The following is a 144,179-nucleotide window of genomic DNA, read 5'->3' on the forward strand; positions in this document are numbered from 1 at the left end:
CCTAGCTAACTACCATGCAAAATGCCACCAACCTAGATGTCCTAGAAAGCTCATACTCTGGTTACTAATATATGCTAAAGCCAATGCTGTCACATCTTAGCAGCTGCCATTACCTGTGCTAGCTTAGATTAGGTTTACAATGGTATTATAGTACATGCTACAAATATACCTTCACTTTGCTTATTGATCCTTTGCACTGGTTGAATTTTCTTCAGCTTTACAAATTTTCTTTGAATGTCACACAATCATCTTTTTCTCCAGAGAAAATGTGGACATATTTAACAATCCATGATTATTTTCCAACATTTTTGCGTTTGCTTTTTATTATACTGATTTGCCTTCCCAGTCTCTCCATACATCTCTTTTTTGGTTCGTTCCCTATTTAAACATTCTGAAGCTTTCTACAATAATATTCTCAAAGCATAGCTACTCGAAAAGATTTTACTGCAAGAGTTGCTGTAATTACTGTACCAATATGACAATTGTACACTGCAGAGTTTTTGGATGATTATTGAGGATTTCTGTAGCAATTTTAAATAAGAGTGGTTGGTTTGTTTGTCAGTTTATTATGTCCTGCTTTTGTTGCCACAATCACATCTGCAAACAATAATCCTTCTATTTTGTCCTCTGAGTGTTTGGTTATGGTTCATGAAAAGCTGCCATTTTATTTCTCTTTTCCCACTGCTCCCATCTCATGAACTGCTCCATTATTTAGATCAGCCTTTCTCTGACTTCAGTTCACACGTGTGCCCCTGAGGTATACACAGTGTTGATTTCTCTACAAACATCTATTCTTCTTGCACAAATGTTATGTGTTAGAAAAGGATTTTAGTCAGAAACCTTCCATGTCATGTTTACCTGGACTCGCAACCTCTGTATTAAGGCACAAACAGATACAGAGGACATGCTGGAGCATGGGTTACACAACTGAAGCTGACAAAGGTAATGGCATGTGAGCTGGATTCCCTTCTGTCTCATGCAGAATTGCTCAGTTCTACTGAATTGCAAATTCTTCTCTGATGCTGATACACAAGTGGAAATTTGGTAGGTAAGGTATGCTTACATGGCACAGAGAGATGTTATAGGTTGGGCAAAATCTTAAAGATACTAGTGTGAAGGCATAGAAAACCTTTGGCTGAATGCTGTTTTTTGTCCGAAGTTATACTTGTGTTAAAATTATGTCTCAAGCAACATGTAGAAAATGAAAACAGATTAGAAGCTGGAATGGGGGAAAGATTAAAAGGAAGAAGTTAGGCTGAGTTAGGCTTTTCTTTTGACTTATTATTTGTTTAACAAAGTCTGAACAAATTGCTAGACTAACATCAAGGGGAAAATGTTTGTGATTGACTGACAAAAATAAGGTGGTTTTGATGGAAATTCTGACTCAACCTTAACTTAAAATAACTTGTTTGGGGAAGCCAGAGTTTTCAGCTGATGCATACTTCCACCCTGTTAAAGTCCATTTTTCTCCTAATACTCACTGAACTGTGCTAGGTTATGTGATAAAAGCTTGTCTCCACAAGCACAAAGGAGCACAGAGATGGCAGCTGGGGGCACCCGAATAGTACCCTGCCCCAGCTAGTCCCAGGCCCATCACAGGAGAGCCCTCAGCCCACCAAGTGCTCATCCCCACAAGCACAGAGGAGTGCAGAGGCAGGACAGCAGGCAGGGACCCCGAATCACCTATTCAGAGAACTGGCACCGTTTCCAGCTCCTCCATGTCTGTCCCAGGGCAGCATCAACCCCATGGTCCAGGGAGAAACTCAGCACCATGGGTCAATGGGAGCAGCTCTCTTGAGCCCCTTGCAAACTCAGGGAGGTCACTGCCTCGGGGTACGGGATGCACTGGGGGATGCAGAGGAAGAGCATTTCGGGACTGCACAGGACTTATTATGGGGTTTTTAGGGTAGGAACCAAAGGGGGAGAAGGGTATCTAGGTGATTTGAGGAGGAACAAACATGGGAAACGAGAGAGATAAGGCGATAAAAAGGGACCATTTGCATGTAAATGTGGCTGGTCAGTATGCTTGTCTGGCTATGCCCTGAGCGTGGTCAGTGCAGTCTGTCTTATCTTCTTATTAAACTCCTTTCTAACTATTTTCCTGGATGAGGGATGCTCTGTCCTGTGTGTGTGGAGGTCTGAGTGCCAGCAACTGTAGCCGAACCACAGCTCCCAGGGGCCTGTGTGTCTGTGGAGCAGCAACTGGAGAGACCGGGGTGAATGAAATTAAGCACCAACAATTGGAGTGGGACCGCAGGTGAGAGGGCCTCCATTTCTGTGGTGCCAGCAATCAGAGCAAGTGAGGGATGCAAGTGAGTGTGATTGCTAGTGAACATCAAGCCAGACCATCAAGTGGGTAGGTGAAGTGATCTGGGAAGCCAGGCATTTGTTTTGGTCTGCAAGGGTTAGACCAACTGCCAGGGAGACCATGCCCTGGGGTCTGGGGGTTGGCTGAGACTTGTGTGTTTGTGTGTATGGTGTGTGTGTGTCTCTCTAAGAGTGAGGCCCTGGAAGAGCAAGGAACCAGGACCAGCTATTGGATGGAAGGCAAGTCCAAGACCAGCTGCTGGATGATCCTCAGTTTGTGTGTGTGTGTGTGTGTGTGTGTGTGTGTGTGTGCGCGCGCGTGTTCATGCGTGTGCATGTTTGTGTAGGTCTGAGTACCAGCAGCTGGCATGGGGCTGTGGCCTCGGGAGCTTGTTTATGCAGGTTCTAGCAACAGGGAAGGCTGGGGATCTAGAAGCAGCTGCTGGGTGGACTGAGTGTCTAAGCCAGCTGCTGGAGGGATCCGCATTGTTCATATGTGTGTATAAATGTGTCCCGCTAGTGGATCTTCATCCTGCCCAGCCAGAGAGGGGAACAGGATGAGGTTGTTGGTGGTGTTTGTGCAATCTGAGAGTGTCCATCCATTTGATCTGTGCAGCCATGTAGATATATGTTTAATGCTGTATATGTGTGTTGATGTGAGTGCCTACTGAGAATACATGCTCAGCCTTGCTACTGGTTGAACATAGGAAAATGGAGCTGTGGCAGCCTTGCCACATAGGGCAACTGGGTCTGGCCTCTACCTAAACAAACTCATTCTTCTGATTTAGGTCTGTTTGGAAAAATGGATAAAAATGTATCTATGGTTGCTTAGCTGCATCCTACAGATTTTTCTGGGCATCTTCCTAACATTAACTTATAATATTCAGTATCTGTAAACCATCCAGAAGCAGAATCCACAACTTGGAAATATTACTAACATTTAAGCAGTTGTCAGCAGTGCAATGGGTAGGTACTGTTCGAGTACTGGAAGCAGAAGAGCTGTCAGAGTATCATCCTCTTTCTGCTGAGAAGGCACATGACCCAATATCAACCTTGCTCAAGAAGCACAGCAACAGGTAGTGCCACTGTACTCTTCAGTAGCCTGAAGTTAGTTTAGTTAGGAAGCTTAGGAGAAAGACTTCACAGCAGTGAAGTAAAAGGAGTCATGGAAAACCATGAAGGGTAAAGGTGAAACATACAGAGCAAATATGAAAATGTCTGTTTCAGTTTCAAGTTTCATGCATAAAAAATTCTTGTAGTACCCAAAAGGGACTTCAATTAGAAAATAAGAAATGTAATTGTTCTTCATGAGCTTACCTTGACTATGAACAGTAGCTTACAAAAAAAGATTTATTCTTCCTCAGGGAGGCTTGAGTCTTAAGTAGGTCAATCTCTTTCCATAAGATGACTCCTGAGATGTAGTTCCCACAACTGGACTTGATGGAGAAGCCTTCTGACTGCCACAGCATACTGAAGAGTACTTCCAAAGTATTAGTGTTTAAAGAATATCTGTAGAGCTAACAGAGTTCAATATGAAATACTGACCTAAGGTAGGTGAATGCATATTTTCTGAAAGGAACGAGCTACCAAGTGTTTGCCATGTGCTGACATCAGCCTTTCTCTAATAGCTCATTTCAATTGCATAAATACATCACTAGCCCAGATTTAGACTGATTTTGCAGAATAACAACTTTGGTACAGGCTTTACTAAATTCTTCTCGGGACAAGAGTTTGAGGAAAGAAAAAGATTTTTTCCCCCTTATGACTTCCTTCTCATGCCTTTGAATGAAACATTTCTAGAGACTGCCATGAAAGTGGTCTGTTCCTTCTCGGTGACTCTCTGCAAGATTTATAACTATGCAATCTACTAAAACTACAGTAGTCCTTTTTGGGGGGTGAGAGAGTTGCTTGCTTAAGATGATGCCTATGTAACCATACTGCCTATGTAACTATACTGCCTATCAGGGTCCCCAAACTGTGTTTCCAAACAGGGATTTGAACTGTATTTTGAACCTCTTGACCAATTTCAGTGAATTTAAAGGAGGCGTACAAATCTCGGAATTCCTACAAACTGAATGCAGGGTTAGGGAGAAAGACACAAATTAGTGTCATCACTGAGAGAGAGCAGGCAGAATTCATTCCATTTGGCCACAGCTTCATGGACAGATCACACACATTTGCCAGCAACCAGACCACATATGAATAGCTTCAAATGCTATCTTTGACCAATGAGGTATACATGGGACAAAAGACAGTTTGTAGGAGCCTGAACTTCATTAACTTTGCTGCTTACACAACAAGTTGCTGTTATAAAGTGCAAGACAAAATTTAGAAAATAGGAAAAACAATAAGAAAAGCTATTATATAGCCTGCTTGAGATCAATGGTCAAGTTACTAATTTAAAACAGACATTCAGTTCTCAACACCTCATAAACAGCTAAAGAAGGAAAAGGGAAACTTACATTTCAAAAGTAGTGGGCCTGCCTCCTAACAGGTTGATTTAGGTACACACTTGAAGATTTAGATGCTAATCCATTTTTGTTGGATCTGCAGTATTGGTCTGGAAATCTCCTAAAAGCATCCTCTTGATATATTTCAAATGCTGTCTTTTTCTGGTCTCAGCTGAACTACAGAATCACAGAGACTTGAACATAAAATTAATGGGCCATGGGAGGAGTTAAATTAATCACATTTAAGCTCTTTAAAAAGTTTGCTTGTTCTCATTGGCACATTTTGGATTTTCAAACTTCCTAACTTACAGAATCAGATTTTCTTCAAAAGGACTCAGCTGCACACCGATGTAGGATAGGTATGATGGACTTGCTTTGGAAGAACTGTCCTACTGATTTCAAGGTGACTGGGGGTTGGACCCAATGTTTTTCTGCAGGTATGTCAAGCTAGGTGTAAGGGCTGTCTCTCACTTTCAGGCAGGCAATTTTTGAGCAGATAAATTATTAATTTTAGGAGGACAAGTCAAATTTGGTGAGATTGTTGAGGTCAGCAATGGGCTGGAAATCAAGCACATTCTTGTAAAAAGGCAGAGAGACTGTGAGAAGCTGCCTCAGCAACTTTAAAAAATTGTTCTGAGTGGGAAACAAGGAATGCAAGGAGGCCTCCAAAGCAGAAAGAGAACCAAAATTCTCAGGCCACACTGTCTCCTCTCTCAGAGGACTTCGCTCCAGACTCTTGCCAATACAGATCTATTTGGAAATATGTTTTGCCAGATCACTTTAATTCTCGCTTTCTTAAAGAAAACTGAATACAAAAAATAAGCATATTCCTATGACACCAGCCACATAGGTGGGGTGAATTGCCCCTTAGGTAATACTTTATTCTGTGTAAATTCCTCTAGTCATTTCATCCATACATATATTTTTATGTATTCATATATTCCTGCTGGGCATCTTGGGGCAGATTTTCAGCTTGTCTGCAAGAACCTATTAGACTATACATTTTGTGTAGTACATCTAGGAAGAAAAGTAGACTGTGGACCAATGACTTTGGACCTTGATTATTTGACTTGGGAATACACCTAACCCACAAAGCTGCAGTTCACATTCAGGCCCTGAGCTGTGGGATATATGAGAATATTCACGAATTTGAAATTAAGCATATGCTATCATGCTTTGTTGGATCAGAATCTAGAGTTAAGGCAAATCTGAGCCAAGAATCATATTTGTTCTATTAACGAAACAGGAACAAACCACAAACCTTACATCTGGATTCTAATTTGAGCTTCCTTCATGTTCAGGAAAGAGGGGTGAGATTTGACTGAGACTTTTCTCTTATTCACTGTACTAGGAATTTATTGTCTCTTTCAGGACATGTAATAGTTTCCCAGCTTATGATACTGCACTTAGTAGTATTTGTAAAGTCCACTGTGTTTATGACATTCTTATGCATAAAATATTGTCAGTAAAAGGAACAGATAGCCATGCTTAAAGTTTAGATTAGTGATGAGAACTGAAAAAAGAAAATTGTCTTTTGTAAAATAGATTTAAAGGTAAGAAACTGTGACTCAGAGCTTTTGTTTTCTTCTTTTATTCTGCCTAAAAGTACATAGATAGAACAGCCTCTTAATTCTGATTTTACACAGAATATTTGAGGCCAAAAAACCCTGGAATATTAATCAAGATGGTAATAAACAAGTATTTTTGAGTATTATGATGAAATACAGGGTTATGAAAATGTTACTGAAAGTAATTTAGTATATTTCTCCTCTCCTCTCTTCTCCTCTTTACTCCCTTCTCCCTTCCTCCTACCCCCTTCCATTCCCTTCCCTTCCCTTCCCTTCCCTTCCTTTCCCTTTCCTTCCCTGTTATATACCTCATATTTTTCCTAGTGAATGGACTATCTGTTAAAACAATATAAAACAGTAGTAGGCTAAGGTAATGTTGGTACACAGTAGGCAGGTAAGGATTTTTTTTTTCCAATTCGATGTTCTTTTAATTAAAAGGAATACAAAAAAAGAAGAGGAAGTCTTAGGCAGCCCACTGTCAAAACTCCTGCTTCTAACTCTGTAACAGGAGGGTTCAGTTAATTTAGGGAAAGGGAAATAATCACGTGGTATGGCCATCATTAGTTTTGGAAATTGTTTGATGTGTTTTTAAGACACTTTGTTAGCTGCTCAGCACTTCTGAAAAACAGGAACAACTGGACCCTAATATGTCCATCTGTGCTGGCCTGAGGAGGAATTATTCCCGTCTGTCTTTGGACTGGGGCTAGTAATGGATGTTTGAATTAAATGTGAACTAGTTGGTGAAATTAAAGTGATGTCTGAGTCAGTTGTGTGGGACAAGGAAAAGGGAACAAAGTTCTGCAGATTGAACAACTGGTTCCAAGAAGCTGCATGTAAAGGGTGAAGCAAAATCACTGTAGAACAAAAAATGTAAGGTGGCAGCAGCAGCAGTGGCAGTGTAATAGAGAGGTTAGTATCTTATGATTGCTCAATGTTAAATGCCAAATGCAACACAGAGAAAGCCTTCTGTGTTCATCAGCACAGATCCAGAAGCAGGGGAAAAAAAACAAAACAAATGACAAAGAATTTGCATCAAGGGTGACATCCACATTGCTACTAAATATGACTCACATCTGCTTGTCTGTCAGATATTTAGGAAGCAATTTTACATCTGTTAAGTACTGCAGTACTCATCCAGTAGCTAATATGTGCTCATATGCTTTTTCCAGTGGGTCCGGAGAACTCAGTGCAATTAAGAACTGTGCCATTACAACAAAGACTGCCGGGATTGTCCTATAGTGTAGACCAGAGACAATCATCATAGTACTAATCTTTGAACTGTGTTGAGCAGGAAATGTTATAAATGAAAGGGCAATCAAGAAGTTGGTGGATTATTAATGAATACATGTGAATGTGGAATTACTCTAAAGCTGAATAATGAGAAAAAAGAGTGCTGTTGTGAGACCCTCCTTCATTGATTTGTCTTATTTTATTTCTCATTCTCTAGGTCTTGTCTGGCCTTGATCATGCACAATAGAAATATTGGTCTCTCACACTTACAGATGAGAGCTTAGGATACCTGATTCTTCCGGAGTGACTAGTCTAATATGGAGAGAGCTGGGAGCACCACTGTGATTTCTGTTGTGCTTGTACTCAGATGTCCATATTTTAATGTCTGGACTAAGCATCATCTGCTTGATAAGAAGCAAATATTACCATAACTGTCCTCAAGTATTTTTTTTTTCACAAGGCTCAGCTATAAAAGGAGTGGCCTTTATGACCTAAGAAGCCTCTTCCAATACTTTGTGCCATATTTTTCTTTTCCTGCATGCTTCAAACCTTGTTTAAGGGCTCAAGGTTTGGGGCTTCAAATTGCAATACTGAGGTTTATCAAGATACCACATATCAGCAGAAACTGCCTGGGTGCACACTCTTAACCCTCAAAATATGCAACTTGGACTATAATTTTACAAGCAGCTGATTCAGTCTAGTAGCTCACTACAGCCAAAGGGACTTGTCTTATTCTCTGCTGACCCATTCCTCCATCTCCCTGCCTTTGCCCTTCTTCCACCCCTATACTGTGTCTCAACTCTCACAAGTCATTTCCCTGAGCAAAATCAACATCACTGAGCTGATAGAAAACCATCTGCTTCTTTTTGTAAGACTATTTTTTTGCAGTGTTAGTAAGCTAAATCCACTCATGGCAGAATCTCATGGGTGCTGCAGCTGGTGCATATAAGCACTGGGAGTACTGAGCAAGGAGCACTGAAGGGAGTGAAAGGGGTGGGAAAGTATGAGCTGTTGAGTCAATTTATCCAGCCTCATGAAATTGCAGTCCTAATTTAACTCACCATCCTTGTAGACTAAATGACTTCTACCCAGTATCAAAAGCTACGCAAAATATTAATGTCACACACAAATGGTACAACCTTTCTTACTCCCTCCATTTCTATGGTGTCTCTGTAGTAGCATCTGTATTTTCCCTATTCTACCATCATCAACAATTTTTAGAAACAAGATGCTCAAAACCAACTTCTCCTGGAGAAGGAGGATGTCAATGAATTCTCATTATTGGCTATTACTGATCGCTGCTGTTTAAAACAATCAGAGGAATTGCTATGTCTGACTTTCTGGATATATCTTCATGGAAGATTTCAGAACCATGAAGAGAACCCCAAGCTAGCTGTAAGTAGACTAGCCTGGTATCAGGAGTACCCTTCTTGTAGCAGGAAGGAGCCTTGAAAGATCTGATTTCCTCTGCCTTTCAGGTCAATCATCCTTGGAGACCTGAATTCGGTTCTTGACAATTTCAGCAGCACTGCCAATTGTGGCCAGTCCAGTGAGTGGCGTCTTGAACTGAATAGCAGTACAAAGCACAAACACATCATCAGGCTGGCTCTGACAGAAGTTTTCCATGCTTTCCGTCTTCAGAGCAACACCACTAATATTGGTCTGCAGTGGTGGCCTTAGAGAAACTATGCATTTTTTTTGTTAGTTATGGAAAAGATAGTTTAAATGAGAAGCTGTTGACTCAGCTCACTCTCATAAGGACAATCAGAATGGCAGCCTAGAGTCAAATTTACTGTTTTATAAACCAGGAAAAAATCTTTTCATTTGGTTGTAGCCAGAATGTCATTTACCATTGGCTTCTGGCAAGCATATTCTGCTCACCCCATTTCCATCCTTTAGGTTTCCTTTCTCAAAATGCAGAAAAGTAAAACTTGGCAAACCCTCAGTTAGCATGCTGGTATCACCTTTCTCCTCCACAGACCACAGCTACCTGGAAGGGCTATCTGTCAGTGCTTGTAAAGAAGTAACGTGATAACTTTTTGTGCTGCAGTGTTTTCTCATATTCCCAAATAAGTCTGAAGCCTTGCTCCCTGTATCTTGGCTTAGGTTCTGTAAGAAAAATCCTATATATCTTAATAACTTGAGCTCAGAGCATTTTAGAAAGGAGCTCTCTGTCATCTTTGTTAAGAGAAAGGGGAAATGAAGCTTACAGATGAAAAGCAGTTTGTCACACAGTCAATCAGCAATGCTGAAGTGCTTTGAACCACCTCTGCTCAGAGACTGCTGCCTTCACTGGTTTGAATACTTCCTGGGACTGTTTGGTGACTTTTGCCTTTCTGTAAATGATACGGAGAGAGTCACAAATGGAGTAATAGTGATTTACCATGGAAACTTCAGTGAATATTTCACTGAAATGAAAACAACTCACTGCGTAAGTCCAGACCCACAGAGTGTGATGTGATTCCATAAATGTAGGTGTCTGGTGCCAAAGATTATCCAAGACATCTACAAGGGGCTGGCAGATAAGACACAGGATGTATGGCAGACCCATCACCTTCTGGACTAGCATCTGGATGTCATGCAGGGCATCCTGGAGCATCTGAAATGGCAAAGCACACCCATGTTTAACTAACTGAACTGATACTATAAAATCAGCCTTTGTATTTCAGGATGCTGTGAAAGACAAGGAACATAAAAACATCTCATGTCATTGCTTATGTACAATCCAGAACTTATGTCTACAATATGGGCTTTGTATAGTCAACATTTGCCAAGAATTACCTCTTCTGAGAAAAGACAATAACTGTCATAACTAATACAACTCCAGGCAAATCCTGACTTTACAATGAGACCCATTGCAACTATACTGCCTGCAGGGTTTTAAATCTTTGGGGTTTTTTGTTGTTTTAATTATTAAGTATCCTTCATACAATACTGGGAGAAAAATCAAGTTAGGAAATGCCAGTATGAGTTGCCCGTGCAATCTTAAATCATCTTCCTTATTTTACAGTGAAGACTAATTACATGGTCATGAAACAGTTATATCACAAATCCCTTGCCTCACTGAAGAAATGTGACATATAAGAAACAGGCAAGGCAGGGTTCTTACCATGTTTTCAAGACACTTGTTTATATGCCTTTTTAAAAATAGTGGACTGGAACATAGAACTTGCTCTGGCACACCCATTTTGAGTCACACTTGGCATAATTCACTCAAAATGTGTACCGCAATGGAACTGGATTAAGATGGTTTTGCGACTTGAATTCTCATACCTCCTGCCTCTGGCTCTTTAGTTTGAATCTGATCATTGTTCTTCTATAGTTTTTTTATCAATAAAAATGCAAATCAAGAGTAATAAAGTCTCTGCCAAAATTATGCAAGAATGGAGTGTTACTCAATAATTCTGTTAATCTAATAGTTTAAAAACACTTTTTTTAAAGTGTCTGCTTAGTGACATTTGGAAATTGATCTGCTTTAATGACAAAGCCTAAAAGCCCTTTTGCATGAAGCTGGTTCTATTATGCAACCTCTTCACACACAGCAATATAATTTTACAAGATTACTCTTACGAGAGTTTTTCTTGCAAGTAATATATCTGGATTTCTGTTTAATATGATTCTTTTAGAGCATTAAACTATGTACTTGCTTAGGCATATACATACATTGTCTCATTATCTCCATGTGCATCCTTGCCATCTTGTCTTCACCTACTACCTATTTTTTGTTTTGCATAGAGACTATAAAGCTTGGTAAGGCAAAGAGCATCCTTCTGCATTATTTTTGTCCAGAACTTAACCTAAGGTCTATGATTCCATTTGTGAGGCACCATCAGAAATAATAGAAAATTATCTTCACTATAATCCATTCAAGAGTTAATTCCTAATAGACATTTCTCCAAAAATAGTTGAGCAGGGGGCCCATCATTATTCAACTTTGCTCTGAGCCTTATATTGGACTGTTTTGTCCAATGAAGCCTTTAAGAGCAATCATCCAGCCAATACCTATTGCTTTCCAATGGAAGGCATCACCTGTTCCTTCAGTCCATTACCTAAAAGACAAGTTATTCTGTGAGTTTAAAAAGTCTTAAGAATTGCATAACCATAAGAGGAAATGGTTACAAAAGAACCAGTTAGTGTATAAACTCCAATTACAGCTACAAAAACATGGAATTCATGTAAAGAGTTTGTGTTTATCCATTCTAGATAAAAGCAGGTATAGTGATCATATTCAGACTGATGACATTTGGCATGTACAAAGGAAAATAAGCCCTTTGCTGTGATACTGCTAGTTCTGGCCTGGAAAGAACTGAAACCAAATTCTTCTGAAACTGTGATAGATTTGCTTCTCCAATTAGATGTGCTTAATTTACTCTCAGTATACTTTTTTGTCTGTAAAGCATGTCCATCCACCCAGAAAAACTGTTTCTATTGTGTAGAGTAAAACTCAGCTGAACATGTAACGGGAGGTGTTCTGCATCAGTTGTCCAGTTAAAGAAGAACCAAAGGACTGCATTATTTGCCAGGACCTGAGTTCAAGGAGCTTCTGTTCTCCTACAATTGTTGACAGTGTTTTCAGCAATGAAGGAGAGTGGAAAACTGTATCCTTCATTCTTCCTCGGGGCTTAAACTGTGCAGATATGTGACCAAGGGTGCTATCTGCACGTGTATGGACAAAATTGTGCATGGTCCTTCCTGTCATCAGGAGAAGAACTAAAATGCAGTTCATAAATTATTTTGTCTATACAAAATAGCTACATGTATTATCAGCACCAGCCCTTCTGCAAGGGAACTCAGTCACCAGCACCCCTGAGATGATAAGAGCAAAGCAGCTTCTAGTTACTGCTTGTAACTCTGACGTGCCAGAGCTCTTGTCTGTGCTCAGATGTAGGACTCTTTCTTTCAGGTTCCTAAAAATAAGTGCTCCAGATCTCTCTTTTCCATTTCTTATTCTACCAATCCCAAAGCACCATTTAGGGTGAGGTTGTTCAGTACTCCTAGTTAGAATTTCTCCAGAGGGAATATGGCAGCAAAGCATATGACCCACCACATAACATCAACAGAGAGCTTTAATTCTTGGAAAAGCAGCAAATCCCCTGAGAGTTTCTATACCCCCAAAGTGATCTTTTCACACATCCGAGATTTGTGACTGGTGAGGCTGAGAAGAATGACTCCTGCCTTTTCTCTGGTGTGTCTTGCTGTGAGGTTGCAGTAACTGTAGATGATTGTGCCTTTCTCAGAAGTAACCTGTCTCCTCTTCTGGTATGTTCTCAAACTCTACTCGGAAGTGATGATCTGGTTCATTCTCTCTGTCTGGCACTTGGTGTTTGTTTTTCAACCTCTTTTTGTCTAGGTTACATTACAGTGATCTGTTTTCCTTACGTGTTTTAGGGGATGATTCCAGAGGCTTGGGTGCAGGAATGTCTGTACCTGTGTGTCTCTTAAAGAAGCTGAGCAGGAGAGAGCAACTGATTTGTAGATTTGTCCTGTTGGCTTCATCCTGGTGCTGAAGTGTGGAGCAGTTATGATGTTTTCACCTCATTTTTTACCAACTACCTTACTTGTCACACCTCGTCTTGTCCCCAGGAGATCATGCTGGGTAGCTGGTGGTCTGAGGCTGGTTTTGAAGAGAGCTTATGTGCATAAATATTTTAATACTTGTTCTTTGTTCAGTGCACACAATCCATATGCCTTGCACCTATGCCTTAGTGATTTGGTTTTGGATGCTTTCGCTCATGCTGGTGAGAGCAACAATAAGGCCCTTACGGCACAAATCCATGGAAGGAATGACTGCTATGAACTAAACCAGAGATGAGATGAACATTGAATGAGCAGTTGTGAAATGAAAATGCCCATTCACAGAAGTTGGCATGCTGTTCCCCATTAACTTCACGTAGAAACGTGTCTGTTTTCTTGACTCCCTTTTGCATACTGTTCTCCTACTCAGTTATACAAGTTAAAGAGTCTTTTAGGAATGTCACACTTGATTATTAAACTTTGTGGATGTTTAAATTGAAAAACCTTGGTCTTGCCAAAAATTTTATTATGCAGTTTATTGCACAGCCATTAAAAATGATCTATGTACCAAAAAGTGCCGGACTTTAAGATAATTAGATATTTTAACATTTCTCTTGTTACTTGCATTGGTCAAGGAATACTTAACATAGTCCCCCATTCCCTCCTCTGTGTCAAAAAGATATAATGAGGTTGTTCCTATGCATTCAATTTACTTATTCATTTTTTGACAGTATCTCTGATTATAAAAGAAAAAAAAATCCTGTTCCACTCTGAAGTAATAAGATAGGGTCTTTAATCTTCACCTGATATCAGACCATTTTTCAGAGTCATTACTTGACATTTCATCTCTCCCTGATGAACATTATTTCCTGAAAACTTGTTCTCTCTTTAAAAAAAAAAAAAATACATATTTAAAGTGCATTTTGAATGCCCAATATACTTTTCAGTATACATCTTAGTGATCTACAGTGCATCCAAGAAGTACAGAATATTCCGCGAGTCTCCTCACTGAACTGAATTAAGCACGCTAGGGAAAACATGCAGAAGCTCTCCTGGACAAATGACACTATAAGATTAATGTTAAAAATGAATATGAAGCCAAATCAGTTCATATGAGGAGGTGATCTCTGAGCCCACTATGATCATGATCTTGTTTACACAGGCACAAAAAAATATTTCTGCCCATCTGTGCTTATCTGGAGCTGATTATCAGATCAGAATTGGAACCTAATTATGGAGTATATGGTGCAACATATTACAATAATTTTAAATTAGCATTAAAACTAAAGTCTTAGGAGAGGAATGCATGTGGACCTACTGTCAGGGTGGGTGTCCAGGTTCTTCATAACTCAAAGACATGTTCAAATGGAGGCATTGCCTCAATGCAACATCACCAATTGTTGGTGTACTATGTTCCTTGCTCTTTTGCAAGAAGCAGTCTCACCAATTCCTCTGCTGTAGCAACAGTAGAGGTAAAATCTGGCTAATCTGATGTTGAATTTGAAGTTTATGTGAGAATCTAGGATTTCACCAGTCCTCCAAAAATTATATTTCTGAAGACACAAGGAAATTATATAGATTTCATTTTTGGCTGTAGTTCAATTATGCAAAAGTCTACAAACTGTTCTTTTGCAGCAAATCTGTTTTGGCTGTGAAAATGAAAGAGTGAAAACATTCTTGCCCTGAGGAGAACACATGACAATGTGGGGACTCCCATCCAAAATTTCTCCATTTATACACTGTAGAACTGTAATCCTTGCGTGTAAGTGCTGATATTCAGAAATACTGTGGCTTCATGAACTCAAAAATAAAACTGTGCACAGCTTGCTTCTCTCTTTCTTTCTTTTCCCACCCTTCTCACAGCGTGAAAGCAGCTCTGGAGAGTGCCTCACTGTCAAGTTCTAAGAGTAACTTCAAAGAAGTGAAACAACAGGCCAAAACATATTGTCACATCTCCCATAGCTGTTTTTTTTTAACAATAACTTATAGCATATTTGTGTCTCGCCTCAGAGGTTCTTCTACTTTGTGTAACATATTGCTCAGTCAAGTCATAACTGTTTGTGTTTTAGAATGATAGAACACCATCTTGTCCACCCGCATGATGAAAAGCAACATGTTGCTTTTCTAACAAACTTCTCTCTAACTACTTGAACTCACCTTCAGTTAATCAGTATTAAGCCTGGTAAAAGAGAGAGGAGGGAAGGCTTTTAGTTTATCACTTGGAACAAAGGGAAAAAATGTCTTGAGAACATTAATGCCCTACTTTTCTGTGCTAAAGAGACACTGTTCTGTGAAGAATCATCCTTGTCTAAATAAAATGACCTTTATTGATTTAATTTAAAACTCTCTATTGTCTTATATAAAGTGAATTGAATAGAACTGCTACAGCTCAGAGGAGTTTATCACACCGTCAGAGCATTAATTTCCTAGATGACTGCATCTTGGAATTACATTAAAAACTTAGCTGCAGAAGTTTTTAAAATAGGAATGAACTCAAGTAGGACCATTGAGAAAAGTCTCTACTCCACAAAAAAATCTCTAAATGTATGCACTGTTGTCTCCCAAGCTGAAAACATCTCTAAAAGATGCAGCTGTGTTACACATCTAACCACTGACATCTGGGTTAGCTTTAAATGGGAATACTTTTTCTTTAGTAGCACATCTTGAGCTTTTACAAATCTGATATATATTAAATTCCCAAGAAACTGGCCTCCAACATCTGTAATCTCCTGTGGATTATGCCTCATATAATATCCTGGAAGACTTGAACACAAAGACATAGAATTCCTTTATATACTTCAGGGCTTGTCTATTGCTTTGTTTCATTTTGTCAAAAGTGACTATAACATAAAGCAGGTCGTAGTAGTATAGGTAAGTAGTGTTCACTGTTCTCTAATCTAACTGTTGATCTCTAATCTCTAAACTCAGGTGCTTATAGGGATAAACAAACTTTAATCTATGTGTCTATATAGTATGTGCTTTATCTAATTGTATCAGCTAAGAACAGCTCATTTACATGAACAAATTGCAGCCAGTCTCAACTATTTCTTTTAGATATGTTTTCTCAGATATTTTGCCTTGGTCAAATACAAAATATTTGGCTTCATACTCTGACTTCAGGGTAGAATTTTAATAGATTCTGAAATATAGGATTTGGACTAGACTACATAATAGCCTTCAGTAACTTCTTTCAGGAAAAGTGCTCAGATAAAATGTCTTCCTCTCTCTCAGCCAGTTTCTTCTTCATTTGAAGCATCTTCTCTTTTCATACCTTCTTATTACCTTATCATGTAAATAACAAGTGTTAATACTGGTTCCCCCATGAACCGTGAGCACTGACATGTATGCCACTACAAATCCAGAAGCTGTCACATTTGCCTCTTCAGAAATATATGTTATATATCTAAATAGCAAATCCAAAAACAACTTCAGAGGGTAGACTGTACTTCTGACATACCTGACATCTAAAATGAAATCTTGACTGTACTTATCTTTAGAAGGATTTAACCAAGATTTATTTCTTATACATCCAGACAAACAAAATATCAAGGCCATCAGCAGTAACACCATGCAACACATCACAATACTGTTAGGATGATGTCCTCTTCTCTGACTTTCAGCTTGGATTCCACTTAGCTATACTTTTCTGTCTTTGTTTTCAGTGCACTGCCCTTGCTGAAGAGGTGAGTAGGTCTAACTACTCCTCAACATATCAGGTAAGGTTTGTCCTCCATAGGAAAATTGTATAATGAAAAGTATTCAGGGACACGATGAGCTTAATGCATGTACATAATTCTCTTTGCATACATGGACAGGAGATCTGATGCTTCCTAGATGTCCCAAACTCCCTGCACAGTGGATAGACATACATATTTTTGTCAGAGAAATCTCGGCTTTGGCATGTCATACTGATTAATCAATTACCATCCGTACCTATGAAAGTCTCTGAATAGTCACTGAAAATAATTTGAGATTTCCCAAAAAGGGAGCTTGTTTATAAATGAGACCATTCTTTCAGGTTAGAGATTCTCTCATACAGTCAGCTTGGCAGCCACTTGGCCCTTGATCCAAAGCATGTGAATTCAACAGGAGATTTTGCATTGAGTTTGGTTGATTGAAATCAGGCCCAGGATAAAAAAGCCGATGGGAAATTCTGACCTAGTGGCTTATGGGCCTGTGGATGTAACTAGGAGCTTGCTAGATTAAAGACATGAAGAAGTCTCTTTTTCCTCTGAAAGAGTCTAAGATGTCTATTAGTTAAAGAAAAATATCCATGGATTTTTAAGGGGTTTTAGTGAATTTTGAACTAAAAGCACTAAGATTTAATTTTCTAAATTACTCATTCTCTGAAATGTTTTTGTATGAACATGTAAAGGTATGGCACCATCTAATGTTTGCTTTTATGATCCTATTTTGCTGCTTATATTTCAGTGGTTGTCTAATGATGGCAGTCTTGCTTCAGCTCTTAAGAGCACTGGAAGTTTTTAAGGATTAGAGCTTCATAGCTTTACTTTACCTTTTTGTGCCCCCGTAAATTTTATAAACTTTTTGCATGCTAAATTCATTTACTAACCAATTTCAAAACTCACTCTAGTAGACATTTTACTGTTATTTCTTTTTCTGTCAAGACCAGATGGGATAAATAATGATGTCAGTGTGCCCAGCTCTAACTTCAAGGACCAGCAACTGTGCAGCACGAATCTAGAAAACAGTATTCTTCTTAGAAAGAATTGGCTTTACAGCAGTAAGATGTTTGAGCTTTGCAAGAAATTTGGAACAGCTTTTGGTCCAACAAGATGTTTCTTGTAATGTACCATTCTTCAAACACAGTATCTCAGAGGACATTTGGGTTTCTCTTTCATTTGTCCCACAGGTAGTTCTTTCCTAAAATGCTTATTCAATAAAACAGTTAAGTATAAGTTTAACTTCATAAAGAGTATAAATAGTATAAATCCTTTAGAAACAAAGAACTTTGTATCATGCAAAAAACTCTGATAATAGAAACTATGTTCTGGGATATGATATATGAAACAGAAAGTCCCAAGTAGATCATTTTCTAAAGCTTTCTCTGCATTGCCCCATCTTGTGATATATGCCAGCTCATTAAGAAAGCTTAGGCCTCAGTACATTCAATTCCTGATTCCTTTTGCTTCTGCCATTAACTCTTGCCCTCAGTTGTCATTATCTTTACATCTCCTGGCTTTGGTGTTTTGTGACCCAGCAAGGAAACGAGACTTCTCTAAGGTGGAAGTGGGAGCTATAAAAGGCAGAACTATTCCAAAATGAGGTAATGATAACAAAAATAAACCAGTTGCTCACCTCTCAAGGACAACAGAGATAAGAAGAATCAAAACTGAAATGGTGTAGTGGAAAATTTTTAAGAGAAATTTTCCATTTCATACAGCATACATTTTTACTCCAGAAATATGAACCACCTGTAGAAGACCCCCGAAGGAATAGCAGTAGTGCAGATTGCCTATTAATGTCTTGGGCCCCCTCCTGTTTGCAATACGTCTCAGGCATCTTTTTTCCTAGGCACATTCATGATCTCTTACACTAATTATTTGGAATTCATTTATAATAAATGCCTTATGTCTCCTTGCAGTGAGGCACACATGCTGAATGTTCACTGCTTTTGTGTGTAGCAGAATGACTAATACAATAGAATTCCAGACGGAGAAAGATAAACCTTTGGTTGAGTAGTGTTTATTTTAAAAAGACAAGAAAATAAAGAGAGCGTTATTTGGGCTCAACTGTGTGGCCAAACACGTTTCCGTCAGGGATGTTTTCATTTCCTATTTTGCTTAGAACAAGAAACAAATAAAAAAATGTTCTTCGGACAATTTAAATTATCTTTAAATGAGCAGTGCAATGTTTCTAATGATTTATTTAGAATCACCAGGCCTTTTGTCTGCTTATTTACTTACTGCTTACTACTTACTATAATAGTTTGTCATAATATTTTGGGAAGACTATTAAGCCATTACCTCTTCACTGAATTTTGTGACGGAAAGACCTATAACAACTTTGAGAAAAAGTTTTTTTAAAAGCAAATAATGAATCTACACATTATGTATGCTAAAATGAATTAGAAGGCATTAGCTCTACATGAGAAGAGATACAACGACTTGTCTCTTATTCCCAAAGCCCAAACTGCTAGCACATTTATTCTGTATTTTATAGCAAAACTAAGATATGATATTGACTTTTAATTATTTTGAATTTTTCTGAAACTCTTTTGCCATTACTGAATTTGAATTTGGACTGTTATCAGTATCACCATCACATTTGTCCAAAACCTTAAAGTATTTTGCCAGGCAGTTCAGTATCAGACAAGCTCTGCCATTCATGACTCTATAAAAAAGTGAATGCAAAGTTATTGCATATTATGGTTCCATGCATTGTTTCTATTCAACACTCATATCTGTTTAAAATGCCTTTTTAAGCTTTATCTTTCTTTTTGTGAGAACAATAACAGCAGAGAGGCTAGACTCATGCTTTACTTCTTCGGCCTTAGCGTAATATTGTCTTTTTGCTTTTTCAAAGGCATTTAAATGTTTTAAATCTGCTGCTACTTTATCAAAGCAAGAACAATCAAGGAAGCTTTCTAGTTCCTATTCCATATAGCCTTTGTTGAAAAAAATAATTAATACAATATGAATTTGGATGACATTTCTGCTCCTTGGTAAAAGTAGAACCCTACAACAAAAGTAGAGCCTATCTAGGTGAGACACCGAACACTCCTGGAAACTGGGCTGAGAACCTCTCTCTCAGGGGCAGCCACATGCCCCTCCACCGCAGGTATATGGCATGGCTCTTTCCCCTTGACTTAAAGAAACAACTAGTGAACAGATACACCCTAACACCAAAAAATCCAGCTACAATCAAACACAAATCTAGTTCTAGCACCCTGCAGACTCATTGAGGACATGTGGATGGAACAAGCCACGTATGCCACAGACATTTCATGCACTACTGAAGATAATCAAATACTACTCGGATGCTCACCCAAGAACCCACCTAAAATAAAATAGGGAAGAGAACAGACCAGGCAGAAGGATGGAATCTGTTATAGCATCTTGACAAACCTCTATTCCAAAATAATGTATAATTTTATCAAAGGAAATGCATGGTCATATATTTAAGGCAATTAGGGACCCTATGCATGATGTTGGGCTCTGCCAGATGCCAGAGCTTCCCGTTCATCCCAGAGAGGCAACTGTCTGAGCCTCTTCTTAAGTCCAGGGCGTATTTAATTCTTTTTCTACTGCTAAGTTATCAGAGTTCTGGTCGAGGTTTCTAAATGAAGGGATCATCAGACTGTGGGTAGGTTCAGAAGATGAATTAGGGAGATGAATCATAGCCCATTGACCCTGTCTGCCATGTAGCCTGTCTGCTCCAAGATTCCTTAGGTCTCAATAGGCACTACAACCGTATCCCCTTCCCAGTTTATTGACAAGGACAGTCATCAGTTGCCCCGGCATGGAGGGGTTAGCTAGTGCTCTACTGCGAAGAATGAACAAGTTTGCCTGCACACAACTAGGTGCTGCTTGCACCTATGTTGGTTGTATTCTAACTATTCTTCCCAGCCATGGTGACTTGAAGCTCATTCTTTCTTTTTTTTTTTTAAGTGAAAAACAGAATTTCTGATGCAATTCCAGTACTGTCTGAAAGTACTAGGAATCCTGGCACAGGCCATGAGTGCCTGTCTATCCATCCAGCCCTGTTTTGCATGAGAATACATCCAACCAGGTTGCATGAGAAGCCGTGAACGCTTCTCCCAGGTTAGTTGCATGCAAAATGCTGTTGCTATCACTTCAATTCAGATTTACATCTGAGTGAATATGGAAGCCAAGCATAGAGTGTGCCAGTTGCTGCTTTTAGCTCTTAATGCAATAGGACATAATCCATTTGAGTGTTTGACAAACTGGGATCTTTAAAGGAAATTGTTTAGTTCTATATTATTGGAAGTGGCATTTATATATTCAGGATGTTTTCTTGTGGTTCTCTTTTTCTCTGTAGTTTAGTTCTGCTGGTAGTATTAAGTTTTCCAGAATAGAAACACAATGAAGTCAAGCAGTGATTTAGATGTTAAAGCAGACTGTTCTGATGCTGAAAACTGTTCTATATCTTTCCTTACCTTCTTTCCTATAAACAATAAGGAACTTACTATATCAATTTTTTAATCTTTGAAAGCTTAATCCAACATGCACTGGTATCAGTCAAATAGCAATAGATTTTGGATCAGACCTTTAATGGTCAAATTGTAGGGCAGTATGAAATACACAGAATTCACATTTTATTCTTGTATGATGAAGTTCTTGCTGTTGTAAAAGTGCTGTTACTACCATCCAGTGACATTATTCGCACATCTCCATCTTATTGTTCTTATTCCCCCAAGATCTGTTACACCAGTGTTGACTCTTTTTTAGGCATTGTTTCCATTGCTGGGTGTATCTGATATTACATTGTGGTGGTACTTTAATGTGCTTCTACATGTTCCTTCTGTCAGACCAGGGAGTCTCTCGGTTGTCCAGTCTGCAGCTGTGTTACACCTGCCCATACCCCTGTGTTAGTCTGCCTGTTCTCGCTGTCCCCAGTGCCCTTTCTTCCCTCTCCTCCTACCTTCCCGTTCCTTCACCATTCCATACAAAACCCTCCCGTTCATTCCGCTCTCCTCAGGACTGTCTGCATGCCTGCTTGGAGTTTCCACATGCCCCACTTCTCAGCCCTCCTAGAGACCCCTACTCCATCTACCATTCATAATTATTTTGCCTGATTTGTCTTTCTCCTTCACAGTGTATCGTAAAAGCCAAAGAGAATTGCTAAAATGAGGGACATTGTTCTTCTGGAATGTGTTAATAGTTTGCTGAGACTAAGTTTTTGATCTATAGACAATTAAAGAGCTGCTCCGTCTACTAATCAGATGCTGAGGGTGCTGTGTCCCTGTCATTTTCATCCTTTAGCTTTCTAATTTCTACCCAAATCCCCAGGATTCTGACCACTGATGCCTATAACATTCCCTGGAAGTGATTGGACGTGGCATTCAGAAGTTACTACATTAGGTCCAAACTTCCAAAAAAAAAATGCCATCAAGTTGACTGCAAGGTCTCACAAACTCAGCCAAAAAATGGCACTGCAAGTTCCCCATGTTTACTGCCTCTCAGCAATTTCCAGAGCAAATGTATTCTGTACACAAGCAAAAATATGTTTTTGGTTTTCTAACTACTGACTTTGCAAGCACAGGCTGGACCCTGGCACTCAAGTCTGAGTTCTTTCCTTCTTATGCATCAACAGCAGTAACAGTGACCCAGCAGATCAAACCAGACCCTGTTCGGCCTTGTAAGAACCAATTTATTCCCACTGTGTCCTCAATGACTCCAGGGCTCCCCATTTACTTCACAGCAATGCCTTCTCCCAGCATTGAGCAACCATGAGATAAAAATAAATATCATGAACTTAGCTTAAACTAATCTGTGTTTTCCTTTTACATTTAAAATTCATGTGGATTGCCTTCTCAAACATTTGTTTACCACTGTGAAAATTGGAACAGAATTTAAATGTTACTACATGTAAACACTTGATTATAAGTGGGATCTTTCAGAGCAACACCAAGTCATGTAAGGGGCTTGTGCAGTGATGCACAGAAGTTATTCTAAGTGGTTACATTAATCTGTCATTCTGCAATTGGCAGACTGGGTGAAATTAAATCCTTGGCTCATTTGAGCTATAGGTCTGTGATCACTCTAAACTGATGTAAGTGGGGGCTGCTGCCAAAAGGGGGTGGTCTCGTTCCTGCTACTTTTCTCGTGCTGATGTTACTTTTCAACAGCTGCCTGATAGGTCGATCAGAGAACTAACTGGTTAATTTTTAGCTGGATCAGTTCTTGATCCAACAGATTATGTGTCTGCATGAACATTACTAGTACCAGCCATCCAGAAAAAGCTGGAATATGAAGCTGAGGAAAAGCAGTTAAATAATGAAACATTTTTTTCAGTCATTCTTCAGGCTCTTAAACACAGCCTTTCCAATCAATCTTGCTGCATTTTCTACACCAACTTGAAAACTGAACTTGCCCGTTGAAATCAACTGTAGTTCCAGGCTAGGTATGCCAGAGGTTTCTCTAAGTGTCAGGCTCCCGTTGCTTTACTACCATCATGACTAACGGATGCTGCGTGAGTGTCTTCCAGCATCATCTATGAATCTTGAGAGTGCTTATGCTACATCTACATAGCAAGTGAAGATCAGCATATACTGCACAAGACTTCTCACCATTGGCTTTTGCTTACAGTGAATGTAGATTTTATATGGACTCCATTATCAAGATACACACTAATGAATGTATATTATTAATATGGTCATTTTCCTTAGGGCCAGATTGATTTCGGATGCAATTTTCTATAAATCTTCCTTAGAAAAAATAGGAAGACAAAAATTTTAAGTGAAAAGGATCTCTAGGAAGTTTTGGAATGATCTGCATATGTCTCACTCATATTTTAAGCAATTGTTTAGAGTTTAGAGTTGAAATAGTTTTCTAAAATTTACTGTACTTCTCTGAAGGCGTTTTTAGATAATTACTATTTCCAAGGCTGGAAGAGCTCACAGATGTTAGAAGGCTCTTTGAATGAACAGTCTTTACTATGAAAACTTCTGTTTGATCCTTTTGATATGCCATTTTATGGTGTTCCAGCTATTTCTCTATAGACTGACATTACCAAAGATTACTGCAGAATTTAAGACATTTTATCTGGCATGGTCACATTTCATATAAATATATTTAAAATATTCTAAAAATATTATGAAAAACACCTATTGAACTTACAAGTTATCTTGAACCTTCTTAATCTAAGTTTAATACCACAGTAACTCTTCTTGAACACCAAAGTCACCGTTTCCTCCCACTGAGCAAGTGAATTGTCTGTTCATGTTGGCAAAGAACTTGGCTGTTCCTATTTCCAAGTTTTCCAGAAGTACTTTTAGGCATTTGCTTAATTATGTCCTCTGAAAATATCTGACTGATACTTCCTGATATCCTTAATTAAATGTTCAAAGATTTCCCTGCTATAAACCCTTTGAAGTGCACAGATTTATTAGCAACCAGTGGAATGAAATGGTGAGCTTAGAATTGAAAGATCATACAAATTTCAATTCCTACTGCAGAATCCCACTGAGCAAAATCTCCTCCAAGAAAAGTTAGACATATTTTTTAAGTTTGAGAAAACTATATGTTCTCCCTTTGCCTTCTCCACAGAAGTAGCAAAAACATTTTTCCTAAGTTTCTTAAGAAATTTAGCCTGAAAGTAAGAACAAGTATGAGAAATTCCAACTTCCATGGTTATGGTGGCATTGTAAGCAACTGAATTCATCGTATATTAGGCTATCTTGGCTATAACTGTAGCTATCATTATCAGTATTACTTGAAAAAGATTAAGTACAGGTGACTGAAATCCTGACATAAAATGCCCCATGTAAACATGCAAGTATATCTATGTTAGAGTAATATAGGATGTGTAAACTGGGAAATAGATAACTATGGGTACTCATGCTATCCTTCTCTAAGGGGTACATAACATAATGGGCTTTGGTGTGGGAGCAAGGCTGTACTGTTAATCTGTCCTTCAACTTTCATTCCTATTAGATTCAACAACATTGTGCACAGTCTTTCAAGGAGATTTTTAAAAATGCATGTATTATGTAGGGGTGAGTGACATTTCTTCGTAACGTGTATGAAATGGGGGGGACTCATCCAAAATCTATTAAAATTTACAGGAAAAAAAATCACTAATTTTGACAGGATCTGGGTTAGCCACTTCTAGTGAATTGGCAGGCCGTAATATTAGCTTACTCTGCCACATCCTTGGAGCTACAATCATACAAATATTAATCCATTCCAATCCCTGACACTCAAAACACTTCAAATCCCATTTTCGAGTACCATACAAAGTGACATTTAATAGTCGCTTTACATACAAGAATTCCAAGGGAAAACACAGCTAAAGAAACACAACTACTAAACCAAGCCAATGGCTTTCTTAAAACTTAAATCAACATGTGCTTATTCTGATGCAAGTAGATTCAAGACAGCCATCAATTAATCAAAGTGTTAAGGGACAATTTTATGATGCTCAAATGCTTTGTGCATTATGATATTGTGACTGAGAATTTAGAATTGTTCCAGATGTGGAAAACATCATTTTGTTAAAATGAAAAGTTCAGAACTCTACTGTGTCCCATCAGCCTCTATGCAGGCCAGCTCTCCTAGCACTGACTCTAAATCACTGATGTTTGGAGCCCTTCCAGGAAAACAAACCGGTCCCCTGCTAACATCTCCTTATCTATACAAAGTTGTATATTTCCAATCAGAGAATCTCCAAGAATGAAGTCAGGGCATCATTTATAAATTGAAAAAAGCAAGATAATTTTCAAACAAGTATTCAGGATCCAGATAAAGAGAATATATAAATGTAAACATAAATATATATATATACACAAACACACGTGTGTGTGTGTTTATATGTTTATATATACATATATATACTCATATAAAACCTAAAAGTAGCTGAATCTGATGGGCTACAGAATCCAGGTAGATGCCTCCTGTCCTAGCCCCAGGGATGCAAGGCTACTGTGTTGGCACATCCCCAGGTCAAGCAAGTAGGGAGACTGAGTGTGTGTTCCCAAGTAGCACACGTGTGTATGCACACACACAAACATGCACATATGAACAACATTTTTTCCCCTTCTCACAGACCTCTTAAAAGGTCCAATAGTAAGGCTTACACAGTCCCCACAATAAGCCCTGTGCCCCCAGAGGCGGTAACCCCCATCAGCTTGCACGGTGCTCCAGGGAGGCAGCTCCTTTCTGCGGCCCCCCTCGGTGGGTTTCCCACCAGGCACCAGGCTCCAGCTGTTTTTTGGTAGCCGTGGTTGTGGCCAGGTCAGGGCACACCGTTTGCACTGAATAGGCTACTGCGATTCTTCTGCCTGTCGTTGTTCCTCTGATCCTCCCCAGGTCTTTGTTTAATGCGATTAGCCTTTGGTCACATAACCTAACGTATTTTTCTTCCACTTTTATTTCATTTGGTGTATTCTCCCTCAACATGCCTTTTTCTCTCCTTTCCAGCTATACTGTAGTTATATCAGTGTAGCATAGAAAAAAAACAGTGTATCACAAAGATGAACTACCTATATCCTCTGTTAACAATGATCCAGCTGTAGCAGCATGGTATCCAGCACAAGCTGGTTCATATCCTTTGGTAGGTTTCACACTTCTAGCAGGCTTTGACCTGTTTCTACTAGATGCATTGAAACACCTCCCTGTTCCACAGTGCAGAGAGACTCTTTGCAGAGATTTGTTTCTAGTCATTTTCCTTTCTTCCACTGCAGTTTTAGCCTTTGTCCAAATCAACTCACCACATGTTTTTAAGTATCCACTCTGTATGTGGCTCTCCCTTCAGACTAACACCTGCGTATTTCTTCATTTACATCCCTCTGACTGTCCTAACTCCATTTGAAATATGGTGCTGTGAAAACCAAATTGTTTCCCAAATTATCTCCCTCTGTTTCCTGGTGATTAATGCCAATATCCTCCCCCAGTCCCGGTCAGTTTACAGTTTTGGTGACATTTTTATGTCCTCTCCCTGTTTTCTCTCCCTAGCATGTTTTCCTGCTTTGTACTCATCCATGTCCATATATTCCCCATCTCTGCTTGAGTTCATCCTGGCTCTTACTATCTCTTCCTTTTTGTTACAGCAACCTCTTCTCCAGCAGCCTCCCATGGCTTTTGTTTCATTACTTCTACAACCTTCCTCTTGTCTGAAAATCATTCATGTTTTCTAAAATCACTCCGCAGCCCTGACTGCCTTTGTTTTGCACACAAAGCAGCATTTCTTTTAACAACTACATAAGAAGCAAGTCACTGTCAACAAGTCTGATGTGATTCATTGTAGGACAGTTACTGAGTCTCACCCTTTTGTATGCTGCTCCAGTTTTTGCTGGCTATTTAAATCTTTTCGTTGGCTTCCTCTCAGCCCAAAGTCTAGATTCTTCTCATCTCTGAGATGGGAGGTAAACTTGCATGTCTGCTGAATGCAAGAACAAAAATCTCATTGATGTCTAATGTGTCAAGATATCACTCATGTTTTTGCTGCTGAATAGTTTTGGCTTCATTTTCCTTTTGTCCATCATTATTATTTTCCAGTCATTCTGGTGCATCAGGATAACTTCAGTATCCATTTTCCTCATTTTTGACTTTCATTTCTGTCTCTCTGCCAGCTACTGGGTTTGCACTGTCTCTTTGTAATCTGCCTGATAACCTAATCTTCCCTGTATCCCCATTTTACCCTTTATAATACCCTTATATATGTGCATAAAACTAGCCATCTGTATAAAGGCTTTAAGTACTGCCCAAATGCATCTTTCACACTAGAAACACTAAAAATACTAATTTTTCTCTTCCATCACTTTCCCTTTTTTTCAGCATCTCCTTTCTCTGCAGGCATGGCCCTGTAGTATCTCCCTGTAGGCACGGCCCTGACCTTGTCCATATCCCCTACAACACTGTCTTTCCACTTACTTACAGACAGTGCATGCATAGGCAGAATTCAGATAGGAACCAGGGGTCTTTTGGTAGAGTAAGATATTAGGAAATAGTGAGATGGCACTTATTTTTTCAGTTTTGTTTTGAAAATTCAGTAATTTTGCTTGTGACTAGGTGTGTCAAGGGAGAAGTGGGAAGATAAGGAGAATAACACTAATTCAGTATTTTGCAAAAGATACTGTGATTTGAGGCCTTCATGGAATTGAATGTGCTCTGTGAGCTGATGCCTTCTGAAACCTCTTAGCGAATGGTCATGGCCCACTCTGTGGTTTGTCTTCTGCAGAACTTTGGCAAAAAGCACGTTTAGAGGTTAAGATTCATAACCAGACTTGGCAGCTTTTTGTAGCTGAGTGGATTAAGTCAGTGAAGTGAAGGAGGTGGGCAAGCTGAAACTATTTCCATATGGGAAAAGAATTTCTATTTCCTAAGGGGATATTAAGCCTAGTCGCTGAGCCTTCAAAAGCTTTCCAAAATTATAAATGCACCTTTGCACTAATGCCTGAGAGTTAAAGCTGAGTTCCCTCAGAAGCCTGAAAACCAGTATGCTGTTGGCATCATATGTCTTCAGATGTGCAATAGCTGAAGTGATAAATCTACAAAAAGGAAAGCAAAGAATTAAGTAAGAAAAATGATAAAGATTAGGGGGGAGTATCTAATATTTTGTACTTAATCAATAGTCTCTCAAACAAATAAATATGACTTACAGCATTCTGAGTCAAACTGTGGTGGTCACAGACCAGTGTGGGTTTACTTTATCTCTTCCAAAATCAAGAAAGTTATTGGTTTTCCAGGCATCCAACGTGCTACAAGTTTGCTTGGGCAAAAAGTCACTTCCACTGCTCTGTGGAGAGTGTTAATTTCTGGAGGATCTTCATGTGGAAAAAAAAATGCAGAATCATAATATAACAAGCACCAGTTGAGTCCTCAACAGCTGAAAATCTGGTAAACAAACAATTTTAGAAATGGGGACTAATAATATACAAACAGTACTATTTTTGATAATAATAATCACTCACCCATCTATATTTATGTCATCTGGGTTTATTGTAACTCACTGCAATTGTTATGCTTCATTTACATACACCTTTTTATGTATACTGAACATTTCAGCTTGTACACAGTGAATGTTTCCTTGTCTTGGTGCTGTCATTTAATGATGCTGATAGCTTTATCTTTGCTTTATGAGGCTGAACATATTTGCATATACAGCTTCTGGGTATGATAGCTTTATCACTAGCTATATTAATGCAGAATGGTATAACGATTTATAATTATGGCTTCCTGAGCAAAAATTCATTGCAGGCTTCTGAAGGAATAAAACATTGCAGAGGAGAATTTCAAGAAGAAACCTGGCACTTGAATAATTTAGCTGTGCAGTTCTTCATATAGACTATTGTCTTGTCAATTTAATCTAGTCTAATTGAGGTTACCTTCTTTTCAGTTAACTGTGCTGCATAGCTTGCCTGGTGCTGATAATAGGTATATTTCTTAACAGTCCTTTGGATAGTAATTCTCTCTTACCTTTAGGAAATTATTGTTTCTGCTGACTCCATGAACCCATCAAGAGTGTTCAGCGCATATCTGCCAGGGCTGTATACCAAAGGGAAACGTGCATAATGGGTAAGCGGTCCCTCATAGTTACATAATGGCATTGTGTTCTGCCAACAAATCTGCAACAGTCAGGTGTATCACCAACTGCTTTTCCTGATCATGTGGGAAATGATTTAAATTAATTTGGACAATGTGGAATGCAAGCCAGCTTTGGCTCTGTGAAAACGTATTATTTGTGCTTAATCACCTGATATATCTGAAGCAAATACAAGTTCATCATAGCCGAGTTTTGGAGCAGATGAAGATTTTCACATTACTCAAGGAATGGCAGAGAGGAGACAAGGGAATATACATTTGCAGCCAAACCAAAGATATCCTTTCATGTTCCTGATAAAATGGGTATATCAAAATGATTGCATGAAAGAACTGAATTCCATGAGCTGAACTATAAATTCCAACCTAAAGATTTGCATTGGCTGCAGTAAATGTCCTGCTGAGGTAACTGAGATGTCTGCATAGAGTAAAAGCAGTTATTTATGATCAGTGCAACACTCATCACTTGCCAATGGGGGACAGTGTCTGCATGACCACAAGTAGTTATCTTAGAGAGTGCCTCTATTTCCCTCTCTTCTCACCCTTATTCAGCTCTTTTCTCTATCTTTTCTCCCTTTTTCCTCTCTGCTTTGTCCTTCCCTAAAGCAGTTCTGAACTGCTGTACCTACCGTTTTTCCTTTTATCCCCTTCCTCATATCCACTGCTAAGATTATGATCACAGAGAAAAGCTAAATGTGGCAACTTGTTTGGTTGTGAGCTGACATGGGATAGAGTTTATCAAAGGCTAAGTGATTTCAGTCACTGTTTCAGGATGATGAAGACTAGTCCATTTGAAGGGTTTAACTTATGTATACTTTCTAGCTATGGAGTCTAGGAAAGCTCTCTATAAAAAAAGGTACATGGAAATGCAAAGTCTGCAAAGTCTTCATAGGTGAGGTAGGCCAGAACATTTTCTTAAATTGGGCAATATGCAGCCTGCAGCCTGAATGTTTGACATCTGTGAGTTCAAAACAAAAGGCAGTCTGGGAAGAGTCTTCAGACCACAGAAATTGTATCTCTGCGAGTATCACATGCTGAGATCTAAATATATTCTTAGTCACCAAAAGTTTTGTGTCTCGAAGAATACACAGCTACTAAAGGACTGATTCCTAAGGCTCAGCAAATTCTAACCTATCTTTCTGCAAAAAAACGCACTATTACATTCAGTTAGTAATGGTGTTATCTCAGGGGAGATGCTTCATTACATCTCAGTAACAAGGCTTATAGGTAATGAAATGGTACATCTACTAATAAGTGCAGAGAATGAGTTAAAAAAAAGCAGAAATAGCTGCAAGCAAGCTGAATCTGCTCATAAATGCAAAGAGGGCTGTTTCTCAGAAATACCTATTGTCAAGTAAGGTTGAGTACTACCAATGTAAACTTTATAAGGTGCTGTGTATTTCCCGTGGGTGAGATGGCAGGAAGCTGATAGAACCATTATGAATTTGGCAGCAAAGCTTCAAATATTGATGCATCCCTCTTAGAGCAGATAAACACAGTCAGCACAAGTGTCCATCCAGAGCCGCTGGGGCTGCCTGGGGTGACCTTAATAAGAATGACTTCCCAGGTGCAAGCACAGAGTATACATATAAAGCAGACAAACATTATTAACAGAAGAGAATACAGCACCATCTTGCAAAAAAAAAAAAGTACATTTGTCAATTTCTCTCTCCATCTACATTTTGGTTAAATTTATTCCCTTGTCCTCTCAAGTTCACCAAAGGACATATACATAAAATTACAAGTTCATGAAAATTTCTTATGGGCGACAAAGTACACAACTTTAAATAGGCTTTTATTTGCTCCCTGAAACTTTTTTATGGCATAAGATGACATTTTATGATACTTTATCAGTTTTATGCTCACTGCCAGATTTTTTGATTTGTTTTACATTTAAAGGTCAATAAAATCCTTCTGTATAGGTCTTAGCATGTTGATACGATAGGAAATTTGCAGCGCCTTGATCCACTCAGAAGTTTATATGTCTGAATGCAATGCATATACATCCCGTGACTATGTGCCGGAATCACTATGAGCGTTCCATACAAGAAGTGACACTGGGGTTTCAGCTGCTCGGAGTATCTGCATGGCAGAACATCAATATTTATTATTTGTTTACAAATACAGGCTCAACAATTGCATAAAACAGTTGATGCTTCTTTTTCAAGCCTGGAAGCTAGTGCTGAATAAACAATGTTCATTTCCATGCCAAAAAGCCACTTGAAGGTCAGTACAAACAGGAGCCAATTTTTTGTCAAAAATCCATAGCAAAGTCCAGACCTGTAATCCAGTACTGGACTAGTATTGAGCATTATCTCTTTCATTAAATGAGCTACCAGGGCCTCAGAATAGCCTCTATCTAGGATATAGTCAGAAAATCTAGGTAGTTTGAAATGGAGTCTTAAACAATTTAGGAACAGAATTCCATCTGATAGTAGTTTGGGTTGGATTTCATGTCATTGAGAGAGCAGTTCTGGTGCCCTAACATAGTCATTAGCCATTCTAGACAACCTAGGCTATCTCAGATATCCTCATGAGGCTAGCATACAAGACATAAGACCTGCAAGAAGCCTGCTGCTTCTGAGTTGACAGATGGAGAACAGAAAGGGAGGATAATAAAAATTTCTGAGATGGCTTGGACACCTCTGTCTAAACACTTGAACTGACCCCAAGAAGTCCCCTCCAGTCTTCTGTTCCTAGTTGTCCAGTTGAGTGAATGTGTTCTTGATCTCCTAGGCTAGCTCCAGCTCTGCCTTCCGTACAAGTGCTAGAAAACACAAAGAAGAAAAATCAAGCCTAGGTGTTTCCCCCAACTTTATTCCCAAATGTCAACCTTGAACAGGCTGCTCCAAAATGGGCTAAATCAGCAGTCTGCTAGCATTCCTCTGGTCTGGGACTGAGTCCGAGAAGCAATTTCATATTAGCTAACATAATTCTTACTGGATTACCACAGCCTGGATTTATATCAATATGATACCTAGAATCTTTTTCAAGATGACTGCAGTCAATTATTTTATTGCTTTGTGGTATTTAACCATTTACAAAGCATTTGGCTGATGCAAGCCCTTATTTAGGGCAGGACGCAGCTTTTGTGGAAAAAAAAAAAGACCTGAGGAGAAGTGGTAAAAATACACAATTGCAGCAGGACAAGGATTCTGTCTCTTTTCCAATGATCTCTCCATGTTTTCATGATATCAGGGAATTCAGTTCATTGTTGCTGGTGATAAAACTACCCTTAAAATTCTCCTTGAATATTTCGTTATGAAATATTTTTCCAAGTAAGGAAAAAGTAAGCTCCCAAGTAAGCAGACTGAGGGTAACAGAGAACCCATTGCTTTCCCACAGCTCCCTTTGGAATAATGCCACATTATAAATAGCACCTGAACTGCATATTCCATAAATGCAAAAAATTAAATTCTTCATAACAGCAAAAATCTCTATTTTCTGCACATGACTGTCAGGATTACCACCAGACCTCCTAACAAGGAAGGAAGTCACACCCCTAGCCAGCCTGTGTTTTGAGAACACAGGATAGTGCAGGAAGCAGAAAAGTGGGAACTTTCAGAAAAGACATGCTAGAAACTACGGCAAAAGTATACTAATAAAGAGAGATTTGCAGGGTCATTTTCATGTCAAATTTTTGTACACATTTCTGTTCAAATGTACCAAGCATTTGTAACAAAGCTGGTAGAGTCTCCTTGTGTTGAGGGATTAAAATGTGCAATACAGAAGTTTTCTAACAGGTTATATTGGCTAAAAAATCCCATGCTGTAAAGCAGTCTTAAAACTTAAGTGCTTTCTACTGCTTATCAAAAATTAAGGCTATAGTCATTTTAGAGTAAAGCAGCCCTGAAAAGTCTATTTTGTAGGCACTATGCAAATGAAATTATTTTCTGTGCCTTTATCCACACTGCATATTAATCATCTTTGAATATCGTAATATCTTCAGCTATAGTTTCCTTTCATGTTTGTCTATCTTTTGCGTGCTCCACTGACCCTTTCCACAGGTTCCCAGAGTTCTTGCTTCCAGATAGGATTGCCTAAGAGAAAGGACTAGGATTATACAAAGCCTACTCATGTAGAAGGTAGAAGACTACTCATGCTATCCTCCTGCCTTCTCAAAATTTGACATGCAAATTTAGCTGATGACCCAAACAACTCAAAGGTATGATTGCTTTTAGAAACCAATTCCAAAGACAGTAGTATGGATTCAGAAGAGCATAGGCAATGGGGGCATATGCTAGAGCCATGTTTTAGAGTGCAAAGAGCAGGGGATCAAGTGGAGATAACCATCTGTGATGCCTGCAAAGGGGAGAGCAGCCCTTTCCCTGAAATCTGCAGGGCTACAACTATAGAGAATACAGCACTTCAAAATCTGGTGGAAGGTCACCCACAAGGTGGAGGAGTGTGAAATTCCAAGAAAGGAATTTTGTGGACTACTGCTTTCAAAATCTCCTTTTATATTTTTGTCCATGGGGACAAATTGTCCAGGGGAAAGCCCTGAAGGAGAAAGATGAAAGGAGAGAGCTGTGCATACTGTGAGAGGGTTAAGGGATATGGCAGGGACTAGCAGTGCTTTGGGATATGGAAGTAAGAACTCGAAGTATGGTGGGAGGAATTAAAAAGGTGCAAGGAACGATGGAGCTGGTGTCAACAGAAGGGAGAGAGGGAATAAGGAACATAAGCTTTACTAGTTCTGATCATAGAACTTGTTTTTCTTTCTACCTATCTCAAAAGCTCATAGAAATACCAACCAAAAGTCATGAAGAAAGTTCACTGTGCTGTGCACCTGTAGGTAGTACCTCTGCAGAGAGTAGAAGGACCAGACCTTTGTGGGGAAAAAAATGGTTAGATACTTAGGATGTGAAGATAGAGAAGAAACATTTCCAGAACTGCATAGCAACTAGTTAATCTGACTGGTCAGCACAAAAGGCTGTGTGAATATGGGGAAAAGAATCACAGAAATATTCTGTCTCAAGTCACAAATCTATGAGGGCCAATTTTGGCTCTTAAAGAGGGGTCATGCCTGAAGAAGTGACTGCCATAGGCGTATCTTCCTTTTGATAGGAAATGGAGAAGCTAGTTTTGAAATATCAGGAAGCAGAAGGAAGGAAAAGATGCTCTCCTGCAGTAATAACAGTTGTAGTTCTACAGCTTTTGCTTGTGCTGTTCTTTCATGGCTCCTGCCTGCCAGGAGCTGCTGGCAGAGAGGCCTAAAGTATTATGACAGTGCAGTTCCTTTCAAATGGCATGATCTATTTTCTCCTCATATGTCACAGTTTGTACCTTTCAAAAAGTGGCTGGTATTGTATGTTTTATTTTCCTAGAAAGGTCATTTCTCCTTTTGAAAAAAATACCCAAGGAGCATTGAAGTGGCCTAAGAAATCTCTTTGATCCTGCTAGTGAGGAGGAAGGGCTTGAGGAGGAGTATATAGATCTCACAGCTTAGGCTGCACAGTTGGTGTTGATGACAGGCATTCAGTTTTTATGACTGTGGGACCCTCTTTGAAGATCGAGGACTGCTAAGAAGAGATACATATACCTGCCCAAATGGGGCTAAAGCATCTTTGCCAACAGGCTGGCCAACCTGATGAGGAGAGCTTTCAACTAGGAACAACAAGAGAGGGAGATGACAGCCAACAATCCAGTGAGGTAGTGATGGACTGGGTTGGCAAGCCAAGGGTGGAGGGTGATGTGAACAGGAGGGACCCCATAATCAACAAAGTAGGGCCAAAGGGATCCCACCCTTGTGTAGGCACACAAGTAAGGAAGTGACAAGGGGACAGCATTTGGGGGGAAGGTCTCACTCTTCTTCTGTGAAATCAACACAACTGGGTGCCTCTCTAAAGTGCCTGTAGACTAATGCGTGCAGCAAGGTGAACAAAGAGGAGGAATTAGAAGTCTGTGTGCAGTCATGGTGAGGGTGGTCAAACACTGGAACCAGTTGCCCAGGCAGGTTGTGGAGTCTCTATCCTTGGAGATATTCGAAACCCAGATGGACACAGCACTGAGCAACCTGCTGTAGCTGACCCTGCTTTGAGCGGGGCGGTTGGACTAAATGATCTCCAGAGGCCCCTTCCAACCTCAGTGATTCTCAGATTCTGTATACTTCCTCTGAGACTGGCCAGTCCTTCGCTGTCAGAAAAGCAAGCAAGCAAAACAAAACTGTACTACTCACAACCTGTGAAATGTTATTTACAGTTTTTTATGAGATCAGTGTATTGAAGTGCTCTTATTTTAACATTTATCACAACAGGCACTATTCTTAGACAGTACTTATGTGCATCCTTTTTTAAAAGTTTAGCCATAATATTTGACTGGAAAACTTCCTGGGGTAATGAATTCCACAGGTGAAGTCCACACAATGCAAAGATGAGACATTTCCTTTTTTCTAAATATAGTAGTGAAGAATATAACTGACTCTACCTAATCTCACAGTTTCACTTTCATGATAACCCAAAATATATAGCTATACATGCCAGCAAGCCATTTTAATACTTGTTCATTTCTTTGCTTTTTCTTTTTTAACTTGAAAAGGACCACAAAGACATATGAGAGGAAACAAATCAGAGTGCAATTATGAAATTCCAGGAAGTACATTTGGCAAATATTGCATATCTTTTGACAAAACAGGCCACATAGGAATGTAAACAACTGAGACAGAGAAAAATTATTTTCTAGTAAAAAAAAGTCTACGAACAAACTCACTTGATGTTTCTTGCACTTGAAGTATAAAAAAAAAACCCTTCTTTTAGATCAGAATTACATGGATTCTATTTAACTGAACAGATTTAGGTTTGAAGGTCCTGTGCCTACAGGTGGGAGCTTTCATTTTGACACACCTTCCTATAGGGAACAGAAGAGGAGTTTCTACTTTTTGAATAACTGTATAATTGCTTGTGTTTTGTAAACACTGGACCACATATCTGATTAATCCAGGAGAAAAAGTAGCAACATCAGAAGCAATATGTTGAATGAAATGTAAGCTAAAGTCAAGCTCCAATGTGAGCTTGAGGTTCCTGAAGTTTCCTGATTTCCAAGGATGTTCAGTATCTCCCCATCCTCTGGGTCAAAATGCAGGTTTTTAGATACTTAATCCTCCATGTATCCTGCTGTGTAAAGTGTATGAATTTAGCAGCCCAACTTTAGGCTTTTAAAAGAGAAGAGGGGAAGGACACAAGGTTGTTGTAAAGGCTTTCAGTGAATTAACAGATAATCAGTACCTGTGAAGCAGCAAAGTTCAGTAATATTTCAATGATGAAAGCAAACACCAACTGTTCCCTTCAAATGTGGCCAAGAGCAGCCAGGGCAGAGTCACGAGGCCAGAAGAAAAGTAAACAAGAGCGAAGTTGGTGGTTAGAGCATGTCACTAGGAATAGCAAATCCCTGTGCTCTGGATCATTTCTGGGGTTTGCTAGTGCCTGTCTAAAGTGAACTGCCCTAACAGTTCAGGGAGCCAAGGCCAGAGCCTACAGCTAATTCCTGCTTTTAATTGGTAGCAGAATGAGCAGCAGCAGCACCACCACCACTTTTTCCTCTTTGACCCTGCTTTTGAGAGAAGGCCTTCACAACTCTTCACTCAATTTGTGAATCCTAAAATGTGCATGGGCAGGAAATAGTCACCTGAATACTCAGCTTATGGGAAGATGCAGTAACATCATCCAAATACATATAAAGCTTAATCACCTCAATGGTGTCTCAGGCACCTACATGGCTTAGGCAGTGAAAACCATCTTGAATTCAACATTTCACCTAATCTGTGCTTTAATTTCATAAAGGCTATTTTGGATGTTGTTCTTAGACATGTTTGAAAATGCAACCAGAAGGTCCACAGTTACAAAATTAAATCCATATTCGAGCATCTAAAAGAGTGGCTTGGTTTTCAGAGATGCTAAGCAGCCAAAGTTAAGTTTGCAGCTCCCATTGGTAGCAGAGTCCGTCGCTATATATTTACATATTAGGCAGAGGATGGCATCAGCATTTAACAATGTGCATATGCCACTGGGTTTCCAGTAATAAGTTTTTCAGGAAAATAAGGTGTGTAACATATGGTAACACTTTAAAAAGGGAGGGGGAGTGGTAAAAGGGAACATGAAAAATGGGAACCAGATTTACGCTACTGGTAGGCAGCTGGGTAATAAAACTATAATCTTTTTCTTATACAGAATGAATCACTATATTAAAAAAAAGATGCCTTTTTACGTATTATTCGTGATGTATTTCCCAAAAGACAATAATATAGCTTCCCAAATAGCAGACGGGTACAATATCAGGTTCTTTCCAAAAGTCCTATATTTTTCCCCTTTACTCTTCACTCTCCTTCTGCTTTTCCCTTTACATTACAGTAGCCAATTATTCTGTTGCATCTTAAGAAAAGTCATCTTTAATACTGCTTAGCCCATGAACTTTAACCTCCATCTTCTTTTACGTTTTCAGCTCTCACCTCACTATCAGTGTCTGGAGTTCTTCCCGTATCCTAGATACTTCTCAGTCTGGATTTCTTTCAAATTTATCCTGCCTGAAGTCTCTAACAAACCAAAGATCAGGAGCACTATTCCATCTCCTCTCTTCCTGACCTACCAGCTGCATTGTTAACATCAGCCATGCTCCTTTCTAGTGCCTCTTCCTTCTTGGATTTTATGCTTCTGTCTTTAGTTGCCCTCCTACCACCCCAGTTTTTCCTTAGAGCCTTCTTATTACTCCCTCTGACTTTGATTTCAGTCTGTCTTGTTTTGTTCTTCATCACCTCCTCTTCTTCACTCTGGTCATCTTTCCACAAAACCAGATTCAAGTGCCACCTCAACCGAATATCTCTCAGATCTACATTTTTACTTAAGACCAGCTGTTTCTGCCCAAACTCGAACCATAGCCTCTCTGACATTTTCTCAGGGATGTCTAGCTGTCCGCTCCAATGTCTAGCTGTCATTGCTAAAACAGAGCACATAATATTTTTCATCATGTTCTCTGACACTTCCTTTTTTGAGTTGCTATGGTCAGTATCACCAATTTGCCTTTCATTTTGGTATATCATTGTGCACAGTTTTCAATCCAACCACAATTAGAGCTGCACATGCAGGTGGATATAGTGAGAATTCTTTCTACATAACCTCCTGGAAACATCTTTAATCATGTCGTGCCTTGGTTAGAACAACACCCCTTTTTCTGGCTTTAATGAAGACAGTTTTTACTTTTACCCCTAATTCATCATTTCGCTAGCCTTCCATTCTAACCATTTCTCTGTTGTCCTTTCCTGTAATATCAAACAAGCGTCTTTCATCATATTCTCAGCCCGTCATGTCTTTGTCTTGCTCTTCCTACTGCACATACATTCAACACATCTAGGCTGAAACTCATACTTCCTCCTCATTTCTGTGAGGAGGATATTCATATGAGAATATTTAATCTGATTTTTCCGGAACTAACCTAAAATTTCATGTTTTTACAGATTATTACACATTTTCACATATACATTTCAGATATGCAGTCTCCTTCTATAAAAAATAGAATAAGAAAGCTATACATAATCATTTATATGTTACAATTAATAATATATGCTCATTTTATATGGCATGAACCATTATTCAAATGAAGAACCATTCTGACAAAAGAAAAACTTTCAAAAAAACATAAAACATTTGTCCATTGTGACATCATTGTTCTTTGTTCATAAATCTTTTTCTTTGGGGTTTTAGACCCTGCCCTGCAGACATGCTTCTCCATATATTTTTTCTGGTATTCCATCTACTCAGGGAAGTCATCATCTCACCTGGAAGTTAAGACCAGGAAAATACAGACATGTCCAAGATATACAGTATGCCCAATAGCTCAATAATCCTCTAAATTTCCTTCTTGCAATGTTCATCCAATACCTGAAACTGCGTATGACCATAGTGCTTTAATGAGATCTCTAGTCTTAGAAGAAAATAAGTGATAAAGTGCCTTGATCTTTTTGGGCTTAGGATGATTCATACTATCTAAAAGAGCAGTAGGGAGTTACAGCATGACCAGAATAAATTGATGAATAGAAAGGACTGCTACTTCTGTAGTCCTGTTACCATGAAACATCTCTTTCTCCCTCTGCTGTGGTAAGTTTCAAAAACTTACAAAAGAAATTTCCTATAAAGGATACAAGGACATACAAAATCCCTCTTCATGGATTTTTGTTGCTCTTTGTTGATTTTCTCTTGGCTCTTTCCCACTGAGGTTTTTGGACCTTGTATGCCCATAGAAAGTGTCTTAGTATTGGACCTAAAAGAATGACAGTTCAGTGGTTGATATTGTCATAGCATTGCCCCTGTAATTTCCCTAACAAGTTCAGCTTTGCAAAAATAACAACAATGTACTTTTTCTAATTTGGCACAAGTCACTTCCATGACTCCAAACCAGTTACCATGCTGCTGTTCAGACTGAAATTGGATTAAGGAAGCAATGTGGAGACATCAGAATAAATTAGAACAAATAAGAATTCCAGTAAAATAACAGAACAAGAATGTTATGTCTTGCCTTAAGTGGATTAGTGGAAGATAAAAATATTATCATTAAAAAACAGCTGATGCTGCATGGAAAAGTTGGGAAAACATTCTGTTTAGAAGTAGGTCTACACAAACAACTCTTTTCCCCCGTTCCTTAATGTCATCACCATTTGTGTTGAGTCAAGAAGGGCCAAACACACAAGTTCTGACTGTGGACCCTATGCTGATGACAGTCTGTGGAGTCTGTTTTTAAGCTTACACTGCAATATTGGCCCCAGTTGAACTGGATATGAGAGTGACTCATTTTTCTCCCAGTCCTGGGGTTTCAGTGCTGTCAGTCTGAACCTTGAATTCACATGTCATAAGAAGTATTCTTTGCTCATTGTGAGCCTAGAAGACAAAATATATGTTTTAAAGTTCTTCTGAGCTAGTTATATACAGATTCTATTAGCTCTGTAGGATTAGTAATCTCTGTGGCACTTATAATCCCTTGTAATCAAAGAAACAAATGCATATGAATGGATTATTTAACAAACAGTATTTTTACAAAATGTGCATGAATTGTGGACATTGAACTGAAACACACAATATGCCATGGTGAATGCAAAACACTCTTTCCAAAATAAAGAAACGTAGGAGAACATTGTATTCCTAGAACACTCACCTATTTTATGCTATCAAAAGTGCAGGCTCTCAACATATGGTTACACATTAGTAACATGTGGATATTGAAGATAAACAGGAACATACTGTAGGCAACTTGTATGACAAGAGAAAAAAAGAATCACAGTGTACTGAGAATTGCATTGTGCTGATATAAATCCTGTAAAGGAAGTCAGTGGCTATAACGAGAGATAAATCAACACAGCATTCAAAGTTACCTGCTACTCAGCTCTGGTTTGTTCATTTCTCACTATTATATCAATGCTTTCATTCAAACTGTAGTATTAATTATAATTATCATTGACAGAGAACTTTTCACATCTCTGTGTTCAATAAAGCCAAAATAATTAATTCTTGCATAACCACTGTAAGATAGATGAATGTAATTATCCAGTCATTCTTCTTAAAGCACAGAAGGGCATAGTTTCAACTGACCATAACTGGGCCTAAAGATAAATTAAAGTAATAAGCTTCTATCCACAGAGATGAATATAAAGACCCTATTAACACATAAGACGCATAATTATTCAAATGCATACTATTCTGCATATAGGGGGTAGCTGCATGAAAATGTATTCAAAAATTGTAGCTATATTGAAAAATATCTGACCCACAAAGATTACTTTCATCTTCCAGTCAGAATCTTATAACCTACTTTCCATTAAATCCATGGGGAAATTAACTGGGGGGTGGAAAGAAGCAGACATAAGAAAACAAATAAAAATATATCACAATGTTATAAAAATCAGACAACCAAGGATTTCAGAATAGGTTTTTGGGTTTTTTTTTTTTTTTTTTTTTTTTTGAGAATATTATAGCATATGTAAGGCTCATAAAAGGTTTATCTTGGTAGTATTGAAGCATGATTTCCACTGATCACCAAGGATGTTGCTCACAGACAAGTGTAGTCGCAGGCTGACAACACTGAAAAAAAAATCTGATAGCTTTATCTGCAGAAGCAGACTAGCACAGGGGAAGTTGCAGAAGCTTTCCTCCTAACAGTCTGCCAGTGTATCCCCACACTGCTGCAGAGGAGCCATTCTAGGGATCAACAGGTAGTCTTCGTGCTCATTCAGCCCATGATTGTTTCTACTGATAATGCCAACGTAAGTACATTTCCAAGAGCTTCTAACCTTTGAAGGGCATTTCTGAAACAGCAAGTCATTTCTAAGAGTTGCACTCTTAAGTTAGAAGGGAGGTAAGAACATGCTTGGAGAGTCAGAGCTGAGAAAAATGCAGAGTAGTACTTTGGCAAATTTTCTATATCACTGCAGCCAAATTAACTCACTGTTTACTGTGTTTTCTTTCAATAGAGTGGCGCTGCACTTAATTTTAAACTGTTTCTTCTCCTACTTTTATATACGTCTGTGAATTTCTTGAAGAATTGATGCCTAGGGACAGAGACTCTTAGCCCACCTTCTATAAACTTGCAGGAATGCTTAAACCTTCTGCAACATGTCTCTCTTGCAGATTGGTTTCCCAATTCTTTTTTCCTTTCACCTTTCTTATATGCCTCCCCAGATGAATTCACCCTTCATCCCTTGCCAAAGCCTCAGTGTTAGGAGAGTGTACTGTCATCACATTGCTAACACGGTGACCAAAAGCTAACCGTCAGCAAAAGCTGTAGTTAGGCTTTGAACCTCAGTCCTTTCCACTTCTTTTAGAACACAGAAGTTTTCTTTTTCTATCCAAAAAAGAAATCCTCATTTCCTGAAAGTGAAATTGCCACAAAGAAAATAGTCCATTCAGTCACTCTGTGGAAAAGTGACTGAAAAGAGCAATGGATATATTGAATAATTTGCCTTAGCCTAAAATAAGACAGATAGATAGGAAATGGTCCTTTATTTGGCAGAGGTGAAGGTATAAAATATTTTACATTTGTCATTGAAGCTGGTAAATATGTTGTAATGATGTGCATATATGTAAGGCTTTTTCTTCTTGCTCATTTGGGAGAAAGCCATGTCATACCACACTTAGGATACCATGAGGAATCAGTTCTATCCCACCTTTTTTCCCCTCTCTGACTGCTCTTGCTTTCATTTTGATTCATTGCTGAAACATCAGGGTTAATAAAGCTTCTTTTCATTTTGCATATTTGTCCTGTTGTCCAGTATCCAGGAAGTAGCACAAAGCGTGGTTTTGCCAAGTCACAGTATCTTCACATCGTGTGAGTGGAAGAGTTTCCTGGGGAGAGGGATAAGCAAAATTGCATTACTAGATCTCCCAAACTTTAAGCTTAGCAACAGCTTTGTCCCAGAGAAAGTTATTCAGCTTGAGCTTCCCTAATGAATAATGCAGAGGGACTTGAAGTACTAGAACAATCTTTTTGCCATTTATGGATGCTAAGTTACCCAAGACAAAAAGCAAGATGCTAGTTTTGTAAACAGCTATTCTTTGGTAAACATTTTGGAATGCCTCCTTTTTCCACCCATAAGCAAAGAAATCTTCATTGTGCCTGTAAAAATAAAACAGTCTTAGCAAAGAAAGTATGTGGTAAGCTCCTCCGAAGAAAGAGCCAGAAAAACTTTGAGATGCACTTTGAATCAGGAAAGAAGAAAAGAGATTCTCAGATTTGGTCTCCAGGGCAATATTTTGCCAGCATCCAAAATCATTTCATCCCCTACTTACAATAGTTTTGCTGACCAAGTGGAGACAATGTCGGGGAAGGACATCAAATCATAACATGAAGTGTATTGGAATGAATCGGACTCTTGATATAAGGCTCTACTTTAAACAGGCTGAGATTTTATTTCTGGAAAATGTTTTATGAGGAGACATGTCTTGATAAGAGTTTCTTTGCTGTTGGAAACTGAGAGTGGCCCACCAGCTTGACAATAGGAACACAGATAGGTACAGTGTGTCATTGAGGAGAGGCATATTCACCATTGCCTGAGAGAACAAGGTCATTTCAAGATCATCGCAGAAAGAGATGACATCATGTAATCATGTTTTTTTGACCCAGACCTCTATTTAAGTGGGATGTAGTTCTGAGCATGGAGTAGAGAACGCTGCAGGGGTGTCCCACAGCTTAGTATTCACTGTTCCTAATCCTGAATCAAAGGGCTTACTCTGAGCAGCCCTCACACTAAAATTTCATGCACCACTTGCACAGCATTGGCAGAGCTGTGCTAGTTTTTAGGGAATTGGTGCCAGCATTCCCATCTAGAAATATCCCAAGCCATAAGTTAACTAACAGATTCATATTCTTGCATATTTTGATAACTGCAATTTCTTTTCTCTCTTAGTTTTGGCTGTGCCACCAGATTACTGGAATGTGCTGACAGAGCGTTCAATACATTACAACTGTAATGTATAATACACTGTAAGAAGGACTGGTCTCATGAGATGTTAGCGTAACAGTAACACTCCCTTACTGTTTTGGTTTAAAACAAACCTTTTATCTGGCAAGCAGCAGGACATTTTGAAAGCATTCAAAAAGTGTGGTAAGCACTTTGAAAGCTGTCAGCAGTGGGCAACATGGCACATGTGCCAGACTGATCTTCCATGCTTCAAAAAATGTGACTTCAGCAGAGTTAATCGTGATCTACAGCTCGATTCTGCACCAGTGGTTTTTTGTTTGCATGTCTGGTTTTTCCAAGCTGGTCACTCAAGTCAAATGAGAATTAGGCCCAATGACATCCCTGATAAGCATTTCTGAAAGAGACTGTCCTTTTGATGGCAGATTCTCTAGGTATGAAAATTATTTTTCGTCTTTGCCAGAACCACCTACAGTAGGGATTTTGGAGTTTCTCAGGGTTCTCACAGATGACTGAATTCTTCATGTTAGCTTGTAGGGCAATATGCATAACTATTATAGCTAGAAAATCCTGTTTTGATCACATTTACCTCTCAATAAATCCAGAGAGATTTTGAAGGATTGGGAATAGGATCTGTTTATTCATCATAAAGAAAAGATGGAAAGTACCGGGAAGAATTTTTCTAATCCTTATGTTCCTTTTGGCAAGTATAAAACTTCCTCGAAGCAATCTAGTAAGAATTTCAAATTTCAGAACTTCTTTTCAGGAGATACCTTAAAGGAAACTTGTTGCTGTGATACTGTGGAACATCCATTTCCATTAATATAGACTTCTTTCAAATATCTCAAACTAGATAACTCCAAAAATGGCACACCAAAGTCTACTAATTGGTACTGAAAAATTCTGAGTCACTTTATATTTAGATTGCTTCTTTAAAATAGAAGACTTCTTTAAAATGACTAGCTGACATCTGCCATTGGGCAACTTCTGAATCCATAGATGCAGCTGTCTTAAGAAAGGAAGCTCCATGTGATTATTTTCATTTGTTGGAAGTAGAGTTTGAATTTTGTATTTTACATTTGATATTGCTGGTATTTTTTGGTTTTTTTATTGCAAATGGATAGTTCAAGTTAGAAAACTCTGAAGGCATGGGTCTTTGAGTACTGAAACCATAAACCTCAGGGCATAATAAATAGCTTGGGTATATAATACATAGTCTAGCAGCAGCTGAGGTGGGAACTGTTGCTGTGTTCAATGATCACTCAATACATAAAGAATGTAAAAGAAATCTCCCTTTCTGTGGCTGTGCCGAAGACAATAAAAATAAACAAAAACTGTCCAGAAAGCCCAGCGTTAAAGACACAGTCATCAATACCACAAATACTGCCTTTTCACCCTGAAAAAAAATGCAGCACAGTGAGCATCCATATGTAGTAAAATAAACACAAGTCAGAATTATTTGACATTGAAAAGGAAAAAATTAATTTCTGATTAGCATGCTTCCTGGACAATGAGCTACTTCCAGCACTAAGTGCCATTATTATTGTTGTTATTGCAAATTGTTTGCTTGCCCCCAGCTAATACCAGAAGACTCCTCATGTTCTGAAGCAATCTCATTTGAGTTGGCATCATGTATATCTCATCTCAGAAAGCAGGATGATTCTGACACATGGAAAGTTTAGTTTTCAATCAATCAGTTGGATCATCCAAATAGAAGGACAGATTCATGTCCCATAACTGTTATTAATAGAGACATATGTAAGGAATAGTAACAGCACAAGAAATGAATGGAAATCATTCTCTGATGTATAAGAATAACTTTATTGGCTTATACATGGGGATTTGGAAAAAATGCTTTAATGCATAACAAATTAAACTTCAATCAGGTTTAGTCAGTTCAGATCTGGGAGGAAAGGAGGGGGCTGTGCTTTACCAGTTCCTCACTAGAGAGCCAGAATAAGAGAAATTACATGGCAAAGGTTTCTGTGGGAGGGTTTTGTTGGAGACATGGACTCTGAAACTCTTCAAGAGTACTCTGATCCAATTCCTTGGTCTGAAACAAAGTATATAGAAGAGAGAATCAAAAATCTCAGATAAGATTCAAATTCCACTGTATTCCCTTTCCTCTATTTGCAAAGTTCACGAGTATTCAAAATGGCGAGGTTACTCCTGATTCCTGGTATTTACCTTCCCATGTTCACATACTATTGTCCGTATTCGTTACACTTGTAACTTATGCTTGCAACATATCATTGCAGTTTATGCTTTTAATTTGTACATTTTTGAGAATAATCAAATAGATTTACACTGGAGCAAAAATCAGGATAAAAGAGAAGTGAACTGGCTTCATAATATATAAATGTAGTGCTGTTACTTTGAAGTGGGATGAAGGTGATGTGCAAGCAAAACAACTGGGCCAGAACCAAAGTTTACCCTGGCGCCAATCCACTGACCTCAGTGAACAAAGACAGCATGTTTTCCTCTGAACAGTACATAAAAGAGGGAAATCCCCTTTAAATGGCAAGTATTGCTATATCCAAAGGGTTTAGTGCTCTCAAAGCTGCCAGACTGGTACTGTGGGATGTACAGACATGCAGACACTTGAAAATGCAGGTTATACCAGTCAGAGGAAATGTCCCCAACAGAGTCCCGTTCATTTGTTTAATCCTACAAGAAGTGATTCTAGTCCTTAGAGAGTAGATCATTTTTCATATACAAGATTTTGACTCTTTTCCAGAACTGACAATGGTGTCAATTATCAATAGCTAATGTTTTTCTAGTTTATAATATGGTCATACAGCATCATTCTGAAGAGTTTCAATTCACTCCACAAAGGCCATTCATCATTCCATCCAAATCCATTACTTCAGCAAATACTTCTGGTTCATGGTTTATAAAATAGGTCTTGGATAAGTTTATGAAAAAATCCAATTGTTGGTTTCATACACATTAAAACGTGTCCATTTTCTAAAGGATGATCAAGATGTGGAGTAAAATGCTATCCATGAGACTATTAAAATACTCAGTGAAGCAGATTTGAATGACTGGGAAAGCAAACAGCTAAGTGGGCCTTAAGGGCACAACCCCATTTTAGGATACAGGTTGTAGTTACATTGGTATTAGATTATGGTGTGTAATAGAGTTGATTTACACTCTTGGTTGTTCAGTTGTTTCCAATGTTGTTCAAAGTTTGCCTTTTGGCCACTCTCCTGCTGAGTGAACCTCCACAAGAAATGTGCAGTGCTCAATGTGGATGATGTTCTTTTCTCCATTATCTCTGTTAAATCAACAAGGATGACACATTTCATTTAATTTCTGGTAGTATCAGCTCACAATCCAGAGATTTTTTTGTCCTCTGGTATCTGTAAAATGAGCACCTCATGGTTCAGGCACCAGGTTTTCACAACAGTAAATTTGCCCTTCTATCTCTTTAGCTTGCCCTGATACTATTCCAGGTGAGCTGTCAGTTCTTGCCAGTGAAGGAGTTCTGAAGTAGATCCAATCTTTTCCAGAGCCTCAAGTTCCATTTCCTCCTCTCAGAAGAGAAAGCAGACTTTGGACGTCTTTTGGCCTTTGTGGTTTCTAGAACTCATCTTTAGTTTTAGATAATTTTTACTTTTTGGCATAAGCTCTGTGAATGAAACTGGTTCCCAGGAACATAAAACCTGGATAGCTCAATTCAGCCTGACAGATATTGTCCAAAAAATAAACAAATTGACATGAAAAGCCTTCTGGGGATACAGCTCAATTTTAGCACATCTGTTCAGCTTCTTAGAGCAGGCGCATTCACTTCCATCTTTTAGAATTTATTTGAGTCTTTTAATGTTGATTGCCCCATCTGCTCTCCTCACTGCAAGTGAGAAAAGCTAAATAGGAATGGAGATAAATTACCCTGTCTCAGTACATGGAGAGCACTGCCCATGTGCTCCAGTGAGGCTCTCAGGGGATATGGACTGGCAGCCTGGCCGCCCTCACCTTGAAGAGGTAGTGGAGGGGCCTCTAAGATTATTTATTCCCTGAGTTCAGGAGCTATGGAAAGCATCGCCACCTTCCAGAAAATGCAGAAAGTGACTTTCCATGGAGCAGAGCAAGTTGTCACCCTGGGCTAGGTCACAGATGGGTGGGAGTTGCTGGACTCATGCTCCTCAGCCAAATGCAGGTGCTCATCTGGGATGTGCACAGACATGGCTGGCGCATGGCCTGGGACTGCATCCCCTGTTATCGCTGCCAGCCTGTCACATGGAGGGCTCTTCTGCAGCGAATTTCTTGGAGCTTGACTCACCCCTTTGGCTTGGCTATATGACAAGTTTGCATTGCACAGGTTCTAGAGAACTCACACCCATAGTAAGTGAAACACCAGGGCTCCAGCAGGCTTTCTGCCTAGATTTAGCATTGACTTCTCGCAATAAGCTTTGTTAGTTTGTTGGATCTTCTTGCTTAACGATTGTACTTATAGAAATTCTTTTCATTTCATCTGAAGTTGCATACACTAAAATATCTGAATCAGATGGTTGTTAGGTGGAGTCACTGCAGGACAGAATTAAGGGTTTTGGTAATCTTATTTCTGAATTACCATTTCTGGAAAAGTTTGGATATTTTTAGTAATAACCTTGACTCTGAAATCCCTACCTGGTTATAATAGCTATATAACTGTAGTATGGATTATCTTCAATTGCTAATATCTATTCTTATTCTTGTTACTGTGATAATATTTTTTAGTTATTCTTGTATCTGCTTGCCCGAGAATGTGCTTCCACTTTAAACTTAGTGTATATCCATAAGACAAATAAAAATTTCCAAAGAAAATGATTTTGGACAATAATACAGTGGACATGATCCAGTGAAACAGGCTTCCAAGAGACAGTTATTCTGCAATTAAGGTTCAAGGGACAGAGATTTTAAAAAAGACAGAGTTCACACTGGACTACTCTGGTCACTTATTTTTTAAAAGCCCAGAAGATAGGACTATATGCTTGGATGTAAAAGCAGTCCCAGGAGCATGCTGAATATGTTTTATGATGTTGGGAAACAGGAGATTGCTTCCTTCATTTGTTTGTACCATGTAAAGCATAAATGAAGCCCTGAGCTTTCTAAGAACTCTATAAACAATCTGTAAAAAATTCATAAGTAATATCAACTGATCATATTTACCAGGGGCTGAGGAGATTAGATGATACGGCCAGTAGAAATACCTGTTTGGTTGAGGTTGGTAGAATTGTTTCCTATTATGGAATGTATCTACACTATCAATTTTGCATAGTTCTGATTTTGCTCAAGTCTGCGGGTTAGAAGGCGGTACACAGCTCCTTTCACAGACAAAGCAGGATGTGGATGAGAAGAGAGTTTGCTCACAGTGTACACCCAACAGGCAGCATTGGATGTGCATCCAAAATATTGTCTTCCAATATATTCACAACAGTCCGCATACTCTTCTGGGGCTCTTGCTGCCTTGTGCTCCACGTTAACCCCAGAACAAACTTCTCACAGTAGTTTTAGTTGCTCATGATTTGAGCAGACTTCAGCCATTTCTTCACCCGAACTCAGAGTCGTTCCTCCCACACCCCACGTCCCCCAGACAATCTGTTACCATTTCTTTGCCAGTTGTCAAGTCCAGCATTGCCTCTGTCTCCTCCATCTGCCTCCCATTTCTCATCCCAGACTCACTGATGCACTAGTTCTAAGTACTGGGCTTGCCTCAGGCAGCCATAAATTTTTATTTTTTAGCCAGCAACACTTTGGCCAGAAACTAAACTGTGAGAGAAGGACCGTTCATTCCAGTTGTTGATGTCTTTACTTTGTAATAGTCTGGCTCCTCCATGTTTTGAAGCAGTGACTTGAAAATACTAGTGGCATGAATTAGGATCTTTACATATATGCATCTAGGGACTTGATTAAAGGGACAGAAAGCGTGCTAATACTGCCATTAACTTTTAGAAACTCAACTTTACAACACTTACAGTTTGTATATTAATACTTAAAATGTTTATTTGAAGAAATCTGTGCATCTATACAAGTTTATGTAGTGACTGCATAGAAGAATTGAAAGTAAAACTAGATAAATGGCAAGACAGGTCATAAAGTCTCAATTTAGGCTCTGCTGTCTTCAATATATAATTATATCTCATATCAACATCAGGTCATTAGCTTTTAATGTCTCTGCGGTGAGGCAGGGTTACCTGTGAGTCTCAATCAGGAGAATCCTAATGCCAGTTAAAAAGTTTATACTGTCATGGTCTTGTGGAAGAATAAAGAAGAATAAGAAACATGGAAGAATAAGAAACAAAATTCCCTTTCCCTATCCTAGCATGTTTAGTTTTTTATATAAAATCCCAAATTCAATGAAGTCATCATTCTTTAAGGAAGAGAAAAAATAGCTCTCTAAACAGCTTTGAAAAGCAAGTCTTCCCTGTTTTACTTAACATTATTTTAGTCAATGGAGTTAGTAACGTAAAATTCATTTAAATAATAGGAGTTATGAATGTCCAGAATGTCTTTTCGTGCTACTTTGTCTCATTTCCCAACTTGCTCCCCTCTCTTCTTCTCTGCCTATTCTCTCTTTCACATTTTCCCCTGCTAAATATGTAAATAAGTGGTTCTGTAATATTAGCAATGCCTGGTTTCCTACAGATTTATGTCTGATGTTTGATTGCCACTTAAATTAAAATTTTCAGCTGGGGCGTATGAGACCTTCTGTGTATTTTCCTTCTGTCTAATGATCTGAGCTTACCTTGTAGCTTTTCCTTCAGATGAGGCTTTCACAGCAGCTCTCTTTTCTCCTGACCATCCTAGTTTCAAAAAATCTGCTTCCACAATAGAGCCCTAAATTGGCTGACTTGTGGTACTAACTTCAGAGGGTTATCTATATGTACTAGACTCAGGCCAGGAATGCTTTAAAAATTGTGCTCAGAAAGCTGAAGGAGAATATGGGAAGGATGCTAGAAGAGAAGAAAGATGGAAAAGATGAAGGAGAAAAGTGAAAAACTAGGCTATGCCAGAAGGAAAAAGAGAAAGATGGTGGAAGTGAAGCAGCAGTAGGAAGGCAGGGAGCTTGGAGGGGGTAACTGTTTTTAAACTCATTGCAACCTTCTTATTTATGCAGTTTTGTTTCCTTAAGGCACCTCTGTGTTTTGAGAGGCTTTTTCCGAGCTGCAGATATGAGGCATTATGCTCTCCCACAAGCAAGGGCTGCAGGACCGCAGCACTCAGGGCAGAGGAGCACCTTTGTAGAAACTACAACAGTGTTCAGGCTTTGCCCCTCAGAAACCTGCCAAAATTACAAACAACAAATGCCTAGAACTGCATTTTGCATCAACTGAGCTTTGCCTGATGTTGTGACTTGTTATTAACAGCCTTCACACAGAGATGCATTCTGCCTGTGATTAGAAGAGTGTTCTGACACAACCGTGTAATAGGTGGCAAAGATTACATGTGCTTTACCTTATCCCTCAGCCAGATTCCAGCAAATAATGAAACTTGCCACTTCCATTATGGTAATTCAGAGAAACCACATGAAAACACCTTTCACGCAGGCTTTTCTGCTCTGACTTGTCCTTAGGAATGGACACTGTGCTTTAAACAGCTTATTGTTCAGCAGCTAAATAGCATGCTGCTGACACATTAGCTGGTTACTTATTAACAGACAGGCAAAATTCAGTTATTACACTTATTTTTATTTTACACATGCCACACTATTGCATCTTTACTAACCTTTCTGTTTATCCCTTGGCAATAGTATATAAATTGAATCCACGAGAATTATCTATTTTAAGAGCCGTGATACCTGGCAAACACCAGGATTTTTATGTGGTTTAGAAATGACTGAGAAGAGCTCTCATTCAACACCAGATGCCACATGTCTGAGGGAATCACATAATGCAAGTGGCATTTGTAACTCTTATTCTTGTGTCTTTGGCGGTTTCTTTTTTTTAACATTTGAAGCTTGTTGTATTAATGATAAGCATCAACTATGAGTCATAGTGTGTGTTTCTAGTTTATAGCAGTTTTATCTAATATCTTCAGGCCCAAGTGTTCAGAAGCTTTCAGCGTGGAGTGCCTGGACTGGTTGGTGCTAAGCTTCATGAATCAGCAGGTCCGGGTTTGTGCTGTTACTCAGTGAACCAATCACTGGATCAGTTCAGGACTGCTTGGTGACCTTAGGCACCGTAATCATATCCCAGCTCCTCAGTTTCCCCACTGAAAATAATAAAATGGAGTCAATACTGCTGACTTCCGTTGGAAAGCATGGTGAGGTCTGTAGATGAAAAAAGAAAAAATAACTACTACTACTACTGGGCCTGAGTTTTCATGGTCTGAATCCTGTCATCTCCCATGAGTACTCTAGGCACTCAGCACACTGAAACCCAGGTACTATATGAGCACTGGGAGCTGAAGTCCAGATCTACAGGGTAGAAATCTACACATGAGGTAATTGTTTAGACTCTCTTTATAGCCAATGAAGAGAAATAGGAACCTCTAGGGGATGATTTATCTCATCCTAAAAAAGTAAACTAAAATAGGGCAGATCGATCCCATCTTGGAAGTGTCCGTTTGTCTGCAATGAATGTAAAAGTAGCTGAGGAAACTGGCTCTTAAGCAAAAATCTACACTACAGACACGTACAGGTCATTAAAATAATTCCTTCTGAAGGTGTCTACTGGTCACAGCAGGGATCTCAGGAGGCTATTATTATACTCAGGCCTCTCCCTGTACAGTGGGCCTTTAGACTGAAGGACCCTTTACCTCCTGCAAAAGGGCAACCAGAAGAGAGAAAGAAACTTGCAATCTGCTGTCAGTGTGCTCAGTACAGATATCATGTGAGAGAATCGCTGTCCTTACTAATACAGCAGAAAATATCCCCACACCTCAGCCTCCCACCTCCCCACTTAGAGCTTTCCTTGAAGCATGCATTGAAAAGAAACTTCATAATCACTAACATGGAGAATTAGTAAAGCTCCAGATACTGACTATCTAGCTAAGAAGATATATGCTGCTATTACAAAGACACTTGTCTTTGCATGCCATACTTATTGCAGAAGGCCCTAGGGAACCCCAGTTTGGTCATAGCTCCACTGTACTAAGTGCTGTGCTATCAGCTAGAGACAGTCTGTACCACAAAAAGCTACATAGGCAAGACAATCAGAGTATTGTGGTCCATCCCTTACAGATGGGGAATTGAGGCACAGGGAGATTAAAAGGGGACTTGCCCAAATTACAAAGGAAGTCTGTGGTGGGACCTTGGCTCTCCCAAAGTACAGTCTATAACCACATGCTTCTGCTGGCATGCAGCAGTATTGCTAGTTTTGGGGTTAAGTGACTCTTTTCTAACAGGACTGCTCTTACAGCTGCTGCGTGATTTGCTCTATCTGTAAATTGGCCTAATTTCTTGTAAGTGAAGTGTTTTACAATCCAGTGCATAACTGCATCGTCTCAAACCCTATCATCTACTCAAAACTGAGCTCTTTGGCCGGGAGGGAATGGCAGAAATCACTTGAGTGACTTTCAAGAAGTTTCAAAAGACTCCGCTCCTCAGCCAAAGGATGTGGAGACAATTAAGGCTGTAACGATGATAGCTTGAAAGCTGACAGGTTGCTTGGTAATATTCTCAGCATGGAGCTAAAGGCTTAAGGTTAGACTTATGTAGGACCAAGCATCAGCTGCTGCTAAAAGATGTGTTCAGATTCCAGCAGAAAATTTACACAGGTTTATTTGCAAACGCATAAAGTTTCCAAAATTATGCTTTTGGATTTACAATTAAAAGCCAAGTTCTTAAGCAATAATTGTTGGTCTCTGATGAAAAACACATGAGAAACACTCTTTTCAAGAAAGATGGATTTTTTTCTCTCTATAACAATTTTAACCAAAAAAAAGAAAAGAAAGAAAGATGTCTCAGTTGTCAAATGTAAATAAACAAAAGTTCAGGAGTAAACTACATTTTGTTTTGAAATGCTTAGTAATGAAGTGACTCAATATTATTGTGCAGTGGTGATCACGTACACCGATTTTAAAAAACAAGAGAGAATCTCTACTTCCAGTACATAGGATTAATCTCTCCCCTTAAATAGAATACATTAACCAGATACCTGGCTTTCACGCTTTTAAATCATTGTTTAGGTCCAGTGAAGATATTAACTATGTTTTTTCCCACATGAATCAATGATTTCTAATGGCTGTAGGGATACCACTCATACCTGTTATTCATTCTGCAAGTTGGAGTTTCCAGTCCTGAAAGCTCTTCATAGACAGAAGTTAGAGATATATCACCAGAAATTCAAGTTTCAGGACAGTTTTAAACTATGACTGTACCATAGAGTTTTATGCGTTTTCCTTTCACTTTCCGTAAGACCTACTTTTAACACTTTTTTACTATATAAAATAAATGCTTTCTCTCTCACGCAACTAATGGATTAATATTATGGTTTCAGGATGCAATTTCTATATAACATATAACAACTATTTGATTTGGAATCTGGGAGATTATATCTAGCAATGAGTAGCAAAGACAAAGTCAGCAAATTTTCCATTTATCTCTCCAGAAAACAAGATAAAGGCAATTGAAAGACTGATTTAAGACTGATAAAAGAAAGCACTTGCATATTCAGTTCATAACTAATATCCTTTGCTCAGTATCATGAGGCATAACTGAGGCAAAAAACTTAGCAGAATTCAAATAAGAGAGGGACCTTAATTTGGAAAATGAGAACTTCTGCATATAATATATGCTATAATAATTTCAAAAGGGAACAAAATGCAGTTTTACCACAAACAGACCCATATTTCCCTCCCTGGTAGAGACGAAACTTTCAGTAGATTATTTCCTAATTGTCTTTTACAAATTCATCACAAATTTGATCAGGAAATTGTCTACATAAGAGGCACAGATACCATACTGAACGCTCATCTAATGTAGCACTGGAATAAGATCTAGATGGGAATGTTCTGATGAAACAAAACTTTATCCAAAAAAATGATGATATATTCAGCCAGACTGCTTTGTTTGGAAGAGCTTTTGTTCAAAATAAGCTGTTGATGGGTCTTGGGGAACCCTACTTGGATTGGATGACAATACCATATCTGTGTTCAACGACAGGCTGGAAACATTATTCTTGGAGTCCCAGCAGGTTGTGCACCTCAAGTGGAAGGTGTCAGCAGTAGCTATGATTAACAAATTTTTAACAAAACACTGCTTCTCCCCAAGGTAACATTATTTTGCCAAAACTGAAAGTGTTTAGAGGAATTATGTTTTCAATTAGCTCTTTCTGTGAGAAGGCTTATCAGTACTGTGGTAAAACTTTTGACTGAAGTGTGGAGTGAAAAACTGCCAGGAACATAGAAGAGTTTATGCTCTTAGCTGACATCCTGTCTATCCTCAGCTTACTGGGCCCATGAAGTCCCGATCCCCATTCGATCTGCATTTGCCTCTCCATCATATGATTCCTTGTTTTACATGGAGCCACTGGAGGTCTCATGGGGACTTTGCCACAGAAGGATTTAATAACCCTTTCTGTGATTATTAAATCAACTTTACCCTTTGCAAAGACAGCAAAATAATTTCAAGGAAACTTTATGTAACTTCCTTATATGGATAAAATAACAGTCCTTTCCTGCCGCCAATGCCAGCAGTGGTTCCTGGTCTGAACTCTCTTTGTGATCAGCCATAGGTGCCTCCAGCATTCTCAGCTCTGGGCGCAAAAATCCAGATGTTCCCCATGCCTGGATGCTTTATTATCACTCTCACAGCAAATGTCTCCAAGGATGGCTTCATGCCTTGCCCCATGGCGTTCTCTTAGAAGATAACGTGCTCCACACCCCTTTCCCCAGTCATTCTCTCTCCTTGGACAGAGACCTCCATCATACAAAAGCCTGGGCATGTTGCCCAGGTGATGCCCTAGAAAGCCAAGGATGCAGGTTTGCTAATTACCAAAACACTGCCCTAGGATGTCAGCCTAGTATGACTACAGCATTATTGTACTACTGCCTTTTTAGAGAAGCACTTTCATGTTTTTCTCCCATACTCCCTTCCCCCATGCTAACAAGGACATGCACAGAGTTACCTCATTGTATTTTCAGATCTGAAGAGCATGAATCCTCTGCAATTGCAGTCAGCCAAGTAATTCGTATTTAGCCCAGAATCCAAAGAGGTCTGCACTACATGATCCCAAATACCAGAAACCACAAAACATCCTGAAATCTTTGGAATGATCTTAAAAGACTTAGTACAAGAAAGACCCCCCAAAGCTAGCCTGTACCAAAGGAAGCGATCAGGCAAAAGCAAAGGCAATGCAGCATCTGAGGTCCCTGCCATAGATGGGGGTTTATTAGATGAAAATATAACATAGGAAGGCAATTCCTCCCACACCAAAATCCAAAACCCAGTGGTCTTTACCATTAGTGGTCCATTAGTGGTCTAAGAGAAAATACAGTGCAATACTGAATATGATGACTGCTTTTAGTCTTGAGGGCATGATTAAGACACATGAATTAAAACATCTAACTGTCTCAAGGACTCCTCAACTTATCGCTGATATACGAGAAGAAAGTGAAATCCTATCTCTCCCCGAAGCCATGTTTTGCACTGAAGGGGAAAAAAGCCATTCTTCCTTGTTCCTGAACTTACCTGGCAGAGGCTCTGAAGCATAATTAAGTACAATATCAATATAGTGCAAAAATACAGGGTCAACAAATAACAATCAAGCCTTCTTTCAGACCCTCTCACAGATATCAGCGAGTTGCACAGCCAGAGTCTCATATGCCAGAAACTGAAGTTCCTAACTCCAGGATCCTCCCTACACTGCCATAAAATCTCTTCTGTAAACTGCTCATGCTTCATCTTGAAGCAATTTAGATTTTTTTCCTCTTGCTCCCCATCTTGGAAGGCCATTCTCGTTCTCTATGCTTCCAATAGATACAAGTTGTCTTCTATACAACTCCTTTTAGGATGAATTTGCATGCATTTTGCTTTGTATTAACCTTAAATTTCAACAGTTCTTCTCTTTCCTGAATATTTACCCATCTCTGAAATGTATGTGTGACTAGAACGCTCACTCTTGGCTTTGCTAGGCTAAAGAAGACCAGCTCCTTTTGATCTCCCGTCACAAAACTGCTTCCCCTATTTCTCATTGATATTCTCATATCAAACCCTTGATACTTTGATAGCTAGTTCCCTTGTGTTCTGTTCTGCCTGTTTATATCTGTGCTGTTTCTGATTTTCCATCCAGATTGTAAGCTCCTTGAGTCACAAAGCATTTTCCTGTTTTGTCTCTATGAGCCTCACAGTGTGACTGTGACTGCGGTTCTAGGTAGTTTATTACATTCATATAAATATTCCTAATCAATTGCAGCAGACTGATCTGAAGTCCCATTAAAAAATGAGGGAATAATGGCAGTGTAAATCAAATTTTCCTGAGTTTCCAAACATCTCCATTTTGATTCCATCTGAGGAATGGGAAATGCTTTATCTAGAATTTTCCTTTTTAACCAACACTTGCTCACCCCTTCCTTTATCCAATAAAAAACTGTACAAAAGAATAAATAAATTCACAAACTGCTGTCTTCATCTGCCCTGATGTGCTTGCTCTTTAGAGGAAAGAAATTGAGTCACCTGGATGAAAGAATGTAAGATAGGGAGGTGGCTGAGAACAGTAGAGAAAGCATCAGAGAAAATACAATACATTTATTTTTATTTCACTGAGGGGGTCATTGGGGAGAGACACTAGATATGGAAACAGTACAGAGAATTATTTGAAATAATCTTATATATGTTTCGTTCCCCTTCTGAGTGAATAAGTGCTGCGTATCATTCTCAACACAGGGACGATGTCAGGTCATTTCTAAGCTCTGTCTCCACTGCAGACTTTTGCCATGTATGTGTTGGTTTGAGACCTGACAGACACAGCTGGGCTGACAGAAACTCTTAATGTTCAAACAGTTACACCGGCAAACTGTATGTCTCCTTTTTTCAGGGAAGGGTGTGTTTCTATGACAGAAGAAAGCCGGTTTAACTGCACCCACACTAGGAATGTTTTACCTGCAAGTCAGCCCATAAGTAAAGCAATCAATGTATACACTTGGCCTTAGTTGCCAGGCCCCTGGGGAGAGGTGTGAAGAATCAAAATGAATATCCGATTAAGGTAGTGATAAGAATTGAAACTGCTGCTCTACATGCCTGCTCTGAAGCTTATTAACACTGAATACTTTATATCATTCTGACAGTGCAAAGAGATATTAAAAAGATATAAATTATATCAACCACTACATTTTTATTTTCTTTTAAGCCCTTTTCCCCCACTGGAATGGTAGAAAAACCATAGTGTTAATGAGAAATCTGCCTTGTTTTTAGTTTGTTGCAAGAGAAGATAATTGCAGAATGAGGGGGCATTTACACATAAAAAAAAAAATCTCATGCCTTCAGGCATAGCTAAGAGATAAAATGAAATTTACTTGGAGAATTTTTAACTTCACTAATACCACCCTTATCACATGCTTTCTCCCTTTGCTCATCTAGAAAGAAATGGAGCCATTGATATAAGGGTTTCTTTTTTCACGTAACCTGCAAAGAAATACCCTTTCCAAGCCCACTTAAAGAATTCTCCTGCCTTAGACACCGTAAACAGTTCACTGGAGAAATTCCAAACAATAAGCATACATAAGAAAATGAAAATAAGTATTTAGTTTCACTGAGTTTTATAAAGCAAGTATCCCTGAGCAATGTCTCTGTAGTATCGTGACAAAAGCTATAAATAAATACTCAGTAATGACATGCTCCACAGATTATGAGGTGATAATTATATCTGAATCTACCAAATGGTTCAAAGAGTGATTACAATGCAACTCATAATTTCTGGATCATAAGGATTCAATTTTAATTACCCTGTTGTTTATGGTCAGTAGATGCTACATAAGTACAGTTAATTCAGTATAACTCAGCTGAAAGGATAATGCTATTGAACTAGATTTGTATCCTTGTAGGAGATCTGATGCTTTAAAAGAAATTGGTTGAAAACTGTGCTATGATCCTATTATTAGTTCCCCAAGATGGCAGAACAGCCCTATATCTCAGTTCCTTTCTGATTACCTGCAAGACCTGCTGCTTTGGAATAGATTCCTACCCAAACAGAAGAAATAGAAGGAAAAAAAACTCTAAATGCTCACAATTATAGTGTATATAGTAGTAGGTTTTACCATAAAAGAGGGAAAAGAGAACAAACACTGCGTTTGTGCTACTTATGAAATGATATTTCCCTCAAGCACTGAGCTACTATGATTATCTTTATGAGCCTTTGTTTGCGTTATTGGCATTTGTAGAGTCTTGTGCTCTTTATTCCCACAGTGATATCTGGCACAGGGATAGAGTGTCCCAGAGTACTGAAGAGCCCAAGCTTGAGCGAAGGAATTGTTGACAAGATAAGAAAATAAGATTTTGGTGAAAAGTCAAACAGACTTAAAAAGTTTGTCAAGTATAACTGAGTCAGCTAAGAATGCAAAAAAGTCATAGTCCTAAACAATACAACCATGTCTGCAAAAGAAATGGTAAAACATGGTTGCCTTTGCAGAAAGCAGTTGTTCTGCTAATGTTGATCATTCTCTTTGAGGACACTAACAAAAGAACTCCTCCAGGCCTAAGGAATGTCATCCATAAGGACAGTTTTTGGTATAGTCATCCTAGGACAGCTTACCCAAAAAAACTCTTCTCAAGCATAGAGAGACCCCCAGACAGCCTCTGATAGCTGAGTTATCAAGAAGACAGTATAGAGGGTGAGGAGGGGTGAAAAGAAAGCAAGGTAGCTAACTATATCACTAGCACAGATTAAATATGGATAGAGAAGTCCTTGTTCCTGAGTATATGCTTAGCCTCTCTACCTGAAGTTGTTAAGATGGCTGAAATGTCTGTGAAGCAGCTCCTGAACCATCACAGATATGGTAACACCAGCACTAATGTTGAGTTGCCTTCATATAGTGGGTTGTAAACCACTGGAAGACTAAGTGATAGAACTGAGGAACTGGTACAATTTCTGATATTCTCATGGGCCTTTCTTTCGATGACATTGCTTTTGACTATTGCCATTAAACCTGACAAGAAAGCTCTTGATGCCAGATCTCATTAAAATTATATTGACCCAGATTTAGAAGCTCCATCTGATAAGACTGGCCATCCGAGACTCAAGTCTTCATCTTTGAAGGGCCTCCTTTGGGTTTGTTTGAGTTTTTCTCCTCCCTTTTATAGTACGTGTTGTTTACTTGCTTTGTCAGTGCTCTGGAATTTTCTAGTCCTAGTGGAAGCTAGTTTTGACAAGAAATCTGCTCCCATTAACAAGCTGGAGGATGGAACCATTATTTCCAGTGCTGGTGGTACAGAACTTGAGACCAAACTAAAGCAGAAATATCAGGAATCGCACTGGAAAGCTTGCTTTTTAGAACTGCTCAATTCTGAGAATTCAAAACGTCTAAGAATTTTGGTGCTCATCTGACCTTAAGCAACCCCCTCAGATGGTTAGACAGTGCAGCCTGTATATGCCATGACGGATTAGCCAAATGGGAATATATTCAAAATTTAGTATGTCTGCATCCTTTATTTTATAAAAGTCTTATTTTAAAATTCATTAGTGCAGAAACATATAAGACCATTTCCCAGATTTTTGTTTTAAATCCCCAGTTTGGTATAAAGAGTGTGCATAGATTTGCTACCAAAACCACACAAAAGAGACTAAAAACATAGATCTTTAACTAATGAAAGAAGTCAAAGCTAAAACCCAAATGACAAGAGCAAAACAAGTCTTACTTTACAATAGCAGAAGTCTTGATGTCATTTTGGGGGAAATTTTTCTTATTTTCAAACAAGCTGATCTTTTTCCTTCAGGAAAAGACTTCCAGGAAGACCCATTACAAGCCATATTCAGAAGGCACAATCACCCAGTCCTAGGACTCAGAGATAATGTCCATTGTGCTCTTGTGAAGGAAATATAAAATAACATAGATGAAATCATGGTATAACTCCATTATGTCCATCAACTTTGCCTCGGACTGCATAATTTAAAGCAGAAAGGATTCATCTGAATCTTTTGATTCTTTTCATTTCTAGTTCAGCATTTCTTGGTGAACTATTTTACCCATTTGTAGTGTTTTCAGGCATGTGTTTCAACTAGGAATATCTTGCTGGAGCCAGGAAAGAGCTCTGCAACACAGTGAACCAAAAAGCTGGTAGGTCTTAAAAAGTATAAACACTTCTGCAAGAAACAATGGCCATGAGTAATCCCAATCTCCAATTTAATGTTTTCTGCTGCTAGAAATCACTTTAGCAGTTTTAATGGTCAATAAGCAGTAAACCTTAAATGGACCCAAACTGTTCTTTATCCATGTCATAAATCTGATCTGATAGCAGAGATCAGCAGGTAATGGGCCTCAGGGGAAGTCAGCCGGCATGGCATCAATACATCCTGCTATACTGCACAATAAGAAACTCAGTCTGGAAGAGTTCGTTAACTGCTCACATGTGCAAAAAAAAACCCTTCTAAGTAACATGTACGTTGTGGATTAGTTCCACAAAAGCCATGAAAATTCAGTTTTAATTCCTTCTTTTCTCCCCTGCAGTACATGGCATAGACAATACTGCTTAGTGTTTGGAATTTACATAGCAAAAAACTTTCAAGAACATCTAACATTTATCAACTGGATTAAAACTTTCATGTTAACCCTTATATTACCTCATTTTCAGGACACAGAAAGGGAAAGAGTTAGGTCTGCTGGGAGCATACTTGCAACTGCTTGACTCAACATCCAAACACCATAAAAATTAAGCTGAATTGGCTTTTACTATGGACTTGCTGGACTGCCTTCAATGTCTTTGTGAATCTCCTCATGGTGAGCTGGTGGCCTTAATGCAATTTATTTTCATTTACTTTGGAACTGAATTAAGTTAAACTGAATGGAGGACATTTTAATTCTCAGATCAAGCGTCCACATGGGAGTGTAATATGGCTTCACTTCACGTTTAATTTGCTTGAGATAGTTTTCCCAAAAGTCCTATCATAGACAATCTGTACCTTAATTTGAAATTATCAAAAATTCTAGTAGATGTTTAAACAATAAAAAGTATGCTATATACAGTGAGAAAAAAACTTGAAAATAGCTAAAAATAGCAATAGCCAGTAAAACATTCTGCCACACAGCGTAAGACTTAAAAAAATTATCTTGATCTTTAGTTAATCATTTCTGTCTCAAAATAAACAATGTCACAGCTATGTCACTGTTCCATATGTATTTAGTTAGTTAGGCCACATCAAGATTAAAACATTATGCTATCAGAAGCCCTGTCTAAGACCAAAACTTTATAGTTATTTTCACATACAAACACACACACACACATACACACACTTACACACACACGTGGACAGTTGTGGCTTGGGATACCCAAACTTCCCTCACCGTAGTCAGTTTTTCCTGTTCATCCCAAAGCTGGCCAAAGTTTTGTCAGTAAACACACATTCATTTTCATGTTCAAAGCTATAGATGAATCAGACCGAAATCTCTGCTTTGGCCAAATTCATCTCTGACACAGCTCTGTTCACTAAGAAGAATTAGATCTTCCATTTGTTTTCTCTTAATGTTTTGTAGAATGGAGATGGACAGTTTTAGAAATCCTAGGTGGTATTTTCTGTAGACTGTATTTTTTGTAAATACCATCCCCAGCTCAAAAATAAAATGGATTATGTTGTGACGCTTGGTATTTATGATCATTCATGCACATTCGTTCTTTGGACAGTTGTTCACAATTTTTCACAAAATATGGTCATTCTCTGGAGAGTGCTTACCTGGCAAAATATAAAAAGTAGAAGAATTAAATCTAAACGCAGATCTAAAACAAGACAGTTGGTGTGTCAATGCTGTGGATAATTTGTTGCCTCCTGGGTTTTCATTGAGGAAAGCAAACATATGGGGCACATTATAACGTTGTATGGGAACATATGGTACTCCAGTGAAATGGTAAGATATGTGACATAGGGAGATCCACGATCCATTTGGTAGGAATATTTTGAGCCTTCCGGTGCTCAGCAGTCAGCTTTTCTTTTCTAGCATGGCAGAATGCTTTGAGGTAGATGAAAAATGACCAGATATTTTGGCAGCAGTTTTATAGTGGCTTGATCAAGCCCCTGAGAGGTACATCATTCTGACTGTATAGATCTCTGTACCACCAGGAAGGCAAAGAGAAATATAAATCACAAGACTGTGTTCTGAAAGTTTTATAGCTAAAGTTTATTTGCTCAAATACAGAGTTATTTGAGGGACCAGGAAAAACTATTGCTGAGTGGGGAGATTCCAAGTTTGAGAAAACATTATGTGTAAGTTTGATCATATTTATAACCTAAATGTACAATTACAAATAAAATGGAATGATGGTATATTATCTTCATTTTGCCACTGTTTCTGTTTGCATGCACCTAAACTGAAAGAAGAGGGCAAATCCATATTCATCTTGTCAGATTTATACTTCAAAGACACCAAAAGCTGTGTAAGCTTTCTTTTCTTCAAAACCATGTGGGAAGCCACTGTCTTCACTGGCTAGTGTTTTCATGTAAGAAGAAAAGGCCTTAACTATAAAGAACATTGGTAGAATTCTCCTAATTTAGAAACTTCATCTTCTCCAAGATGAAGTGTTCAAGAAATACATTGATATTAAGGGTTTTCAGCCCTTGAAGGACAGCTTTATCAGAGATTATGTATTGAATATCAGCATAATACCTATCAGAGGTCCAAAACAACCCCCCAGGTCTGAATACTCCAGACAGCAGAAATAAGATTCTGGGATGAGTCCTCAACTCTGCTGCTTCAGTTCACCTCTGCATGTTTTCAGCAATAATCATTGTACTGCACTATGCAATGATTTGTTCTTGTACAGGTGGACTTACTTGTATGTACTTATTTAGCTATCACCTAATAGCAGAGAAGACATGCATTCATCTAATGCTTTGAAGCCCATTTTAGTATCCCAAACTTTAAGATTGTGTTCTTCTCAATCAGTCTAGGGCTAAATTCAAACATTTGTTTAGATATGGACCCAAACATGAGCTGCATATCTTAATAGCCCTTGCTTTGGGAGTGGAAAAGTAATGAGAAATATCCTAAACCTAATTAAGGCTTAGAGACATAAGAGATTGAGCCCTGAGAAGTGAATCAGGTAGACAGACAAATTCCAAACTTTGAAGCACTTTGTAAATGTAGACCTTTGCAGTGTTCTACAGCACATATAAAACATACCCGATTTTCCTATCAGCTGATTGCCCTGCTTTCTCCTTAAGGACAGCAAGAGATTCTTGGCATACATTCCCTGACACTGAGGGAAAGGAGGGAAGCTGATGAGAAAAAATGGATGCTGGGGTGAATGGGGAAGATCGAGGATATTATGGGATATAGGGAAAAAGAATTTCAAGGCAGTAAGTGGACAGTGGTCATACACTGGACAGGACAACTCCTGCTGCTGCTGCTTCAGACCTTTGTACCTCCTGAGAAGCCTCACATTCAGATATAGTCACTTCTACATCTTATTTCTTACATCTTCCCTCACTCCTGGCAGAGGCTATCTGCCACGAGGAGAGAAGTGGGGACAAAGCATAGTTAGGAGTATTGGAGACCAGACATGTGGAGGCTGTTGAAGGAGGGAATGCTCTGGGATAAACTCCCCATGAAAGACTGTACCAACATATATTACACATGACTCACCCATCCACTTTTTTAGCATGTAACTGATACATGAGAATACAGTATCAAAAAAAATGTTATTGGGGTTACAAAGTCTGGCACTCACAAATTAGGTAAATCCAAAGTGCAAGCTTAAAATGCGTCTTAACTTAGATTCATCCTGGTTAAGGTATGTAACAACACAGACTCTCCGTACAGTTGACAGAGATACACAGGCACCTCCAGAGATCAAGTTGCCCCATCTAAAAGCAGCCTTTAGAAGACTCCCTCTCTCTCTGTCTTCACTGTATACAGAGACTGAGCACCCAGCTGAGGCCCCAGCATAAAGGATAAAGTCAGATGAGGTGAACACGGACCTTTGGGATATGCAGTCTGGTATAGAATTTAACTGTGTGATTAAATATGAGTTATTTACCAGTATGCTGCTATTCTACTCGTATTAGTAGTGCTATAATGTTACAAGGATATTGCATTATTTAAAACAGATTAATTTTATGCAGAATTCTTGTGTCACCAGCCCAAGAAGAAAGATAAAGAGCTAAGAACCTGAAGCAGGAGGGAGACGACTGTGCCCTTGGTCTGTAAGCATGCGGTTTGCCAAGTGGCTTGGCTCTGTTAAGAGCAAAACATTGCTGGAAATTTATTCAACAGCAGATCCAGTTCAGCAGCAGATATTAGCTTAGCTTAAAGCCACTGGATTAGATCTTGGGTGGAAATTTAAACATGTATCTTGGTTTGAAATAAGATACAATTTAGTAGCTTAGTGCAACCAGACACTGGCTGCTTTAAAGTTCTTTTTGTATCCCTCTTTCTTAAAGTCTCTCATGTCTTAGAAATGCTATTATAATAACTATACTGCCAGATAAAATTGCAACCTTTTACCTAAATGACTATTTCTATGACTGTTTAGTTTTATACAGTAGATTATCATGACACAGAGGCTATATGGTGGTTGAGGGATATACAATGATTTTCATGTGAAGGGCAATTGTCTGCATAGTGTATCAAAAGCGCCAATATGTCTTTTAAATTGCTAAGCATATAAAGCCCTCCTACAAGTAGCAGCTTTTATGTGAAAATTAACTCCCTTTCTGTGATTTTATTTCTAAGCAGCAATTCCAAGAAAAAGTGGAGAAAAAAGACATCTTTGTTAGCTGCCTACAACACTGGTGTTTTGAAATTAAATCCTTTCATGTATTACAAAGTTTTCAGGAAAAATACTCAGAGCTGACAAAGAATTCAACTTTCCCATGTTCAGCATCTGAGTTAGCTAGAAGGAAAAAAAAGCACAACAAAAGATCACTGAAGCAATGGGGAAATTATTGCTTGTTGTTGAATGCATGCATTACATGCTGGGGTGGGGGGTTGTTTTTGTTTTTCCCTATCTCCTCACAACAGAAATCAACTATATGTCTAATAAGTTTGGAAAATTCAGACCTTTCCAAACATTAGGTTGCTTCTATCTGTTTGTGCTACAAGAAAACATTATGAGTCACCATAATGGAGCCAGACTGGCATTAGTCAAATAAAATTATGTTTGAGTCCGGTGTGAACAAAAACTGCTTGTTAACCTCCAGAACTCTTGAACCCATACTGTCAGATCGGCATTTGGGGCAAGGACTGGCCTCTTCCCATCTGCAACTATAATGCAAAGCTGCATGAACTTTAATTCTTGATGGTCTGAACATGTATTTAAGCCTCTCTTTGTGATCACAGAGCACTGTATAAACAAAGAGGAAGAGCAGTAATATCATTCCCTACTGTGAGTGGCTCATAAAGACGGTTGGGAAAAAGGCAACTTAAGGTTAATTGTACCGAATAAGGAGAATGAAAACATAAGAGCCCTGTTCCCTAGCTAGGATAAAAAAGTCTGGAAGAACTTGTTGAACCCTTTGTATTCACAGCTTCTCAGCCATTTCTCTAGCACACATCGTATGTCAAGCCCTGGATACAAGCAACATACCTTGAGAACGGAACTCTCCCTTGCCTAGATGAAAACTACTCGTAGAGATTCATCTTACCTAACTTCAGCTACCAAAAATTTAAGTTCATCATCTCGGCTAGTCATCTAGACTCCTCAGTAATTGAGAGAGAGAGACAGGTCCCTACAGAGAATGATTCATTGTAGAGACAGGCTAGGACAAGTCACCCTCTGGAGTCGGCTCTCCCTCTCCAGTGACTATTAGCTCATTTAACTTGCTGCTGAACTATTAGATAGCTAAAATTAGATGAGATGAATCCTACGCAGTGATACTGTCTGGAGTAGATTAAGTTTCCTTGGGAGCAACAAAATGCATCCATTTTGCCACATTTGGCAACACTAGCACAAACAGACAGACCCAAGTAACGTTATAGAGGTAACGATAGAGATGAAGACATACCGTGACAACAGTAGAGATGAAGGCATACCGTGACAGATTTCAGCATTGACTGCAAACCAAATGGGAACCCTTGATGCCCAGAGGCACCAGAGTCTTTGGGGACTAGTTCATGCTGCAGTCACACCTTTGATTGCTGTGTAAACAAAGAGCAATTCTAGGAGTACAAAGCTATTATAACTTATTATTTCTATGCTGATCCAGTCAAAATTTGTGGAGGATCACAACACCTCAACTGAGTTCAACATTTTGCTGTAGTTTGCTTGTGCTCCCACTCAAGGCAGGGAGCAGCTTACCTTGGGACAGTTAATGTGTTTCCCAACTGTAATGGCCTCCCCACCTCTGCTTCAGGGACATCTCAAGTAGCAGCTACTGAACCATAATAAATTTCAGTCTGGAAAACTGAAATCCATGCTGTTTTAATTTAATGAAGTACACTGTGCCCTGTCTTCCTGGGTATCTGGGATCAAGCAATGACAGAATAGACAGAGGCAGGAACGACCAAACTAAGCCACTTTCTGCTTCTGGATTAGAATTCCTAATGCAAAAAAAAGAAAAAAAAAGAAAAAAGAGATTTTTTTCATGTAGTCATGCCTGTGTGTAATTACAATACGTTTTTGGAAGGCAGTTTCATTGCAATTCACAGAGTTTGGAAAGATTAGGTTACACTGAGAGCTGATTTTGTTCAGCCACCTGAAGTTCATCAGATGTCTTTTTGGGAGGATTCCCTGTTTCTACTGATCAACATGTGCAAGACTCTGACCTGAATTTCTGTGTGTCACTCCAGCAAGTGGTGTTGGCACTCAGGCAGGTCTGGTACTTCATTGATTTTTCCATTCTATGAATCAAAAGAAAACAAACCCACAGAAGTTTGTTTCAAGCTGAAAACCTCAACTCAGTATCCAAGGAATTTATGAAAAGTAAATAACTTTTATACTAAAATATCCAGATATCCATATATTTAAATATCCAGACATTTAAATGTCTGGATAGAAAGTACCCCCTTTTGTAGCAAATGCGGCTGGCTTTGTGGAAGATATATAATTTTTTCAACTCTTGAGAACTTTGTACACCATGTCAGTTTAACATAATATAGCCCCTAGCTGTTTGCTCTTCCCCCCCACCAGAGGTTATCATCCTACTGTCAAATGAGCAATTATGGAAAATATGAAATTGCCTCAACTGCATCAGCCAAAACCAAAAAAACCACCATCATTTAATAGCTTCTGGCACAAGGATGGACTGGACAGCTGGAGGCAGATATACTATAAATCTTCACAGCAAGGTTACCCAAGCTGATCTGTCAGTTTCTCAAGTGAAGGGCTTTCAAAGCTTATTTTTTATAAGTGTATTAAAAACAGTACATGAATGAGAACAGACATCTTTTGAGGTAGCTACTGTTGGGTTTTATGCTGGTATTCTTGAGCTTTAACATTCCCCTTATAACAAAATGACCTAATAAAGCAGAAGACGCGCAGAAGACGCACAGAAGACCTTCAGTCCCTCCCTGAACAGTGAATGCTGTGCTCGAAAATGTTTGACCATTAATATGACCTAACAGTTTACAGTGAGAGATGGCTTCAATGGCTCACGAAGCCCTACTGGTCGTGTTACAGGGCTCCTCATGGCAACATTTCACCAAAGAAGAAGCTAGATATCATCAGTTTTATGATGAAGCTGTGGTAGAGAGGAACTGCATTTTATGGCATTTACCAAAAAGGGCACAATATTGCCGAACTAGATACAAATCTTTCAGCTACTCTTCAGATCCAATTTGGAGCTACTTATTCTTGAGCAAACTTATAGGTCTTTGGCCCTGACGTCAAACAGGGATTATAGAGCAAAACTAAAGAAATAAGAGAAATCCAGAATTTTTAGAATGCATGCCAAGTCCACAGAACTGCTGGGGCCAAAACTCTTACAGGACCACTTTTTTTTTAATGTTTAATGGCTATTTAATAAAGCTTTTTTGGCAGCTGTGTCACTTCAGTACAATTCCTAAAGACTTTCAAGAAAAGATTCCATTTCATTTTTCTTTTCTTCTTTTTTAAGTGTGTGGATCATGTGGCAACAAGTCTGAGTGAGGAAAGTAAAACTAGATGGCAGTGGACAAACTCAAATGCTCTTTAACTGCAGACCAGCTGTTACTCACATTTCCAGGCTACTCACACCACTTCCAACTCCAGCATTCTTGTTTCAACTTACTGTTCAGCTGGAAGATCAACTGAAAGATAAGCAGCAAAAGAGGACAAACTGGTAGGAAACACAGATCTGATTGCAAACAATACACTAACCCCTGGAAATGAAAATAATAATGCAGGCACAATCTGCAGCTGAGTTCAAGACTATGATGATCAATGGAGATTTATAAATGGGTAGGCCAGCTGAGAATCTGGCCCATTATTTGCAAAGAGTTTGCACAAATAAAAGGTAAGGAGTATACAGCCAAATTGCCATATAATCTTCTGCCAGCTGTGGATCCGCTGTGCCTGGGCAAGCCGGTGGCTTCCAAACACTTCACGGATTTTTCACAAGAGCTATTCACAGAAACCATCCCTGTACTTTCTCTAGAGAAACCTGGGACGTGGCTCACCTGACCTTACCTATGCCCAGAAAACTGGGCATCACCAAATTGCAAGGAAAAGTCTGTGTCAACCTCCCTACCCAGGGTAGTGCCGTTAGGAGTTGTGCTTGGAGAAACAAAATCTTGCAGATGCTCCTCTTTAAGTGATGTAATTCTGCGCTGCCCCACATCCAGGGCTATGTTGTTAAAGCAATAACTTATCCTTAATTTTCTTGGGTGAACTTGTCAACACCAGCCTTTTTTTGCTTCTTGTGTGCTTTGCAGATGCTCCCCTCAGCCTGCAACAGCATGAAAAAAATTATCAACAGGAACACACACAGACATATGTGCAGAAGCATATCTCTATAGTTCCTTATATTTTCCACTCATCTCAGACTTTTGAACCTTTAATTGTGTGGCCAGCTAAGCCGAATTCTTAGAAACAATTTTATATATTGCAAAGAGCTCTTTAACACCAAGAGATTCTTTTCCCCAGTGAATTAATTTTGTCACAAACGGCAGCATGAGTAGCTTCTAGTATAATCACACTTCTTTTAATTATTGAATCATCCATACCATTCCAACTTCATTCCTAATTGTCATCCTCCTTGTCAGTGACAAGAACAATTTCTTGAACACAAGAGCATTGATACTCACTGTTGCCAGCTTTTTTCACTGCAATACATTTCCTCTCCCTACAAACAAACTGTTTGAAGCAGACTTAAGTCAGGGAGATAGAATGTGATATTTTTTAAAATAACTTCTCTCTCCTAGGAAAAAAACAGTCTAAGATATAGGAGTTGCTGTAGCATGTTTGATTTCAGCAGTAGAAGGGTCGTTTTAATGAGATTTCCCGAAATAGCTTTAACCAAGGCCTTAAAGAGACCTTAATTTTTATGAGCCTATATTAATGGGATAGTCTTGTGGCCAGGATGCAAAATTAAAATTAAAGACAAAAATTCCACTAAGCTCTCCCATGAGTCTTATAGTCACAGGCACTTACAAACAGCACCTAATAATTATAATGTTGCAAGTGTTCACTTCAGACAGTTGTTAGCTGTCATTTAAACTTATTCTAATTACATAGCAACACATGGACTAAACAAACCAAAGGGAATAGCAAATTTGAAAGCTGAAAACCAATTAGGGACCAGAACTAATTTTTCACTCTTTAGTATTGCCAATCTGTTGGTTCCTGAGAAAGATGCTTTCTAAGATGGAATATTTTAAATACCTAAAATGCCTTATTGTGTTTATCTCTCTCTTGAATTCTAACCAAATTTTCTAATACCTATAGAAAATAATGTTTTCTTGTTATTTAGGCACAAATGTTAGCAAGATCATTCAACTGGGATGTGCTTGTGACATTGTGCTGTGGAAAATCATATTGAATGTCTACCACCAAGACATGCCATTGAACCATCCACTGGTGATGTCTGGCAAAGATATCACCACAGGTTTTAGTAGATGCTTCAAGCCAAAAAATTGCAATGAAAAAATGTGCTTTTTAGTACTTGGTGTTTTGGGCCAGGTCCTCGGAAATGGCACAGATCAGCACAGATTCATTAGTCAGAGACTCATTGCTTTGGATAAAGCATTTCTGCTAGTTACATATCACCATAGAACTTACAGCTAGGTATTCAGCTATCTAACTGCATGGACAGAGAGGCACACAGAAAGAGAGATGCAAAAAATGGCATTTGCCCATCCACAGTCTTACCAGATATGTCAGTTCTAACTTATTTTTTCGTAAGGACCTGGATAGATGTTGGGTATTTCTCTCTTTTATCTGTGTTCTTGGTATTTTGTTTCCATTTTTACTTTTCATTTACTATTAAAACACAACATAGGAAATTAGATTAAAAGAGGGAAAATTCTACTAAACAAAAGGAAATTAAATTAAACAAAATTGTTACAAGGCTGTGAAAGATCTGACTGAAACCAGCCTTTGGAAATGAATGTCTTCAGACATCCTCTGGCACAGTGATAGTTCTCAAGCAGCAACCATGATGTTCAGAAAAAAGCTATTTAATCACTGCTAACCAGAGGCACTCTTGGATTCTGATCTACATTTCTGTTCTGACTCTGTGCTTCAGACACACTGACTATGTGCTTCAGTGCACATAAAACACTGGAAATCAACACCACTTCAGGTTTCTTGCTCTTTATAAAGTTGGTTATTCTGACCATTGCCTCACAGGCAGGTGACCGTTCTACCATACTTGACAATAATTTACTTCTTACCATCATGAGAGTCAAGTAACGAAAGAAGTATAAGAACAAAGATTTAAAAAAAACAAGTAGAGATTTTGATGGAGTCCCTGATAGTTAGTGAGTTGGAAGTTGTGAGGCCAAAGCCTGCTTTGTGCTCGCCCAATTTTTATATATTCTTTCCCTAAGCATCCACTACTGGCCTTTCACTCTATTAGGTATCTGCAGGAGAAGGAAGGACTAGATCCATCCTGACACTAGAAACCCTCTCTGTGCTCAAGAGAGAAGAGAAAGACACAGATGTAGGTATCCAAATGAATGCAGACAAAGCAATGTCTCTCTGCCCTGAACAAGGGAAAGGATTAGTGGATACCGACAGCATGGCAGGCTTAGAGGAATGAGGTTAAAAGAGGTGAACGCAGCCCTGATGGTCATTAGAGGTCATTCTCCATTCCTTTACTTCTTAAGCTTCCAGGGCAATCCCAATCATTAATGAAATCTAATTTTAAATGCTCTGCAGATGGAAAAGACTTTATTTGTTTACTGTTTGTATATCAAAAAATTTTAAGGAATTTTTTTTTTAATGAAGTCCAGCAGGATTGGGAAAGCCAAAAAGAATTTCAAAAGACACCATCTGTCAGAAATTGTAGGACCAAAAGGGATGAATGCCATGAAATCTACTTGCTGCATAACAAAATCAACTGAAATGCACAGAATGTCACACAGTAAATAGTTCATTTTCACAACTGGGCTGGAGCATATTTGTTTTCCTGAGACACATCCAATTTGATTTAAACACCGAGGTCTACAAGAATAGCTTCATAACTTCTGTGGTATGTAGACATGGTCACAAAAGAATTGGAGCGGTTCACAAAAGCACAAAGTGCTGTTATATCCCAACCTGTAGAAAAAAGAGATCTGAGATTGCCAGGGATACTGTGCTCACATCTCACTTAATTCATCATAAAAGGAGGGAGGGAGGGAGGGAGGGAAAGAAGGAAGGAAGGAGGGAAGGAAGGAGAAGGTTTATGAATCTAAAAGGAAAAAACAATCAAGGATTTATTGAAAATGGACAGATGTCCTTTTTTGAGCATAATTTTTGTGTACCAAAAATCATTGTGTGACAGGAGTTTACAAGGCTTGAAAATGACATGGTGAACTTGCAAAATATGTTTAGGCAAGGTTCAGCTTTTGTCTTTCTCAGCCTTATGGTCATGGAGAGTCCTAACTTGTGCAGCTGAACAAAAGGGAATGTATAAACCTATGGCTTTAAAAAAAAATCTTTTTGGTCTATTTTACTCCTCAGTAAACTCGGTTAAAAAAATTGTTAATATTTCAGTGGAAAACACCATAATTTATTCTTTCATAAACTAGCTAAAAAACAAAATACCCGTGGATTTTCATAAATCAGTCGTTCAAAAGCTCAGTGGTGCAAATGAGTTTTAAACCATAAAAAGTTGCTGTGCAGTTTCAGATCTGATATCTACCTGCTTCATATACCTACAAGATGGGATGTGGAGGGTGATGTTCAGTCTTAGTAGCTGAGAGAATGACAATAATCAGACAGCCTAGTACATAAAAAAAACATACAATGGCATCTTTAGTTTCTCATAACATGATAAATATGGTACTAATCAGAAGGACTTTCTGAAACTTACCTTTGTGATTTCAATTAAGGGAAGGGAAAAACACAAAACAAAACAAAAAAAGAAATCTGTTGAATAATACTATTTTTCTCCAAATGATTTTTCCACATTTGCTGCCAAAACAAACACATGGTACATGTTAGCCTGTCGGATCCACATTAATTCATCAGCTGTAGGAACTGCAGTGATTCATTTGCCAAAACCTGTTGCACTAAATCCCACTGTTTTTAAAATGTAATTCCAAACATCCTTTTAGGTTTGCAAAGAGTTTTAAGCTCAGCTTACATATATATCATTTCTAAAATTACTCTCTGCACCTATGTATCTTTAAAGTCTTCCACTTGAGCTAAGAGCAGTATAACCAGCCTATCACAAGTTAGTTTTCAATTCCTTTTCTACCTAATTACACAAGGTTTAAAATGGTGTCACTCTCGTCTGGGGCACAGAAGGAGAGAATGTGCTAAAATGGTTTGCTTTGCTTCTGATACGGAGCTGCATAAGCATTCCAGGGAACAGCTGCGTCTTGGCGTTATTGTGTTCTTCTGGGACTTCATTGCTTTTTATGGAAAAAGAGACCTCGTCATATTTTCCTGACGCGCAAATGTGCTTTTTTTGTCACTCTTTAAGCATACCTCAGTTTCTTTTAAGGGTCCTCAGTGGCGCTGCCCAGCTCATCTTTTCTGCACTAAGTAATACTATGATGGGAGCCCTCAGTGTGTCACTCAGAAACCCTCCATGGGAAGTTAAAGATAAGACTTATGAAGGACTCACAGGCCTTCTGCACATACAGAAATTTTGCTCTTTGCGTATACATATATTGCAAGAATTGCTTGTGGCAAATACCTAGAACAAAACTTTTTTTTTTTTCTGTCATTGAACCAGAGCAGTCATCAGTGTCTTCCTACACATCTTGTAAATCTTTAGTAGATAGAGTAAATTCTTAGCCTGCTCATTAGTAAACTGGACACTTAAAGCACTCTTTCTTCACACTCTGTGGCAAGTCAGGACTAACACATAGAGCATTAGCTTTGCATGGTAACAGAGTAGCTAGAAAGGGCTGGCATGCCAAAGCTGAAGTATTAAATAGGAGAGCAGGCAATGCAGAGCGCGATCCTGAGACCAGCTGAACAGGAGAAGGGTCACGGCAGAGAGAGTGAAGCCCAGAGCAGGGCAGTGGGGACGCAGGTGAGGAAGGCTTGGTGGGTGCAGGAGGGGCAGGAGGGGAGGCAGGTTTAACCACACAGCTTCTCGAGCTCCCAGGCAGAGGCTACTACCTGCACCCTGACACCAGTAGCCGCCTCCATTGTTTCTTGTCTGGCTACTGCTGGCGGAGCTGAAGAACAGAAGTGTGGGAATCCCTGCAAGCAAAAATTTACTGCCAATGTGGAGTTCTTTGGGTAGAAGGGAAGTTAACCGATGTAATCCAATACAATTGCAACAGCCCAAGTCATCACAATTTCCCTCGTTAAATTTCCACAGTACTTAGAACAGACCATTCTCAAATGCTCAAAAGATTTTCTATTTTTTTTTCTTTCTTTCTTTCTTTTCTGAAGCAAAAAAGCTGTTGATCGATGCATTGCAGAGGTATGTGGCTTGATCCATATGCTAACCGTAGTTTTCTACGGGGTACCTTGTATGGTAGTTAATGCTTCAAGTCCCAAGGTGAAATAAAGGCAACAAGCTATTCAAAAGGAAGTGGTTGAGGGACCCCATTTCTTTTAGGTCATGGCAGTAAATGAGGTGGATAGGAAGAAAATGAGGCAACTTACACTGCCTCTAAGAAAGATTCTCTTCACTCTGGATATTCAGCCAATACACTTCAATATTTCCTAGTTTTAACCTTTCATGGGTTTTTCTCCCCTCTGAAAATTCATTTTCAAATAAGATTATTCTAATAAATATGTGTATAAAGAACACGGAGATACATTTTATTACTTTATAAAAACTATTTTGAATATCTTTAAAATATTATTTTACCTTTGGATAAAGCACTGAAATTATTACCAAACATTTCTAAACCATTCCTGCATGTAATTAATTTATGCAGATTCCTTCAGAACAACAGATTATATTAACTCACAATATTTTCCCCTGGAAGTCTTTGATCTCACATTATTAAAACCATAAGTAAAGGAGCCTTGATGGTTTAGAAGACTGATATTAGTATTACATGGTCTATTACCTGTAACAATTTATTCATGGTCTTTTGAGATAGAGTTGACCTAACTTGTTTCTTGTATCTTGCAGTTCAAGAAAGAATCCTACAATAGATGCATAAGACTGTATTTTTCTTTGATTTTTTTTTGTCCTTATGACTATGAAATTAGAGCAAAAGAAAGGCATTGAACATCCCTTGGGTCTGGCTAAATAAACAATAACAAATAAGCAGTCCTTGTTTCCTTTCATCTCCTAGTTTTCCAAAGGAGTAGATATTAGATGTGCACAGCAATAGAAGCAATCTCAGAAACTGCATAATGTGCTTCAAATATTGCCTCTGACAAGAGTATGAATAGGTCTTTGCATTTATCCATTTATACCTGGCCAGGTGATGAGTGTCATATATTCATGTATATATTTGTGATGCAAATATTTGTTCTTGAAAAATGACCAAAATGTTCCAGAAAGTAAGATCAGATTTTATTCCCCCGGGGTTGCAGTCTGTAAGCGACCTTGATCCCTGAAAAGTTCAGTGTGTCTCAGCTCACCTGCATTCACCCAAATGATTATTTCTTATAGGTGACCTTCGTCCCTGAAATATCAGAGATTCCTATAATGACATAATAATTTGTAACAAATGAATGAGAGGCAAAAAAACAATTGCTCATTTTAATGCTTCTGATTGCATATTTGCATCTCAGTAGGGCAGACCTTGCTGGAGGAAGAAAAGGCTTTCTACATTTTTTTGTTTCTCTTTTTAACTGCCATTGTTTGACCCAGGCAGGGGCACCACCTGATCCCTGCATTTCAATCCAGTTCTTCTATCTGCTTCCCCCTGCAGTAGGAGTTTGAGGAATTCTTTCTAGATGTTTGTTTTCAGTTGTGTTGGGTGGTCTTCTCAGATTGGATGACTTTCAGATGATCCACAATCAAAACTGAAAATATCCTTCAACAGTCCATCCTGTTTACAAGTTTTGCATTTACTTACAAATTCCTTTTCAGTAAATGACAGAATGGACTACAAATTAATATAAATACATATATAAATGGTGTGATGTTAGGAAATTTTAATAGCTGCAGAAAAATGCAAATTGGAAAGATGTGCTGAGAAAGGAGAAGGACAAAGGCATTAAGTGAAATTCTGGGTAGTAAAATGGAGATACTATTCAGTGCATCTCCAGTTCTGGATTACATATGCACACAGAGGGTAAAATCCTGGCTACATCTCAGCCAGTGGCAAGACTCCCATTAACATTAATGGAGTCATGATTTCATCTACAATGCATGAAAGAGCCTGCCAGATCTTTTGTGCTCTTGATGAGAAGAGAGGAGCTGCATTATATTTTACCTGGCATATAAGATCTCTCCAACCTTTGAAATGTTTCTCAGGACACTGCATTTGGTTTTGATTCATGTGGAAATCTGTGCTGTTATACACAGTTTCCAAAGCCTGTATGTGTTGCAGGCTAACCACAGAAGTGGATTCCAGCACTCCCAGTCAGACCAGCTCTGCATGGTTTTGAAAATCCCAGTCTTCACATAAAAGCTGTTTTGGGGGAAGGAGAGGAACACTTCAGCGCCACAAGCAGAACCAGTTTCTCAAGAAGTTGTTCTGCTTTCTGCACTAAGTCTAGACTCAAGCCAAGACAGAAAACTGTTAAAATATTATCTCCACCACAGACACAAAAAACTTCATTGGCTTAGAGAAAATAGCAAACTATGCCTGCGCTTCAGAAATCAGTCCAAACTCTACCTCTAAATAGAATATAATTTTATTTCATAGTCCCTTTTTTAAACTTCTATGTTGTTATGATCGAGAGCAGACCCTAGGCCTCATCAGTGAGGCCTGCAGGATGCAAGGGCAATGAAGATGCTGCGCTGGGCCCAGTGGCATCACATGCCAAAGGGGTTTAAGACCATATTCCATTGAATAACACAGGGACAAAGAATTTGCAGTGGTGTTGTGCACAACGGAGACTTTGATTGTGATGCATTGGTACATCTCCTATGCCTGAAAGACTGAAGTTGCAGAAATAGGTCATTAGATTTTCACAGCCCCTGACTGAGATGAATCTCTATCAGTTCTACATGTTTTCTTCCTCTTTAAACCATTCCTTATAGTTCAAAATGTCTCAAAAGCATACTGCAAACTTACATACTTACCAGTCAGATATAAGCCAATGTGAGATCATGTGTTCAAGTTCAGAAGAGCCAGCCATTATAATGCTTTTCAGCTTATACACTGTTAAATGTTTTCTGCTTACCTGCTTCTGCAACATCCTTGCAACTTTATGTTCTCAGGCAGATGCTCATTTAGTCATACAGTATTTGGCGTATGTTATAGCTTGACTTAATGATATGTGGTAAGGCTTTGAAAAAGTCATAGAAATGCCGTACATTTTCACCATGACTTCTGCGCATAATTAAGGCAAGAAACCTGGGAAAAGTAGCTTTGAGATGCCTGTCCTGTGCTGTTGACAGAATATAGAAAATAAAACATGATTAATAAAGTGAACATTTTCATTTAGATAGTAATGGGTGAAGGAAATAATACCTGATGCTTAGGGGATCTGACCCTGGACTGTCTTATCTCTAAATAGAAGCTCTTATGGGGAAATATTACAGCCAGTCAGAGCCTCTGACTCAACACTTCTTAAATTATATATTTTCCTTCCACAAGTGAGGGCTGAAGGCTGCCTGCTGTTGCCCTAAGACTGGAAATACAGTCCTAAAGAGTCAGGATTGTTGCTGCCATTGAGCCGGAAGAAGAGACACAGCCTAGGGCACTCTGGGTACACACGCACCCCAGGTCTCCCCCTGAAAACAGAAATGGCATGAGTCAGGAGGGCCCATGAACACATCTGTGACCACTGCTCCAGAAAAGGTTTTCCAGCTGAAGGCTTAGGGGCTCACCCATCTGGGCTCTTCACCCCCTCTGGGTGGTAAGAAGTCCCAGAACAAGGACAGTGCATTGTAGAAGAGTCTTTGAGCAGGACTGAAAATGCAGGTTTGAGCTGTGGTTTTTACCAGGTTTGTGGGATAGATGGCCTCCCTAGCTGCCGTTTCTGCCAAGGGAAGAGGATACCACCACTGTTTTAGCAGCAGCCTTCACATTAGGACCTGAAGCCACCTCCTATGAAGCAGTAGCAAATCTGTCTATGCCAGAGAATAGACAAAGCCAGAAGATGGTTGTGGCTATTCTGCCTTCCTTGGCACAGGAAAACCTTGCTTCCCTCTGTGCCCTGGGGAGACTATTTTGCTTCTTCCTAGAGCACAAATCTAACTATGAATTGCTTCACTTTTTCACTTAGATACAAGGAAGTAGCCCTAGAAATGCATCATGACTCTTCTACACAAACAAAATGGCATGGATGCTTTGAGAAGAAACTGGCTGAGCAAATTTCTTAAAAAATAAAGATGTACTGTACCTTGCTTCCATCAAAAAATGAATAGGTACACTCATCGGTTAGTCAATATAAACTAAAAAGAGATAGGATTTATTCTGTCTAAATTTAATACCTGTGACCTTTCAAACTGAGCTGATTAGTGTAGCCCACTTGGCTCATAACTGACTTAGAAGCCTATGAAGGAAAAGATCAAGATACAAATGAACAATATCATATGGTGTGCTGAAGAATTTATCACTCTTCTCAGTGTGCCCTTCTCAAAGGCAAGTCTCCTTGTTTAAAATATATTGAGGATTACTGGCTGATTGAGAGGAACAGGTACTGGTTTGAGTTAAGATGCATTTGGCAACAGTATAATTCCATTCATTTCCATAAAATAAATCTGACTGGAGAAACATTTTGATCTGAGGTGATGTTGTATATATTGCTTTAATAAGTGTAGATGTTAAGAACATTTCTACAAGTGTAAGTAGCTATATACCTGCCCTGGGAAGATGAAAATGAAGCTGATCAATTTTACTTGACTAAACTAAATTATCTGTGGCCAGCATAGCTACATTTGGAATCATCATTGATATAAATTCAATATATTATTGTGAGGAGGAAAACTGGTCTTACAGCTCAAGTGGATTTAGCCTGTGAATCATGTCTGTGTTTTCTTTCTTATCCTGTAACAGAATCCCTGTGTGACCATATATCACGACTCTTTTAATCATTGATTCAAATGGCCTCAGTTCTACCAGTCTCTGTTTCTGTTGTGTTTATCACTTCTTAATGATATTTAAGATAAGCAGATTAACATTAATTAGCACCATAGCTAGGTTATAAAAAAATGCTATATTTATAGAACTCTGCTGAGGATAGCTGAAGATTCATATGTTCCTGAATAAAACAAAAATCTGTTCCTTATAAAGCAGATTGAAGATCCTCTAAAACCATGAATTTCTTCATTTTTAACCCAGATTAATTCTGAGAAGTCCTGTGAAACAGAAGAAATCCTTAAACCATAAGCTCTTTAAATTGTGATGTGAGAGCTGGTAAAACATGGAATACTTGCTGTAGTCTGTAAAGAGTTGATCATTCATCCATAACCTAATCCAAATCTCTTTTCCTTTAGTTACAGCAGGTTTATGCTAGTGGCTCTCTTTCCTATTCAGTTTCATGAAAAGCAGGAAATACAAAAGCACAAAATATGTAAATTATTTCATAATATTACTTTACAGAGACAGCAGCCACAGAGATGTTATACAACCATGAGAATGAAGAAGAGTGATGCAGGGATATTCTTTTGGTTAAGGCAAGAACTACATTATGGCAGAATAGCACACTCCTAGTAGAGGCTGCCCTGAGTTCATCAGCTAAAAGATAATGTAGTCTGAATGTAAAATACGATTCAAACTTTAATACTTCAGTGAAATTATCTTTATTGAAGGTAATTTACAAACTTACCTTTCAGAAAAAAAAAATGTCAGCTCTAGAATACAGCAAAAAAGTATGAGTTTTCAACATGAAATGTCCATATATTTTACTGAATGTTATTGTAGGAGAGTTATTCACAATACACTACTTATCCTACAGATTTTTCCCATTTTTACATGTGATAATTGTGCACCACTTCTATGAATCAGTTATATGCTTGGCAGTTGTTTTATAAATGTGTTATACTTCTTCTTTAGCCTGATTTGTAAAAATGGATGTGATAGTTCTCCTTTCAAAATGTGCAATTCAGGCACATACATCATGTGCTCCTGTTTCTCATTCTTTATTAGTAATACTTTCAATAATAAAAGGGCTCTGGATAAGCTGGAGAGAAATAATATTAAAAATTACAATAGTCAGCAATGACTTTTTTCAAAGTAATCAAACCTTCTACCGCATATGAATATGACAAACTGAAACTGATGTAGGGAATGATTAAAATGACTAGAATTTTGGCTTTCTTTTGTTAACTTCCAAAACTGAATACAGTCTTTGTGAAAGATGCCAGTTTTTAATTGCCTTCAGTGACAACCCTTTTCTGACAAGGGACTGAGCTGAGACCACCAGCTCATTTCATATGCTAAACCACAAGGAAATGACCCTATCTTTTGCTCACAGTCCTACACATTTCTAGTATTAAAAAAGAAAATTCTATAATGGTTGAAATGAATCAGAAAGAACACAAATGATACCAGAGCTCATTTCACACACCAAATGTTTATGGTAGGAAAATTTTGGAAAAGAAAACCTTATAGTAAAGCAGATAAGCTTTCTTCTTTAGTCCAGAAAAGCAATGCTACAAGACCTGTTTCTTTTTTTAATTATTCTTGAGCTACATATTTCTGAGATAAATATTTAGTAAAACCAAATCTCATTTGCAAAATCTGAAAGCTTATTGTTGAAATCAACTATGAATTTAGGTCCTGCTTCCTGACTAAGGCAGAATTACATTCTTTTCTGCAAGGTAGGAATTTTACTGTCCTGAGCACTCAAAACTTTTCTTCCAGAATAATAAATTAATTGCTTGTTATTACTTTAAAAACACCTTGCTGGTTATCAAGTAGAGTAATCTCACCAAACAGTAACATTTTTCTATTAACTGAATATAAACCATTGTAGACCAAGTTCAGTGCATGCGTATTTTATACATACAGTAAAAGCCCAGCTATACAAGCATATATTTCCAAGGAAACTTTCAGTTCTCTCAAAACAGATATTTATTGGAGTCTCTATGATTTTAAAATGAGGCAAGCTATCTCTTTAAATTTGATAGCTGTATAATGTAGGCCTGATCAAAAATAGGACCTTGGAGTCTAAAGTTTAGCTTAGACAAATATGAGGTGACTAAGTCTGTGCAAGGGATACACAGCCCCTCTTCCCCAGCTAATGTCTGAGAAGCTCCAGGGCTGTGCCGCAGAGCACCTGCTGCTGCTGTCTCCTCAGAGGCTGGGGTGCCCCTGGTTGCCCTCCACAGGCTGGGATTCATGAAGAAGCTTCACATGAAGGCCTAGGTCCTAGGCGAGGAGGATGCCTTTCTCTGTGGAATGTGCTTATCGATGTTACTATGTAATGCACGAAGTCTCCTTCCTAGGGACTGATGTAATCCTTTATACTGAGTTGCAAAATTCCTACAAATGAGGTGTACAGTGCCATGACCAGAATGGCCTGCTATTCCAAGATTACTATACTCTCATGAAAAGTTTTAAACCTAAAGGTCTGGTGTCCTGGCCAAGTGCCCTCACCACTGGCATATTATATCTAAGGTGGTAGCAACATCAAGCCTCCTCTCTTCATCTGAGTAAAGTCTCCATCGCCAAAGGGATGACTGCACTGTCTCATTTCAAGCAGGTGCTTTACTCAGGACTACAGATAGTTGCCTAAATACAGCAAAGAGAAGATCCCGATTAACTAGCTTAAGCGGTTTGCTACCTATAGTGAATCTCATTCTTAGGGCATGTCCACCTGGCACAGTGGAGTTCTCTTTCAACTCTAGTCCCATCTCTTTAATTTGGCATTACGGGTCAGGGAGAATCTGCTCTGTCCATATATAGTGATAAGTGATCAGAAGACATACATTTTATTTCTAAAAATCCAGGCTTCAGTTCATTATCTACCATTTCTCTACACACTTTTCACTGTCGTCAGTTCCACTCAGCACACCATTTGTAAGGCTTCCTCTTTGCTTCAACATGCAGGTTCCTGCATTTGGCTGCGTTCAAATGTGTTGTTCAGGTTAGGCCTTGTGATCCAGATGAGTTTGTAGAATAACCTACTCCTACTCCAGTTTACATAGCATGGCAAGCAAGCTAACTAGCCTAAAATTGCACAGGTGATTGCAGATACTTTTCTGAGATGTTGGCACAAAAGACAGCTTTGACTACATAAGTAAGGCCAATGAAAAACTTACCCTCTTAAAGGCAGGCATTTTGCTTGACCATTTACCTAAGCTGAGGCCTGTCTTTCATGTAACCTTTTCTTCTATTCAAAAGATCAGTGAGGTCACAAATGAAGAAGTGTTTATAACTCAAATGCCCAAGGCTGGGCCTGATTTAAATGAACTTTGAGCTGAAATGGAAACCATGCAGAGTTCTAATCTCAGCTGATAATACAAGCTTTTACTTTTAATTCCTCTCTTAGATACTGAGGTGCAAACAGGGAGTCAGAGAGATTCTTATGATTCCTTGTAAATAGCCAGTCGGAAAGCCAGCTCCCCAAAAAGAAAGTCCTGGAGTACTAAAAGGGGAGGAATAATGACATTGCTCAAGACTTTCAGAATAAAACCTTGGAAACGTCAACGAAGTGCAAATTCATTCCATTTCCAGAAGTCCTGGAATCTAAGAGTGGACAAAAAAGAGCATAACATTTCTGAGGTGAGCCCTCTGTTAAACACTTCCCAGACTTTTCTCCACTGTAAAACTTCTGCAGTAAGCAGAAGCAAATGGAGAAAAGCAAATGGGATTTTAGCATCCAAGTCCGTTAGGCATGTTTGGATAGCCTAGCCTTGATGAAAACTGATTTTCACAGCACACAGGCTCTAGAAAATAAATATAATGTATGCATGTGTGTGTAAAATGTAATGAAGTGGACCAGTGCTAATTGCATTACTTCCATTTTCCTGGTTAAATTTGAGTATGGTTAAAGGAAACAAACAGATTTCGTGTGCTATGATACATAGTCTCCATTTGAATGAAATACATTGCAGTAAAACATAATAGGGTTTTTGCATGAGTGTGATTGTTTTCTAAATGAAAGGATTAATAAACAGATCATTATATTACATCAAGAGATACACCAAACAATGTTTGACAAAGATAAACAAGTTTTGACAAAGGCAAGTGTCAATTCCTAAAGCCAGGAACTTTGACGAACATTTTGTATACCTTTAAGAAGAGGCCTCTTAAGTGTAGGCAGCAGCTAGAGAATCTTAACCTTTCACATCTGACCATAACAATTATCTTCTGTATCACCAGGTTTTATAAAATGACTTACAATGTCCAGGAATGGTAACTCAGCTCTTCCTGCTTTCTACTTTGTTTGACTACCCATAAAACGTGAATATTTTGAACTTAAGGCAGTAAGTGAAACCAGACGATTATTTATTAACAATATCCAGCTGGGGAGCACTTTGATGGCAGAAAGTGAACCCTTTTCAATATACACACAGCCAGATTCTTTTCACATTAATTGAGACTGACTGCTCTTCTTTAAGGCTCCCCTATAGCAGGGCAGTAAAACACATTTTTCATTTAACAGCTTGACATGCCGAAATGTCTTTAAGCACACTTCAACAATTTCGCAACACACCGGGCAGTTCTAATCTAAGTCACACAAGCCAGGCTCAAACCTAAAATGACAACCTTTTGTTGTTACTGTGTGTGAAGAATGAAGTTGGAGCAGGACTTAATTCCTTGATTGGTCTGTATCACTAGGGATGCTCAGAAACCCAAATGTTGGCTGTTGCTGGGTTCTGTGAGGTACCACATAACCGTTATCCTCCCGAGGGCCAGCTTGGCAGGTTGGGCACATGCTTTCAACTTGTAATTTTTTTCTTTCCTCATTGGTTTCAGACTGAAGAGAGATCCCTCCAGTCCTCCTTTCCACTTCACAGACATGCCTTTCTTCCAGCACAGGCAGGAGCGATGCATTGCCAGCTACTGCTGTTGCTGTCCCCTCTCCTCCAGACGACAGGAATGGGAGCCCTGCCTGATCTTCACTTGCTGTCTGCTGAGTCCTGAAGACCCCATGAGTCACCTCCCTAAAGAGGCGCTCTGCAGATCAGGTTTGATAGATTTAAGTGCCTTTGTTATCTTTTGGCAGAGGAGGCTGTATAGGGAGAGAAGTTGGGGGGCCCCGTGCCATGTTGTACTGCCACTCCAGCAAAAGGAATCTGATGATCAGGGGAGAATTTCACCTTTCTTTTAAACATAAACCAATTAATGTTTCTAGACATATGTACTTAGGGAAAAGTTACAAAATTTGGCACAACTGTAGCCAGTGCATACTGCAGGCTGCAAGAATTTGCAAGTAGCCTGAAAAAGAAATGTGTTCGCCCGTCTCACTAAGATTCACTAGTCTGATGGACACTTTCTATGTGCATCTTCATCTTTTACAGAGCAGACAAATGCTGTTGAAAATGTTATCTCTGGGAACGTGGAGCTGGTAACATTTAGGATCCAGAATATGGGGACTATATTCTGCATACAGAACCGGCGTGAGATACCTTTATTCTCTCCCCATCTTCTATCACTGTGCCAACCAGCATTCAGGCAGTAGGGCTAATTGGATTCCTGAATTCCCAGCCCGGTCATTAATTTCTTGCAACTTCCTTGCAAGTATGTTAAATAAGACTCAGTACTGCCTGTTTTACAAGGAGATACTTTGTTAATTAATTCACGAGATTACAAGAGGTAAACCAGGATTAGAGAAACAGAAAGGATAGGTGGTCTGCACAGTCAAAAGGCTGTTATCCTGCCATAGAAAAAAGAGTCTGAAGCAGTGTATTAAAGTGGAGGGAAAGAATAAGGCTACAGCCTCCCAGTTCCACTGTAAATGTACCAGTGGGAATAGTTACTGAATTGTGAAGGATGATTAAATACATGCAAGAGAACCCTATTTTTTTATATCAGGATGAATTCCACCACCAGTTTGCTGATAGTGGTTTAGCTTCTTCCCAGACTGACAACTGATTTGTCATCAATGTGAAGGACTTTTTTTTTTGTTAGACTCCATGGCTACGTTGGCACTAGAGAACTAAATGTGCCTTGGACCGTTCTCTGCTACCAAAGGCCATCCAGCACAGAAGAGCCTCTATCAATACTAACTAACCCTCCTACCCCCGAAACAAGATGGCCATATCCAAGCTTTCTCTTTGGAGTCACCCCTAGCCCATTGCTAACTCCCCCTGCTTTGTGCCTGAAAATGCTTTCAGACAGCACTAGTAAGCCCAGGCCAACACTGTGCCGGAAATTGTTCTAACAAAGTATCAGTGCAGAAGAGCTCACTTCAGTAAACAGAAATCTTCCTTGGTTCTGTTCAACTTCCTAGTATAAATGTAGCCTATGGGAAGTAGATTGGATTCTTTCATTAAATATACATCATAAGAAACCTTATTAACACCTTAGATGTTAATCAGGACAGAATTTGGCCCAATAGACCATATTCAGTGTCAGCTGTGAACACAGTTACTTTTCTAGGAGATAACTGAAAGACTTAATCAAACCCCTTTGCAGACATGCAGGCTGGTAATTGAATACTCAGAGCAACTGCAAATAGGAAAGAAATCTTTCCTTCAGCTTGCACACAGCTACCAAGTTCAGCTGGAGAGGGAACTATCCCTTTGACTCAATAACTTCTCATTGACTTCATTATTGCTGACTTCTTTGCACTTAGACCTCAAAGGCTTATTTGCCTGGTGCTGGGCTTAGAGAAATATCTTTGTTTCATCTGAACAATGTGCCATGCATCCCGTTGCATGGACTGTTTCCAGTCACCTCATTTTTCAACATACATCTGTGTACACAGACCCCAACTCTCAGTTTTTTAGTATTCCTGCCCCACAAACCCTTCTGCCCTTGCCAGGGCATTGGACACCCCTAGGAAAACACAGATCCTATTTGATTAAATAAAGAACAACCTCAGTACATAGAAATCAACTACAAATGTTCAGGGTAGCAAAACAAGCCAAAAATGTGCTTTTCTAATTTATTTTCTATTTTTAAAAGAAATGCACTGAACATTTGCAGTTGATTTGTAATATTATGACTTCGTTTTCTGTATATTTTTAATTTGTTTGTCTTATAGTTAAGCATTGTTGCCCATTGTTGTCTCCAGCTGCTTATCCTGTTATTCAAATTCAGAATGGACCCTGAAGACTGCCTTACTCTTTTAGATAGAGCTTATTATGATAGCTGCCATGGATATGCTCTGCTAGATGCTGATCTGTTTCAAGAAAAGATCAAGATTTGGCAAAATGAATGACATAATTCCTGTCTTTGTTTAAAGAGATCTAACCCTCAAAGCACATTCCTATTACAAGTACACACATTTACACATTTTTATGCTCAACCTCAGTGTAATTGTATGGAGGAGTGCAGCCTTATAGTCAGATAATGAATGTAACACATGATAGAGCACTGTTGTACAATGTTTCTTCTGGCATGAGTTTAAGATGACTGCACTCATTAAGAGCAAAGCCATATCATTAAACAACACGCTTTCAAATAAAATGGAAGAAACCAAAATAGCAATCTATTTCATACCTACAGAAATATTGGGGTTAATTTAAAGGCTGGCAATTATATATATATTTATATAAAGAATATGTAGGATATAGATAGGATATATAGGATATACATAGGAGATATATAGATATATATATATATATATGATAGGTTATAGTTATATAATATAAAGGATATGAAGGAGCTCCATGGACCTGCTTCTGTTCTACAACTAGTTGTCATAACACACTAAATTTCACTAGTAAACTCTTTTCATGACCTCAGCTCCCTTGCACTCCCTTGCATTTCACATGTGACCAGTTGTGTCTTGCTACAAATGGAAGGTTTTGAAACATCTGGAATCAGATTCATTTTTTAATGCTATAATACTTTCAGCACAGTGGATTACAACCCATTGCAATTGCAACTGACTGTAGAACTTAACCCAATGCATGACGAGAACTGTAACATTCATTCATAACAGTAACAACCTGAGGGGTCAGAAATGAGGACAGTAGACAGAAATGTGTGTTGAGAATTGACAGTGAGGCAGCGAATGAATGAAGAGATGCCAGAAAAGGCTAAAAGGCTCTGTTGACACTGTCTTACAGAGCAGACTTCCAAAAATAAGCCAAACCATGCTTTATATATCCAGTTTGCCAGCAAGACAACATCGGTCATCCATCTGCCCACCCATCCACACTTCATGACATTTCAGACCCTGCTAGGAAGGAGCCCAAGCAAGTTATCTGCCAGACGTTGACTCACAACATCATAGGATGCTTGACAGAGGACTTGGGGAAACAGGCATGGCCACCTGCAGATTTGGATGTACAAGGGCCTCTATTAACAGTGAGTTCCAGTGCATGAAGCTTGGCCAAAGCTGCTGCCTGAAAACAACTGGCTGAAGCATAGACTTGAGCTCGTACTTTAAAACAATGTAGGTGAACTTTTAGAAAGCAGCTAATGTAGCAGAAATGACTGTCAGGCCAACACAGTGAGTAGGAATTTTCCCCAGAGCAAACTGTATCCCACGTAGCTTGTTGCATGCACACAAGCTAAGAACCTAAGAACCTGAAAACCAGAAGCCAAAAAAGAACCTTCTAAAAAATCTAAGAACCCTATTTTGCTATATACAGCCATAAAAGAGTCATAGAGGTAGATTATACTGATAATTTAGGAACTGATTGCAAAAATTAATGCTTGCATTATGCTTGCATGAGGAGTATTAGTGATTTTCCTTTTCTGTCTTGATCTCAATGGTCATTAGTTTCCATGCAGAGGAAGCTGCTTTCCAGCACCTTATTTTACACTTAAACATCTTACTCATTTCTATATGTACGTTTGCAAAGCTGTAGATTCTCCAGTGGTATATACTCACTACCTGGTATTTTATACTGAGGCCACAAACTATTGGAGTGCAGAAATCTGTAAAAATCCCTTCTGATTTCAACAAGGCTCCTCCAAAGGTACAATAGCCCTCCCACATAAAACAGATTAGTAGCTTGGCCCCTCGTCCTGCAGTGACCTTCAGCATCTTTGGAGATGAAAAATATTTGCTGTAAGCCATCATCAGTTATGTTCCTGGGGGTAAAAACTGCTCAGCCATTCCTTAGGGATGGAAGGAAACAAAAACAAAAATTTGCTATAAAGCTGAATAAACAATCCTTTTTCAAGGATGCCTTTCCTTCTCAGTTATTCCTACTGGAAAATGATTTCTAGCTGTCTCCTAGGATCAGAGATCGCGTAAAGGGGAATTTAAAAGCAATTTCTTTCTCAAAAAGACTTAACAGCAAGGAGTACACCTTCAGGTTTTTCTCGTTATGGCAATAGTAGAGTTAGTTTTCTTCTGTCTTTCCAAGAGATACCATGATGGGCTGAGAGACAGCAATCTTGCCTCAAATTTCAGTCCTGGGCATGAAACGAATATGAATCTATTATGACAAAACGTCTCCTAAGTCAATGTTCTGAAACTTGGTTTCCAGAACCCAGGATCCTGAATATCCTTATGTCAGCCTGAAAAGTTAGAGTCCACCATTGACAGTTTTAGTGGCACAGTTTATTTTCTTCCATGTATTTCAATATATACATCTACTTTTAGCTACAAGATTCAGTCAGTTATTTATACTAGTTGTTGGGTAATGAATATTCCACTTCCTTTAACAGGCTTCATGAAAATACATGGAGGCCACCTGAGCAGTTGAACAGGCTCAGCAAAACACTGTGAAGATCCAAAGAGAAGAAAGACAAGAAAGGTTTTTGCAAGGCTGAAAAATGTAAATGTAAAATGTAAAAAACTCTGAATTGGGAAAAAACACAACACAGTGATCTTCTTTGCTTAACAGTCACTTTTCAAAGTTCACTGCTGCACAACTGGGCATTTTTGGAGCAGCGCCAGAGCTCCCTTTCTTCCAGGAGCTGTGAGAACATAGCTGAAGCACACTTCTGGGGCTCTGCATGGCTCCCAAGTTCTTGAAGCTACCCATGGAAATGGCTGACCATAAAGCCTCTCTGTTCATCTAATGAACCACAGCCCTGCTCAAGCTTACTTCTAAATTTGGGGCATTTAATCTAAATTTCTTTTATATTACCATGAACTTTTGATTTCTTTGTACTTTCCCATTATTGGAGATAGGGAAAGTATTTCTGCTTTAAAAATGTCAGTGAAGCCTCTTCACTATTTTTGACATCCTGTTAATCATGGGAAAAGATCACCGCACAGATTCACAGGACTATCTTTTTTTCAGTCCAGGAAGAACAAAAGGTAGCACATGATAGCTCTGCCCTCATTCATGAATTTAAGCCTGTCTTCCTACCATCATACTACAATATCAAACCTAAAGGTTGGGTTTACAGTAGCTTTTTCCTGAGAGTAACACCTTCAAGGATAATACTATGTTGTACCTCCCACATGTGATGTATGAAAGACACTTCAATCCTTTCATATGCTGTACTTCTTGTCTAGGTATTCAGTGCTGTAGGACTACAGTATCTGCAGACAATGAAAGCAGAAACTTAGGAGATTTGGTTCTAAGAAAGCACTACGGAAAAGTAGAATCTTAGGACATTAGAAGGGATATCTGGAAGTCATCTGGTCCAACCTCTTGCTCAAAGCAGGATCAACTTCAGAGTTAGAGTCGGTTGCTCAGGACTGTGCTTGGTCGAGTTTTGAGTATCTCCAGAGGTGGAGGAGATTCCACAGCCCTGTGGCAACCTGTTCCCATTTTCCAGCAAGAGCTTCATGGACACCCAGGAATTTGGTATTAATTTAAGTGCAGCCTTCTCAGATTTCTGCTAATAGGAAGAATGGTTCTTCTATTGGAAGAACCAGTGAAAAGTTCTTGCTCAGAAAGACCATGGGAATGAAGTCAATGGCAAAACTTTGTCTAATTGCGACTGGACCAGGATCTTGTCCCTGAATTTCACTTGCCAGTGATCTGCACTATAAGCCTAAATAAGTCACCTGACCTTCACTTTCCTCCATACCAGGAGGTATGAAGTGAAGAACTACATAGCATTAAAAAATGAATTAAAATTACATTCCAAAAATTGAAGGAACAGAAAGTAAATAACCATTTAAGAAAAAATAATAACGCTTATTGCCAGGAGCTAAGCTAATGAATAACTAGTGCAGCCTAGGAAGAAATACCTCTTATGGGCAAGTTAACCTATTAAGTCCATAGAAATGTGGTTTTGTAGATTTTTCTGAACACCTGACATTCACCACACATGGACAGAGATTCCAGATGAGTCTGACTTCTGGTCCAGCAACAGTCTGCTCTGGTATGGCAATTCCATGAGCTGCAGTTTCTGCAAAGATGTGCTCCTCCTTGCACCATTGAAGCTCAGAGGAGTTAGTCCACTGGAGTGGAAAGACAGATATAATCTATTTTAAAAAGTTCAAAATAGTAGCACGTGTGGCAGCCATAAGATTTACAGGGCCAAAAATCTATAATCCAAACATGATAAATGTGGTGGTTACATTTTTGGGTAAGGAAACAAAGAATAAAAAATGAAAAAGACAAAAATATGCACATCTGCTACCAATGGTGTACTGTGGCTAGAAAATGAGGCTAAATATACATTTTAAAAGAGAATAATGAACCGGAACACTTTACTAAGGATAGTGGTGCAGTCCCAGTCACTGGCAAATAACAACTGTTTGCCTGAAATAGAAACTGGTTCAGGAAAGTCCTATGGCCTGCTTTATGCAGGAAGTCAGATTTAAAGCTCAGAATGGTAATTTCTGCTCATTTCCAGTCTGTGAATGTATGTTAGAAAGCACAGTTACACTACCAAGTAACATTTGTAGAAAACTAGGGAAACAATTAACTCCAACTAATTAACTAAACTCCTAAACCGGCCACCAAGTTCCTCCAAGAGAGAAAATATTCAGCATGGAAGAGCCACAGGTGACTGGGAACTATGGGAGAAAACTACTGTTCTTAGCTCTCTCAAAGTTTGGTTTGGTTTCCGTCCTCTCCTCTGAACTCCTACTATATTCAAGGCAGATCAAAAAGCATTTGTAGAAGGCAATTCTCCCCTATCTTCAATACTTGTTTTAAAGTGGAACACCATCAACTACAGAAAGATCCTAGATGTTTGGCTTGGATCAATCATTAAGTTTTAAGTGGTTTAAATCTACTCACCAGTTGGAAAGTACAGATTAAAAATTGGAGGAAAACACTCTTTCTAAGCTGGGGAATAGACTCCCAGGACAAGTATAGGAAGCCTTTTTATTTGGTCTTTTAAAACAAATTTGAATTTTCACACTAGAAGTACTAAACAGAGTGCCTTGTGTTTGGCAGGCTTTGTTAGCTGCACTAAGCCCTCTCTAGTTTTAATTTTAAGATACAAAGTTATTATGGCTATCCTCTGTGGATAGTGGGTGGGAAGGCAAAAGGCTGGATTTTTCTTATCTCTCAAAATGATGTTGTGGTTAGAGCTGGAATATAATATGATGCTTCTGAGCTTCACAAGCAAAATATCTACATTGTTTTCAGAGTGCTTTCAAGAAACACCATCGATGGAATAGTGCAACTGAAGAGAAGCAGAAAACAAAATGGAAAATTTATTTCTGTTCTGGAGTTTTTGGTACTGCAACCATGATTTATAGCTTCTAAAAATTGTCATCTTCTGGGCAATAGCTATTAAATGATGCCACATATATTCAATTATACCCTTGGCAGATCAGCATTCCCAAAAGGCTCCTGTTCCATGCTCCCTCTTTCCAGGAAAGGAAGATTCACTGAGTTTTAAGAATGTTATTTCTAGGACATTTTAAATTACAAATATAAAAGTACAATAAATACCTTTTTCCAAGAAAACCAATGCAAAAGAGAGAAGTGAATTCTAATTCTAATGGCTTTAACTGGAAACCAAGTCTAGGCAACTGATACAGATCCAAGACATAGTGAGAGTATAAACCTCTATGATCTGCAAAGCATCTCCCTTTCATTTTTTTAATTCCCAGCTCACATTACACTCACTTTTGCTTCTGGAGGAATAGGTTCCCAGCAGAGTGGTCTGTGTCACTTTGCCTACCATGTGAGACAAGAAAATCATTACCTTCTATGTTGACTGGAGTCTCACAGTGGGTGCTCAGAGGAGAGCACGATAAAGTCTGATCTCCTGCTCGGATGGGACGTAGACATTTATCCAGATTACTTTATAAAGTGTGATTCACATAGGAACAACATTTGAGCATTAGTACCAGGAGCTGGAGTCAGTCAAGTATTAAGAGACAAAAGACTATCCACCTTACTCCTAGCCTTCTGCGCGGGATTTGCGCAGGGGCAAATCGACTGCATAGCCATGTGGCCGTGACAACATCTGTGATGCAACATGTTACACTGATCAGTGTTAATGGGAGCCTGAGGCCACATTAGTCCTCCCTATAAATCAACACCTATTCTTTTATACTTCTATGTTAACAATTTTTATAAGAATTATGTGTCATTGAAGACAAACATCTAGATAATAATAGAAAAGAGAGTATCGCAAAATAATGGTAAAGTGTCTAAACAAGCACCAAAAGGATGAGTTATTTCCCAGGAACATTGCTTGTGTCTATTTAGTAAAAAGTTTTTAGCAAAACTGGTGTATACAACAGACTTGTGAATATTGCGCTATACAAAACTTGATTCTGGCTCAGATGAGCATTTCTTAGTGCCAACAGAAACAGAGATAAGGCCCATAGCAGTATTCCTGTTTGTGGACCGATGTCACACTGAAGGGCTAGGAACCATTCTAAGACATTCCTGAATGGATTTCCTCCTGCAGCAGAAAAATCAAGAAGAAGCAGGAAAAGGGATAAAATGTCCAGATATGGGCAACGTTGTTTAGTTTTGGAAGGAATTCTTATTTTGCCTTTCCCCCAAAATATAAACCTTTAAAGTATTTCAAGAATTTATTGACTATATTTAAATATGAGTGGATGAGCCAGATGCCTGAAGGAAAATGTTAAGCATTTAAATCTGTTTAATATCCTATGCTCTGAGACTCATTCTTTTGTCACGGCTCTTGCAAGGTACAGTAAAAGGAAAAGATAACTGACCATAGTCAAATAATATGTTTCAAAGGTTTCAAAGTCTGAACATCAGAGACTTTGAACAATAATAGCAACCATATTTTTAAGCACAACCCATTCTCTTAGCCTATAAAAAATATAAGCTTGCCACACAGGAAATGAAACATAATTTACAAGCACAAAAGGACAAATGCCACAATGAATATCATCATCTCCAAGCATGGATTTATTTTTTCATTATTAAGTGAAGAAAGAGTTGACTTTATATGTAGCAGTGTTTTTCTAGCTGTGATTTTAGGGCTAAAAGTAATATAAGGTTTGTAGGGCAAGGAAATACAGACAAGTTTTCAGGCATCTGGGATGTGAAGAAGGACATGTGTGCCCAAAAGTTTATCTATTTCTTCCAGTTCCATTTCTTGGTCTAATTAAAGGTATTACCAACCCCTTCAAACTTTTTGTTGTAGACTTCAAATGCACTTTTAAGTGTCGTAAATTAGAAAGTATAGGCTTGCCTATCCAGAAAGTTAATCTGGACTGGGGTAGGATGTGCAAAATGGGTGGAATGGCCACCCAATTCAAAATTAGGCAAACTCAGTGCATATAGCAGCATCTACAAAAGAAAATAGTTGGACATAATTAATCAAGAATAATTATTTAAGAATAAATTCCTGTATATATAAGTAAGTTCTGCATCATGATCTTAGAGCTGACCGAAGTCTTTCTAGTACTTTAATGAAATAAAATCTGATTGCACTGATTATACATACGACATGATTGTGATATTAAAACATACCAAAAAAAAACCCAAACAAAAGTCCTCAATTACAGCATCTGCTGTTTGGTGAAATTCACCATCTTCATACTTGGAACACTAACAAACTGTGATTTGGCAGGTTAGTTTACGTCTGTTAATATTTACATTTTCTTAGTTCAAATATTTTGACATTTCAATGACAAAGTTGTGATATCTGTTATTTTAGAATGGAGTTATTTTTTCTTGCCACAAGTTTCCTGGTTATGCTGAGTTTGATGTCATTTGTGGCAACTCTGCTATGCTACAAAAGCTGGCTAATAAGTGTGGCTATTTAATCCTGATTTTGATCACAAATACAATTTTTTATTAGAAAGTGGGACACCAGCTGGTTGCAGTGTTGCTCCTGTTTCATGAAAACCAAATGCATTTCTACAGTAAAATGCAGCCTGCACTATTTAAGAAGAAAAAAATTTCCCGCATGTCTAGTAATACATCTTTTTCCCTATGAATAGTTCTATCTAGCTGGTCATTAGCAGGCAACCACTGCTAGGGAGCTGTGGTAAACAAGGTGATTTATCTTTGGACTTCTGCTGCCAAGCTTTTGGACATAATCACTTTTAGGAGGAGGACAAGGAAAGATGTGCAAAGCTGTGTTTATTCATTCATTCCAAAGAGCACATTGTGAACCAAAGAGGACAAGTAGGTCATCCCTAAAGAGACATCTATATGAGGCAAGCAAGCAAGGCAGTTTGCTAGTTCTGGAAAGAAGGAAAATTAGTGAAATAGCTATTTAGTAAAATAGTGATTGTTTAACCACTGTTTTGCTTTTTCACATCTTCCCTCCTTTCTACTCTCACTTATTACCTTCTCTGTTGGACACACAGGATAATGTCTCCTCTTACATAACCAGGGTAGTAAGTATACTGTCCTAAGCCAGGACATGGCCCACAAGAAGAAATCAGCTTTGCCACCTGTGAATGGCGTAACTCAGATTTTTACTATCGTGTCAGAAATCAGATTGCTAATGAGCTGAGAGAGAAACTGTGGCTTCTGGATTTGATCTTTAAATAAAAAAGAACAAAAGGGGAAAGCTCTTCTAAATAAATAGGAAAGTTTTCACTTTCACTGATCGGACCTGCATCTGTTTTTTGGAGACAATTTTTATGCTAATAGCTAAGATGCTAAGTGTAACTGCTCTCAGGAAATATTGCAATGCATGGGGTCATACTATGTGGACTTTCTTAGTGAAAAACAGCTTTTTACTATCATCAGTGTTTATTGTTGTAAAACAATAGTGGAAGTTGTTATATTGTTAACATGGATTGTGCCAAGTCTTCAGACTGAACTTGCACATTTTTACAATAAACACTGAGGAAAAGAAATGAATTATCATATCTCCATACAAATACTAGCCCTTACTTATTACCTCAAGGCAGCAGTATCAACACTAGCTTCTGCAGGCAGATGCACCAACTCCCTTAGCACTACTTGCTAGCCTGAGCTCAGGATCCGTTCATGCCTCTGATTCATGGCACAGAACCTGAACAAACTCAAGGTGTCTGCCTGAAAAGCTTCATGAATGCATGCTTTTTGGGGAACAATTTCACCTTATCTGGGATCTTATTTTTAAAGTCTTAGACACATTTCACAATTGCTGCCTTATTATCGTTAAACCCATCTGTGAGCATGCATTTAATTTTGTGTGAGTTCTACCTTTCATTGACCACAAATGAAATGAGAATGGATAACAGAGTTGGTCGACTCCCTTTAAGTGGAAACTTGCTGTAAGATGGCCAATGGCATTTAAAAAAAGAACAATTTTACTATTGGCTTGTCAGCGTTATGACTTCTGTACCATGAACTTCAAGTGCTGAACTACAGCTCATTAAAGGCAATAGAAGTGTAATTTCTATGTCAAGCCTAACCTGAGGAGTTAATCCAAGAGGTAGAGGGAGTGAATGGTACCCTTGATAAGCAAAAATGTTAGTCTAAACAACTGTCCAGATTCCAGCGTGCTATAATTCAGTTGTCTTGCTTAATTTCTCAACAGTTGCAGCATGGACATCCATACAAAACTGGCTGTAGTTTTGCTCTGGATTAAAAGGAGGATTAAATTCAATGGGACTTGAACTAGATCAAAAATGAGTGTTTTTGAAATCACATCTTATTAGGTTATAATCTCTTTTATCTTGATGTATTTTTTTATAACTTTGGAAAAATGAGCAAATTCTCATATATTCATTATAAAAGGTAAGTCAGAACCCCTTGAAGTCGAAGGATTTTTTGGTATTGAATTTAAGTCTTGGAGCAGACTTAAAGAAAGAAAAACTCCAATTTAAATCTAAATAAAATGCTAAAACTCATAAGCCAATATTAGCCTATAAAAATGCAACCATTTTCTTTTTCAGATTCACTATGTAGATGATCTGATGACTATAGTCAGTGCTTCATCTGTCCTGTGATGTGTCTGCTTTTGCCAAGCTGGTTATCTTACATCACATCTCACCTAACAAGCACTGCCACCAAAAGATGACACAGATACAAGTTTGCAATAAATCTGATAGTCAATTGATAAAAGTTAGAGGAAAAGCTGAAAGATGGTGTGCTGTGGAGAAGCAAACATTAGTAGCAGCTTACACTCGGATCACTTAAAGTCGATAATCAGCAAAGTTGCTTTATTTTTGAAAGGAAAGGGGAAGGGAAAACTCCTGTTATAGCCAGGATCTTACATGTTCCCAAAGACATACTGATACTTTTTACTAAGGAATCTGGGACCTCACCGTCTAGTATATTGTGTATGTGAAACACATTAAATGACTAATCTTCAGTAGTGTCAAATCTGAGAAGGTATGAGGTTTGTTTTAGTTTGCTGATTTTCTGTTATAAGCCACTTGTACCAGGTTTCATTTTGTAAGGTTTAGGGGATTCAGACTCTTAAACAAATAAAATCTTTTGTATTCAATGAAAAAGTGTGACAATCTCATAATAAGAGCAAATAGCTTATGGGCTACCTCAGAGACTGAATATCTAAGACTTCCACTCCTTTAAATTGTCTACAGATCAAAAAATCCCTGCAATCTTTGGCTTAAATCAACTATATTTCCATTAGCCTGAGTTCCAAATTAAATTTAGCATAGAAAACATGAGATTCCAGTTATGGTTTTAAATGTTTTAGGAAACTTGAGAAGATGCAACTGAGACTGATTCTTAAATTCTTTAATACTGTTGTTTCCGTTCAAGCATAGGAAGCATAAATACAACAACATTTTGAACGTGTCCATAGTGTTGGTCAAACATTTACTGTATAGAACACATTATGTTTTACACAAGATTTTGTCTGTATGTATTTATCTTCGTGTACTTATGTATCTGCAAAGTGTTCTCACAAATCTAAAAATACATGGTATTGCAAGCAGTTTTATTAAATGGAAATTGGGCTTGAATGCCTCTGTAAACTCCATATATAGACTAGGTTCACTGCTAGTTCATTAAACTTCCTGTAAATATGGATCAAGAACAAACTAACTTTTATAATTCATACCTTATGATTATCATTCAAAATTTGGATATTGTAAAGAGTTCCTGGGCAGCTGGAGGATGACTGCGACAGTGAGATCTTCCTTTCTCACCTCCAAAATCACTAGTTGGACAGCAAGAGGGTGTCTCGCAAAAAGACTTTTCTGGAGTTTTTAGAGCTAACTGCTTTGATTCCTTGCCTTGGACTCTGTTTCTCATTGCTTGGCATTGGTCTTTAGTTTCTGGGTCTTTGCATCCTGATTTCTGGTATCCTCGCCCTAGTGGCTATTCCCAGCTTCTATGCTCCAGCTTTGCCTTCTTGGTGTCTGATTAGATGGTATTTAATATTCTACATGATGAGATTTGGAGGAGTGGTCCTTGCTGGGGTAAACTTTCCTCTCATTCATATGAAAGTTTTTATATGAATATTTATATGAAATATCTCACACACCAACCTTGCTGGCCTTAGTACAGACATAACACATGTAGTTCATTTCAAAAAACAGGATGGATATTTATTGTATTAAAGGTGTTTTATAAAGCTTAAATTTCAGATACGAGGGTGCTTGCTGTTTTTTCCACTAGCTTTTTGAAATTGCAGCTATGTTTTTGCCTTGATTCAAATATTTATGCTTTCTCAAATTCAAGAGAAAAATACCTTTTTTGGTCAGCATTAGCAATGTTTGACGGCACTAAGGATGTCCACTGAACAAGCACGTGCTGCTCTTAAAACAACAGTCTTTCTTATAAACCATCTGAGTCATCAATAATATCTGTAAGTACTTCTCCTAAGACATAGTTTAACCAGTATCACTGCACAAGTAGAAGAAACATGACATTTTTGTGCATGCAACATAAAGATAGTGTGAAAGCTAATGATAGGGTCTGCTGGCATTTTTGATTCCATGAATGGACAATGTAATTATCAATGTAATTATGAAACAGAGGAACCACCCGCAGTGCAGAAAACTGTCTTTTGGAGGCTTTTGCAAGAACAAACCAAAACTGGTGTTTTTATTAGATCCGTGACTCACCAGTGTTGAGCTGAAGCTTAAACCCTGGCCATGCAGACCTTATCTGGTGTGTTGGCTCTGAGTGATTCCTGAACAATGCAACCAGTAAATCTGCTCCTAAGGAAGCCTTTCCAGATAGGAATGTAGGTTTTTACCCTTAGAAAGTCAAGTTAGCAGAGCCTGTCAAATAAACAAATCTGCTTGCAGTCTCGTGGTGCCAGCACTGCATTAAATGTTAGACATAACAACATTCTTCCACTAGACAGTGAAATTCCCAAACCCTCACCAGCACGAGACAGAACTGGCCTGATTTTTCTCTGTGCTCCCACAGAGCTTGAGCTGTGAGAGGTGAGGGGAATTAAGGCTGCTGAGCTCCAAATACGTTAGAGAAGCTGGCACCCTGCAATGCCAGGGAAGGAGACAGAGCACAAAACCATCATGCAGCTGCTGGTACCCATAAGGTGCTTTGCCCTTGCTGCTCCCTGCCTTCTCCCATGCCACAGGGCAGCTGCCGTGTCCCTGTCAGCCACCTTGCTAACCTCAGGAGCCAGGTTAGCAGGCACATAGCCACCCAAGTGAGTAGTGGCCCCAGAAATCTCTGGTTGCTCAGCCATTCCTGGGCCTGATTCACAGGCAAATGAAGTGAGTGGAAAGATTTTTATTGATTTTGGCAGACTGCAGCCCTACTCTGCATTAGAATAACTTGAAATCGTAGAGTGAAGCTTGCAAATCTTCATCTTTCCTATTGCTTTCTATCTTGCAGCAATAATGTTTTATACTGTGAATTCTTCAGGACACAGTCTGTGTATTCCTCCTCATCTGGGCACCACTGAGCTCACTGTCAGTATTTAGCACACAATACATTGTTTTAAAGTACTTGGAAGTGATCATTAGGATAACAATTTCTAAGAATAGGCATACTTAGCCAAATGGTTTTCTCTTCAGTGTCAGAAAAATTGCTTCTTTAATCTGTCAGCACTCAGCATCTTGGCCACAGTTTTTTAAAAAAGCAAAGAATAATAGTAACTTTCACGTTCCGTTTTCATTTGAGTATTATCTGGAAGGAAAGATACATTAGGCAAATTCCAGCCTGGCTGGCAAATGTGTCACCTTTATGGAGCAGAGGAATTAGTGGATAGCACTGACTCAAAGCCTTCCTTGATGGGAGCTACGCTTCAGCCCTTCCCACCAACATCCCATCTTAGAAGACCCAGGTTTCGTTCCCTGCTCATCTGCTTCTTTCCCTTTTCCACTCCAGCAGTGATCAAGCCAGCTGAATGCCCCACTCACAAATGTCAACAAGCTAATGAGCATTTGGCTGGCTTAGAAAAGCAAGCACAGCTTCAGCTGCGTACAGACACCCAGCCCTAGTCTCTGTAATCGTGTGCTCAGTCAGTCATACACAGTAATTTGTTCAGCTGTTTTTGTGAAAGCGCGATGTCTCCAAAACTACCAGCCCTTCTGTTCACCACAACTCTCCAGCTGACCTTCTTTGCTAATCTTTTGCCTGAGGTTATTGTTTCAAATTCTGGAATGAAAGGCTGGATGGTCAGACCCTGTTTCTTCATTACTTTGTGTTTTCTTTGTACTTTGAGCACTGCACGAAATGCAAGAGGGACCTGCTGCATTCACATGCTTTGTGTCCCCATGTGCTTTTCTTTTCCCTCTGTCTTAAAGAAACCTCTTGATGTGCAGAAGGAGGAGCCAAAGGAAAACAACTGTATTCTTTTAAAAACATATTTATTAAATGAACTATTTCTCTTTTTTTCCCCTCTTCCCCTCAAACCAGAGTTACAAACATTTCTGGGTAAAGGGCACTTTTCTGGCCAAAGACCCTGCCATGCAGAGATACCTGTACAAACTAACTAATTTCAGTTTCAGAAATAATATAGCTACATTAGGGCAATGCTAGTAGCCTGGCTCTGGGCTTTCTATGTTATTCATTGTTTCACTGCTGTTGAGTTGACAAGTAGTCCTGAATTTATCAAGGCCAGGTGTTCTGACATTTCAATCCTCTTCACCTGTCACCTGCCTGAAACTTTCCTGGGCAAAACATCTACTCCCTGGCTTGTCAGTCCCACTTTTCAGTCTCAGATATTTCCCTTTATCCGTGGAATACAAATATCTGAACAAACTCAGATGGCCACCAGATCTGGTACTCTACTGCCTTTTATGACCATCTTCCTCATTAAAGTATACCTAGGTTCTCCCTTTTGAATCAGTGCCAATTCCCAGAACTCAGCGTATGTGCGGATTCCTGCTATGTCTTGTCCATCCCTTCATTCCTCTGCAATTCTCCTGCCAGGCGATATGCCAGTTTCTACCACTACAAAAAGTAGTGGGTTTAAGTTTTCAAACAACTTGGCTGTCAATAGATGATAGGCCACATCTCAGTGTTGCTATTTTGAAATTTAAAAATGTGAGGTAGAGATCAGGTAATGATTTCATGGATGTTATATTAATGTTTTATTATTTTGACTTTTTTTCTAGGGTTAGGTGTTTTATTCATACTTAACTGCAAATATGGCCATGAAATTATGTCCCATTTTCAGTGTTTATCACCTAAAATATACTATAACTTGCAAAAATCATTTGATATGTATAATCCACTATAGTGTCTTCTGGTTAGAATACCTTAGCGTAAAGAAACAAAATAGTTTAGGACTACTATATACACTTTTTCCAGCTAACACAACAAACCTGTGCACACTTGTTCCACAAGAACAATTTTTTTATAAGATGCTATGATCTTTTTGCTCAATTTTGCCTCTATTTTCAGCATATATGACAAGGCTCAACAGCTTTCTCAATGTCACTGCCCATTGAAGTCAGCAGAAAATATCTCTGGACCTTCTTAGATATTTCTTTCCCTGAATGACCTTCATATTTTTTTCTAAATGTATTTTTCTTCAACATCTTTCCAATTACTAGGCGTGCCTTCAACAATTTCCCACTTGATAATACAGGGTGGAAATACACTTTCCAAGGTGTCTGTGCTCATAGCTTTAACGTTTTGCCTATTGGGTTTCATCTGAGCAGTAGCTATGGTACTTCACTTGGCTGCACTTCATCTGAGGCTAAATAGGACTTTGTAATCAGGTTGGCACAAACATAATCTAGATCTGTTCTTAGCTTCACTGACCTTCTGTGAAATGGTCAACAGAGTATGTTTGCATCTACAAAACTTATCCAGTTTCACATGGAATTTAAAATTACAAACTGCCAGAAGAATAATATTCTTCATAAACTTATATTTTAGCTGGATAACTTTTTTTCTTGGCAAATTCTAACTTTGTCAAGGGTTAATTATCAAACTCCCAGTAGTGCCTCTCCCAGTTCAAAAAGAAGAAAGCATCTTACCATCTTGTCCCACTTTGTCCCCATCCCTCTTAATAGAAAAATGGATTTTTCAGCCTTTACTTAGTCAGACATTTTTCATGCAACATATTACCTACATATTTCAATGTTATATGATGGGAGTTCAGTACTCCAGATCTTTCTGTAACACAATTTCACAGTTATCTTTAAAATGTAAAAACATCCAGGAGTCAGAACCAACTACTATCAGAAATAAACAATCTTTTGACTGTATACTTTTTGCATATGAGCAAGTTTAACTGTCTGTCCAGACATCTTAAATGTTCTCCAGAGTCTCAGCTGCGTTTTGTTTTATTTTGGGGAGGGAGAGTGCTGGTTTTCAACAAGTCACTGTATAGCTGTTATGTTTATAAAGAAAACCTCAGAAATGTAACCTACTGTCTGTCTGAAATTGCAGAGAACCTGAAATAACAAGTCAAAGGGTAAAAGCTTTTTATTTATTTCTACCTATGCGAACTCAAATGGCAGTGAGGACACTTTAAATGTCAACAGTTCCACTGTTCATCAAAGCATGTAAGAAACACAGGAACAGTTCATATAGAAAGAGCTATTTACTGCATTTGAATGATTAGTCCTTTTAGTAGATCTTCAATCATGCATTAATTAAGTGGTTGCCAAGCAGAGTTGCTAAAGTGATATAACTGATATTTTTTCTGAGCAACGGTTCAAGACTAAAAACACTTGGCTAGCAAGTTCTGCTTTTTCCCCTATTCTTTCTCCAGTCATATACACACTTCTTTTGAGTATCCAGAAATAAGCACAAGTTTGTACTTTGCATTGAGTTTGCTCATTATGCCTGTAAAGAAAGACTTGACATTTCTCTGCCATTGGAGGAGAGTTCTATTTGAAGAAAGTTTGCCTGATAACAGGTTTCTGTATGAACATTTTTCCCATGGTATTTTTCACCACTACATTGTATATGGGCCACTGAAGTTTTATTAGCAATTTCTGCATGTACAGTCTTGCCAAAATAAGTGCTTGTAAAAACTTTAAAGTTATTGAAACTTAAGCACAAATTGCTACTACTGAGTTCAAAAACCAAAACATTTTACCTGAAATTAGTACAATTCAGTTGTATTTGGTATATGATTCAACTACAGATACTTTACTTTCTAGTCTTCTTGCTACATACATAGCTTTTGATCACTTGAGCGTATAAGCAAGAAATGGAAACATCAAGCACCTCTGTGCTTGCATACTGAGTAGCGACAATTCTATCGAAACACAAGGAGTCTCTATGGCAATGCTAACAATGATGGGAGAAGACCTCTCCAAGCCTAAGAATCATTAAATACCTCAGGAAAAATGCAGCATTGCACCTCAGAAGCTGCCAAAAGAGTACTCAGGTAATGCATCTGGAAAGCAAAACTCATGCTTTTACATTAAGCCTGTACAAAACTGCAAAAGCTTTGTGTCAGCAGGAACCTTGGAACAAGGACTATGATTGTATTTTAGTTATGATCAGTCACATGTGGAATATATGAAACTGAAACTAATATGGGTGTGAAGCTTGGCCAGTCCAATTCGCCACCCCATGAAAAAAGAGAACTAAATAGGTGCCCCATCAATAAAGAAAGAAACATTCCTCCCAGCAGGTCACAGAGCAGCTTTTGATGGCTGCTGTTCATTTGTTGTGCCCAGTTATGGGTAAATGTGATACCCCACAGACTGCTTTTCTGGAAAAAAGGTGGGGAAGTATGCTGAACATTTTTAATATATTGTTATTAAAGTTAACTTTGCAGACCTGGTGTTTTATATGCCAGTGGCTACACGCCAGATTAATGATTACTGTAAATGTGTCAGTTAAATAGTCCAGTGACAGGTCCATACGTGCTCTATAAAGAAACTAGTAAAGTTTATCCTGAGCAAAAACAGAATGATTGACTCAAAATTTCAGGAGCCCAGAAACAGAGATCTGAAATACACTTAAGCAGACTACCTAGTAGCTGCTATAATTCCCCTCTCTCCCTCTGAACCACAACCATAGGTTTGAATAGGTCCTGCAAACCTATACCACATCTGTCCATGGACGCAAAAGCACATACTCACTTTGCAGATGACCAAAGTGCTTGCAAATGATCCTGCCACTGGCCTGCTTTATTACCACCCACCTGCTGGAATTATCACTAGCAGGGGCCACAGGAGGGATTTGACAGAGGCTCTTCTTCAATTTAGCGCAAAATTGCTCACCTCCGCAGAGCTGGTGGCAACATCCTCAGCTGCTGCAGGGAGACTCGAAGGGAGACCTGCCCTGGAGCTGCGTCCTTTCCCAGAGGACAGCGCTGCACAGGAGGAATGTAACTCTCATAACAGTGCCACTGGCATACAAAGCTTTTGTCAGTCAGACCTCCCTACACACCGAACTCATTCTCAAAAAGCAATTTCTGGTGGCAAGTATCTCAGACTGAGAGACTGCATGTATCTTAATTCCCATTGTGTTTCCATCCACAGAAACTAGAGGTTTTACAAAAATGCCCTTGCTATACATTCTGAGTCAGTTTTAAGTTCAGTCTTTGAAGCAGAATAGGAGATAACATTACCTGAAAATATTTTGGTTTGGGTATCAGAGTTAGTTAGTTTCCTTCATATCATCATTTTCAAGAGCTTCAATATGTTATTAATTTTCAGCCACAGAGCGTGGCCTTTTTAAGCCTTCAGCTGATGAAAGAGCTTGTGCATGCAGCTTTTTTTCAAAGGCAGACCAGGCTTTCTCATGCTTGAGGCCGTTTGTAATATAGCATTTATTTTCCTGACTTTCTGACTCTGCTTTTGAAATTACAGTTATCACTCTAAGGTGAATACCCTCTCCTTCACCCCATGAAAGCTGATGATTTGCATTTCGTCTTAGCATAGAAATGGGAGAATAATACGGACTGACTCCGTATATTCTTTAATATTACTGTACACATGGAGTTTAATCCAAAAAAGCTGCAATAGCAGACACAGTATTGTAAGACATAGATTTTTGACAACGTGATCCGAAGGGGATAACTACCTCAGGGCATCTTTGCAGAAACATTTAGATTTGACCCTGACCACTCACTCTCAAAAGGTCAGAGCCACCAAAAATATCCTTCTTAGTATATATCTTAACATGAAGCCTGCATCAGCTATCCAAAGGGTATTTGTGTTGGCTTGGGAAGCTCTTTCATGAATAAGTCTTCTCCATCTTCCAAACTTTTTTCTGGAGTATAGGTGGTAAACATAGAGTGCAGAAGGACCATAAGCCAGGAAGAGGTCACTGTGAGATTGTTATTAGTGGACCTCTTCTGCTCAAAGACTGCAGTGCAAGGGTAGGCTCTGTACTAGGATGGAAAGGGTGAACCAATGGGGGGCTAGAAGATGATCTTAATGTTGATCTTGGTTGCTGCTGAATGTCTTCTATCCACGGGAAGCCAGAAGAAGCAACAGAACAGTTCCCTCATCAAAATAAGTGAAGAGCTAATTAAGATCCTAAGTGTTCCTGTCTGGTGAGAAAATACAGGAGAGGAATATGTTCTTCTGTGTCATGACAGGACCTGCTGATCCAGTGTCCTGAATAAGCACAGGGCAGGTAGGAAAGATTCCCTGCTGGTGTCTAGCCTGTTCCAATTAAAGTTTTTGGAATCATTTCGGACACATGCTAAATTGGCTAAAGTAATCAATTCTGAAATGTTACAGCGGTTCAATTCATTAATAAAATACAGCTATGCAGTAGGAGTTACAAAGTGCAGTTTACTGCCAGAGAGGCTGCTAGACTCAAAGTCTAAATACATAAATAAGCCGTTTCTCCCTAGGTACCATTTCACAATGAGCAAAGTAATGCTTTTTCAAAAAAAAAAAAAAAGTATTATTAAAAAGGATACACACTTGACTTTTGTGCTTTGTTGACATATCTTCAAATGTCATGAATTCCAGGGCTGTGAAATTAACAGCTGCTGCAACTATAGACTTGTGGCTTGGCTTGTTAAGATTTTGTGGAACTGCAATGTTTTTCCAGCATTGCTCCTCTTTGTGTTTGTTGATTATGGTTTCCTTTGAGGTACCCCCACATTTTTATGTCCATTCCTTTAGCATCTGGTCTTTCTTTCCATGTATTTACTTAGCTGTAGTCTCTCACAATTTTCCTTATTCTGAAAATTGACATTTCACCCCCTCTGAACAGTACTTCTATATGGTTTAAAGAAAGTTTAGTTGGTGCTTAGGCCTCAGGACGTAGAAATTGTTAAGTTCTCCTTTATGCTTTCTGAATTTTAGCAAAGACCATTCCTCTGCTTCTGATGCTCTTGAAAAGACAAGAGCAACGAAGAGCTGAGTTATTCTGCTCCATGTTTATTTTTTGAATTATGCAGGGGTTTTTGTGTAATGCTATAGTAGTATGAAAAGGTCCCAACAAAAGATGGTCCCTGCCTCAAAGAGCATATGAGTACTTGTGTCAGAAGTATGACAAGGTATATTAAGTAGTGTCAAAGCATGTATGTAACAGAGAAGTTGCAAGCTGACAGTACTGTGAAAAAAAATGTAAAGGTGGGGGATGAAACCTTGACTTCATTAAAACCATCTCATCACAGGCTTCAATGAAGCCTTCAGTTCCCTTTTAAGGAGAACAACATCAGTAGTGTGATGTGGTCATAAAAAATGTTAACATGGTCCCAAAATTGTTCTAAACATACTTTTAGATAAGATATGAAAGTATTAAGGCTATTGTACATAGCAGTAGTAAGGCTTTATCTAGAGTACTCACTACTGAGTTCTGTTTACAAGAGAAAGACTAAATAATCTTGGCTTGTTTAGGTGAGCTGAACAAAAGCTGAGAGGGAATACGTCTGCTGTCTAAAATATACCTTATGAGGACAGACATAAAGGAGAGAATAGTTATTCAACCTAAGGACAACGATGAATTATGAACCAATGCATAGAAGATGAACAAGAAAAACTGTAGACTAGAAATCAGAAGAGAATTTCTAGCCAGCAGGGCAGCAAGATTCTGCAGCCATATTGGCAAGGTTAAAAAATTACTACCTTTAGAAGAAAGGTGGATAAGTTTGTCAGGGACATTGTACAACATACTGCTGCAACAGCAGAAGTAAGTGCAGCCATAATCTAAACATGAAAGAATGGTGGGAGTGGGATATCTTCCAAAAAGCTTTTATTTGCAAACATCTAAATTTTGCTCTCATGAGCAAGAGTCTAAATTCAATGAGTAAGGAGAGATCCCTTCTAGCCCTGTGTTCCATTTTATGCAGACATCCTCCAAGGCTTAAAGGATGGCGAGAGAAAGCACCAAGGTATTTCAGGAAAAGTTACACTGGTAACCACAGGATACTATCCAAGGTTCCTAAACGGAGGGGGCCACATAACAGTCAGTTTTTCATAATGCAGGACTCAACCCTATGATCTAGTGGGTAACGAGTCTACTCAGTACAGCATGCAAACTGCTCAGTGTTTGGAAGATTTAGCATCTTCTAAATAAATAAATTATTTCTGTGTTTTACAGTTCAGTCCTGGTCTGCTGACACAAAAGGCAATGCTTCCACTAATGTCAGCAGCACAGGAACAGGACAGGTTTTTAAATGAACTGCGTACCTAATGAATCAAATGTTTTATCCCCAACATTCATCATGATTATAAGTCAGATGCAATGTTTCATTCAAAAAGCATTTTATTTTTTTCCTGTGCTAAATTACCTGCCTCTAAACCACAAACTTTCATGAAAAGCTTTGGAGTTTCGCTTTTAATCTTCCGGCTTTTTACAAGGACCAAAAATTTTGAATTCTGGTTTTGGTTTAGCCCATCTTTTTGATTTTGTTACTGAACATATTGGGATAAACGACCTTCAGGATTCCTTATCAAAAAAAAGTCCTTTCCTGCCCCACCTATTACCCTCCTCTTATCAGGGGAAAAAAACATAGGTTATTATGTAAATTGAGTGCATTAGACTTCTACATAACAACATATTTTTTTTCCTTCTCTCACTTTTTGTACAAATAGAATTTTACTGTTGTCATTCTTGAAATTGTAGAGACTTACTGATTGCTGTGGGACATAGAAATCTCCTATTATAACAATAGTTTTAAAGCCAAACATCCTTAAAAAAAAAAAAAAAGAAAAAGAAAAAAAAAGGCCTTAGGTTTGGTAGAAACAATGTCTGGGCTACACTGGCTTGATATACAGTCTGGCTTACAGACTGAACATGTACGTTGCTGCCTCAAACCGCAAGGGGCACAAAGCCTCTTTTTCCCCTCAGAATAGTTGGGAAATCCTACTGTTTAAGGAACCAAGCTCAAAATATTTGTAGTATTTTTCAGGCTTTCTTAAGACCTCAAAAATGTTTTTGGTTGTGCAAGACAACTACGCACATAATTTCCTTCTCTTCCTTTGGAAATGCTCAGTGTGAATAGTGGTATCACAAAGGGCACCCTCTCTCAGTCTTGGGCACTTAAACATGCATTACCCCAAGGAAGAGCATACCAATTACCACTGAATGTCAAAGACAGAGAGTTAATGTGGCTATACAAATGTTTTAGCTAATTGCTAAACCATTCCTAACTAATTCAGTTATTCCTAGCTGGAGTATTGCATGCCGCTAATGAGGAAATTTCGCAACTAGACAAAGGCCAGAACTCTGAAAAAGCCTGGAAGAGCAGAGCTTCCTTGGAGTTTACAAGTTTTGTGTTGAGGATTTGGGTTCAGACCCATCTCTGCTGGAAATGAGGGATCTCTCACCTGGGGACCAGGATCCAGCAGGAAAAGACTTAGCAGGAGCAGAATAGCTGGTGCAGTGGGACAATAGCTGCACCACTCTGAAATGCTTTCCCCTTCCATCCCAAGAGAAAAGGACCCTCATAGGATTGCACAGTGGGGGCTGGGGAATAACGTACGGGCAATTACAGAAGAATATTTCTGGCTTGCTTGCCTCAAACCAGATAGATATTCTAACAGGAGCTAATACTGTTTCAAGCAGCACCAGTATTTCAATAAGAACTTTTACCCATGTAATGGTTTTTTTTTTATTTAGGGTTTTAATAGGGTTATAATAAGCACCCTGAAGGCAGAATTTTCTTTTTGAAAAATGGTGAACCACCTCCAAACAATATCTGTAAAATCCCAAAGGCTGTGAGTAGGGGAGCAAAGCTCTATATATTCATTCAACAGAAAAAAGATTGTGTTCACACAACAAAGGTAATTTATAATAAGGACCAAGGGGGAACAAATATCTGAAAGCCATAGGAAATATGTTTTAAAGCCTATTAATCATTTAAATTGTTTCTAAAAGCTTTTGAAGAGATAGCGCAGAGTTCTTCAAACTAGTACTTTCAGCAGTTTCCACTCTTTCTGGATTCACAATATTTTTCTGGAATGATCTGTATTTCACACTTGGGAATTTTACAAGGCTTGCAACTTTTCTGACATGAATGGACAGAAGGACAGAATATCATTTTTGTGACAGGAAACAGACAAGTTCATCTCAGCTCATTATGTTATTGCCTTAGCTCTCCAAACTACAGATTTAAAAAACTACAACCATATGGCAGAGAAGCTGTTACAAACCATAAGGCAATACTCTGCCAGACCAATGGTCATAGCCTGATTGTTAAGACATGCAACATAAGAAGACTGTTCCTTTCTGTCCATTTATGTGAATAATTATCCCACAAACTCAACAGCTGAGGCAACAAGATTTGTTCTACTTTCTTCCTTCAGCATCTTTAACCTTCTTCCTTCCCAAATGAGGGAAGTTGTCCACAGACAGAAGAATCCTGGTCTCCATCCTACTGCAGGACTCAGGCTTAATAGCAGCTAGCTGTCCAAACATACTCTTCTGCATTAATATTACCTCAGAAATATGCTGTAGCCTAAAAAGTCAGCCTTGTAATTCCCCAGCTTTCCCAGGCCATTCTTCAGCCTCCTTGTTCTACACTTCACCACCTCCATCTTCCCCTTTCCAGGATTTTGAAGCCCTCAGACCCCAAGATTTTCACACATTTGTAGTCTCTTTCCTGTTGTCTGCTTGCAGCTGTTCCCACTTTAAATTTATATAGCATTTCTCAGTCATATGCTCCATCTGGATATTACAATACCCATTCAAAATTAGCTTCAGTAGTGTTATATCCCCCATAAAAAGCAAAAGAACAGACAAAAGTATGGGTTACAAGCCCGGAAGACATCATTATACCACCTGCATAACCCACACCTTACCCGTCTCATTCAGTAACTCATGAAATTACCTGCTAATTACTGGTTAAGCAAGAGCATAACTTCTAGAAGGTTTGTGGCTGCCTTTCACAACTGCAGCTTCCCTCTCCCACAGAGACTTTCATTCAAATCAGCACTAAGCCACAAATAAAATTGGTTCATATCAAGTATGTATAGACACATTGCTCTCATAAAGGAGAGCATATCAAAATGTTTTTAACAAATTGAATAGTGAAATTGCATTTCAAACAGGAAAAAAGACCTGCATTCTTTTCTTTTCTATAACAATTCTAGACTTACCACTTTGACTTCAGTTAGACTTACGTCCTGATTTATTCTGAGAGGACAATTCCTTCCAGTAATGAATTAAAGTATTCAAAAGCACACTGGGATCCTTCAGACTGAAAGACATTTCTGTAGATGTAATACATACGGTCCTAACTGGACAAACTACTTGGATATATCCAACCATGAACAGATAGACTCAGATGCAAAGCAAACAAATTCCATGAGCTATTTAGTAAACTACTGTAAGTTAAAAACCTACCCTTTTCTCATCTAAACATAGTTTACACTGGCATTTTTTCAGTAATAGGCAGATTACCTTCTGAATTTCTCAGGAATAAAAACAGCAGTTTTCCAGGGAAGTGGTCATTCTGACTCATATTCGTTTCATTTGAATAAACTGCTCTGTTCTGAAATTTCTCTTTTTTCTCTTTTTTTTTCCAGCAAGGCAAAGAATTTGGTTCTAGGTTGACAGGACTCTATTCCTGAAAGTATATTCCTAAATAATTTGCCTATGCCACAGGTTACACAGCTCACAAGTGCTGAGCACAATGTTGGAGGCAGCACTGGAAAAGGCATTTGGGATGGGTAGTTTTCAGAAAGTAGTTTACAAGTTACTCCTCCTAATACTATAGGAGTTCATAACATTAAATGTTGGGTTCCTGACTGCATGCTTGCTATTTAACATATTTTAAAACAATAGTTAATCTGAATGACCACAAGGTTATGGGGCAATTAGAAAACTATATTATTACTGATTAGAACAAAATGAATAAAAATTCTTGTGACTGCCGTAATTTGTGACTGCAGTAGGCAAACTCTTGTGCCTTCATGCAGTTTATATATGGTCATAGTCTAATAGCATGATTAAGATAAAATTATAAAAGTAATTATTTATAGAGCATGTCCCTATAGACAGTAGTTCAGAAACAGAATACACTGTCAGAAACAACAGTAGAAGGTGCGTCCATATGTACACCTTTAAAAAATTAAGCAAGCAAAAATACAGGTTAGAAATCCTCCGCACTGTTAAGAAGCTCACCGTTGAAGAACTGCAGGATTGTTTTCCACCCTACATATGAAAGAATGTAATTCATGTTGAAATGAATAAAGATAGAATCTGATTGTAACAGATGTACCAAAATCCCAAATATAAGTGGGGAAAAGAAGTTGCTGTTAAGAAGAGATGAGAGGAAAGCTTTAGACTGGTATGGGTCCATATTCTTTTTTTTTCCATTATCATGGAAATATACATGTCCAACTGGAACTCCATTGGCAGTATTATTCAGAAACACAGCCATCGCCTGCAGAGATAGGATTGGTGACATATGAGAAGATATGTCTGCATGAATGTGTCTGAGCAAAATGCTGGAATTACAGTTTTGTTCCTTGAAATAGTCTGATTATTGCTATTCCTTATATTCACTACAGTATCTGGCCACACAAGGCTCTTTTACTGATTAAGTTTGTATAACACGTGACAAACCCACATTCAGATACACCTAATCTGTGGGATTAAAAAAAAAAAAAAAAAAAAAAAAAAAAAAAAAAGGACATGAAACTAAAGATCTAAAGCAGAGTAGAGAAGGAGGGTTTTTTTATTTCAGGCTCAGCTTAGCCCAAAAAAAATCACTGCAGGAACTTTGCTTCTCTGTTTCCTACAAGCCTTGCATGGGAGCAATTAGCTTAAAGCATGTACAGCACAGTTCAAATAGTACAAAACATTAAAGCTGAGAGCCACCTTGCCATTATGAAGACATATGCCAAAACCTCATGGACAGCTTGCTGACATTTTTCCTTGTCTGAGGAGAAGGTGAGCTGTAAGAAGAATTTTGTTCACATATTGCATTTTTATTAAAGTAGGTTTACAAAACCACAGAGAATAGCAGAAGTAACAAGGAGCATACCTTCAGTAATAAACCAGGTGCTGCCAAGGTACCAGGTTAATATAAGAGAAAAATTGAAAATGAAATAGTATTCATTTTAATTCAGGCAAGGATAATGCAGGATCATGCTGTTCCAAAAGAAAATTAGAAATCTCTCAAGTAGAGAAATAGTCTTCAAATTCTGTGTCGTGCATTTTTAGGACATCTGGAGATTCTTTGTTCTTTGCAATTCCCACTTCTCCCCTAAAGATCATTATTAAAATGTCTAATAAAAACTGCTGGCAAATCCTAAGTATTTCGAAACAGATTGTGCTATCTTATATGATAATATCTCATTAGGGTGTGAGGTGACAAAAAACAATATGTGGACGACATTCAAATCAGAGAAGTTAATATGAAGCAGAATAAAAGGAGGAAAAGAACTTTCTTTGCTCAGTTTCAGTGTCTAGACAAGTTTCAGTGTCTGCCACAAGTTCATGAACGAAAGGATACACCAATAGGAAGGAACAATCATGAACCAAGGGGAAGATAAGGGAAAAAGGTGAAAAAAGTCCAAACCTTGATTTCTGTAACTCTTATGCCAGCTCCCAAAATATGAATGTTCATGCCTTGATGTGGAGAGGAAGCTACCAATCACTTTTCCAGATTCGGTAAGTTTTTTAAATAGCCTATATGTTTCAGATCCTATGTTTCAGTCACTGTTCCTTTAAATCATTTCGACATCAGCATGACTCTGTTGAAACCAGCAGGGTTACATCATAACCGAGTGTAGAAGTAGGCTCACTAGTGTGATTGCTGGTTGCTAGACTGAAGGAAAAACAACTTTGTTTGAGCTTCACATGAATTGTTATAATCACTATATGGGAAACTAATCCAAAAGACATCAGGCAATTCCTGTGTATGGAGGACATCAAGTGAGCTGGATTTCTGCTTTCCCAATCTGGGACATTACTGAGCTAACAAGATGAATAGTCTTGACATCGTAACTCTCAGAAGACACTCCTAATCCCACAGATGTGATTAGCAAATTAGCAGAATGGGAAGCCAGGAAGAACCATGGGGTCATCTGGTCTGCCATTTTGCATATCATAGGCCAGCAAAATTCATCTCATCTTTGAGCCTAGTAACTTGTATTTTTTTATTAAAGCGCTCCATGTGTTTTGGTTAAAGCATATTTTCCAAATGACAACCAGACCTAAAGATTTTGAAAGAAATTGAAAGAAATTCACTGTTTCCCTGGTGATTAACTTCATGTTAAAAAAAAGAAAAAAAGAAAAGAAAAGAGGCTTTCCAGGAACATCAGTGCTGTGCAAAGATAAATCTGGAAATTATGCCAAATCAAAGATGACTGTTGTATCTGCCATTAATAGGCATTCAAGCCAGTAACATCTAGAAAACCTAATAAATTACTTCTACCCTTGCAACACTTTTTTAGAGGTGAAGTTCAAGGTGCCTTCTCAGCATGGCACCAGCAGGCTTGCAAGTACTGCAACTGCAAAAATCAAGAGGCTAATGCAATCCCTGAAGAAATGTCTTGCTTCCAGGCTAAGCAATTCTCTGCAGCTGCTTGGGCTTCATGACACCAACTTGTAACTTGCAGTTCCCAGAATGAAGTAGTTTGCTACAGCTGCTAACAGCCATTTGCAGGAATAGCCAGGGCTGAGAGATAATTCAATCTGCAGAACCAGTCTAGGACCCTTCCTCAACATTAAAATCCTTGTGTAGAAGTCTTATCATTACAGTGCTTGACTCAATTGTTCTTAAAAAATAGCATTCACCATGCTGTTAAGCCCTCTGTTCCTCCCTGTGAATCTAAAGATGCTAAGTTGTTCCCATTACACAATGACAATGGATTTTTGGACTGTTTGCTTTTTCCAGGCTCTCTAACTCCAGAGGACAGAAAATGCAGTGACAGACAGCAAAATTATTTGATTGCTCATACCCTTCCAGTACGCTCCAGATCATCTAAAGGGTTTTTTTCCCCCCCCTTCAGAATGCAGACTGTAAAAAGTGTCTGCCTTTTTGATGTAACTGTGTTCATTTCATAAACTTGGGTACAGGAAAACTGGACTGCTAATAAACAATACATGATAGAAAGGTAAGAGACTGCCAGCCTTCCCACTAGATGTGAGTGCTCATTGTTACTGGATAAATACAGGCGGGTCTCTCTTCTTTACCTTGCATTTAATTATTGTATACTGTGAAGCCTGAATATCTTTTGCAGTATCCCAGAACTCATTGGAAATTCTAGTTCTACAAGCAGACCCAAGGATTTGTGGCTATGGGAGAGGTGACAAGTGGTTTAATGAGAGCTGTATCACTAAACTGCTTTAACAAATCTCACTTCATATATTCTACCCATATAATTCTTTTACCAAATTCTGGTGATAGATTAAACTGTATGTGGCTATATAAAAGCTAGGCTAATGTTTTGTCAGGGTTAAAGGAAAAACTCTGAAAAAGATCCTAAATTGCCGATTTGTGCAGCATTTTGTAGGGACTGATGTACCACATTGCTTTAAAGCTTCATAAAAGAAATTCAGCCTAAAATCTATCATGTTTATCTGAACATTAAATAAGGTGTTCTGGGAAGGTATAGAAAAATTGCCACAAAAAGACAGCTCAGGTTGTACCTGTATTTTGCAAATCATTGAGGTGCCTGTGCATATACTCACTTTCGTTGCCTCCAGCAGGGTGGCATGAGCAGATACACATCTCCTACAGCATCAAATTTAAGAGCTAGGCCCTGACTTGTTTCCCCCGGTGAGAAACCCTGCATGTATAGCCATTACCATCTTCTCCTGAGAGACAGAGGTGGAGGCAGCAGTGGCTGCCAACATAGGACCCAGATGTTATATTTGACAGATTTGAGAGTGAAGAAGGATTTTTTCCTGCCTTCTCCCTGCTGCTCAGCCATAGAAATGGCTGTAGCTGGAAAGGTGAGGATGTGTCTCCTAGCTAACCTTAGCTTCTTTGGGGAGCCAATTATGAAGCGACCGATGACATTTTCTTATTTCTTTCAGGAGGAAAAAAACTGATAAAAATCAAATCTTGCATGATATTGAGGGTCATTTGATGTTCTTCAAGCTGAGGCTAACCTTTGGGGAGTAGTGGGGTTTAGAAGATGCTAGTTGGGGCAGAAAATGGGTGACTGAGAATCTGCAGGAGCTGCAGCAGCATGAGGCACCCGCCACCACCGAAGCCAGGACGCAAGGCAGCCCCTGCCCTTTCTTGCTGAGCCTGGACCCTCCTTTCTTCCCTCCCTTGGACTTTTCTTGTCAGCTCCCACCAGTCATTTCCAGTCCAAATTTTGGAGGTGGATGAGGAAGGAAATGCCAAGGGGCCTTATCTTCATGCATAGAGAAACACACAGATGAGCCCAATATTGTTGGACAACCCTCCAGTTTCTTCCTGTGGAGTCTGGCACCCCTCTCATCAAAACATCTTACAAAAGATTGCAGTCAAGAGCCTAAACTTCATCAAACCAAGGCATCTTTTGTGTTCAAAAGACAATTCTCTCAGTTCATAAAATTACACAGTGCAGTAAGCAGCTGCTTACCTTACTGATAGCTGACTGCCTCATGTGGCTGACGGTATCTCCCTCCCTCATAATGCCACCCTACAGCTCAGTTTTTCATTTTCTTTTCTCTCATTCTTTTTTTTTTTTTCCTAGAGAGCTGGAAAAATTTGGAAATTATGTAACAAAAAATAATAACGGTCATGGAGTAAGTCCTCCTCACCTAAATCTTGGTGAGTCTCTGTTCTGTTTTTGGACAGGAACTTGGTTTATGAGTTTGAAATGTTGTATAATTCTTCTATTTCTCAAGACTTCTGGAAAACAAGTGACATTTAAGCATCTTCCTAAAACTACTGGGTGATATAGCCAACTTTTACTTGTTAATATCATTCGCATAAATTATTTATACATATATATATATATATATATATATACACCAGATGATGAGAACCAGACATATTTTACTAAAGATCCTTGACAAAATCACCACACTAATATGCAATATTGTTTGAAGAATGCTTTTATCTTTGTCCCTCAATTAATAGTAGATCAGTGATTAATCTAATTCAGAATGAAATCAATATTCCTTAGCTTACAAAACACTCAGAAGGTTTGGTAGATTTTCAATTAATGAAGGCCTCACAATAGAAAAATATAAAGTGAAAATATGAAGAGCATCTGATAAAGAGAGAGGCCTGGGGTCCTTCTCACTGGCATGGACAGCAAAGGCCTTCATGGTGAGCATTAGAAAAATAACGAATAGCAGAAAGAAAAAATGGATACTTTAGCCTTAAATACTTTTGAAAATCAGGTACTCAAACTTTGAATAGATTAATCTGCCTAAACTTTCTAGATTTAGAAATTCAAAGTTGCTTGAGATCAGCATTGTACATAGGTTGTCTAAGTAAAAATGAGCTCAGATTGCAATCTCCAAAAAGAAACAAATTTGTATAAGTCTGCTAGCCACGTGAATGTGTTTGCACTGGTTCCTGTGATATATGTTACATTTTATACCAAAGATTAGAAAGAAACCACAGACAGCTCTTCAGATCCTGGCATGTGCAGTATCAGTTCACAGCAGGAAGTAAAGATGAAAATCTCTAGAGTCAGAGTTCATGATGAGCTCTAAGAATACTTCCAGGTGTTTTCATGGAAATTGATACAATAGTGCACAGAGATGAAAGAGCAAAATATATAATTATTTGAAATCATAGCTTCAGGGTTTAAAGCTAAGCTCAGCAGGTACTAGAAGACCCAGCATGGATTTCAAAGCAAATGTACATCTAAAGAAAGTGATTTTTCATTAGAGTCATGTTTTACACTTTACACATTTTTTTATTTTGCTTTTTTTTCTCCTGGTTCACTCTTCCTATACTATCACAATCTTTTCTTCTGTTACTTCTTAAAAAAAAAGTCTCAGAAAGAGAGCAAAATTAATTTCTGCTTGTGTTTGTGGACTCCTTATTTATTTTTTCCTGGTTCTGTGCAGAATTTAGGCATAATTCAATTTAAGAGAACTAGGCATGCCAACATGTAAGGCTCTCCATTCAAAAAAGTAATAGTGGTGTAATGGAAACAATGCAAAATTTCATGACACGTGTGCTGTGAAAAAGACAGTGCACTGAGAAGTCTCATATATGCTTAAAACCTGCTGTAACATTCTAAAGCAAATAATGTTTGGAAAGCTCCATTTCTCTCATGTTATGACTATGATAGTTCTGTGATATTCCGATAGCCATATATGCAAAAAATAATACATCAGTCTGGATTTGGGGGAGAAAAAAATACTTTATCTTTAACCAATATCCTGCTCCTTACCATTAGAAAAAAGCAAGTGGAACCTGAGAGCAGCTTGCACCATTTCTCACTCTTTTAGACAGACGATCAGATTTACCTATGCAAAATTCTCCAAAAGTACAGTATGTACTTTATTTACATGCTTGGATAGATAACTATTACATTTGTGTGGGTAAATTCTTGTTTGTGTGAGCAGACAAGGATTTTATAGGCAAGCATCTGGAAAAAATGTGAATATTGTTCAGACTGATTTCAGACAGCACTTCATTGATACTTTTGGATAACCCACTCCATCTCTTAGATTCCAAGGCACTTGATGATTTTCACATGGACAGATAGTATCTGTATATAATTCATATTATGAACCTTTCTATTTCACTGAAGAGGCATACATCCTCTAACACGCTTTACAAATAAGCATATAAAGCTTTTTTTTCCCCGAATATTAGCAAGAACTCACTGCATTGCTCTTTCTTTTTCTATTATCAAAAAATAGAACAAGTAATAGTCATTTTACCTGAGTAGTTTAAAACAATCCAGTCCTTTGTTCAGTTAGCAGAAAAATCACTTTAGAACAGTTCCTTGAAATTTATAGATTTTTCCATTTGCAAGTAAACCTTTCAAAAGTTGTAAAAAAAAACCTTTAAATAATTAGTAATTGAATGCCTAAGAGAAAAACTTCTTTGAAAACACACTGAGGACAGAAACCATGATTTTATCACACTTTCCGCTGGGTCTCTGCTACCCTAGATGCCAGAACTACAGCCACAGAAACAGCAATGTCAGGAAACATCAACTTTGCAATAGGGAACATAGAGCACTTCTTTCCAGTTCCACTTTTATATGTGCTAAACACTGATATGGGGAATTCACACACAGGACTCAGAAATAATTTTTTGCTCTAGTTGAATTCCCAGGGTACTGCCACTAGCATATTCTGCTTCAAAGAATTGCAAAGCTATGCTATACATGAAAGATACATTGGCTATGTATGAAGAAATGTAGAGAAATGAATTGATTGATGAATTGAGTAGATGGATGCTAACTGTATTGTGGTAAGCTGTAACACCGCCAACTGTTTAGCAAACTCATCTATCTTCCCGATAGGTTCCATACAGGACTATATGAGAATTGCAGCTTGAAATTAGACTGCACACTTTACTTTTAAGGGTAATAGAGCTAGTGGCATATTAGACAATGGGGAGTCAGACAGCCATTGAGGAGGAAGGAAAAGGGAAGGGGAAGAATAAGATTCAGAAAGAAAGCAAGAAATCAAAAACAAATATACAAGCATGAACAAGATATTTATCATCATTATTACTGCATACTGCAATGCTTCACACTTTTTAAAACCTCTCAGCCAAAGATTCTGAAGTATTAACAGCCTTTCAGGAATTAATGAAGGTGAAAGGCAAGGCCACTGGAAGGAAAATTGAATTGTACAGCAGTTATGGGACTTATCAAAGGTCAGGCACTGAATTGGTGACATGTGGAAATAAAAGCATGAAATTTCCATTCCAGCACCCCCATCTCACTACTATACTCCATATAAAAGTTCTGCTGCTTCTCACAGACATTCTGGCAGAAGCTGAGGGACTTAATAGAGCAATGCAATACATACCGCTAAGTTTTTAAAAAATGTATTTGCCTGCCTCACCGTTCTCTTTTAGGAAGCAAGATTGAATGAAATTCTTGCTTCAATGTCAGCTGAACAGCTATATGCCTATGAATCCTTTTGCCATGCTATCAGTCTGAACAAACAAAGTACAATCTACCAAAACAGGGGGTATCCAAAAACCCGTTGTTCCCTTTATGAAATTACCTTCAATATTTATTTAAACTTATATACAGATGTAGATAGATACAGATCTCTCTTTAGTTTCAACATTAGTTAAATTTTCTTCTGTCTCCATTAAGTATGTCTCACTGGCCACTCTCCAACTAGTGATCCTCTTTATTGGCATGACCTGGATTTAAAAAAAAAGAACAAGTTTAAGTCTTGCAGACTGAGGCTTCTAGGGATGCCATGTAACATGAGTAGTGTTGCAGCCATATTTAACATAACAAACAAGGTCGGTTTAGAGGTAGTGCTGAGCAATCCAAACACATTAGCCATTTCTGCTGACTCCTGCTGACTGGGAGTACTGAACCACAGAGCTACACCATAAGCCTGTTTGTGAGGAAGAGAAGCTACATTCATATACTGAGAACAGTGGGTTGCTGCAGCCAGCAGGAAGAGAGTCAGTGGCAAGGGTCAGGAATAAAAACCTCAAAATGCACCGCATGTCTTGAAGGTTCACAGAATCATCAAAACTTTTTCATGATTAAGTGAGCCAGATCAGTCCCTTAATTGCATGTGGTTTGTCTGTCATCATTTTCACTTGCGCCATGATTGCTTTGTAATAAGTTCTCCATTTGAAAAGCTAACCCCTTTATTTGGGGCCAAGGCCACTCCACACATATTATAATAGAACACAGAGCAAACAGAATCAATTTTCAGATTTTAAATGAAGTCTAAATGGCCTTCCCCTCTCGAACTGTTCACCTTAAACAAGGAGCACAAGGGATTGTCATTTGCTCTTTGTATGTTACCAGGGTAATCTCCAGAAGTTTTCAGCAGAAGCATTTTGAAGACCTGTGTATCATGTCACCGGCATGTATCTGAATTCAAAAAACAAAGGTTAATTCTCTTTGAGACTACTGCATGGTGGTTGATTTAAACACCAACTACCTGCTAGGTCCCCAGTGGAAGATATGCCACAGTCACGGTAATAGATAATACTGGCTGCAGTTTCCACAACCAGCCAGGACTCCGGCTCAGTCTAATTTTATGTGTGCTTCTACAGCAATAAACTGCCAAATTGCAGTGAGAGACTTAGTGGCATATGTAGCAGGTGTATCACAAGCAGTCTTGCATTCAGCCACCAGTAATGTGTGTCAGTAGACTACATATTCTCAGCCTAGTGTGGCTTATTGCTCTTTAAATAGGTCTCATGTGTAGTTATAATGCTTAACTGCCTTCATAAAGTGTTTGGAGATCAGTAGGAAAAAAGGCTGTGAGTCTTCAGGACTGCTCTGCACAAACAAAAAGCCCTTTGCATGGTCACCATGCCTGCAAGGGCCACGGTCTATGACCCAAACCATCACTGGAACATCCACACACTTCTCATAAAATGTTATCTTTACTATTAGCTTCACCTGGGGATCTGGGGATTCTGTTACTAAAAGGTAACATAAAGCTGTGGGGGATGGCTTAGCCACTGCCCTAGATTTTTAGAATAATCAGTTAATGCTTTAAAATTGTGCAGAAATCAGTAATGAATAATCAGCCAAATTCTGATCTCACTGATAATCAGTTAATGCTTTAAAATTGTGCAGAAATCAGTAATGAATAATCAGCCAAATTCTGATCTCACTGATAATCCAAGTAATTCCAGTGAAGTAATGAATTTACACTTATCCCAACAAATGAGCTCAGCACTAGGCCCATTTAACAGAGCCAGTGCATTGTCATAACCCTGTAATTTTCAGTAGGAACTGATGATCTGACTGTCTTCATCATCTAAATAATTTAGATAAACAAGACAAAATACTGATCCACTCATACTCATCTTTACTATTTCTTAGTATGCAATCCTTATTTACACTAGTGGGTGTAAATAATGACATCAGTGGTGACGTCACTGAGAGGAATACACACAGCGTACCACGTCCTCTTAGCCCAGCAAAGGACAGCCCTTTATAAACACACATCTTTACCTTGTCCGTTCTCTCAGTTGGATTTTCAAGTAGTAACAATGGATCTTCACACAATCAAGAATGTTTACTGAGGTTTGTCATCCCTGCGGGCTTACAGACAAGGTGTTCTGCTTCTGAAAAATATTTATTTTGGTTACTTGGATCACTGCCTGGGCAGGAAATGACGAAACAGATGTCAGGCTGCCAGCTGAGTAATAGAATAATTTCGAAGAGTGATTTGAACTGCTAAGAAGATGATACTTGAGAGGTCAGAGACACAAAACATTTTCCACTTTCCTTCCCTCTGAACTCAGAGCTCGAGGCATAAGCTGTGTGTGATTCAGCCTTGCCGAGCTGGCATGGTCAGTGCAGTTATTGTTTAGATCTATTCAGCCATCATGAAGGTCTTCAACAGTGCCATTTCGGGAGCGGGGGGGAGGGATCAAAAGAGCAGGAATATGGATTACAGCTAGAGAAACTATTTCATGTATTATTGTGCTGTTACAGACACAGATTTACCAGAGAGGCTAAGAAACGATTGGCTACCCAGCCTGTCCCTGCCAGCACAGCCTTCACTTACACAGCTGTGCAAGCCTCCCCCACCTCCCGTCTGGAGAGGAGCTGCAGTCAGGGCTTTCCTATTGCTAAACGGATGTTGAATCATTATTTATATTACAGTGATAATGACACGCCACCTCAGTCAAGATCAGAAATCTTTTCCCCCTCTGTCGGTGCTAGTGCCTGGCCAAATGACAGAGAGACACTTCCTGTCCAGAAAGTCTACAGCCTGCGTTAGCAGGACAGAAAAAAGCGTGGGTGGGAGAGAACATTGTCGTCTCTACTTCGGAGCTGGGGAAATGGGGCACCGGGACCTGAAGGAAGTGGCCTGAATTCACAAGGGAAAGTTAAGACTGAACGGGGAAGTCTCAGTCCTGAGGCACCCTCATCATGAGACCATCCTTTGTCTTTGACTAGAAGTTTGTAAAATCAGTAACTCTTTACCCAGGTGTAACTGGCCCAGGTAATAAGACTGTCCAGGCTAATCTTGCTTTTCTGACATTCACAAACTGCATGGAGCTTCAGCAGGAACAAATATAGATGCCTCCACTGCGTGATAGCGGGGGCACTTGCAGGACCCTCCACCCACAAACTCTGAGAACCCAAAATCTGAAGAGCACTAGAGGCTACAGTGCACCAGAAAGTGGACCCCAAATATATTGCAAATAAGCATGCCCCTGCACGTGGCTGTAGCAGTAGGCATTTCATAAAAGTGTAGCAGGGATAAGTGGTAGTTGTAGTTAGGGGATTTGGGTAACAGTATTACTGCAGGATTAAAATGCAAATAGCAAAGTATTCAGTGATTCTGCTTTTATTGCCTGTATGTACAATAATTAGTAAACTTTCTGGGGAGGTCATATCTCACACTGAAAGCTCTTTGAGCCAAAGAGCAAGCACAGAACATGTCTTTATTTGCTTTGCTGAAAGTGTGTCTGATGTAGTCAACCTAGACAACATCAGGATTAATCTACAACATAGCCAAACAAGACTGAAACTTTCTATTGAAGTAAATTGCTGCCACCTATGGACCAAACTGAGAATTAGCAGAATACCAATAGTGATAAAATACACTATGAAAAACTGGAATTCAGAGGATAAAGCAAAAAACAATGAATGTCTCAGTGCTATGTCAATAATACTTAGTTGCAGATTTTTCCAATAAAACATTTATCTTTGACTTTTAAGGAAGATTTGAGAAAAAATGATGACCATGCTTCCCCCAGAAGTAAATACCTATTTGTTTTCACTATCCCGTAAAACGTTTTTTCTCTGGAAGGCTTATAAAATGCTTTAGCATAAGTACATGTAGGTTCTGCGTATTGCTACATAGCATTGAGAAATCTTTCTACTGATGTGAAAAACAACAGAAATGAGAGAGAGAATTGTAAGTAGCTAGAATTCAACTGTTCAGATTTTGGCTAACACATGGAGGTTGGCATCTTGCTCATTACAAAGATGGCATGGATTTCTTAATAGCTGTAACTTTCACAAGCAAGAACAAGAAGAAAACCGTAAAATAATTTTCCTTCAAATAAATCATGGGAAAAGGACAGCCTTATTTTTTTTTCCTTCTTTTCTGCCTCACCTCAGAGAAACTCCCTAGATTCCTCCAGTGTTTGTACAGATCTTAGGGATCTGGCAGAAAATCAGAACTATCCATGAGAAAGCCTTTAACCTCAGCTCTGAGATTACAGTTCCCTTCTCTGCCAGCTTCTTGGCAATGTGACTCCACCGGAGCCAGAATCTCAGCATCTCACCATCTCACCAGCCAAAACCTACTTATAGAGACATCTGTAAAACCAGTTTCTGCAAAGTGGAGAACGCATGCAGCAAACTTAATGAAGCCTCAGAGCATATTCACTTTGTTAAGTATTTGCACAGAGCTGGGATGTGTCTACACACACTTCACACGATTGCCCAGAGAACTCCCACTTGTGTTTCAGGACAGTGGAGGGACAGCCATACCACAGGCATGGCTGTTACCCTGTAAAACTGAATAAAAAAATAATCCCTCGGCAAGGAAAGGGTTGTTTTGGTTTTGTGGATCTACAGAGCCCAGTTGATTGCTGCAGGTGATCAAGGGCTCAGAGTCCACAAGATGGTACTCACGGCACTGTCCAGAAGGGACCTACCACCTAAGTTGCAAGCGCTGCTTCCACTAGGCTTCAGAGCATGGTGCTTAGCTATAAGATCAAAGCGTGTGGGCCTGTGACTGCAGCGCAGAGAGCAAGCTGTGCCTTCCAAACACACATAACCAAGCTCCAATACTGCAATTCTTTGTGAAAATCAGGAATATGTCTGCTGCTTCACTTGCAAGGCTTTGCAAAGAACTCTTTATTTGGACTTAAATACCTCTATAAAATACAGTATTTCTTGTTAGCAGAATTTTTTTAATGATGGCTTCAACTTGTTCTCAGACTTCAGATATGTTGAAAAAAGTTAGCACAGCAAAGCTCAGGCTGTCTGAAAGTCTGCACCAGAGTTTTTATGTGCAGGAACACATCAAAGGGCTTCAAGGGGTTTAATAATGGAACTATGACAGCCTGAAGAATAAACTGAATTTGAGTGGACAGATGCACAGGACTTAGAGCTTAATCTAGCAGTCTGCTACTTGCTGAAAGGAGCCAATATTAAAGTAATTAAGTATTTAAAGCAATTACTATTTATTCTTCAAAGAGTCATACTCTAGTGAAGTAGCCCTTTTAAAATTATTTCTGGTAATTGCATTGCATCCCCAAATTATATGTCTGCACACTCTTTGAACTAGGCTTTCCAAAAAAATAGATGGTATTTTTGCTTAAAGACTACCACCCCATTTTGAATACTTCCCCTCTAGTTTAGCATTTCCTGCAAGTTTATTATAGGGTTTTAAGCTTGAGTAAATACCACTAATTTTAGTTTTTGTATCTAGGACAGAAGTCAGTTTAATAAAGAACAATTGCAAATGTCCAGATTGTTAATTTACCATTAACTTTTGATATTCTAGAAAATGCTATAAAAATATCAGGCCATTTCTATAAAAATTGTGATAGTTCACCAACACATAGTTGCACATAGCAAAATGACAATGCAAACTAAGGGAGAATCCTTGTTTTGCTTCAGATGACATAAAATAGCTTTCCATTCTGGTACATCTACATACAAAATAAGCAATAAAGGGAATAGATTATCACTGATAAAAGCAAGAGAGGAAAACTGCTAGCTAATTCAGCTTTTCCCAACAGCTAGCAAAAAAATCTTTTTCTTGCAACTTACTTCACCAAAACTTTGATATATAATAATTCCTAGAGTGTCTGCCATTTTTGCTGAGACATAATCACTTCATTCTTATACAGCAGAACCTGAAGAACAAACTCTGCCACCTGTACCTTCTGCTCACTAGCTGGGACAGTGGTGTAAATTTTACCTCTCAGTCTAATTAATCAGTTTGTGGGGAGATTTCCAGAACTACACTTAAGAGCATGTCTTGCTCCTTATGTACAGAGGCTAACTTTAAACTAGTTAGCTGTTACATTGCTAGGAGCAAAACAGGCTCAAAGCAAACTTCCCTCCATGGAACTGGGGTCAATTTGGGCACCTGATTTGAGCTGAGATCCAGCTTACTGCCAGCTACATTGCCAGCAGTACCCACCTCGAGCTAGCTGGCAGCTGTCTCATATGAGCCTGCAGGAGCAGCAGGCACACTAGGAGCTTCATATCTGCAGTGAATGCAGTGGTAAATCTAAATTAAATGGTTTGGTTTGCTACAAACATGGCACCATTCCTCCCAGTCTCCCTCAAATCCACCAGGGAAATTTATTCTATCCAGAGAGTAACTCCTTTCCTTTTCCATGCCTTGTTACATTTCCTATCCTCCTTTGTTCCCGCTTGAGCCTGTAGCTAAGGCCAGATTCATCTCACTTAGGTATGCACTAGCTAAGCTAGTTGTCTATTCTAGCTATATCTACTCCCATATCAAAAGAGAAAGATAAGCATCTCTGGAGAGTGAATGTCCCATCCACCCTAGATCCTATTTCAGGGGAGGATGAACTGCTCGGTTAAGGGTAGCTTCCCCATGCAGAAAAGCTTTGAAGCAAAATTAGTGAGACTTGCTTTTTTTATTATTTTCATTAATGCTTTCTAAAGTAGAGAAAGAATTCCTCTGTCTACAGAGAGAGCACAGACGAGTTGCTTATACTGGTTCTCTGGAGCTGAATTCAGTTGCCTAAACATTGGCATCTAGTGAGATCTGAGTCATCATACGGTATCTAACACATTATATGGTTTTAGCAGATATGATAGAGGACCTACACTCCTGTCTGGTGTGGCAGCCAGCAGCCACACTGGATACCTTAGAGCATCACAAATGGTGTAGATACCTATGGTTAGCCAACTGAATTGAGACTCTAGTATTTAGCACCTAGGATTAGTTATGACTGCTCCTATACTTATTTCCTAAGAACATATCTACGCTATTTAAAAAGTGTGTGTTTTTTGTTTTCTGGGTAACTAAAGCATGGGAACTCTCCTACCATAGAATCACAGGGAGAAGTGGGCACTTCCATTTTACTGTGGGTAAACCTGCTGAGGACAATTGTGTGTCATGGTCCTCATGGTAACACTAGAGTCACTTTTTTTGCTGTGTCTATCTCTGCACAGATAACATGCTTTATTTGTCTTGGGTAAAAAAAAATGGAAATAAGCCCTCAGTATTTACTGGATGTCTTACCAGCTATTTGCATATTAGTTCTTTGTCTGTTACAGAATTTAATTAATATGGGCATAAAGCATAAATATTTCAAGCCCTGATAGCAGTAGGCCTCTTTAGGAGCTGTCATACCCTTATTAGAACTCATTTCCTTAAGTACTTTCCTAATTGAAAATACTTCAAGATCACGCCATTTCTGAAGTTCCCTAAAATTTTCATGTAAATGTCCTGGGTGCTATCTCAATTTATTTATTTATTTATTTATTTATTTATTTAAGTAAACGAATCTTAAGCAGCCCGTTACTATATTCCACAGCACTATCGACAATGTGATATCTAAGGGCCTTTTCCATGAGTAAGGCAATAAGATATTACTACATTTTCTAATCAGTCTCCCACTACAATTCAATCTTCCTCTTGAAATCATTTAGAAATCTCTCTGTGTCATCCCTGACTTTATATTGTGCCAAAAATCTGCAGTCTAGACTGCCTGAGGAAGAAAGCACATGGCATCCTTAATCCACCTGGTGGGGCTGGTTCCTTTTCTTGGCCACCCAGCTTCAGTTTTCTCTCAAGAAACAGGTTTCAGGTCTTCCCTGGGTCAGGAAGTTTGGTCCGACCGATTTCTGCCTGCTCCAGCAGCCATCCCCAGCACAGCCAGCAATCAGGACCCCTACTGTGGGGTCCAGGGAATTTGCCAAAACCTGAAAGTCCTCATGGTCCATTCCAGCTTCAGGTTTCCAATGATTTCCGTAGGCTGCACTGGCGAACAAGTCTTTCTTCCTGAGGTCACATTTGATCCTAGATCATCATTACTTCTCCCATCACCTAAGTACTTCAGGCAAGTTGGCTCTGTCTTTTAGTTCTTTAGATTTCAAATTCCTTTCTCTCAACAGCTTCTTGAGCTGATCTTTCCTGTGCTGTTTATAATTCATTTTTCCAGTCTTGTCTTTTCCTTCTGCCTTCTGGAAAAGGATATGAGAAAACAAACATTTTTCTCTTGCTTTTTGTTTCAGTGGCACTGGTTTTTATTAGTACCATTGCTTCCCCGTTAGTCAGCCATCATCTGCTAAAAAAGCCTAAACTCGCTGCTTTCATTTTGTAACGAGAAAGAATTTTGTGCCGAGTTAAGAGCTAACCTGTTGCAAGAAAATGGTGTCAAGGGTTTGACCGGTGTACCCGGTAGGCACTACCAGGCCTTGCTGTCACCGTCCCCGTCCCCCAGTCTCCCCCCATCCCCAGCCCTGGCACCATCCTGGCCCAGCCCAGGGCCATCAGTTGCTGCCCTGCGATGCTGCAGCGGTGCCGGCTCCAGCCCCACTGCAGCCCGGCCCCTGCCCAGCCACGGGCTCCCCACAACCTCCACCTCAGCCCCAGCCCTAGCCCCACGGCGGTGCCCAGCACTCCCCGGGGCTGGGCTGTCCAGACGGTGCTGTTTCTGTATCCTTCCTGTCTCACGTCCTTTCACTCAGACTTGAGCCTGACATTTCATTTTTGCTGCCAAAAAAAAGGACAGAAGTTTTCTGTATGGGGAAATGATGCACCTAAAAGTCTTGTTATATCACCGGTAAGGCCAAAGAGTACAGGGCACCTGTAGACGGCACCTGGTGGGGTAGCTGGGCAAAATTAATTCCCCATTCAGCCTCTCTTCCATGATTATTCTTCTCCCATTTACCTCACAATAAAGCACAGTGCTTGTTTTCACTAGGTTTTAGGGAAGGGAGACCATTCTGCTTTTTAGTGGTGAAGGTGAGACATGAGTCTCTCAGAGGAAGAGGATGGCACAGGACACCCTGCAGGCAAGGGAGCTGAGCCACATGTTTAAGGCTAGCAAGGGAAGCAAGAGTGCTGCTTTTTTCAGTACCACTTCATTCTGCACTTTTTCCATCCTTTCCAGCTTTCGACTGACTGACTAGGGCATGAGAGGAATTTGCTTTTCTCCACTTAACTATTATTTTTATCATGATCTGGACAGTCAGGTTCCATCATGTAGACAGTTATTTAAGAGGATGTTTGGGACATGTACAGTCTGCTATATTCCAAATAAACGTGGCTATGGCTATATTGGCCTACCCAGACAAAGGCCTACATAGCTCAGTGTCCCACCTCTAACTGATCACTAGTAACATCTAGGAAAGGAGTATAAGGAACAAGGTAAATATACAGAAATACTTAAACTTGCCACTCGTGGAAACAGCCTAGGACATCGTGAGCCAGAAGTTGTATCTGCATCTTTGTGTCTAATGCCTCTAGAGGAATTTTCTTCCATGGATTCATCTAGTTAGTTTCTGACTCCATTGATACTTTTGGCCTCCACAATATTCTGAGTTCCAAGATGCAGCTGTGCATTACAAGAAATATTTTTGTCTGCCTTTAAACTTCTGTCTAGTGGTTGTTGCCCTCAGAGTTCACACAAAGGTAGTTACTTGACAGCACACTGGGAGCTCATGGCTGGGATGAAAACTGCCTCCCGTTCCTCTCAGTTTGGTCTACACCAAGGAGAGATGCCATTCATGCTGTTTGTCAGACTCAGCAGCTAATATAGCAACCTACTTCAGAGAAAATCTCTTCCCTTTAAAGCAAAAAATGTTGAGTTTTCAGACTGAAACACCAATATTATATTATACTATCTTCCTGGCAGAGGAATGAGTTCAGATATATTGCCCATGAATGCAGATAGGAATTGGGACTTGATATGCAAGAAACATGTCTTCCATTCTCAAAAGTTCATCACTCCAGTAACATCTCATGTAATCACACGTTGTCTGCAGGTAGGAGAAGGGAATAAAGGAAATGCTGTAAAATAACATACATGTAGAAAACTTCTTGTCTGAATATATAAGCAGATGCAGACCAAAATAAATTCATAAATACAGACTGAAAAGCTTGCAGACAAGGAAGGCTGTAAGGGTGGATGATATGTAAAAGACTGTGAAAATATTACTGAAAATAGCTATCTCTACTGCAAAAAAAGGGATTCAAACCCTTATTGCCCCAAGCAATGAGCAACATGTTCATCCAGTGATTTCCAAAATGAAGCTGTGTAACATTAGCATTGCAATTTGAGAGCAGTTTCTTCTGTTGCACCTTTGGTTTTGGATGCAAAATGATTGTTTTCTCCTAGTATGAAAAAGTGCATTGGTTTGGTACCTTAAAGCACCTGTATATAATTGACTAATACTATTGCTTCTCTGTGACAGTCACACTTAGTAAGAATATTGAGCTCTTATTACCACTGTTTCAGCCCTGTCATTGATTAAGCATCCCTTGGGCTCATTACTATAATTGTGTAATAAGAAGAAATCTGTGTGAATAACAATATCATGTCAAGTGAGGCTAAAAGTGATTGCAGAGCATATGAATATCCTTTGCACACAACCAAGAAATCTGCACTGCATTGTCAGCTGAAGCAAACAGTACGGCTTCCGCAGACTTCCCTCCTCTCGTTGCCCAGAGAAAAGCAACGTCAAAAATGTAAACCCATCAGTCTTGAGTGCTGGAATTCAGCTCAACACACAGCATGTGTGAGGGTTCAGCTACGTTCATTTGATATGTGAAGGGAGGCTCAGCACAATCCATGTAGAAAATACCTTTGCTCCAAGGGCAGCAAGCAGTGCAGTTCAGTTCCCATCATCAGTTCTGAAATATTTTAAAGAGAGCTGACAAAAGTTCTTGCTCTGTGAGACATACAGCAAAATCTTCATATGTCTGAGAGCCACAGGACACATGCCACATTCCTTTGAAATGGTGAGAAGGGGGAATTCCCAGAGCAAATGGGACAGGATAATGGTTCCTCAGGGTGCCCACCTACTTGGTTGGGAGGCTGGGAAGAGCTTTGCATCCTCAAAGCACCCACGTTTGCTGCATAGTACTCAATGTCTCATTTTTTCCCCTCAGTAAAAACAGGGGCCCAGCCGAGGAGATGCACCTGAAGTTTGTATGAAAGCTGCTGCAGTTCAAAAAGTGCAAGTGGACCACCACTATTTTAAAGCAGGTAAAAGACTGCATTTTAGAATCACCTTTTCAGTGCTTAGGAAATTATAAAGTTTACTATGAAAAGCTTGAAAGACAGATATTCCTTTCTTAAAAAATAATTTTAAAAATCCCAGTCTCCATTCACACTTAATGAAGTATTTGTTTTGTATAATTCTTTTGGAAAACAAAATTAAAAGAAATATCTATTACAAAAAGCATGTGTTCTAGTCACTTTATGGTCAGCTTTAAGATGGCACAATTTTCATGTCTTTACATGAACAGACTTCTGAAACAAATGAGTTGTGATGACTTTATGACTGGAAATACTTGCATCAGTTGCATAAAGTGCTTTGAGAACCTGATGGTATTACCAGAAGGCTAGAGGTTCCTGTTGCCCATAGTGAGCGATACGCGTTTGCCTAGATTTATAAGCCAGATGAATGAGAGTGGTTTGTGAACAGAAACTTTTCTCTTTCTTTTCCTGTGTGTTTCTATGCACATCCAGCTTGGCAGGCCAATCATCATCCCAGGCCAGAGTTAGCTTCTCAAAGTTCTTTAGCTAAAATCAAATCCCATCATCTAAAACTGCGTCGCTTGGGAGAGAGGTGGGACAGGTTTATGAGGGAACTCTAGAAACAGGACCTGTGATCCTGCTGTTCATGGCTGGAGAATAATAAATGTTCCCCCAGCAAGTTGCCATCTCACACACTTTGACACCTCAGTGTGCAGGCATGGCACAAGCAAATTTCATCTTCCCAGTCTCTGATGCAGACAAACTCAGTTATGGATCCACAGACATTCTTCCAGGAGCTGTCAGAGATAACTGCTTACTTTGCCTCTGTCTGGAACTGGCCTTGTCACTTGCTCACACAGGTGCATAGCAGGTAGCCAAAGAGCTACCACTCACTAAATAGCCAGGTGTGTCCCTTCCCTATCTTTTCCCTTGAGGAACAGATAGAGAAGGATCAACCTACTCTTCCTTCTTAAGAGTCTCTTTCTTCTCCTCAAAGGATGGTAAAATGGCATCAGTGGAGCTCAGAACAGAAGTAACGATCTTACTTTCCAGAAGGTGTTTAGAGGCAACCCAGGTATTTTAGCAACAGGTAAAATAGCATGCAAGGTAAATATACCTATGTACAACTTCCCACTCAAGATAGATGCTTACTAGCACACCTAAGCTAGTGAAAAGAAGGAACAAGAGCAGAAAAAATTGCTGTTTCTGTTCACTGGGATATCAGAACAAGTGAAAGTAGAGAAAACGAAACATACCCTCATGTTCGATAGAGATAGAGAGGGAAGGAGCAGAAAAGGAAAGATTTCTCTGTTACAGCCGAGGGAGCCGGGAAGGAATCCAGAAAGATCTATGTAGATATTGTATCTTAATATCTATACACAAAGATGCCACCAGAAGTCAAGAAAGAATTTGTCAACATTAATTATCCTCTCTGAAGCAGAGCCAGGTTTTGGAGAAAAAGTCCAAATGCACGATATGTTAGTAGAAAAAAACATCCTCCATTCTACTTTGAACTACAAAAGCAATTGAAAAACTGCAAAACAGTGACATGGCGTTTCCCAAGTATTGTAAAGGAGACTACAAACACAATACAGTGCCACTTATCATGACTTATAAGAGGTAAGGAATTTTATCACTCATAGTAAAAGCAAAACAAAACAAAACAAAAACATTGCCAGTCTCTTATAAGAAGTTTTTACAGCAAATAATAATAAAGAAAAAGAAACCAGTTTATAGATACTGCATTTGGGAGATATCTGGAAATAGATATCGTGGCATATACTGTGCCATACTGTGACACATGACATCTATTAACTGGCTACTGCCTTTTTTGAGATCAAAGCAGATTCAGAGTAAGAAAAGGCTCTAGATCATAATTTTCACGTGATATGTATTTATGTATTCTTAAACGTGTTTCAGAACCATTCACTTAGAGCTGATTGTTCTATCACAACACAGACAGTAGTAATGGCATATATCATATCAAATACGGAAGAGGTATCTTCACGTGACTTCTTTACAGGAGAGAGAGAGAACAAATCAGCTGCTTTGATGATGTAAATCCTGATAGAAGAAGGTGCGTAGAATATGCTTAAGGGACATGGAGAAAGACAGGAGAGATCTCACTGTGATATTAGCTTGAGGTAATGGTATGATAATTGGTATGAAGTGCACAAGATCTGCCTGAATGACCTTGAATTAACTGCCAAAAGTTTCGAGATTTCATTTTTGACTTTGCCTGTAAAAATATCTGAAATGCCAAGAGAAAATCTGTCCATGACAACACCTTTCTCTCAGCCTCTGCTTATGAAGCTTTTGTCAGTGGAAAACACCAAGGAGTTTTTATGCACAGTAGCTGCACTGCAAGCATATCCCAATCTCCTATCAATAATAGCACCTCCACAGCCACTATGAGCAGAGGTGACGTTGAAAGTTTGAGTACGTTATACGTGTATAATTAAATGCAATGTGAATAAAATAGTTCCTCAGTAATGTAGTCAGTTGTATCCATTCACATGTTCGAGATTACTGAAACCACAATTCCCAGGAGTTTTCCAAAATCATAAACAGGTTAGTTCAGAATGAGAATATTGTAACTGGTTTCTGGTGCACATGTAATGAAATGACCAAACTACAGAAAACTGCTAAGTAAAAAAGATGATTAATTAAATTTCTTCAACACTATCCAGTTGTTCCATGAAACTTTTTAAAGTGTATTTTGACCTGTAGAACATAATTTAGAAAACATCTTACATTTCTCCTTGCCATTTTATTTTTGAGAGCATATTATATCACAAGCTTTAAAAAAATTACTCAAGAAATTTCAGAGAGAAGAACAAATACTAATACTCTCAACACCAGTGTTTATCTTTTCTCCAAAGTCAGGCAGATACCAAGCACAAGTAAGCATATTAATTATGAACTGATATTATGCTGTTATCTCAGCTGAACAGATCAGAGTTCAGCCCATGAGTTCTCAAACCAAGTAGATAAAGAGTTATTGAAAGCACATTCTAGATCAATGACTTTGATCAACGATCCAAAAACTGAGTAATTAAGTCATTTAGCTACATGACGCTCTAGTCATAGAGCAGTCTGAGAGAGCAGTCTCATCACTGTGAGAGGCATCAGCCGGGAAACAGCTACAGATGATAACTCTGGATACCCTTCAACACCTGGACCAAAACCCTCCACTCAGAGGCACTGCTTTCACTTAAATTTATCTGACATGCTTAGAAGTTGGGTTATAAACAGAGCAGTTAGAGCTAGGCTCTTCTGCAGGATGCATGCATTTCATGATTGCTTTAACATTTTTTTCTCTGACATTTACATGTCTGACTTTCTAAGTGGATTCTCAGTTTTATTCACATTTCTTACAACAAATGAATCAAATCATTGACAAGTTAACAGCTTTATTTACCCTTTATTGTGCTTTCTTTGACTTACTGTGTTTTAATTGCTCTGACTAAGCAAAAGATCTTTGATTTTGTTTCAGTCCAGCAAAATTAAACATGACCTACACTGGTTTCTTTTACTTACACCAGCTTTAACCCTGTAGTTAAAACATGCTTTAAAAAGTAAAGTAGGTTGGCCAGATGCCTTCCTTCAAACATTTTTCAGTGGTACCACACTGAAGTTGTAGGAATGTCATATGAATGCTCTTTGAAAACTTTTGCTCTGAATCTGTAACAATGCACAGAAACGGCTCCATTCCAGCAACTCCCTATCGTAGCCCACTCTGACAGTCATTTTCCAGCTATATCTACAGCTAGGATCTATCGCTGAACAAGAGGGAAAAAACAAAAATGATGCTAGAAGATTAATGATCTTTGGAAAACCATATCACCACAACCCCAGCTTCAGTCACCCTAAACAGAAACACATGAACAAAATCAATATATCATGTTGGCTCAGTTGCCAGATATGCTTTCTATAAACTTCAGAAGAACATCATTAGGCTAAATTGGGCCTCTAAGCACCGCCCTGAAAATCAACTACAGAAAATGCCAGAATCTTCTCAGAAATGCCCCTTAAGATGCACAAATTCCTCCCCGGTATCTGTTCCCACAAAGCATAGTAAATGTTCTTTGCTTGAACAAAGAAGCATTGCAGACTCTCTTTTCTTCTAGCATGACTGCCCATGCTGTTGTTTCTGAGGGATGGTGAAACTTGCTTCATTTTGCATATAACCTCTCCTCACAGAGAGGTTATAGATGTGCAATACTGGATCCCTGGAGCATCTCTGAGTAGCCCATTAGCAACTTCCCAGATGTCCACATTGACCTCAACCTCTGGGATTTAGGATGTCTAGTAAGTACTCCAGTTCAAGTGAAATCTGGACCAGTAAATATATGACGTAGGGTAACCAGAGCTGCCCTTTATACTAAAGAGAGGTAACAACTTAATTCTTTGCATTCTTGGCACTTTGTGCGGTAGGTGAGATTTTTATCCCACCTGACATTTCATCTCCCTCTTCTTCCCAAAAGAGTGTCCAGCAGAAAGGATTCAGCCAGTGTTGCCAAGATCTTTGCTCCATCCAGAGCATGTGAGGGACATGTGTCAGCCTGGCTCAGGACCTGAAAAGCCCCTCAGCTTTCAACCAGAGCATTCTAGAGATAATGCACTCCCCATGGACCAAGGCTTCACAGGCAGCAGTGAGCCAGTCTAATGAGCTAGAACAAGGTAAGAGATACGGGCTAAAACAAAAAGTTACAAAGAAGGGAAGCAGGAGGGGAAGCAGAGCTTTCCTGTTGCAGTGGTGATGAGCAGTAGACCAGCTCACTGCTCCCCGTGGAACTGCAGCCACCGAATCCAATTTGGGGACACATCTGGTGAGTCTGAGCTTGCAGCTGAAGCAAAGGCTTTTCTCCAAGTTCCTATTCTGCTGCACTAAGAGATAGGAATGGTGATGGAACTGAAGCTCATCTATTAACACCTAACATTAAAAGACTTCCCTGGTAAGCCATCTCTGTGCTTTGTAACTGGCCATGTCAGTGCAACAGGGATAAAAGTAGGTCTTATCATGCAAATCCAAAAAGCAAGCCATCAGAGACAGTACAGAGTGCTCCCATTCCAGAGGCAGTTAAAAAAAAAAAAAAAAAAAGAAAAGAAAAAAGACTTTTTATAGACTATCTGAAGAACATCCCCATCTTGGGGGAAGAAAATGGGAAATGAGGATTTGGAGAGGCTGTTCAGCAGCCTAAGTCAGTCAAACCTGCACCACAAATGCACAGGCATCAGAGCTCATATTTAAAATTCAAAGCCTGCAAGTGCATAGGAAGCTTTATTGTTCTCCTTAGTATGCGCTACTTTTGAAAACAGTAATGGCTATGTGGTAAAAATACTACTGTGATGTGTAGCTGTTCAAACCCAGGCTAAAGACCCTTTGTTAGCAAAAGTGATAATATTGCACTGCTGGCATGAAATACTAGGAAATCCCAAAGTATATTTTAGCAATCCAAGATTTTTTTCTCGCATCAAAGATCTCAGTCCATAAAAAGCTCTTGACATATGAGAGAAAAAGAAAACCTAATTAAATTGGACGGGAAGTCAGCACGATAGGTGGCCTAATTATTCCCAATTAACCCTGCCCAGGAACTCACACACAAATTGAACATACACAAACAAATCAGTTTTGTGGATAGGTTCTTCTACTTAAGACAGAGGAAAATAACACAATGTAAGCAGGTGGTATTCTCATCCTACTCTGAAGAGAAAATATGTATGCTAGATATACTCCAGATTTACTACTTCCTGTGATTCACCTTTACTGTTAACTTCAACAGTGAAACTTAAACTTTCTTCCAAAGCTGGGTGGTTCCTAGGTCTTTCCCAGTAAGACTTCCTCTGCTGCTGTGCTTGGTCACCCTCTTTGCTTTGGAGCCTCGTTTGTGTAACTGGAGTTACACAAACACAACAGTCTGACTTCAATCAGACAGACAAAACTATAGGGCTTGTATATCAGCACATTTGCGGCAGCTATCAGTTTATCGAGTGCTAACATTGTTCAAGATAAACCAAAGAGCAAAGTCTTTTAAATAAAGATCCTAAGAAGATATTTCAGTCAAGATAAACAAAATTAGCACGGCCACACATTCAGCCTTGTAACAGGTCACCTCCTGACCTGCCTCCTTTTCCACATCTCATTGAAAATGGACTAGTATACACAACGGACATGTAGCAGGATGAGGTCGTGCTCTACATTGCCTACAAAGTTCTTTATCTATTCAGGAAACAGGCATTACTACCAAGTAAAGATCATGATGACAGAGAGTAAAATCCACCTAAATGTATGTTGACATCTTGCCTTAAATATTTCCCCCCCCCAAAAAAACTATAAATTACTCTTGTAATGGCACCCTAAACTCCAATGAGAACTGGCAATCTAAAAAATAGGTGGCTTTCCTAAGATGCAGCAAAGCTTACCCCCTGCTTCCCAAAGGGAACTATGTCCCTTGTTGCTCTGGGATTATACCTCATGCTGCTTGCTGCTGCTGTTAGTGCAGAAGAGACATTGATACACCCTGTACTTTAAAGTAAAACATTTTTGTATGGTATTTGTGACCTGTGGCATGGGAAAAATCTTGTGTGATTTTAATCTGCATGCAAGCCAATATATAAAAGTAAATTGGTGTGTGCACACATGTACCTTATTTTAGTTTTATGTGCATGAGACTAAGCAAGTTTGAATTAATCTAGAGGACATTTCAGTAGAGTATTCCATCCCGTAAGTGCTGTCACTAAGCGTACCTCACAAGTATTCAGCTAGAAACTGCAGCTACAGTTAGGAAGAGACATGGAGGAGGCATTTCTGAAAAACAGATTTCTAACTATCAAGTAGAATAGGAACAGTTCTAGAACTGCTGTTAATCAAGGCTGCATTTACTTACTTCCAGTGCCACACAACTGCTCACGATACCAATATAGTAGGCAGACCACATAACCGAAAACTGCATTTGATTTTTTTTCTTGTCAGATTTAATTCTCAAGCAAATATATTACATGTTTCTGCTGTTATTAATCTAAAGATTAAGCATTTCCAGTAATGATAACTTTTAATACTTGTAAGAGTGGGTTGGGATGTATGAAATTCAGAGGTACATGCAGATTTTATGCACTAAACTAGGAACTTCACGTATTGTTTTCAGGCTTAGCTGCTCAGTATGTCAAATCATTCTCTCAGCCCCAGTGATCTCAGGTCGTCGCCTGCTGAGCTTTTCCTAGAATATGTTCAGATCCAAATTGTGGGAGACACATCACTGGGGAGGAACTGCTCCAAGAAAGTTTTTCACCCTCAGTTATTATCTGGAGAATGAGGAAGAGGGAGACCAGTGATCTAATGGCTTCACAGAGACCACTTGCCTTTATTCTATTTTAAGATAAAATTACTGTAGTCTGTAATTGACACACACAAAAAAAACCCACAACAGTTTACAGTAGTAATTACTGCAGTGGGTTTTTTTTACCATTACTGTTAGGTTTTGCCATCACTGTAGTGATTTTTAATAAAAGCGAGAGCCTAGGAGTTAGACTCAAATTACTTGCAACGGCTCTGGCTTGCCTTTCTCTAGGGAATTGTGGATTGCCTTGAAGCAAAGGAAGGAAATATTTGGTCAACAAGCTAAAAAAGGTGCTATGAGAAAAGTAATTTAGTGAAAAGACTTACCAGAAAAAAAAAAAAAATCCTGGCAACATTATCTGTTCTAAAACTTAAGAAAAAGACACAGATATATGTGGCTATATTCCTGGTTGTAGGAACTGCATAGTGCAGTTTGCTGAGGATATAATTACAGTAGTTTTCCTTTTTTTATGATGATTTTATCCCAAAGGTTCACCATATTCGCAAATTCTTCCAAATCTGTGAGTGTTTATGAAACTGCTATCTCCAAACTGTGTTCTTTTAATTGAAATTATAACTGGAGAAATCAAATACACAGTTTCAAACAGACAGTCTGAACATCCAAGTGAAAGAATTAATGAATGAGTGAAAGAAAGAATGAATGAACTCAAACCTTCATTAGAAATATTTACTTTTTTCCCTCCATTATGAAATTTGTGCCCCAAAATTTGTATAAGTTAAGGCTAGAAATGACCAGATTTATTCCTATAACAATGTGAGTACTTTTTCTAGATAGGAAAGTGTCATGACTTAAAATGTTAGCTTTTTCCTTTGTATGCATGGCTTGTGCCATTTGTAAGGAAACATTCCCAGGTTTCTTACATGTAGACTAAGAAGATTCTTTATTTCAGACTTCTTAGGAGTCACATTTTTAGATACTAATGAGGAAGTCTGAGTTATCCGAGGGGAAGAACGAGGGCATGTGGTTCCCTTCAAACTTTTACATTTGGAGTCATGCTAACAAAGACATGGGTGAAGTAAAATGAAACACTATCCTATAAAAATGTTTGCAAACTGTTCCAAATACTCTTGCAATCACATTTTGGTATCTGTGTGCTATAAATTCAGAAAAGGATTTTGTGGCTGTGGTGGACAGATGAATGAATTTTTTGCCTTAAACATTTCTTGGTGCATGGAGTGCAGGCAGGCCACAACCCCGAACAAGCCATCTGTCCCTGGCGGAAACAGGACTGGGCTGCTGCGACCCCCGAGATGGTCTCCCTGCGACCACCCGGGACACACCGAGCCTGCACTGAACGAGACCACAATCGGGCAGAGACTTTGGGATCTGGACTGTAAATTATTGTCCGTTTTTAGCACAACTTCTATAAAACTTGCTTGGCATGAGTGGCTAAATTTGCTGAAGCCTTAGGCCGCACTCCCTAGTACAGTGAGAAAGGGCCCAGAGCTGCTGCAGGCGGGAATGATAAGGGCGTTACCAGCAATTTGCATTCCTGTGCACTGCTGAAACAGTGCTAATTGCTGGAGTTACCACCTTCTTTGTCAGGACCTTGAGCGCTAATGGCTGGACCCAAGAATGGAGACACACCTGTCAGCAGAAACGGCAACAGTAAACGGCCTACCTAGGGACAGTGATGAGACCCAATAAGGAGCAGGAGACCCCAGACCCAAATATTACTATTGGTCTGAACTACCACGTGAGGGGTGGGAAACTTAATTTGAAAAAAGCTATAATTGCCGAGGGATTTCTTTGTTTGGCCCCCCCTCTCGCTCCCTCTCTCGCTCCCTCTCTTGTCCCTCGCTCCTCGTCCCTCGTCGGAGGCACCCAGCTTGAGCTGTGATTCGAATGGAGTCAGCGGAACATCATCGGCCTCGGAGTGGTGGTAGCTAGCTTCCTCTCTCCTTTTCCAACTTTCTCTATCTTTTCCCCTCACCCTTGCTCCCCTCTCCCCTTCGCCTTTCCCCACCTTTTCTCCCCACTCCATTGAAAATAAAGTTAAAAGGCTGTACGACATTTGACCGGTTTTAGGGTCTTAATGTCGTCCTTGGGATCATAACGAAACCCTCCCGATATTGGATCGGGACAGTGGCAGAATTTAAAGAATTTATTGCTTTTTTAAGGTTACTTGATGTGATTCAAATCTAAATTCTTTATTTCCGAGTAAGATGATAATACCTCACAGAGAACTGTGACTAGCACAATCAAAGTGATCTGCACAGGTACCCTGAGTAGGACTCTTCAGCCTGAAAAAGAGGTGATGGAGATGGAGATATGCTAAGCATCTGCATAACCCTGAAGCACAGCATGAAGATGGTGAACAAGGAACAATTTTTCAGTGTGCCTCATATGACAAGAACTAAGAACATCAAGCAGCAAGTACAAATATGTAAAGGGAGATTATTTCTCTCACGTTGTATAAAGCTCTGAAATTGTCACAGGATATTGTACATGAGGAGAAAAATCCATTGGGGGCTTTAAATAAAAAGTATCACCTCTGGCTCAGGAGATCTCTGAGCTAGAGATCAATAGAAAGGAGGAAGGAGGAATAATATCACTGTATATTTGATTCTTCTTCCATAGGAAACAGCTACAGCCATTGTCAAAGTGCAGATTCCATGACAGGCCAGTCCTTAGTCTAAGTAAAATCCCTTTTGGGGCATCATAGATTATATAAATGAGGAAAATTCATTTATATATTACTATATTATCATATATTTCCCATTTCCTTATATATAAAACATCTATATGCATTTATGCAAAACTGATAGCCATGATTTTTTTTTTTTTTTTTTTTTTTTTTGGTTGCAGGTACCCTTTAGCAGCAAGTGATAATGGAAAACTTCTGTTTTAGGAAAGCCTTAGCAATCTATTGGAAAGAGGACACTTGTAAGTTCATCTGTATTGTGCCACTGAGACTCATGTTACAGAGACTCCTGAGCTAGCAGAAACTGCAATTTTAAAAATGTTTTCTGACAGTTTATTTTTGTGTAATGCCCTAGATTAAAAGAAAAGAAAAACAAACAACACACCACAAATGAAAACTGAAAAGAAAGCAGCCAGAATTCCAGCCTACAGCTCCATAATCAGTAATGAGTAAATACTTATCCAATATAATTAAGAACATTAGTATAAGCAGTTTTGCACCCTACCAGTGGAACTCTGGGCAGAGTAGAGCTTTTTGCTCCTTTTGTTGATGTTTTGTGGTCTCGGACTGTCTTTGTGCTTGTTTTGCATGTGTCACCAGCCATGTGTCTTCTTGGGCCACTGCTCTAGAGTCTCGTGCTTTCTCCCTTTGTACAGTTCCTTCAAGTTCTCCTGGTACTGACTGACCGATAACAGCCAAGGCTCTGCCAATGGAGGCAATGGATTGCAGACCACACATACCTTGGAGAACTTGAAATTGGTTTCCCCCATAACATTTGCCACACAGACGTGAGACCATCACACCTTCTGGTCATCCAGTTGCATCAGCAGCTCCTCTTCCTCCTTCCCTTGCAGGTCACAAGCCTTGATCTTTGCCATGATGGTGGCAGCAGCAAGGCTTCATGCACCAGGGACAAAAGCCAGGAGAGACCTAATGCAAGTCTGGATTCACCCTCTCAAGCCCAGGCTGCTAGTGTGTGAGCCCTGCTCAGCGCCACAGCAGGGAATGAGACACTGTATGGTCAGTGACCACATAAACTTAGAGATTTTAGAGCACTGCATATCCGAATAGAAGGTAAGCAAAGACTCTGGACTTCTTTAAATGCATTTTCCCTAGCAATATTCTCAATAGTGGCTAAAATATTTTGCTGAGATTTTCTACACATGCATATGCAAAATCAGCCTGCCACTGACATCTAGTCTAAAAAAATTTTCCAGGTGGCAGAGTTTTATCTCATGGGCAGCTAGTGACTCTAGCAGTTGCATTTATAGGGAAATTAGCTGCCAAATAACTTTTTGCCTAAATTTTTCAAAAGTTGTGCAATCTGTCACACACAACACAAAACTACACTGAAATAGACTGATAGACAGCTAGCAGCCCTGCACGCCCAATTAGATATTCAGAAATCATCAGCTTAATCAAAGGTGAAGTGGAGCTTTACATGCTAGCAAAGGAAAGATTTCCTGCACTGTCCTGCAGGTCGTACATGCATTGGATGTTCTGTATCCTGGGATATTTAGGTTTAATATTGTAGATGTCCATATTTTCTCCATCAGATGCACACCTGAAAGAGACAGCACTTCCCTGCTTCCTCTGCAGATCCCCCCTCTGCCCAGGGAAGGGACGAGGGAGGCCAAGAGGAGGAAGCAGTGATCTGCAAGTAGGTCTAAGACTGCAGCTGGGACAGGGTGATGCACGTCATCGCTTTCTTGTTCTGGGGAGCTTCCCAGAATAGAATGATGCTCTGCAACTCCGGAATGGACTTTTCAGCTGAAAGAGCATCCAAATTTGGCTCTACTGTGAGGAGTGACACATCCCAGAGACTGCCAAAACTCCCACAGAGGGCTCACTCTCCACCATGGCGACATTTAACATTTTGAAATACAAGCTTTTTGTGGCGGGGGGGAGAGGTAATATTTAATGAATTTTCTTAGTGTCCAGATTTGCAGTACTAATCTCTCTTACCATGGTTTTAATCTAATGAAAACTAGATCAGGTATTAATCTTCACAATATCTTACGATGCAAATTTGCTAAAGGTCATGAACTACGCACAGCTAAATCATTTCACTGCAGGGAGATATATCATCACAGCTATTTCACAATAACTTGGAGGATTTTTTCTTCCTTTTTGTTTCTGTTATTGCAGGTTATACAAAAACATGAAACTCTTTAAGAGGAACGCACTAATAGCAGCCAGGACATGCTGTTCACTTGCCCTTTAATCTTTCTCCTGTAAAGCTAGTGAGACAATTGATAACAATTATTTTCATAATACTGGCTACAATTCTGTATGTATTGTGCAGAGCAGTCTAGTCTACAGGAAAAAATAATGTCATATTTGATAAATTCCAAGATCTTCTTTATCATCAGTGTTTTTGCAGATACATGTTCTTGGCTTGGTATGCAAGTTGAAAACACTGTGAGAAAGTAAAGTCCTATCCAAAGAACATGACTGATACGTAATAAAACAGAACAAACAAAATGTATTTATTGAAACAGTCACAGAAACACTGAATTGTCATTTCCAACCTGGAACAATGGCATTCCAGAGTAATATGCACATATATAATTGCACTATCACAAGAATGCTCTCAAATTCCATCGCACATCACCTTTGGCAAAAGTAAGCCTTTGCTTGCAAAGAACTTCCTGTTGCTAGAGAATATGAAGAGGACACAACAAATACAAAAAAATCAAAGTTAAGGTTGCATATACATCTTAAATCTTTTTTACTTGTGCTTTGCATTACTATCTTTAATTACAGAAACACACAGTGATATATCTGTGTGCACCTTCTTGCAATTAGCCACACATGGATAATCTATTTTAGGATGCATATTGCTTTGTATATGCCATGCTAAAACCACAAAAGCTATTTATATGAAATTTAAGTATAAATTGCATTCATACAATATGCTACAAATTAAGTATAACAATGAGAAAAGTAGTAAATATCTGCTAGCATATTAGGCCAAAAAATACTCAGCCAAGAGTTGTCTAGATGGAAAGTTATATGCTTTTATTTAAGTTTTGCATTTAATTTAGTTAATCTGATACAAAAGGCTAAGCAAAAGCTCATTTCAGTTTACACAAGGCTTATCTCCGTTTGGTTTATATCATTTAGAAATGAACTTAAACGTAAGAGAGCTGGAGCTTAACCTAAAGCAAGTTTAGCTCTTATCCCACTCACTCCTTTGTTCTAGAAAGTAAGCTCTATGTAATGAGCTTTATAGCCAACCACCTCATTCCACAAAATAGCTTAAGACTTTGCTACGTACAATGTGCATGTGAATAAGGACAGGAAAAAAAGCATGTATTTTAAAATTACTGTCCAATAAATACAGAGAGAGGAATGCAAAAAGTACACAACAAGCACAGATCCTAAAGAATTAATCTGA

At 38.9% G+C, this 144,179-nt stretch overlaps 1 long non-coding RNA gene across 1 annotated transcript; it reads left to right on the forward strand.

Moving 5' to 3' along the window:
* Positions 1 to 41,520: 41,520 nt before the first annotated feature.
* Positions 41,521 to 98,116, forward strand: LOC135327868 (uncharacterized). The gene is made up of 3 exons (XR_010388352.1): positions 41,521 to 41,554; positions 84,302 to 84,513; positions 89,120 to 98,116. It is a non-coding gene; the product is annotated as an uncharacterized LOC135327868 (long non-coding RNA).
* Positions 98,117 to 144,179: the final 46,063 nt, after the last annotated feature.

The sequence above is a fragment of the Dromaius novaehollandiae genome, chromosome 3 (genome assembly GCF_036370855.1).
Source record: "Dromaius novaehollandiae isolate bDroNov1 chromosome 3, bDroNov1.hap1, whole genome shotgun sequence".
Taxonomy (NCBI): domain Eukaryota; kingdom Metazoa; phylum Chordata; class Aves; order Casuariiformes; family Dromaiidae; genus Dromaius; species Dromaius novaehollandiae.